Source organism: Sturnus vulgaris, chromosome 6, assembly GCF_052056855.1.
Source record: "Sturnus vulgaris isolate bStuVul1 chromosome 6, bStuVul1.hap1, whole genome shotgun sequence".
Lineage (NCBI taxonomy): Eukaryota > Metazoa > Chordata > Aves > Passeriformes > Sturnidae > Sturnus > Sturnus vulgaris.
In genome coordinates this window covers 1,703,343-1,809,908 of record NC_142248.1, presented here as the reverse complement: position 1 = coordinate 1,809,908, position 106,566 = coordinate 1,703,343, and the positions used below count along the sequence as shown (strand labels likewise).

At 48.0% G+C, this 106,566-nt stretch overlaps 5 protein-coding genes and 1 long non-coding RNA gene across 8 annotated transcripts in view; 5 read left to right on the top strand and 1 right to left on the bottom strand.

The window, feature by feature from the left end:
• The first annotated feature begins 2,844 nt into the window (after nucleotides 1-2,844).
• SYT8 (synaptotagmin 8) lies at nucleotides 2,845-5,996 on the top strand. Its single transcript, XM_014892668.2, has 8 exons — nucleotides 2,845-2,947; nucleotides 3,312-3,469; nucleotides 3,615-3,710; nucleotides 3,942-4,109; nucleotides 4,303-4,470; nucleotides 4,663-4,780; nucleotides 5,143-5,276; nucleotides 5,365-5,996. Exons 1-8 carry the CDS (start codon nucleotides 2,845-2,847, stop codon nucleotides 5,596-5,598), a joined length of 1,179 nt encoding a protein of 392 aa, XP_014748154.2. The 3' UTR covers nucleotides 5,599-5,996.
• Nucleotides 5,997-13,570: 7,574 nt separating this feature from the next.
• Nucleotides 13,571-19,297, top strand: TNNI2 (troponin I2, fast skeletal type). The gene is made up of 7 exons (XM_088166595.1): nucleotides 13,571-13,888; nucleotides 15,579-15,608; nucleotides 17,542-17,583; nucleotides 17,862-17,990; nucleotides 18,369-18,458; nucleotides 18,591-18,767; nucleotides 19,079-19,297. The coding sequence occupies exons 4-7, from the start codon at nucleotides 17,868-17,870 to the stop codon at nucleotides 19,175-19,177; spliced, it is 489 nt and encodes a 162-aa protein (XP_088022721.1). The 5' UTR covers nucleotides 13,571-13,888; nucleotides 15,579-15,608; nucleotides 17,542-17,583; nucleotides 17,862-17,867; the 3' UTR covers nucleotides 19,178-19,297.
• A 700-nt stretch (nucleotides 19,298-19,997) lies between these two features.
• On the top strand, nucleotides 19,998-68,102 carry LSP1 (lymphocyte specific protein 1). Of its 2 annotated transcripts, none has more exons than XM_014892677.2 (11): nucleotides 19,998-20,166; nucleotides 44,449-44,601; nucleotides 46,762-46,851; nucleotides 50,046-50,229; nucleotides 51,170-51,301; nucleotides 54,452-54,495; nucleotides 54,667-54,748; nucleotides 55,106-55,246; nucleotides 56,036-56,116; nucleotides 56,985-57,099; nucleotides 66,730-68,102. In XM_014892677.2, the coding sequence occupies exons 1-10, from the start codon at nucleotides 20,087-20,089 to the stop codon at nucleotides 57,072-57,074; spliced, it is 1,077 nt and encodes a 358-aa protein (XP_014748163.1). In that variant the 5' UTR covers nucleotides 19,998-20,086; the 3' UTR covers nucleotides 57,075-57,099; nucleotides 66,730-68,102. The 2 variants fall into 2 exon arrangements, with proteins under 2 accessions (XP_014748163.1, XP_088022802.1); XM_088166676.1 differs by lacking the exon at nucleotides 19,998-20,166 and adding an exon at nucleotides 31,739-31,919.
• PRR33 (proline rich 33) lies at nucleotides 61,068-62,744 on the bottom strand. Its single transcript, XM_088166581.1, has one exon. It carries the CDS (start codon nucleotides 62,742-62,744, stop codon nucleotides 61,143-61,145), a length of 1,602 nt encoding a protein of 533 aa, XP_088022707.1. The 3' UTR covers nucleotides 61,068-61,142.
• Nucleotides 68,103-77,013: 8,911 nt separating the features above from the next.
• Nucleotides 77,014-83,661, top strand: LOC148223277 (uncharacterized). The gene is made up of 4 exons (XR_015804315.1): nucleotides 77,014-77,146; nucleotides 78,300-78,442; nucleotides 83,122-83,156; nucleotides 83,648-83,661. It is a non-coding gene; the product is annotated as an uncharacterized LOC148223277 (long non-coding RNA).
• Nucleotides 83,662-93,245: 9,584 nt separating this feature from the next.
• TNNT3 (troponin T3, fast skeletal type) overlaps nucleotides 93,246-106,566 on the top strand; it is a 15,114-nt gene continuing 1,793 nt past the window's right edge. The window contains exons 1-9 of one of the 2 annotated variants that reach the window (XM_088166673.1): nucleotides 93,246-94,808; nucleotides 98,903-98,921; nucleotides 99,722-99,767; nucleotides 100,550-100,666; nucleotides 101,012-101,089; nucleotides 101,344-101,457; nucleotides 101,617-101,726; nucleotides 102,573-102,663; nucleotides 105,481-105,521. In XM_088166673.1, coding sequence (XP_088022799.1) covers nucleotides 94,778-94,808; nucleotides 98,903-98,921; nucleotides 99,722-99,767; nucleotides 100,550-100,666; nucleotides 101,012-101,089; nucleotides 101,344-101,457; nucleotides 101,617-101,726; nucleotides 102,573-102,663; nucleotides 105,481-105,521 — 647 coding nt within the window. In that variant the 5' untranslated portion in view covers nucleotides 93,246-94,777. The remainder of the gene's footprint in view (nucleotides 94,809-98,902; nucleotides 98,922-99,721; nucleotides 99,768-100,549; nucleotides 100,667-101,011; nucleotides 101,090-101,343; nucleotides 101,458-101,616; nucleotides 101,727-102,572; nucleotides 102,664-105,480; nucleotides 105,522-106,566) is intronic. The other variant, XM_088166674.1, reaches the window with a different exon arrangement.

Sequence of the window (106,566 nt, the reverse complement as noted above, 5' to 3'; positions counted from 1 at the left end):
TCAACTCTTCCAGGAATGAGGCCACAACTTCTCTGGGCAACGTGTTCCAGTGCCTCATTACCCTCTGAGTAAAGAATTTCTTCCTAAGATCTGAATCTCTTTTCTTTTAGCTATTGAAAAGGCTACTTTTATATGCTCAGCTTTTAGTGTGCATATGCAGACCCCCTCTCCCTGGAGGATTTTAATATTCCCTATTCCCCCATCCCCATAATGCATTTCTCTTGTGCATTGCTTTGGCCTTCCAGTTTAGAGCAAAAAATTCCCCCAGAGGTTTGCTGCAGCATCATTCCTGCAGCATCATTCCTGCATCTCCTGCTCCTGGAGATGGCGCTTCTCTGAGCAGCAGAAGTGCAAGGCCCCTTGTGAGTGTGGCTGTTTTTTGGGTGGCTGAGGGGGCAGCCCCAGCCCCTCTCCTGTGGCTAGGCACCCGCTATGGCAATGCCTTGGTGGCCATATGAAAATCTGGAAGGACTGATGAGTCAGGGTGGTGGGGCAGAGCTGGGACAGGTCTGGTTTCTGGGGCATCTCCTCCCATCACTACATCAGCCATTAGACACTGGCAGTTTTGCAGTATTGCTCCCTGCTTCTGACACTGCCCCAAGTCTACGTGGCACTAAGGCAAGTTTAGGGCAGACTTTGCTGAATTGGCAATTTATGAGCATAAATTTAATGCAATGGAACCCTGTGAAATTGCTCCTGGCTGTGTGCCTGGTGCTTCTGTTGGCACTGGAGGATGAAACCACCCAAGCAGTATCCCCTCGTCCTGTCCGTCCTCCCTGCTGTGTTGCAGCAGTGCATTCCTGCTCATCCTCACACACGTTTAGCAGGCCCTCACACAGTGCATGCCCTGTGAGCCAAGGAGCTGGGCTTCCCAACTGCAGAGCTCACCAAGGATGGATGCAGTCAAGCACCCATCCCCTTGGAAGTGTCCATTCCCTTGTGCTCAGTGCCTGCAGCCACACAGTCCAGCCCAGCATTGTTGCAGAGGTAACTTGGAGAAGTGAATTTCCCAGTGCATGGAGCAATGCCCTCCAGCTTCTTGCAGGCAGGAGGGCAGGTTTTGCTTCCTGGTCCAGCAGGGAGTTCCCTGCTGGCTTTTCGCCTGCGTGAACACTGCTTGGGTCAGCGGCGAGGTGGGGCTGGCGGAGCTGCTGGGGCCACCCGGTTCCTGAGCTGGCAAAGCAGACTTTCCTGTTTCAGCTGTGCACTGCAGCCACCATCCCTTCTGCACCCTCGGCTGCAGTGAGGTGGGGTCCCATCTCAGCCCACAGCATGGCCCTGCTACATGTGGTGGCTTGACTGGAGTCTGTGCAGCAGGGAGGGGAGACTGACGCTGGGAAGGATACTTGTCGGTAAGTCTGGATTTGGGAACCCAGTCAACACAGGGTGGGAACGAGAGTCAGGGTTCCCCCAGCCCCTTTTTAAGGAACATGGATGCTCGATGCTCCTAGCAGACTGCCCACTGAGACTCTGTCTCCTGTGGCAGACCTCAGCAGGGCTGTTTCCATTGTTCCCAAAGTGGTGGCTCAGTTCATTCTTCAGGGTTGGGATAAAGGTTTTCTTTTAAACCAGGGTCAGTGTTAGACTAATGTGACACAGCCTGTGGCAGGCAAAAAGTACTGGCACTCCTGATTCTGTGGTGGGTGGGTGCCTGCTCACCTGTGCTGTCCTGTCCACCCTTCACTCCAAAGCTGCAGCCTGGCACCTCTAAAATACCCGAGCGATGCTTTGGGTGCCCAATGACACAGAAATCCCAGGTGGCCCTGGACAAGTCATTTAACCTGCACCTTGTACCAGCAATGATGCTGCAGGGATGACAGCAATTCCCATGTCTCTCCAGCCCTATGCCAACATGCAGCAAAGCACACTGCTGGAAAAAGAAAGGATTCTTGCTGGCTCAATGAAGGGAAGTGCAGATGTGGTTTCCTCCTCTGCAGCAAGATCCCAGTGCAAGGAGTACCTTGGCAGAGCAAGGTGGAGTTGGCTGCTTGAGCAGGGACCCACCAGAAGGCAGGGCAGGAATCTGGGGCAGCAACAGGCACATCCTGCCAGCCTGGGCAGCGGGGCTGGTGCCACCCGTGCCGTGGTGGCTGCAGGTCGGCTCACCGCACAGCACGGCCCCGGGCACACCTGTCCCGGTGACGCGGAAGGAATTTGGCTATGAGGAAGCGTTCGTGCTAGAATAAGAACTTTGCCATGGGGAAAGCAATGCTGTAAAACCATCCTGCTTTGAATTTGAAGCCTTCCCTCAGGCTGTGTCAGCGTTGCCACGTGCACAGGCCGAGCTCATGGAAAGTTTCCGAGCTGGTGTGGCCCCAGCCTGGTGGCAGCACTGCCACCAGCAGCGAGGGCACCAGACCTGTGCCAACATTACCACTCCTCAGCCCTGCGACAAGAGGGGAAATAGCCAGAAAGGGGTGGTAGCTGATGATGGGCCATTCCTGGAGCTGAGCAAACCCTTCAGCTCCCTCTGTCTGGCCAGGGAGGAGTCAGCACAAAACAGCTCTTGGTTTTTGTCCCCTATAGCCAAGTGATTCCTCTTCTCAAAACGCCCTGGACCCCCCAGTCTCTCCCTTTCAGCAGGCAGACTTGCAAGGATATGAAGGAGAAGGCTGTATGGGAGGGGCTGGCTGGCACAGAGCCCTCCCTGCCAGCGCTCCCTCCCGCTCCATTTCACATCTCATTGTCAATGTGGCCAAGCTCTAATCACTTACCCTGAGCTCTATATTTTAATTGTGTTTGCTCTCATTAGAGCCCTGGGCTACAGGCAGCACACGTGCTACCGGAGAGGAAATCCCCACCCTGTTAATTTTGCCTCTGTTCCCAGGTCACCCCAGATTAGCCATGGCAGTGGCAGGCAGAAAGGGCACTACGGCCTCCCCACGCACCAGCATCACCACCACGGCTTGGCCAGGCTCCCTGGACAGCTGGCTTAGCTGGATTCCATGTGAGTACTGAGTCTCTTGCCCTCCTCTCCCAGGCAGTGTTATCTGCTGGGGCTGCTGGACTCTGAGGTTTTATATTCACTTCACCCTCCCTTCAAATTCCATTTCCTAGTAGGCTCCACCAGGGTGGGATTACTGCAGAGTGGTACCATGCTGCTTCAGGAGCAAAGGGTATCTTTGCTACCTGTTTGGGGAATGGTCTTCAGTCACAGTCTCCCTGCATGGGGCCTGTCCAGCATTCTAGGGGCAATTTTGAAAGTACAACTCCTTAATGCTGAACCACCAGGAAGGGGTTTAAATGTGCTCTGTGTGTTTTGCTTGGTTTTAACTCTTTTATCCAACTCTGCGCCCTGAACATTGCACCAGTACCCAAATGGGCACTCATCACCGTGGCTGTGGCAGGGGCTGTTCTCCTCCTCCTCTTCCTCATCTGCATTGTCAAGTGCTGCTGCAGCAAGAAGAAGCCCAAGAAGAAGGAGAGGATCGGCCTGTGTGCCGTCAACAACTCCACCACGACCAACCTTGTGCGTCCTGACTTCCCCTCAATCCCACCTCCCTCCTCCCTGAGGGGTTTGCTGCTGCACTGCCCAGCCCCAGGGATGGTGGGAGCACGGCATGGCAGGGACACGGCTGAATGCATCCTGAGGGTACTGTTGCTCTCTGCCACAGGTCCAGCCTGAGATGGAGGACTTGGAGTGGGAAGTAGAGCAGAAGCGGCGAGGAAAGCTGCAGTACTCCCTGGAGTACAACTTCCGCATACAGGAGGTGGGGATGCTCGTGGCCGTGGCACAGCAGGGAAAAGCCATGCTCTTGCATGGTCACTCTTTGCTGCCCACTGGGGTGGATGCACCCTCTCCCACCTGCCTGCAGCCCCCCAGCTCTCATGCCTGCATGGTGTGAAGGCGTTCCTCACTGTTGCCCTCATTTCCCACGGAGCCCCCAGCTGGCTGACCCCATCTCCTCCACCCAGTGACCTTGTGCCTCACTCCTCTCCAGCTGAAGGTTGGTGTGAAGCAGGCGGTTGAGCTGAAGGCCATGGACAGTGGTGGCACGTCTGACCCATATGTGATTGTCTACCTAACGTCTGATATGAGGAAGAGATATGAGACCAAGGTTTACCGCAAGACCCTGAACCCCATCTTCAACGAGAGCTTCACTTTCCAGGTACTAAGCAAAGCCAATGATGTTTTCTTTGTCCCATAAACCGTGTGGCATAGACACTGCTCCCTGGGCAAAAACCTCTCCAGACAGGGAGATGCTTGTGCAATCAGAACTGGGAAATGTGAGAGAGGAATACCCTCATGGGGCAGGGCTGCCACTGACGAGTGAGTCCAGGCTTTTGGGTCCTCCCCTGCAGGTACCCCAGGCTGAGGTGTCTGAATCCACACTGGTGATGCAGATCTATGACTTCAACCGCTTTGCCAAGCATGACATCATTGGTGAGGTGCGGCTGCCCCTGGCCAGTGTCAACCTGCAGCATGTCATCGAGCAGTGGAGTGACCTGGCGGTGGCCAGTAAAGTGGAGGTTGGTCCTGGTGGCTGGGAAACTGCTGGGAGGGATGTGCTCTTGCTTGGCTTCCACCACCCCAAGAAGCAAGCCCTTAGGGGCAAGCATGAGAGTTGGGGAAACTCAGGAAACCTGGGGCCAGACTGGTATTCCAGCCTCAGGTGAGCTGGCTGCTCTGGCTGGTGCTAATTACTGGCATGTCTCCATCAGGAAGAGCATCTGGGTGAGATCTGCTTCTCGCTGCGCTACGTCCCCAGCACTGGCAAGCTGACAGTGCTCATCCTGGAAGCCAAGCAGCTGAAGCGGATGGACTCTAATGGACTCTCAGGTCAGTAGGGGCTACCTGTGCTCAGACCTTCCTCAGGAGTGGCATCAAGAGCTGCAATGCTTTAAAAACTCTTGGTGTTAAGACCTGCTTCCTGCTGCCACATATTCAGCCCTTGGCTGACTCCCAGACTCCCCCAGCACAGACACTCCAGCTTTGGGCAGTGCTGGAGGTATCTCCCAGGAGGAGATGTCATGGCTGAATTGTACAGGGAGGAAGTGAGCTCTGAGGTGGTTGTCTCACTATGAGGAGTGACAAGTGGGATGCCATGGTCTCCTTGGGAATGGCTCAGGAAAGCTGTTTTGTGGCTGAGTTCTTCAGTCAAAAACTGTCACTTGTGCCAGGTGTGCCCTCTCTCTCTTCAGATCCTTTTGTCAAGGTGCATCTCATACTGAACAGAAAGAAATGGAAGAAAAAAAGGACAAGTGTGAAGAAAAACACCTTAAGCCCTTACTTCAACGAGGTGTTTGTTTTTGAGGTGCCTTTCAGTCAGATCCAGGTGGGTTTCCCTGAGGTGCCCAGGGCTGAGCAGGTCCCCACTGCAGCAAACCCCTTCCTACTGACCCTCTTTCTTGTGTCCCCTCCAGAATGTGGACGTGGTCATCTCTGTCTGGGATCATGACAAAGTGACCAAGAATGAGCCCATCGGCAAACTCTTCCTGGGCTGCCGAGCCACAGGCAACCAGCTGCGGCACTGGTCCGACATGCTGTCCAACCCACGCCGGCCCCTCGCCCAGTGGCACATCCTGCAGCCCCCAGAGGTGGTGGACAAAGCCCTGGGACTGAAGTCCCACCTCAAGCTGCCCCTGCACTCCAGATAGTGGGGGTCTCCTTCTCCACCCAGGGAGCAGGATGGTGGGCTTGTGGAGGAGCTTCTGCTCAGCAAGCTCTAGGCATGTTGGTCCCAGCTCATTGTCAGCAAAGAGAGGACTGGGACTCCTTCTGGCCAAGAGATGATCTGGCTGCTGGTGCAACTCATGCTCTGTTTAATGCCTGGGGCAGGGCAGCTCAGCATTCCAGGACAAGGACGTGGAGCAGAGGGTGCTAGAGGTGATGGTATGGATGCAGGAGCCAGCTCATCCCAACTGCTCATGGGCTCGGGGGGTGGGGGAAATACTCAGAGCTTCAGGCTCATGCAAAACAGAGTCCATTAGTATTTATAAAGCAGAGGGTTAACGTGCCAGTGGCCTGGGTAGAAAGTTTCTTTAGTTGTGAATAACTTGGCAAGAAGTGTGTTCCTGGAAAGGCTTCATGTGTCCTGTGAAGGATTTTAAACAAGACCAAGGTATTGAAGAATGTAAGAGGCTTGAGAGAAGGAATACATGTGGATGAGGAAAGTGTTGGAGATGTCAGACTAGCTATTTAGTGCCTCTGCAATGTGTGTTCTGTCCTGGCTAGAGGTTAAATGAAAAGCAATGTGGCTTCACACTTAGCCCATTCTCAGCCCATGATGATTTGTGCACATTAAAATGTGGCTCAGGCTCTTGGACTCACCAGTGACCATCCCCATGGACCACACAGATGAAGATGCACAGTGTCAGCTCCATTCACCTCACGTGGTCCTACAGCAATGGTACAGCAAGGTTTGCACCTCTGGCACCTGGAGTCCTGCCAGGGTGGAGGGGCTGAGGCTCTTGCTTTCACACTGTGATCACACCACCCTGGTAAAGGCTGGCTTGCAGCCCTCACGTCACTTCTGGGCAGGTTTCATGTTTAATCTGGGAGGCTTTGTGTGGCCACATGTCCTGCCCCACCCTGCTTTGTGGGGCCTTGGTGTGGGGGCTACATGAGTAAAGATCTCTCCTGGAAGGATGAGGGCATGGGAGTGGTGCCCCTACATGCCCTTGAATATGCTGCAATTTGGGGTGACTCCAGAGCAGCTTCTCTGAGCCATCTGCAGGAGGAAGCTCCCTGCACTGGGCTAGAGGAAGAGGGAATTGCTCCTTTTCTAAAGTGCTTCTGCTACAAAGCAGCCACAGAACACAAGATCTGGGCTCATGCTGTGGAACTTTGGGCCTAAAGACAAAAGTCCTTTGCACCACAGGGAGCTGCAGGCACAGTGCTAATAGCTATTGCCTGGGCTCTGGAGGGGAGAGAGCCTGGCACATTAATGGAAAGCTATTAATATTAAAAAGCAGTTAATCTGTGATTACCCAGAGCTCCACAGAGCGACTATCCAAGAGTTAAACAAACACGAAGCTGAGGAAGATTATGAAAAGTCTCGATAGAGATTAATGACCTGAGTTTAACCATAAAAAGCTGCTGCTGTGTCTGCCTCCTGATGAATATTCTCCAGGCTTCGCTGTGGCTGTGAGGAGGGGAGAAATGACAGGGTGGTTTTGAGATGACTGTAACAAGTGAAGTGTGGCTTCTGCTGGGGAAACAGCATCTGCTGGCAACCACTAATGAGATGGAGGAGGAAATCAGTCACCTGAGAAAGACTTGTAAAGGAATGTTTTAAAGCCTCAGCCTTCAGTCTCAACTTTAGAATCAGATTAGAACAGGCTGTGCAAAAGGGAACATCTCTGAATTGGGCTTGAGGTTCAAAATCTATTGTCAAGTTGGTTTTTGGTGATGCTGTTGAGGTGATTTAGGGCCATGCAGCATTGAGAAAGGGCTTTTGGAGGTTTGGAACAGGCAGTTCTTATTTTTGTGTGTATGTATGCTTTTTCCAGTCCGTCTATTTTGAAGTCATAGCCTTGAGCTTCACTACATAATTTATGGGGCTGGGCACAAAAGTATGTGCCTATTAGTCCCAAAAGAGATGCAATTGAAGGAAGTGCAGAGACAGCCCCCTCTTGAGAAAAGTTACTCCCCATACCAGTGCCTGCCCCTTCCCTCTCCAGCTTTGGCCTTGCTCAGTGCTGGGTGAGCAGAGCTGGAGAGGGAAGCCCATGGTGCTTTCAGGGGAAAGGCCAGGGAACGTGGGAGTGAGCACCCAGCTGAGCTGGCTCTGGGCAACCTGGAGCGAGCCTTTGTGCAGTAAAACTCAGCAAACCGAGTTGTTTGTTCAGGAGGGAGAGGCGAGCAGGTGGGGATGTTCTCCACCCAGCTCCAGTTTTTAATGCACTGCCAAGGCTGCTTTCCCCCCCGTCATCATTTCTCCTTCTCAGTAAGCCTTGTGTGCTTACAGCACGGCTTTGAGCGCTGTCCTCCCCTGGCAGGATCCTCTTAGAATCTGCTGGCAGCTGTTTGAAGCAGGGCTGGTGGATGTGGGCTTCATTTCATGCCTTATTTCACCCCAAATGAACACAGCCTGCTCGGCAGCCTGTTTGCAGGAAGGCAGACAGCCCTGTCTCGTGTGCAAGCCATCTCCTTTTCACCTCCCTGTGGCCTTGGCGGGGCTGGCTGTCCCTCATCCATCAAAGCCAGATGTCTGAGCATCTTCTGCCTCACCAATGCTCCTCCTGCACTTGGAGGGTGGAAGATGCCACAAGAAGAGACTGTAAAGGATGGGGAAAACTCCCAGCTCCTCCTCAGCTTGTGCCTGTGCTGGATTCCCGTGCCTGCATCTAGAGGGCAGGGCAGTACGTGCTCTGGGCTGTGTCATCTGCTCTGTGGCCCCCATTAGAGCCTCACCAGCCAAGATTTCTTCTTCTGGAGATGGAGCCAGTGTTCAAGAGGGAGAGAAAGCAGCGATGCTGTGCAAGCCCGTTCCCATGGCTGCACAGCCCCTTGGTAGCCATGTGGGTGTCTCAGTGCCTTTTTCAAGAAGGCAGGAGGTGGATGGGGAGTTTGTCTCTCTGCATTTAATTTGCAGCTTTGCAGGTCAGTGGCAAGGCAAAAAGCAGGGCTTGGGCCAAGCACAGGTCTGTTAAAAGAGACAAGAAACACCGAAAATTGAGACGTTTGTTTATTATTAAGATTTATAATCTCAATTATTTACATCCAGATCCAAGACTTCTGACCTCCAGAACTCCCTCCCAAAGTGAATTATTCCCTCATTCAGTATTTTTTTTGTTATTTGTCTCTGCACTCAAGGAAATAAAATGGGAGGGCTGCACAAGGAGAAGGCTGAGCCTCATATGTGCTTGTCACCAGTCGTCTGCAGTGAGACAAAAATGATTATGAGTTGTCATCGTTCGGCCTGGGTATGGGCTGGCTGTCATCCAGCCACAGATTTTTTGGCTAGTCTTAGAGATTTTGAGAGCTGGAGAGCATCTAAGCTCTTCTCACTAGGAACAAACATGCCTGCTTTATAAATATTCCTTAGCTAGCATCTTTATGCCTTGCAGTTTTATGGGCAAAATGTGTACTTTTGTCATGCATGGGATTATTTTTTAAAAGTGCCAGCTCCTGGATCCTTATCCCTAGTTACCTTTTTATATCCTCTTTCCTCTACCCTTTTCTCCCCCTTTTTCCTCCTCCCTTTTCTCAGCCCCTTTCCCCTACTCTGACTGCTGGAGTGGCTCTTGTATCTGTTCTTTCCCCAGGCTGGGCTTGCTTTGCTTCTGGATACAGAAATATTGTTTGGACCACTTTACATCTCAATGCACCTTGCCCTGCCATGGGCAGGAAGGGGCTGGTAGAAGCCCTAGACAGTCCACTCTGAGAAACAGGAATAATAATGGGTGCACAGAGGTGCTTCCCAAAGTTCCAATTTGAACTTTGTGGGCAGACCTGGAAAAAACAGACTTCTCATTTCTCCATATTTCAGGTCTAAGTAGGATGGAACCAAAGGAGGAGCAGCATGAGGATTTCATAGCTTTCATGCTGCTGGGCAAAATGTGCTCCCTGAAGAAGTTCGGGGTGAATGGGTACCCATCGATGATGACTTGTTGCATGTCAACAAGATGGGAATTTCTCAACCAGCTTTGCTGACTTCACAGAGAGGTGATGAAACCCCTGCAGGCACTTATTGCCACTCAATTTGAGCAGAAACATGCAGAGAGTGAGGAAGAGGAGTTTAACGGAGCTGAAAAGAGACCTTGACCTGCAAACAGCCCAACCTGTATCGTGTTTTACATTCTGTGAGCAGCATCTGGGAAGACGGTGGGTTTGCAAACAAGTGTTCCATCACCCTGCTCATGAACGTGGACATTGCAGATGTCCTTGTCTGAGCCTGAAAAGATCTGTGTGGGAAATGGGCCCTTGGAGTTGTGAATTAGTCATTGCTGACTTAGTAAAAGAAACATTGCCCCCTTGGAAGAGCTGGTGAAGAGCTCGGTGCCTGTGAAAGAGGTGGCTGTCTCACGTGGAAACCAGCCCAGGTGGCATCTGGTTTTGCCCTGGATAGAGAGCATTTTCCTCTTAACTTTTACACACAAGCCAGAGCAGTTTAGACGTAGAAGCCTGAATCTTGGCATTAAGGTTTTCACTTAAGACAGTCCAGTTAAAACCCTTGGCTTTGGTGTTCACTCTGGATTTGACAAAAGCCTCTGCTGAAGGTTTCTCTGCTTTGGATGCACTCATCCCACATCACTCCCAACTTTTGCACATGGGCTAAATTCAGGTCTGCCTTCATAAAAGGAAATTCATGTCTCAGATACTCTGTGAATTAATTGGCTCTGGGGATGTTCTTGAGAGATGCTCAGTGGGATTGGATGTTGAGTTTTCCTGGCTCAGCCTTCTCCTACTCTCAGCTCATCCCCTCTGTTGCCCAACCTGAATGAGAAGCTCCTCCAGAAGAGCTTCCAGAGGCCCATCTCCCTGCAGCTGTCTTCTCCCAAGGCTTTCTCAGTGTGTACAGGTAGGTGAGGCTGCTAAGGTCTTTGCAGCTGATAGCTTTTTTTTTTTGTAAAATGAGGTGTCTGGGATCACAGAGCATTACAAAAAGCCAATGTGATTGGAATGGATAAGTTCTGGAAAATCACTCCTTGCACGACTATTGGTTTGTAGAGGAATTGCTGATCTTGGGGAGAGAAGAGCTTTGTGATTTATTAGTGTTTCTTGAGCTCTATGGCCTTTTATTTTTTTTAAGTAACATCATGTTCTTGCTGCTGCTTTGTCTTGGCACAGAGAGCCTGAAAGACCTTTTGAGAGCAAAGACATGTTTCAGCCATACTCATTTGAGCACACAGAGGTCTCAGCTTGTTCCCCAGACACGTTCTGGGTCATACTCTGGTCTTAGCCAGGCTTTGAGGATGTGCATATACATGAAGGATTGTGATCAGGTGTTGGGTCACTTCTGTAATACTATCCAGGGGCAGGCTGGGTGGAAATTCCAGAGGGATCGCCTCCTGTACACATTAAATGCTGAAGGCCTGGGCACAGACCAGCCCTGGTCAGAGGTGTTCACTTTCCAGGGGGCTGCCAACTCAGCCTGGATATGGATATGGAAGCAGGGCCACACTGTAGGAGAGTCAAAGGCTTCTGTTCCTGGGCAGAAGTGAGAAAAGCTCCTGAGAGGGTGAGGTTTGTGCCCAGGGCTGTGCTGGGAACTGAGTGACCCTAACCCTGGCTATGAACACAGACTCTCCATCACTGGAGACTGAAGCACCTATGTGTTACCATGGTCACAGGGGACTTCATCCAGAGTAGTTTTCTGGTTTTTGCCCTCCCTGAAGCCTCTCTTCACTCCTTTGTGTTTTCATTTTGAAATGCTGCCCTTCCTCCAGACTCTAGCTTGTAGTGAGCTGCAAGCTCACTCTTCCAGAAGCCCCCACCAAAGAGTGTCCCTTTGGAGTGGAAGGGATCATTAAAATGAATTGTTTCTCTTCAAGGCCAGTGTTTATATCAAAAGCAGCCATGTGTGAGTACTTATGTGTGTCCATTGGGAGCTGTTCTGTTCCTACAGGCACTTGTCCAAGTTGGTGAGTATAAAAGTGAAGTGCCTGAAGAGAAGGTTGGGGATGTGGTGTCCATAGTCCTGCAATGTGGCAAGACACCCTGGTCACTCACCTGAGCACCATCAGCAGGAGGCAATGACTGCTTCAGCAAGATTGGTCTGCATGTCTCCTTGCTCATGCAGCTGGAGACATGAGTTTTTGTGGTCTCACCAGTCCTTTCCTTTATGTTTGGCAGATGGAAGAGGCTGAGAGCAGAGGGGCAGTCCACAACACAGGATCCCTGATGCAGGCCCACAGATCCCTGCCATGCCCATGATGCATTCCTCTAGCTCAGGTGGAGGGAGATGAGGGAAAGGAACAAGGTCAGATTCTCCACAGGAAAGTACCCAAGTATGAACAGTGCATCCATTCCTGGTCCCTGCCTAATCACGTCAGTAATACCTAATATTCAGAGCCAAACACCTCTTTGAAGGATGTGCCTGGAGCTTCCTTATGCCTTCCTTGAGCTTTTCTGCAAGGAACTTGTTCTTTCATCACTCAAACACTTACATAATTCCTTTAGAAACTTCTGTCTTTCCTAATGTTAACCATGACTTCTAACTTTGACACAGATTTGCTTTTCCGTTCTTCCTTCTCCTCACTGGGTTTCTTCCTCATGCCATTTAAGTCTGGTGCTTCTTTTTTTTTTTTTTCTGGGAGAACTGCCCTGCAGCTTAACCCCTGTGCAAGGCAGCTCCATGGAAAGCCTTTGACCTTCTGCTCATCCTATTGCCACCCCTCACCACCCACTCCTCCCGTATCCTAAAAGCTCTTCTGTTGGCCAATATTTTGTTCATGAGACTTCTTTCTTTGAACTTCATTCTCCCAGTATATCAGGCCAACACTTTCCTGTCACAAGGTGATAACCACACCCTTGAAATTCTGAGCAGATCTCTTTTGCTGTGCTGCATGCCTGGACTGCAGAATGCCTTCATCTCACAGAGCTGAAGGAAACTCCCTGGCTGTGGGGAATTTTGAATGGAGAACTCCCCCAGTTTTGATTCCTTCACCAAGAGCTGAGTGGCTCTCTGGGGGACTGATGGGCCAGCAGAGGCCAGAATGTGTAGCTGCAGCATTTCAAAGGGACATATCCCACGTGGACCCAGCCCTGCCCAGGCTGGGAGTTTCTCCCTCCTCCACCTGGTCCCACGGCAAACCCCTGCAGGACACCAGCCCCATAGCAAGGACTTGCTTGTCCTTCAGCAGCATCTGCAGCACTACTTGCCTGGTGCTGAGGGTGGTGAAACAGGAAGCCTGCAGCAAGGGATTTGCCACTATCTATATAATGTCTGGGAGGCGCCTGGAAAATATTGTCAGGGCCATGTCTGAATCAGCCTAAAAAGCCCCGGCTGGAAGAGGAGGGAGCGCCTGGCCTGGGGGAGGAGAGCAGGAGCTGTTTGGGTCCCTGTCTCCATGGGATCCCCTACACACACGCACTACATGTGCTGTGACCAGGGCTGGGGAATATTTCCAGCCACTTTTCCACCTGCTTCTCCTTCAGATCCACGGAGATTTGGGTCTGGGTCATCCCACGGAGGGGATTACCCTTCTTGCTGTCTACACTGCCTCTGCCTCTGCCTGGCTGGATTTGAGTCTTGAGGCTGCCTGCAGCAGATCTACAGCTTGCTTTTCAAAAATAATTGAGTTGTGTTGAAGTATTTCACACAGGGAAGAGCTGCAAAGTATTTCCTGTGTGAGGGAAATAATTGAGATTAAAAAAGCGTGCTAGTGCTAGATGGCTTATTAAGGCATTGCTCTTGCATATGCTGTCAGCAGTGGATATTTGGGGTGCAAGCTCTTCTTTCTCTTCCTTCCTGAAGGGCAGAGTTGCTCCCAAGCCCTTGAAGGCAAATTGAGTCATGCCCTTGTCCCTGGACAAGCCGCTCTGTGTATCCAAGGGGAAATTTTAATTAGAAGCCTTGCAGATGGATGGCTGTGTGCAGGGAGCCTGGGCTCCCCACAGATTTGAAGCCGTATCTATTGTGACTGGTTGGTGCAGGAGAAGAGAGAGGAAAGCTCCCTCCTTGGCACTTCTGAGGAAAAACACTTGCCCAGCTCCTCCAGATCCCACGGTAGAAGATGTTCTCCTCCTCCCCACCCCTCCTTCCCTGGGGGCTGCCCTCTCCTGTTCTCCTGCTGGCCTGGCCTGCCCCAGCCAAGGGAGGTGCACAGGGGACTCTTGCACATCATTGGTCTGAGAAGGTCTCCATGCCCTTAAAGAGAAGGTGGATTTTCTGCTGAGCCACCCGAGAAGCCCTTTTATACCTCCTTACTCAGCCAGCTGCCTGCGGCTCGTCTGTCCATCCTGTCCAGCCAGCACGACTCTGATTTTCTCCAGACTTGGGTGAGCCTTTTTGCCTATCTCCTAATGACCCAGCTTGCTCTTCGGGAGTGATGGGGGAGCAGATTTACTTACCTGAGTGCTAAGGAGATAAATTCCAGGTGGGGATGGCCTGCTGGGAGAAACAGGGGTACTAATAACACTTTTGCTTGTTCGAGAGGGTCTGTGCATTGGAAAGGTTCCCTCTGTCTCTTCCAGTGAGCTTGTTTTCTTTTTTATTTCATGCTTTCCCCTGCCTTGGCTGGTTCTGCTCTCAGCTGGAGTGGCGAGGGCGAGTGGAGCCTAACACTGACATCCCCAGGGCCATAGGATTCAGGATCCTTGGTGACCCGGCTGTGCTCCCTACTCATACCCCTTCCTCCAGCTCCCTACTCGGCCCTTGCAGCGCCTTCTTCCCCAAAAACACCCTCGGACAGGCACCGACATCCAAATTGACGGTGTCCTCCCCGCAGAGCAGGTGATGCAAATCCCGCATCGCGGGCACCCAGCCTCATCCCGGCGTTGTCCCCTTGTCCCCGCGGCGTCGCCGCGGCCGGAGCGGGAGCGTGTGTGCGGGGCAGGGATGGCAGGGATGGCAGGGATGTAAAAATAGCCGGCGTTCCTGGGCCGGCCCGGCCCGCAGCTGCAGCCCCGCCACCTGCGGCCGCCAGCGCCGCGCATCGCCGCGGGTCACGGGGCTGGCACCGCGCACGGCTGCCGGCCCGGCAGACAGCTGCAGCTCCTTCTGCGGCTCCCTGGCCATTTTTAGAAGCACTTCCCCCCGCTCCCCTCCTCTCCGAAGCAATGTGATGGGCCCGCACATTTTCCAGGATAAAGTTTCCTTGGCCCGGCTCCTGCCTCGGGCGTGAGCCCCCGTTAACACTTCCCCTCCTGGCAGAGCCTCCCTCCAAGACGGGCAAAGCACTGCGTTCTGGGGCCTGCTCTGCCCTGCAAAGGACATGCAAGCAGCAGATATTGCCCTGCTACAAAAGTAAAATTCTATTTATGTGGAAATCATTTACAGCCAAGCAAACTTCCTTAATACGCTGCATCGTACTTGTGAAATTTCCACTTAAAGCAAATGCAAAGAATCGTCTGGGGAATCTTTTGGTGCCTGTATCAACTCAACCACAACTTCCAACTTGCTCTACGTCACCTGTGCTGAGGTTGCTGCAACAGGCTCCCCTGTCCCATAGGATGAGTGCATACACTGGCAGCAGCATCCTCTGAGGTCCTTCCTTGTCACCTGGAGTCACTGCCAGCCCTTTGCAGGCTTTGGGATATTTCTTGTTTATGAAGTGAAGTAAGGATGAATGGCAAAGTGAAGCAGTAAACTGAAACTATTAAAGCAGTAAACTGAAAATAGTTTTTGCTTTTTCTTCCTTCATCGAATAAAATGGTTTCCTGGGGGTCAGACAAGAAACAAATATGCAGGAATCACTGTCACAAGTCTCTCTTTTTCTGGCTCAACCCCGTTTGGTCTTTTCCAGAAATCCCTTGATGCTGTGGTTTGTATTATTATGATGAGATGTTTGCTTCTCATCTACAAACTGCAGCCTAGTTCCCTATATGATGAAAAATTGGTGAAGTTGGGAAATAAGAACAGACCTGTTCCTCTTTCTATTTTCTAGAGGAGTCTTGCTTTGTTTTTAAACCCAAGAAAGTGACCACAAGCATGAATAGTTGTAAACTTTTTTCTTGGTTTTCATTTCAGGCTCACAACCATCTAAACCAAGATGTCTGAGTAAGTTCCCGTTTTTCTGTCTCTAATATAAAACTTTTGTTCAACTGCCAAATTTTATGCTTGTTAAGATTCTTCTGCTTATTTCCAGTTAGGATGCTAACTAAATTTTTTTCCTCTTTCCCCTTTCTCTTCCTTCCTTTCCTTGTCCATCTGCTTTTCCTGAACAGTGAAGAGGTAAGTGTGTTTTGCTGGGGTTTTTCCTTTAGCAATGCTTATGGCAGCAGTCCTGGCTTCGCCATTTCTCCCTAGGAAAATCAGCTTCTGGGTGTGTGTGCGTGGAAAGAACGGCTCATGGTTATTTTCTTGCTGACTCCTCCTGGTAAACACGTGAAGGAGAAGAAAAATCCCTTTTGAAAGACGTTTTTTTGTCCCCTGGCTTGGAGTTAGATGCTTTTTTTCCCTCCATTCCTGGTTCCCCAGCTGGCCACGAGATGGTGCTGGGAGGGCAGTGGTCCAGAGCCGCCTCTCCTCCATCATCCATCCACCATCCCGCCCTTGGCCTAGCAACCTCTCCTCCTTCCCTACACCTAGCCCTTCATTTTCTACCCACTGAGCACTGACAAATCCCTTCTCAAAGGCAATCCAGGGAGACCTGGATCCAGGGGAGTGTGAGCAGGGTGGAGGTTGCATTCTTAGCAAGTTTTTTCTGGCTTCTGGCAGAGCCAGGTGGGGCTGGGGGAATCTGGAGAAATGCAGGGGAAGGTGTGGGAGGATTGTTTGTGGCTTTGTCACTCCACATTTCCTCTTAGCAAATTGCTCCATCCTTCATTTCTGCTTGGCATCTCCCCATATGTCTGAAACACCACAAGCTCCAGCTTGTTCTCACTAAGAGAAAAGAGGATGTCAGGGACACATAGAAATGCCACAAAATGGTACTGATATCCAACATGTTCTTCTACTCCCCATCAAACCCAGAACTCCCAGAAAAAGCTGGGAGGACACTCTTTGCTAAGGAACCAATTTTCAGATGGAGAATAAGCCCTGGACTAACAGTCCTCAAGGGATCTGATTACCCTGGTTAGTAGTGTGCTGCATCTCTGAGCTGGGTGCCTTTTTTCTGCAGAGCCCTCCAGCCCTGTCAGGAGGGCCTGGGCACCATTTACATATGCGAGACATGTCAGATTTTGTCACATTTCACTCTGCACATCCTTATCCACTTCCTCCTCTATGCAGCACAGACCCACACCCAAGCACTGCTCTCTACTCCCCTCCCCTTAGCATATCAGATGTGTTTCAGCCCATCTCAGCCAGGCCCAGTATTCTGGGTGAAGTGCTCAGGAAACAGCTGAAATGCAGAAGTTGTGGTTTTTTTTAACAAATAGGAGTCCTGTTGCTGCTGGTCCACCATGACAGGGACAGAAAGGCAGCCTATGGTCGTGTCTGTCCTCCAGCTGTGATGAACCTCTGCTTCAGCATCACTTGTGCTGGGCCATTTCAGCTCCAAGAAATTGCACAGCCTCCATGTTTTCACCTGCCTGGCTGTCCTTGTCACCAGAGTGTCAGAAGGGCACGTGCCCTGGACTGCTCAGAAAGACATCCCACAGCCCCTGAGTGCCCAGGGACATGGGGTCATTAGCTTGAGCACAAAGTAAAACACATCTGAGTGAAGAGCAAATTAGAGAAAAGGCTAAAAGTTCCAAGAAGCCAAGTCTGCAGCCATATTTTATACATGTATTTTCAAGTTCATCACCCTTGTTATCTTTCCCTGAGGGACTTTTTAGGTTTTAGCTACTTGAGATTGGCAAAGCTGGGTTCAGCAGGGAGCCTCTTCCTTGAGTGCTGCTTGTTTGGGTAACAACTGTGTGTCAGGATGGAGCCATCTCCCTGGGAGAGCTGAAGCTCCTTGGTGGACTGTGGGACTGCACAGGGAAGGGCAATTTAAAGGGGAATGGGCACTGATATCCTTCTTTTCTCTTGTTTCTTCCACTTGCAGAAAAAGAGGAGGGCAGCCACTGCCCGTCGGCAGCACCTGAAGGTAGGTGGCACTGCTGTGGCTGTGTGATGTGTGTCCCGACCTTCCCACCTCCCATCCCAAGCCAGCCAGCTCCCAGCACTCTCCCTACTAGAAGAGGGCACGATGCACAATGTAGGGGCCTCCCACCGCACTCCTTACTGGGTCTCCATCATATCCCCTGCTTGGAAATGGTGGTATTGATGGGAACTCCCCAGGCTGCCTCTCCCACTCCCCTGATGACCCCCATATCCTCCTTCCTTGCTTCCCCCTGCACTGACCCTTCTCCTGCTGCCTTCCAGAGTGCTATGCTCCAGCTTGCTGTCACTGAAATAGAAAAAGAAGCAGCTGCCAAAGAAGTGGAAAAGCAAAACTACCTGGCAGAACATTGTCCTCCTCTGTCACTCCCAGGATCCATGCAGGAACTTCAGGTACAGGCTTCTTTAACCCTTTCAGTGCTGGAGCAGAAAACATTTGACTCCATCAGTCAGCCTGGTGGATCTAGACTGACCTTCCTCTCTTGACTCTCTCCTCACCTGTGTTACCTGGAGCCAGATGAACATGCAGCTGGCTTGAGAAGCAGGTGGGGTCTCCCTGCAAAAAAAAGGGGTCTGGCTGGCAGGGAAGATGTGTTTTAAACGATGTGTTGAGGCAGCATTTCCAGTAGCATGGAGATTAGGAGCTGGCTGAAAAGCCCTTGTTCACCTCAATCCCATCTAGTCCTCTGTACTGAGGGCTTTCAGAGCCAGAGTGGTCAGGAGAAGAGTGTGAGTCCTAGCAGTCAACATCCCTCTTTGCTTTCTTCCCAGGATCTGTGCAAAAAACTTCATGCCAAGATAGAGTCAGTGGATGAGGAGAGGTATGACACAGAGGTGAAGCTACAGAAGACTACCAAGGAGGTGAGTTTCCCCTGGAGTCGTCCTTCAGGGGAGTCTGCAGCCCATTCCTCATGCCTCCCTGCACTGCTTGGGTCCATCTCATGAAACCCATGCCCTGCTGTCTCTCCATCTCCCTCATTTCCTCGCCCCCAGCTGGAAGACTTGAGCCAGAAGCTGTTTGACCTGCGTGGCAAGTTCAAGCGGCCGCCGCTGCGCAGGGTGCGCATGTCGGCTGATGCCATGCTGCGGGCCCTGCTGGGCTCCAAGCACAAGGTCTGCATGGACCTCCGAGCCAACCTGAAGCAAGTGAAGAAGGAGGACACTGAGAAGGTATCCTTCCCTCTTCCTTTTTTCCCCTAACAGGAGTGCCCCCCACCCTTCAGAGCTCACACCTCCCTGTATGATAGATAGGGTTGAGAATGACTCTTTCTCAATAATGTTCTTCTTCCTGCTCAGTATTTCCTGCTCTGGCACCCATGATGTTGAAACAGGAGGGTGCAGTTCAAAAAGATGTGTAGCATGGGGGGAACTGGGTTCCTCTTGGTGACATGAGGGTTTCCATGGGTGGGCTAGTGTGGGGCCTGGGCCAGGTGGGTTCTTAGGCTGGCACCATTCTCACAAACAAAACCATCCCTCCCCAGGAGAAGGATCTCCGTGATGTTGGTGACTGGAGGAAGAACATTGAGGAGAAGTCTGGCATGGAGGGCAGAAAGAAGATGTTCGAGGCTGGCGAGTCCTAAGCACCTGTGTCTCCACACCCGCCCTCCTCTCCCCGCTGTCCCCGCCGCCCCGCTGGGCTCAGGGGCACTGACCGAGTGCCATTTCTCTCTAGTTTTGCCAAGAGCTGCATCATGGCAGCAGTGATGTAAATAAAGCTTTGGTGGGAGAGGTGGGTGTTGCCTGCCTGGGTGGCCAGACCCTGACTCGTGCCATGGTGCCAGCAGGGACTGCCTCACTGTGGCAGTCCTGGTGGGGATGGGGAGGCTTTGGCAGGGGCTGTGCTGAGGACATGGTGCATCTGTCTGCTGTTGGTCCCTGTCCAAAGCTGCAGATGCTCATGCCTTTCCCCAGTGGTGAAGAGACAAAGAGATAACAATCCGAGCCCCAGGAGGTGTTGCAGAACCTCAACCCATGATGGCATGATGGCATCAGCAGATGCCGGGGCAGAAACAGACCCTTTGGCTCCAGTGGGATTTGAGAGGTGCAAAGTCAGGACAACCTTGGCAGCACCTGAGGCAGCACCCTGGGACTGGTACAGTGTAGGGTGCTGTGGTTTAGAGATAATGGCTGTCATCAGAGTGGCATGGGGAGCTGGGGAGGCATTGGGTCACTCCTCTCCCTGCCATGGTGGGGGATGTCTATGCTGCCCACTTTTTTTTGGGTTAGCCTAGGGCATCCAAATTTCTAGCTGCCGACAAGTAAAATCTTAAATCAGTCTCAATGTTTTTTAAAACAAAACAAAACAAAACAAAACAAAACAAAACAAACCCCCAAATTCACCTTCCTTCTGCCCTCCCCCATCCCCCCAAACCCTCAGCCCATGAAGTTTCCGGCACAGCTCACTTCTGCTGAGCACAGGAAAAGCGAAACAGTGGCAGCACCCGGTGCTGGAGCTGTCCGTGGGGCTGCCGTGCCAACCAGGGGAGAAGATGTCAGACTCGGAGGGGTGCCAGGAGGGTGCAGAAGGAGTGAGCCAAGTGGGAGATGAATCCCCTGAGGAGAACGAGAGGTGAGGCTTGGGGACATCACAGCTGCCTTCCAGTCCCAGGATACTGGGAAGCTGGGAAGGCAGGGTGGGAAAGGAGAATGTGCAATCAGAACAATGATGACCCATGAGGCTGGAGTAGGTCAGATGTTCTGTCAGGCTTTTGACAAGCTTCTCCAGCTAGGAGGAGACTTAGATTTCCTAAAGGTCTCATCCCCTTTGAACTTCAAAGCCCTTGGGAAGGGGTTGATCGAGTGGGGAACCCCAGCTCCAGAAGCAGGCAAGCTCAAGTGAGAGGTCTGGTGACCCGGAGCTGCTCTGTGGCCGAAATCAGCCCCATCTCTAAGACCTCTCTAATGTGGAGATCAGCTGCCTCCTCTCCTTGCTGGGCACATCTGATTTCCTGCTGCATCTCCTACATCTCCAGCTAAATTAACCTGGCAGTGTTTCAGGCTGGCTGCTGTAAAGTTATATATCTCCCTATGCCTCTGCTCTGCTTTACTGCTTTATCAGCAGCGACTGTTAAATTTGGGGTCTCTCCACTTGAATACAGACAGCTTTCCATGAGGGCTAAAAGAAGGCAGATCAGTAGCAGAGACCACATCCGTCTGTGGTGGAGGCAGACAGATAAGCTCGGCCAAAGTGCATCACCCTGAAGTACTCAGATTTGGACTGGATTCAGGCTGAGCATCCAGGGAGCTTAGGAGGCTACCTGATTTTTCACCTCCAGCTTCAAAGCTTGCATTAGCATTTCTCTCCAAGGCTTCTGAGAGCCAGCACAGCTAATGTTGACAGGAAAAAGAACCCCTTGAGTGACAATGAGAGGAGAAAGGTGTGTCATCTCCTGTCACCAGTGGTTGCAGTAAGTGCTTCGGCTGACACCTGACAGCAATTAGCCTTGGCTGAAGATTTGACTGGAAGCTTCAAAAGGTGCTGGAAGGCTCTGTACACGACTGGCTGCTGAAACAAAGGGGAAGCCTTGGCTGCTGGGGGAGCACAGGGGTTTCCTCAGCACCGGGATCGATGTGATTCCCAGCATTGTTCCTGCCTGGCTGTGCCTCTGCCAGGCTCAGCTCACCTTGCAGCAGCAAGGAGCAGGTGCTGTGCATGGCCCAAGGCAAGCAAACCTTGCTGCAGTAAGTGCAGGTATTTTGGTGCATGCAGGGCCACCGGTGGGGTCTGCTGGTCTGCTGGGGCAGGGCTGGGTCAGCTTGTTCCCTTTTCTGTTTCCTGCTGGAGTTTCAGCTCAATAAAAAGCTGTCTGGAGGAGTCTGTTCTGTAGCACACAGACCCTTACAGCCTTGTTTAAAAAGAGTGTGAACACTGACAGCAGGGTGGCACATCCTTTCCTCTCTAGCTGTGCTTTAGAATCTTAATGAAATATGAAAATTGATGGCAAAAATAGCAGGCAGAAATCAGTTCCTCTTTGTTTTAAGAATATGAGGAATTACTTTCCCTTACAATTTGTACAATAGTTTCATGCGCAGCTCTAAATTTCTCTTGCTTTTCCTTGTGCTGTTTAAATGCTTGCTAGACTCTGGTGATTTCCACTCCCAAAATGGAGGAAGGAAGTGTTTACTTGCTGTTTGGGTCTACCTTTTCTCACCCTGTGGCTAGCTTATCTCCCTGATCTCTCCTTGATGAAAAAGCTCTTTCCAAGCTGACCCACGGATGGATAGAGGCAGGACAAGGCTTTAAGGACAGCATGATGGATGTCAGGGCAACCAATCTTGTGATGGAGCTGCCAGGAAAGTAAATCCCAAGACTCCTGGGTGTAGTGCACAGTGGGAGATGTCAGGAGAAAAATACTGGTGCTATGTTTCCATAGACAATGAACCTTGTCTATTTAACTGTGCCCAGTGTATATAGGACCATACATTAGGAAATGCCCTAGAAATATTAATTTGAACATAGCCTACTCTGTTTCCTCATACAAACTGGGACATACTGGCAAAGTCCTGCTGATGCTGGGGTAACACTGCTTAAACCAGACCAGTCTTATGCTCTCTTCCATAAAATGGAATTGCTGTATGGGAAACTGCTGTGGTGTGAGCCTTCCCAAAGAAGTGAGAAGCTGGGAGGAGCTCTGGAGAGGTGGCTGCTTGGGCTGTCCTGCCCTGATGGGGGGAGGTTGGGAGCCCAGTACATACAGGGTCTGTTAGTCACAGCTCTCTCTGTAAAGCTCTGGAGGCTTCAGGTGCCTCCTGCCCTTACTTCCTACACCCATGGCCACATCCCTTGGGCTGTGCTCTGCAGGATATCTGCACTTGGGAGGCAGATTGGCTTTTCCCAAATTCCCATCTCCGTCCTCCTGGGGCTTCCCTCCCCATGAGCTGAAGGCAGGCAGCCCATGTATGGTCACTGCCTGGGGAGAGACTCTGCTGTGCCAGCAAGCCCCAGGCTTTTCTTTGCCACGTCCATCCCCAGCTGTCTTGAATTCTCCAGATCCTTAGAGGAGTCTCAAGGGTCTTTGCTGAAATGACTGCTGTTGCTAAGTATACCCATGGTTGGAAGGAGGTTGTTTAGGAAAACTGATACTTGGAGAGTTTTTGGACCCCTTGGTACACCAGATTCCTTGGGGGTAGAATGGAGGGATGGCTGATCCCTGCTCAGGAGTAACTGGTCACAGTTTGACCCAGCTGGGCTCATTAAAGTGGAAAAATAGTAAGGAAATTAACAGGGGAGGACCAGATGGATTATTTAATGAAGCTGGGTTATACTTCTGGTTTCCAAATTGGATATAGGTGCTCTGGCAGTGGCATTAGGGATAAAGAACTGTCTCTAATTATAGGAGGTATCAGGTGCCTTCACTGTCCTTTTCTCCTTGGGGAAAAAAAAATAAATTAAGCCTGGCTTTTCTCGCCTTGCCTCCAAGCTTATTTTGCTATGTAAAGCTATGGGTTTGGAGGCATGTGTGTTAAAGCAGGGCATTGCCCAGCAGCCTTCATTTGAATTGCACTTTTTAAAACACAGAAGACTCTCTGTTGGCTGGAAGGCTGGCTTTTTTAAAACTCTTGGTGTGAAGTCTGGCTCTGAAGCTTATGGGAATCCCTTGCCCCTGGATTTTGTAAGGTGAACTTACTTCAGAGGGTTTAGGGCTTTCCCCCAAATCTGAAAACCCTGTGATAACTGGAAGGGCTGGCTGTGCAGCAGGGAAGTGCTTAATCTTGGCATGCCCTGGGGATCCTGGGCCCCTCTGCTCTGACCTTCACCGACCTTGCTAATCCAGCCCTGACTGATGCTCTGCCTGCATCCCCCTTTGCATTCGTCACCCCTGTGACCCTCATGCCCAACTGTGGGGTCTGCCTGGGGGCTGAGCTGACCCCTTGCTGCCCTGGTGCTCCCTTCAGAGCTGTGCTTGCTCCCAGCTAGGCACTCATCCAGCCTGGCTGCTGCCTCTGTCAGGACACTGACTCATATCTGAACAGACCACCTGGCCAGGAGGTGCTCCAAGATCTCGCCAGTGCCATGTTTTTGTTGGGAACAGCTTTTTCTTTGAGGGGGGTGGGAATCCTGGCCCAAGTGAAGTTGTTTCTCAGGCTACAGGGGTCGTTGATATAATCACCAGGCTCCTGAGAGTGTAATCTGGCTCTGACTGACTGACTGCACACCTGCAGTGGTGCTCAGGGGCTCAGAGGGAACATCACAAGGATTTGCTGCTCTCACTTCATCCTCCCCACGCTGCCCTCCTGGCACAGTCCAGCTTTGCAAACCTGCATGGGAGGGATGGTGTCTGCTCACCTGGAACAGGTGAGGGAGGGCTCTGCTCCCCCAGCTTGCACAGCAGCTTGGACCTCCTGTAGCTGCAGTTCCTGCTCTCTTAATGAGTCCAATAAACTCCTTATCAGGCTGAGTCTTAGGGATTACTGAGGTGGTGCTTTGGAGCCAAATGCACGGGGAATGGATCTTCCTGGTGTGGTTCTGTTCTAAAGCCTCTCATGAGGAGAAGCCTTGGGGATGTACATCAATGAAAGGAAGGCACAGGGGTGGATGATAGGGGCTCAGGCCTCTTTACCCAGGTCATGGCCATCTGGTATGGGTCAAAAAATATGTCCTAGGAGGTGCTGCACATTCTGGGAAAGCAGCTGCCCTGCATGACATGAATTTGGCGTGATCAGTACTAGAGGAGCACCCACAGTGCCCAGCCAAGGTCAGGGTGTCACCATGGTGGTGTTCTGTGGCTATGCCTCAGGGATGGAGGACAGGTTATCTCTACTGCAAGGCCAGACAGCTGAGGTTGAGATGTTTAGGAAGGTGAAGAGATGCCCTGACTGCAGAGCTTGCCCACTGTGGGCTTGGTACCTAGAAGAGGTGTTTTGCTATTGGACCTGTGTGACATCTGCCAGGCCTTGGCAGCTGTCTTAGGTAACCCAAGGCATCCCACACTTGGCACCTATGTTTAGACACCTGAATGGCTCCCTGATTTCCCAATATCAGCCAGGAAGCACAGGCCACGAGTGAGATTTGAGCCCAGCTCTCCTGAGGCTTGGCCAGGTGTCTCCTCAGCCTGTCCACATGTTCCACAGAGGCTCAGTCACGAGTGGGTTAATCAGCCCCACTTGGAGCCCATGTATGTTTTCCCTGCCAGTGCATCTGTCCTAACACACACCAGATGTGTGAGGCAGCCTTGGAAGCATCTTAATCCCAGGTTTCAGCACTCAGAGGTGTCTCTCATGGGCAGGTCTCCAGTGACTTTCCGGGGGCTCCACTCCTGCAGCCCCCATCCTCTGCAGGAGAACTTGCAGCAAGGCAGGACAAAATATCTTCTGTTATTTGCTACTTTAAACAAGTTCCTCCTGGGACGGGCTGCTGGGGCTGGCAGCAGAGCTCCATCTTCAGTCATACATGGGAGTGTCAGACCCAGGAGCTACTTGGGTTCAGCCTGTCTCACATGAGCAGTGGTAGTTCCCAGCAGCCTGGTGCATCTGGTAAGTGTCCAAGAAATACATGGATAAAGAGGAAGATACACGAGCAAACCCAGCTGGATTTATTAATGAATGGAAATGGCAGTCAATGGGCTTCTATTGGCTTAATGGGTGACTTCCATCCAGTGGTCTGAAAACTTGGGGCAATCTGCAAGCAAGTGATCTAAAAAGTGCAAGACTTAGATTAGCTGGAGCTCAGTTTATTTGGATTTCTCTTGCTACTGCACAGACATGTAGGCCCAAATGCTTTCGCCAGTGTATGTCAGCACCATCCCTCTGCTTGCTACAGAGAAAGCTCTGCCAGTTCGCATCAGCTGGAGCCTTTGGTTCTTTTGCTTACATGTTCATTTTGAAAACAGGTTTGTTTTTTTTTTTTTTGTAAGGGATTCATTCTGCGTTACCAAGGAAGCCTCTCTCCCAGCTGTAGGTATCTGTTGCTTGCTGCAGCTGACTAGACAGTTTGTGCAGTGCTTTTTATCAAGTCCTTGCCAGATAGCTTGGAAAATATGATCTCTTCTTCTGTGCTTGTGCATGCCTGTGCTTTTCTGCTGCAGAAGCAGTTTCCTTTCCAGTGCAAGCTTGCTTTGGAGTCATTAGAATTGACAAACTCTGAACTATTGACAGACCCCAAACAATCACGGCTGCCAGCTATCTAGGAGGGGCAGAGTTCTCTCCCAATAAAATTGATGACAATAATAATTTCCTCTTGAAATAAGTGCCTCCTTGCAGTTGTCATGTAACTTCCCATAACAGGAGCTGACAGCACTGTGCCCAAGCTGAGCTGCCTTGAAGGGCAGACTACTGTGATACACAGGCTGTGCACCCCTGCTCTGGTGGGACCTCTTCCTGGGGGTGGCATTTGTCTCTTCTGCTGCTTCTCCACTCCAGTTGCCATCTTCCTGCCTATAGCATTAGCTGCCCTTTGTGCAGAAAGGCTCCTCTTGGCTTTTTGGGGGGCCTCACTTTGGAACATTAATGACTGTCTTCCCCCTTGATGGAGCCATGTGTCTTCAAGCTTGTTGAATACATGATGATGCTTTTGTGAGCCCTTTCAAACCAGCTCCTGTCTTTTGCCCAGCTTAGCAAGGGAATGGATGGATATGGGCAAGCTGATATTAGATGCCTTTCCCCAGCACAAGGAGCAACTTGAAGTGAGGGATGCAGGAACTGTCAGAGGGTGCTTGGGACTTCCTTCTTAGCCATTTAGTCTCCCCTGACCCCAGCTGGAGTCACAGCCCTGCAGCGTAAAGCAGAGATTAATGGTTGCTAAAACTGCTTGTGTTGCACAACACGGTGCTGCATCAGAGCCTGGAGCCAGCTGCAGATGAGCTAATAAGTTTATATTGGGCAGAAGCTGTATTTTACTTTTTGAAAGCTGTGTGGTCAGCTGAGCAGCATGGCTTGACACAGGGCTGTGCTCGTGCACTGGAACTCACCTACAGGCCCATCCACAAAATGTGCTGCACAGCTTTGGGCTGTGCTTAAACACATCACACAGATGCCACCTGGTGAAGGAAGGTTGTGCACCTCTTATACCCAGCATGGGAGATGTCTGAAGGTGTCTTCAGCTGCCCAGTGTCCATCTAATCCATCCAGTCAAAGCAAAGACCACTCCATTTATTTTAAATAGACATTCAAAATTCAAATTCATTCAGCAGTGTTCCAAACCTTGGTGAGCACAAACTCGTGACGAAGCAATGTGATGCTATAAAAAGGCTTTTTTCAGATTTTTCCTACAGTGTCTGCTGGGGGGAGACAACCTCTTGGCAGCAGCTGCCTATATCTTATCCATCCTGGCTGGAGTTCCTTGTCCTGCTTCTTGGCCTTGTGGTAGACAAGCATCCCTAAGAGATGGAGCTTGCCTCCTTGGGGCCAATAGTTCTCCTCTTGTCCTGTAATGACCCTCCTGTGTGGGATGGGAGTGTCTTATCTGCAGCCATTGTTTTGTCTTCCTGTCTCTTTCCCAATGGCTTTGTTGATTTAACACAATATCTAGATAGCAGTGCACAGTATCAGTAATGATGCTGGCTCGACACACTGGACCAGCTGCACTCCTCCAGGCCTTGGCTGAGTCACTTGGCCTTGGCCCTGGTCTGGGAAACCCGGATGGTGGCTCACTGCAGTGGCTCAGGTGGTCTCTTGCTGTTTGCCCAGCCTTGGTGCAAGATCTTGGCCCAGATCTCCTTTAATTGTGCTGGCCTGCCCTGTTAATCTTCTCTCCTTCCCCTGTTTTTTAAATTCATCCTGTGTCCTTGCGTGCATCACCCCTGGAGCAAAAGCATCTTCTCTTACTAGGCTGGTAAACTGGCATCTTCCCCTCTCACTGATGAATGAAGCAAACTTCATGATGAAGCCTAATGATCTTAGGTTTATGGCTGTACCCCTTAAGTTCCCCAGGGAGTGTCCATTTTCCATTCTGTGTGAGGGAGAGAGGTGGTGGTGGGGTAGAGGAAGAAGGATGCTCCTACTAGATCCAGCTTCTGATTCCCCCTCATTTCTCTGGATACCAGAGGAAGAAAGTCATCACTGATCCCATGCCAAATATTTCAGACTTAGTATGACACAGTGTTTGTTGGCTGTTTAGACCCACAATTATACATGTTTTTCATGGTGCTCCTCTGAGCACGTCAGCCTGGCAACAACTCTGAGCCAAGACAGCTCCCACCTACTGCACCCCCTCCCTGAACACCCATGGGCTCGTGCATTGGCTTGGGAATATCCTCTCCTGACTCATGCCAGGACAGAGGAAGGCTTGCTGGGGAGTACCACGGGGACTGGCCTCCATGCCCTGCACCCTGAGCTAATTGCAGAGGTGGGGTGCCCTGCCCTCCTGGCAGCACACTCTGGTGCTCGTAAAGAGCTGTTCTGGTGGGAAGGAGACAATGTGCTGCTTTTGGCTGCTAGTCCTGCTGTTTCCTCAGGATTATCTCTTGTTTGCCTGTCTTGGTCTCTGTATTTGGCTGCCTGGAAGTGAGTGCTGGCAGTGTAAACTGGATTGAGTTAAGTGGGAATTCAGGGTGAAAGTGAGGTGGGCAAGCCCTACCCCTCAGGCCAACGAGTAAACCACCCCATCTATGGAGCTGATGTACCAATGGTGTGCCCTTTTCCCTGAACTGGAGCTCCTGGGGAGCTGGGCAAATGCTGCTGCCTGCCAGGGTGATTTCAAAGTGGTGGATGCATGTGCCTGGTGAGGAGAGGCTGGTGGGATGTCAGGATAGGGGGAGAGGTTTGGGATGGCAAAGATGCATAATTTAAAAGGAAAACCAGAGACTCCCCTCATCTATTCCATTGTCTTAGGGGCTGGTGGAGGCACAGGGTCTCCAGTTGAGATAGAGCTCTTAGTCCTTGCTGAAGATGTGAGGCTGTCCCTGTGAGAACATCTTCTTGAGGGGGGATCCCATCACTGACATGCAGGCATGGACCTCTGGAAACCCTGCTGGCAGATGGTGGCACTTGTAAAAGACTGGCCCTTGCAGTGACTGTGCCTTGGGGCTTATGCTGACAGTGGTTGACATCCCAGCAGTATTGGAGAGAAATGCTTGAGCTGTACTTCCTCACTAGCAGGACTAGGGTATTTTTGTTTCTTTTTAATTTTTTTTCTCCCTTGACCATGTGTGAGCCTTCAACTGATTTTGCAACTAGTGCTACATAGCAGAAGGATTGTGTAATTAACAGGAACTGGTGCAGCCCTATCTCTCTGGGAATCCAGCCCTCCTTCCCACAGTGATGGAGGCAGACCCACTCTCACAGCCTCTCATCTTCTCTGCCTCCCCTGCTGCTGGGAAGAGCTTTGGGAAACTCCAGTGCTACACAGTGTGCTCCTGGGTGCCCCACACTTCCTCTAGTGGGGTGGTGTTTTGCTGCAGAGATGTATGGCAGTTCTCCTAGCTTAAACTGTGCCAAAAAATAACAGATGAATTAATTCTTTGATTTTATTCGTGTGTCCACTGTACTCCTACCCACTTCCTGGTGGGACCAGGGGATTTGTTTCTGTGAGAGGATCCGAGCAGCTGTGGGACTGATGCTGACCTTACTGTTCCTGGATACGTGGTATGACTCACAGGGATGCACGTGGCAGTGAGAGGCAGGAGACCTCTAAGGCAGTGGTGTGGAATTTCTCCTGCACTGCTCTTTCTCTGTGGGCATGTCCTTTGTGCTTTTGAATAGTGGGTTTAAATGCTCCCTGCCCCACAGAGATGGGGATAGTGACTCTGTCCATTCCTCTTCTTGCAAGCTGTGGGGAGAAATCTCTCCTTCCTGCTCTCCTGTCCCTGTGGTCTTGCAAGACCCTGCTGATACTGGAGGAAAGATGAGTTTTCTTTCTATATTTAATATCTTTTGCAAAGATGAAAGCCAGGCAGAAGGGCAGGAAGCTTTCCCCAGAGGTCTAGTGGCCCAACCACCATGAAAGATTTTTCCAGGCAGAGTTCAGTACCAGGAATTTCTCTCCCTGGGAGCAACACAGAGCTCAGCCTGCTGCCCGTTGCAGTTAAGGCACCCCCTTCCTCACTGCCTCACCTCTGGTGTTTCCAAATTATCTTAGCACCTTAGACCAGTAAGAGCTAATGTCGTGACCTCTCTCCAGTCCTGCATTTCATCATCCAAGCATGGTTTCTGTCAGCCCTGTTCATTGAAAGCCCCATCTCTGAGAGGCACTCAGTCCTGGAACTGGGATGGAAGTCTGCCAAGTGTTTTCAAGACAAGGAGCTCATGCTGGCATCCTCCAGGAGTCAAACCCGGTGTGGAGCCAAGGCTCTCTTGCTGGGGGAATTAACAGCTTTTCCTCTGCCCATTTACACAGAGACTCTGGCCTCCCTTAGGCAGCAGCGTCCTGTTACCTCCAGCAGGCTCCTGCCTTCTCCTGGTGACAGTGGCTGCATTCCTCCTTGCCCCTCCTCAGCTCCCTGAGGATCGTCTGGCATCTCTGCCTGCATGAAGAGTGCTTGCAATGGTCTCATACAACCCCCAGTTGCTGCTGGCCCATGGCTGCCAGCTACATCTCTGCCTGCCAGGGCTTCTTCAAGCTGCATCCTTGCCTGGCTCGGACCATGGGAGTCAGTGGCAGGTTTGGGCCGATTCTCTCCAAAAAGAAAACCCTGTAGGTGCACACTTCATTTCAACTCTGGCCAACTGTGGTGAAGTCAATAGGAATGTTCACATGCTTAAACCTAATTACTCCTGCAAGCACTTGCAGGGCTGGGACAAGCTCTTTTTTAGCAACAGAGATCTTTTATGGTGGATCTCTTACATCTTCTCCCTGAATTTAGAAAGAAAAATATGCAGTGTGATATCATCTGAGCAGCCCACAGAGCGAGGCCAGCATCAGTGTCTTTGCTTTGTGGATTTTGTTGTTCATAATCACTTAGGCGATGCTTAGTAAATATCTGCAGGGGAAAAAAACAACAAGCTGTTTTGAAATGAAGAGACAGTGGAAAGGAGGGCAGGCACTTCCTCTTTTTTTTTTAAATTTATATTTCTTGGCATATTTCATGGGCAACTTCCTCATTTCAGCTTACCAGGCATCAAGAAACATTTCTGCAGAAGCGATTGAAGGGAAATGTGTAAATGAGATGAGAGGGAAGGTGAAGGTCTCAGCAGAATGGCTCCATCGTAACTACTCCAATTTTGCAGACAGCCAGAGGAATATTCCCACTTACCTTGGGAACATGGGCAGGCCATGAGCACCATAATGTGCAAGTATAAGGCAGGGCTGGAACTTGCTAGGTACAAGTCCAGGCACCTGTTGGTTTGGCAGAGTAGAGGATCTCTTTTCACCCAAAAAGCACACGTGGACCAGGAGATGCAGTTTAGAGAAAAAGATCCTTTTGTTTTTTCCTCCCAAGACTACTCCCATGAGGAGGTAACATGAAGAACAACCACCTGAATGCATGGCACATAGCAATTTTGTTTTAGCAGGCGGCAATCTTAGTCCTTCATCAAACACTCACGCATTTCTTTAATGCCCTGAAATATCAGTGTTTCATAGAGGAAAGCCAGATTTAGCCAAATTTTTTGCCTCTTGCCCAATTTGATGGCTGGGAAAACTGAGGCACGGGCGAGCTGGCCACTCAGGCAGGTGAGGGGCAATGCTTGAGAGCAGAAGCAGAGTGTAGGCTGCTTGCCCGCCTGGGGTTGCAGCTCTGTGGTTTCCCCCAAAATCCAAAAGCTCCTATCTCCATCCCACGAGAACATTTTTCTCTGGTGTGGCATTTCCCAGTGCAAAGCTCCTTTCGTATTAATCTGACTCTTGGCTCACCTTCGGGCGTGTGGGGACTGTTTGGAGGTGAGACCTTCATGCAAGACTTCTGCTGTGAATGGAGCGGCGGTGATTTACAGCCCGTCGAGTGCAAGTTGCCAATCTGCATTTCTGCTCCCTAGTTGCTTTGTGTAATCAGAAAAACAGTGGTAAAGGTGGGAAAAAAACAGAAGGAAAAAAAAAAAAAGGGCGGGGGAGAGAGGAGGGGGCTGTAGAAGATGAAGGAAGGAGAGAAGAGTTAAAGCCAGGAGAGAATCCCTCCTGAGGGGAGCGGGGAGCGCCGGGCTTTGTGCGGCGCCCCCAGAGATCCTCCCGTGACACTTCCACGAGGCAGAGGGGGAGGAGGAGGAGGAGGCAGAGGTGGAGGAGACACGCCGGGGGTGTGGAGCAGGGGGGGCTAGCAGAAACAAAAGGAAACCAGCTGCAGAACTTCCTGAGGGCGGAGAGGGGGCCGCGGGAGCGCGCAGTGCCGGGCTGCTGCCTGCGGCGCTGGGGAGGGGGCGGCAGCGGGACCCTGCGACCCGCGGCTCGGCCACCATGACCAGCGCGATCCTGAGGAGGAACTCCAGCAAACAGGGCCTGCAGAACCTCATCAGGTGAGCGCCCACCTGCCCGCGGGGATGGAGCCGCTCCCGGCTCCGGCTGGATGTGCCCGGGGGGGATCGGCGCCGGGGAGAGCGAGCGCGTTCCGCACCGACCATCTTCGTGTCCCTTTAAATCGGCTGCGTTCCCTCCTTACCCCGGCTTTCCGATGCATTGGAAGGAAGGATAATAGATAACCCTCCCTCTCCTCCGCGAAAGCTGTATGAGAAAAGCAGATTTAAACTTGCTGATGGCTTTTCCAGGAGCTCCCAACTGAAATAACTGAGCACAACTGTACTGTGACACTCACCTGAGCCGCTGGTTTCCCCTCTCCCTGCGAGGGATGTCTCAGTACGTGGCTTTTTGTGTCTCCTGAGTGCTGAGCGCTTCTGCCTAGAAAAAGGATTTTTCTTTTTTTTTCCCCGCAGGAACTGTACGTTGTGCACGCTGTGATGCGCGTTTTTAATTCATAGATCAGTAAAGGGCCGGATCCTCCCAGGGCTGCAAGCTGACATTGCTCTTTTTTCGATTTAATTGATCACAATAGTGCTTTGAACCTTTCTCTCAGAGTATAATTGCCAGGGCAGGGAGGTGGATGGCTCGGTTGGGCTTATTCCCGGTTGTCAGCCGGCGCCGAGCCGGGGAGGACGGCTACATTGTCTGCTGGCTTTGAGATTCCCTGCCATGCGGTCACTGTGCTCTTCCCTGGGGGCTGGAGTTGCTGTTTCCCTCCATGGGTCTCTGGGATCCATCTCTGGATGATGGTGGTGTGCCATGCTGGCGGCCCTGACTGGGCTGAGGAGAGGCACTTCTCACCTTTCCATATTTAATTGAGCAGCTGGATGGGTGAGAGGTGGAATTAGGGAGTGTTGGACTCACATTCTGCATCTTGAGTACCTCTTTTGGCTCCCTTGTGCTCGCTGTGACTCCAGCTGAGAGGTGGAGGATGTCGTGGTGGGGTTTATTCACCAGTCATTTTCCAGTCAATTTGGGATCTCCTTGATTGGTAACGCAGCCTCTAAACCTCATCTCTCAAATAAGTTTCTTGGCTTGGAAGGTAAATGGGTGCCTACAGCCCATCCAGGCTTTGCCACTTTCCGTCCTCCTGGACCCAGGGAAGTGGGCAGAAAAGCTCCCACTGGTTGCACAGGCCCTGGGGTGGAAAGTGGGCAGGAGAGGCTGACTCCTGTCAGTTCATCTTTTGTTTGGCCTGCTGGACCCATTCCCTGGTCTCAGCCCAGGGGCACTGGGATCTGGGTTACCCATCCCTGTTTCGGAGCAGGGCTTTGTCAGGGGCTCGCGAGGGGCAGGGAAACCTCTCTGGGTGTGCAGAAGGCAGGGACGAGCTCAGATTTGGGGCCGGGCAAATGAACTGGGGTGGGAATTGCCTGCTTACAGCTGGGTAGCAATTTATTTTGCAGGGTGACAGATGGGGGGGAGCAAGGGGAAACATATGTGCTTCCTGCAGAGAATAGGGGTGTCCGAAGAACTGTCCTCAGCACAGCTTAAGCCAGGGGTATTTTCCGTCCTGGCATCTCCTCCTGCTGTGGATAAGGGACTTTTGGTGTCCCAGAGACTCGCAGGGACTTTTTTACAAGGTGACATGTTTCCTGAGTGGGGTTATTACACTTAACCTGATTGAGCTTTAGCTTTGTGGCTGTACTTTCCAGTCCTGCTTACAGATGAGGAGTGAGGTGGGGGGGGTGTGAGGGATTTCCATGGTTTACACGCAAAAAGCCTCACAAGATTCAACAGCAGAACAAGCAGGATCTGCTCCGTACACACCATAGCCTATTTTGCAGTTGTATTTTTCTTCTGGAACAGTTTCTCCTGGAGTTCCTGAGATAGGCTGTGGGGCTGGCTCTGCAAGCCCTGCCACCTTGGCTGCAGGAAGGAGCTTCTTTAATGAATGGCTTGAGGCTCCTGGCTTGAGGATATGTTGCTGTCAAGATTGCTGTGCTCTACTTTTTTCTGTCCCAAGGTGACTGCAACAGAGTGGTTACACCGTGTAGGTCCTGGGCTCTTCTGGTGTGTCCAAGTGCTTTGGAGACCTGGAGCTCACGAGTGAAAGCAGCTGCTCAGAGCCATATTCACGAGCACTGGGGATATCAGTGTGGTGTCATGGTTTACCTGGCTGCTCCTGCTGCAGGGCACAGCAGGGATAACCAGGGAATTACCTTCTCTGAGCATTGCTCTGCTATGGGAGCTGCTTGCCAGCTGTTCAACAGCTGGGTCAAGGGTTCCTCAGCTGAAGCCAGTGTAAGCCTTGTGGATTTTGGGTTGAAGAGCTGAGTCCCAGTGCTTTGTGCATCCTGCCTTGTGCTTGATACAAAACCCCAGCATTTCAGACAAAGGGGCCCATGGATGAAGTATCACCTGAACATCAGTCCCAGGAGTCAGATTTGCATGAAATGGCTTTTCCACTGGCTGCTGACAGGCTTAGTGCACGTGCTGCTCTGGAGTGGTTTGGTGTGCTTGGGATCACATTGGAGACACTTGGAGGCTAAAGCACTGAGCCAGTGCTCTAGGAAACATCTTTCACCTCTGCCCAGCCAGGAGGTGGACTGGAAAAGTCCTCCTTCTTCCTCACTGGCTTTGCAGAAAGTGCAGGCAGGTACGTTCCATTGAAAAGCTGGAGGCTGGAAAGAGCCCAGGGTTAGGCCTTGCAACAGCAGAGCACGAATGGCTGAGTAATTACCTGGGAAAGGTATGAGAAGAATGGGCATTGCAGGGCTATCTACCTTCCCTGCTTTGGCCTGTGTGCCCAGGCACTCCCCTTGTCCAGCATAGTTTCTCTATCAGGATATCACTGGGGAAATATTTCTCCCTTTGTAGCACGCTTACAGCGATGATCCCTCACACGCCCACAAGGCTTTGTATTTTTTTTAAGTCCTCTCCAAACATGAGCCACTTTATCTTGTTATCACGATCTCTTTTTCCTTATCCTTCTAATGAATTCCTATAAATAAGATAGGGATCCAGCACCTGTCATGTCGATTCATTCAGTTCATTATCTGCTCCTGCTGGAATTCTACTCTCCTTCTATTTATCGAGCCTGAAGTGTTTCACAAGAAGAATATGGCTGTTTAATTAACCTACAAATCAGCCTCTCTGTAAAGCAGCTGTGCTGCTTCTTGGGACTGGGTGATTGACACTGCTCCCACTGTGGTGGCTTGCTGCAGTGGTGTCCCCATCGCTGGGCTGGGGATGCCTGGCTGGGATGTGTGGTCCTGGGGTGGAGTGTGTGGGTGTGAGCACTGGAAGCACTGCTGCTCTTGTCTCTTTTATCCAGCATGTGGGTGAATCTGGGGTGCCATTGAATCTGGGGTGCCATTAGGAAGTCAGCTGTGATTTGTTCTCGGGGAAAAGGGACAGTGTTCTTATGTGCTACAACACCCCTTTGCTTCCCAGCACAACGGGGACCTGGTCCAGAACAGAGCATGGCTGCTGCACAAGCAACCAGTTAACCAGTGTCTCTAATTATATGTCTTTGCAATGCCACAGAGTCTGAAGTGCAAATAATCCTGTGGGAGAAGGGGGCTGAATGTTGAGGATGAAAAAGCTCAGGGGAACAAAACAAGTCAGAAAATTTGATCATGGGAATAGAGCTAATTATTTACTCTGTAGGATGGGATTTTTTTTGCTTTGTTATCTTCTGTGGAGTCATTTAAAACGGGAAGCCAGAATGTGAGATCTGAAATGAATCTTTCACGACTCTGTTTTGGCCTGCTGTATGTGATGAGATGCTTGACACCTCCAGCACTCATATCCTGGCACCCATGAGGTGGCTGCAGGGCCCCTTCATTCTCCCTACAGCACTGCATTTTCCAGCAATGCTCTTGGTGATGCTTAGAGTTCCTCAGCACTAGGGGTAGCTTTAAAATTCCTTGAATTTTGGTGTGTGTCATGACTGTAATATTTCGTTTGATCAGGATATGGGGCTCTGCCCAGCTCTGTGGGATGCCTTCCTTTCTGCCTGCATTCTATGTTTCCCAAAGCTTGCCAGGATCTTTCTCAGCAGGGAAGATGCTACTCCAGTATTTTTGTCTTGACCTCCTGAGTGCTGAGCTGGGAACAAGGAGCTTGAAGCACATGGGAGGGCTGGATGGTGCTTTGAAGAGGAAGAACATTTTTTGTGGGGTGGGGGAGTGTGTGGTTGATGCCAGGACATGGTCTGGGCACAGTTTGTTGCCTGGGAGATAGCTGCTACCTCCGTGGCCTATTGCAGCACCACTTTGCTTCAACTCCCTGGCCCCTAGATAGGTGTAGGGAGTGAGGAATTCTTGCTGTGAAGAAGTAGGGCAGCACTTTAGGGGAAGATGGGGAAACTGAAAAGTGTAGGAAGGAGCCAGGAGCAGAGCTGTTGTGTGGGAAGAGGACAAGGGATACCTGCATGGGGACAGCAAGGGGACACAGGGCCTTCATCAGTGTGATTTGTGCCTTGCAATGCTGCCTCAACGTGTCATGAGGAGCCTATGGTGCTCCCCTTCTTGAATCTTCCCCATTTTGATGTTTTTATTAGTGGCCTTCATTTTTTTAATCCTTCTGTGCCCCAGAGGGATAAAAAAGGGCAGAACAGATGGGAACCTTTGTGAACTCCTCAAAAAGGGAGGAAAGGGAGATGTGAGCAGAGGCTGCTGACTGGGAGGAGTGTCCAGGAGAGCCCTTGGGGCCAGACTGATGGCATGCCTGGGGGATTTCCACATTCCAGGATGGCTTCTATGGTGCCAGCTGCTTGCAGAGTGATGCCACCATATTTTGCAAGCCGGGAGGAACCCAGGGATTTGCTGCCCCAGCTGAGCTGTGGGGCAGGGTGAAGGTAAGGGCTAAGCCAGTGTGTGGTGGGTCAGTCCCTCCCTGGGTGCCTTGTGGGGTGCCCACCCTCAGCTTTCACCCCAAGGATAGCAGCTCATCCTTTCTCTCCAGTTGAAGCAGCTCATCTGTCCCCTCTGAGTACTCTGTGGATCCATTCCCAGATTTTTTTCTAGCTCTGGAGTTTTTGTCAGAGCTCCACCTACCACTGACCTTTCCCAGAAAACAGTGAGTGGGTTTTGTTTGCCTTTAGCCTGACCTGACTCAGATTTTTACCTGCTCTCAAGCAATTGGATGTTCAGGGCCTGAACTCTGAGCCTATGGAAATTTCGGGAAGCTGTAGTGAGCCTTTGAGGCCATCAGGGCTGTAAGCACAGGTTGTTAGCATCCTCTGATGGTGTGGAGATGGACCACCATGTGTACGTGAGCATGGATCAGCTAGAAGGAGCACTGGATGGAGAAGCTGGTGCCTGAGACTTTGCAGCTGGGATGGTGTCTAAAAACTTAACTTTCAGCTTCCAGATTTTTTTTGATTTCTCCTCCTCCCTCCATTGCTGACTCTTTTGATGGAGCATCAAATAGCATCAGCACCATCCCTCAGCTGGCAGCTGGGGCTGCCAAGTGCCTCTGTCCCATAGCAAGAAGCTGGGGTGCCATGCCCTCAAACACGGGATTTTGGGGCAAAGACTATTTTTCCTCGTGAAGATGCTGTGCCCTAGCACAGCAGGGACCGAGGGCTTGCTGCTGCCTCTGGTTCCTGCTGCAGCACAGCTCGTCAGCAATGGCCATAAAGGAGGAGAGCCCCAGCTCTCCCCGGGAGTGGAGCAGAGTGTTCTCACGGCCTCCTGCCTGAGCTCAGAGACCAAACTCCCTCCTGCTGCTGGGGGGGACTGCCTCACCCCCGGGGCTGCCAAGGGAGGGCCAAGCCAGCTGTGCTGTAAAAACCACCACGCTGATACACATCTTGCTCTTAATCCCGGCTTGAAGCAGGGATAAGGCAATTGCTCACCTTTCTAGGCTCAGACTTGTTTTCCAGCAGGAGTGTTTCAAGAAGGATGCTGGCTGACTGTAACCAAGGCAGGGAGGCTGTGGAGTCTTGCTTCCTTCTTATAAGCAGGAAAAAATAAAATTCAAAGCTGGGTAAGGCAGTCTGCATCTCTTTGACAAGTCTGTTTTCTCCTCTGACATGCTTCTCGCTTGCAAAAACAGAGCCCAGACTTCCTGCCCTGTAGAAAAAACTCTCCAATTCCTTGAGCCTTAGGGCTGAGATGGAGGGACCGTGAGAAAGAGCCATGGTTTGAGGTTGTACAGAGCACTGATTTCTCACACCTACTGGATGCAGGGCAGTGCTGGGAGGGCTTGGGCTCCAGCCCTTTCCTCCCCCCTGCCAAATTCCTGACCGGTGATGTTAATACATTATTGCACCGGCCTATCTGTGTGCTAAGGACCCACGGTCTGGAGGGTGCAATTCATCATCTTGGAGGCGATTCGTTTGGATTCTGTCTGCCATGATTAAAATCAATAATAATAATAATAAAAAGAAACTGTTGCTCCCACTGGTTGCCTCATGCCTCTATGAGTGGTTGTGCATCACCTGTGGCGTCTGGAAGCTTGGAGCATTCCATGTGCCTTCTTGGAGCGACAGTCCTGTGAGTGGCAGGAGGGGACAGATGAAGCTCATGATGAAGAACCAGCCCTGCTTTCATCCCTCCTCCTGCCATTTGCCGCCAGCTTTCTCAAGTGTGGCTTGTTTTGCTTGTGGAAGCAGTAAATTACCATCTTGGGGCCTTCCCTGCCTGCCATGCCACAGTGACAGGTCAATCTTTGCAGGGGATTTAATGAAGGCTAAACTAGGCAGAGTTTTATATGTGGCACGTGTGCTGCAGGGCTGTACATCTGCACATCCTTCTCGAGGCAGAAATGGGATGTGCTTGTACAGAGGAAATCCAAGATCTGTTTAAAAAAAGAAGAGTTGCTTTTATTTCTAAAAGGGAGATAGGTCTCTGCAATGCTGAGTGTGGTTTCACTTCTACTTCTGCTTGAAGAAAGTTTGGGATGTATCATATTCTGTTCAGATGCCTTGGTGTGTCCTTATCAGCCCATACGTGCTGCCTTTCCACACCCCCAGTTCTAGCAGGAGGTGGAGATGGGCTCTGTGGCCACTCCTGGGTGTGAAGTAGCTCTGTCCTGCTGTTCACATCCTCAAGGTGACCCGTGATTTATAGGAGAAGTGGGGAGACGTGGCTGAGACTGCACAGCTACGTGTGGGGTGGGGAAACTTGGTATGAGAAAAAGGCTGAGGGTGAAGCACATAGATGCATTTTTTTCTCTCCCCCTGCCCCCCTTCTTGTTCAAACTCTGTAGCCTGGACTCTGAACGGAGCAATGCAGCTGAGGAATTACATGAATGTATGGGAGGGAGAGGCTTGTGGAGTATCTCTGGCTGCCTTTGACTGACACACTGCTGTTTCAGAGCTAGAATAACTCTCCCGAGGCGAGGCTGAAATAAACTTCAGGCTGTGACATAATCATTCTTGATTTTATTTCTTTTCCCAGTCTCCCTGTATTGTAGCACTAAACACACCCCTTCCTTATTCAGTGAGGTGATGACCCAGCTGTAATCATTGCTATCCAGCCACGTTACTCCTAAGGCATGGAACCCCATGCCTTCTGTGGTGGCCTGACACCAGTGGTTCTGAATGACATGAGTGGAGGCATTATCTGTGTATTGCAGCATACTTGACTCAGTCACACAGAGCCATTATATGCCACTAATAAGTGATTAATTTGTTGGCAGAGGGTCAAGTGGGTGAGGGAGTTGTAGCCTTTGGAGGATGTCCTCTTCCCTTTTGTGTAACAGGGTGAGCTGTTCATCTCCTGCCAGCAGTCAGGTCCCTTTATAAATAATTGTGTGATAAATGCAATATGAAATAAAGCCTGGCAGCTCTCCTTGGAAGCAGATGAACTCGTTGATGGTCCTAGGCCATGTTCTGCAGTGATGTTGTATCTGGCACTGTGGCAGGGCAATGCAGGCTGCAGTGGATTGCACGGAAGGGGAAGGTCCCTTGCATTGCTTTCTGTCATCTCCCTTTCCCCAAACCTCAACAGAGCAGAGATGGGATGGCTGCTGGGGGAGGCAGGGCTGCCCCTCCCAGTTCTTCTCTAACTCATGCAGCCCCATGGCTTCCAGGGGATATTCCCAGCTGTGGTGGACGCTGGCTTTTTCACAGGTGATGGGGCAATATCTCTTCTGGGGTTGCACATGGCTCCTCCTAAATCCTGTTCCCAAAACCTCTTCCCTCTTATACCCTGGCTTTGTGGGGGTGACCTACCCAACAGAGGCAGCAACCAAAGCCAGCACACTCCTGGCCTGATACCCCAGTGAGCTCAGGAGACAGGAATGTCCAGTGTGTTGGTAGAGGGTTCCTGAGTTTTTCTGGCGCAGGTCTGCAAAGCCCAAAGCCTCTGGGAGGCATTTGATTTTCCTTTCTGGAATTAGCTTTAGTGCTGAAGGTTGGGTTTGGGCCAGCAAAGCTTCCTTTGAGCCGTCAACCATGCAAAGGACTCCTCGAGTCTGCTGAGTTTCCCTTAAACACAGCTCATCTGGTGCCAGAAATTTCCCTTGCCTGAATATTAAAATCTCCTCAAGTGCTGGTGAGGAATTGCCCAAAGGAAATGTGACCTTCCCAGCCATGCTGGCTTGTCTGGAGCGGGTGTTTGTGGCCATGTGGAGCAGGGCAGCCAGAGTGTGGGTGCCTGTATTGCTGTGCTGCAGGAAGGGGCGTTTTGTAGTGCAAACAGAAATAGAGCCCCTCCCTTGGCTGGGGGTCCAGAGGGAGGTGAGGTCAAGAGCTGGATGTGAAACAGGCAGCTGGCCTCAGTCAGAGCAGAAATCTGAGCATCCCCAATGCTTGGCAGGCAGTGTCTCTGTGAGCACAGCTGAACCAAGGTGCTTTCAGCTCATCCTTACACCTGCAGGATGTCCTCAGGAAGAGAGAAGCCTATTCCACAAAGAGTGTTTGGTTCAACCAAGACCTCCAAAAGCTGTTGGCAGAGATATAGGGATCATGTAAGAGAAATGACCCAGCCCTGTGACGAGCTCTTGCTGGAGCAAATCTTGCCACAGCTCTGGGCTGCTGCGGCCACTGAGGTCTCTTTACCTTTTCTCCTCCCTACTCCAGTCACACTAAAGTTTGTTAAAGGGGCTGAATTTCCTTTCACATTGCATGAAAATCCCTCTATAGAGGGATTTTATGAAGACTGGATGCAGGAGTGTAGTATGCTGTAGCTCATCTTGCAACTCCTCAATCTTCAAGTCTTGCTTTCTGTTTCCCCATCCTGTGATGGGTGAAATGAAGTTGAGAACTCTTGGTCCCAGTGGCAGCTATGAGTCTGCTTCTTCCCCAAACCTCCCCATCCTAGGATCAGCCTGGGACAGTGCTGGCTGGAGGTGAATATACGTGGGATCAGCCTGATCCTGAAGCCCTGGGTAATTATTTCTAGAATTGGGAAAGACAGTTGTGAAATACCACTGTGGGCTGAGCATGTTGAGTTACTGAATGCGCTTGTGAACAATTAGAGCAACCGGGAGACCATGGCCCCGTTTTAGTAAATGGAACCATTTGGAAATTAAATCTTTCCACCTTTTTGCTTCGAAAGGCAATTTAACAGCTGACCCCCTGCTCACACTTGTGCTTGTCCAAATTGAAATGGCACATTTTGTCTGGGGTCCAACAAACCCCTGTAGCTGACCCAAACACAAGGACTTTGGCAAGGCTTAGTTTCTCATTTGCTTGTGTTTTTTGCTTCATTTTGTTTTGTTTGTTTTTCACTAAAGACAAATATTTGTGCTGCTAGGTCAGTCCAAAAGTAATCCTCCTTTTTCCTCTGCTTGTCAGTGTGGTTACTGAACCCCAACGCATCACTTATTAAACCTCACTCCCCTAGCAGCCTGTTTGAGCATGACAGAGAGCTCAGAATCTGAAAATAAACTCGGTTTAGGTGTTTGCTGAAGGGTGCTGGTATTTTTGAATCAGCGGGGGCTTTATCTGCAGCCCTTATTGCTGAGCAGAGGCATACTGCTCCTAGCATTGCAGCCCCCCCAGGATGCTCAGAGTGTCTGAGGCACATCCCAGCACAACAGTGGGCAGCCTGGAAGCTGGAATTGCCCTGCGACAAAGCTGGATTGCTCTGTGGCAAAGGGAGCTGGGAAAGTTATTTCTCTGCTTTTGCAGAAAAATCCCCGTCTCCCCAAAACAGTCGCCCCCAGCTCTGTCCTCAGCCTGCTCGAAGGATGCAGGGACAGAATAGCGAGCCGGTGAGGTCATGGGGAGAGAGTTAGTCACATCCAACTGGGAAAGGGAGAGGGCTGCCAACCAGTGTTGCTCTCACAGCGTGGAAAGCTCGTGTGGTTCAGAAGGGACCCCCCCCTCCAGGCTCCCTAGAGCACCCTGGCCAAGCTGGGGGTGTTGGTGGAGCACCGCCTCTGCAGCAGCTTCCCAACGAACTGGAGGAGGGAGTGAAAGCTTTAATCGAAATCTAACTTGTTCTGGCATAAACGTGGACTTTGCTTCTCGTAACTGGGGTGTTACAGGCAAGAGGGGGTTAAGAGCCTTTCCAAATTGGAGACTATCTGGAGCTGTCGCACAAGGGAGGGAGATCATGGCAGAGTTTAATGAATGACTTCATTTATATATTAAAAAAAAAAAAAAAAACAACAACATGGTGGCTTCCTGCCAGGTCCACAGACAAGGGTTTCTATGGGAACCTAAGGAAAAATAATAAATAGGAGTGTGGGATGAGTAGGGAAGGGAGGAGGGGAGCCCAGGCTCTGGTCTGGGTCTGCTTTGTTCCTCATGGAGACCAAGGTGGCAAGGGGCGATGAGGGGGTAAAAAGGGAAAGAGCTGAATTTGGTGCTTGCAGAAAGACTCTACCCAATATAATGCAGACAGTAACTACACAGCAGTGGAGCATTCTCTTGGGCTTGTCCTGGGGTCTGGCTTGTTCCCTGCACCTCTGTAGGCACAGCAGGCATGGGCAACCTTTCTTCATTGGGCTTACAACCTGGCTTTGCTGCCTTGGGGCAGGTGGGAGCTAGGGAGGGCGATTTGGAGTCCTCCCCAGCTTCCTGACAGGGTGGTGGTGGGACCACTCTGCAAAGGGATGCTACTGGGGCTAAGTTCAAGAGTTCTGCTGGCACTGCAGAGAAATATAGGCTCTGAGTGAAAGACTAATAAGGTTCACAGTGTAATTAGAAGGGCTAATTTTTCATCAGTTAATTCCAATGGGCTTCTTTTCCCCCATTGCTGGGAGAGGTGGTTATCTGTCCTGAACCTCAAAAGAAAACAGCTTTTTTGGTGAGACCCATGGTGAAGTGAAGCCTTCTCACGTGCTTCATAGTCCAGACTGAGGGCAAAGCTGGGCAGGCTGGCAGAGTGGCACTCCTGGGGCCAGCTGAAACCTGCCCCTCATTCACTCAAACTGGGCTGAAACAAGTCTCAACTAAGGCATTTCTGTTGGGGTTTTTTCCCCCATTTTCCTTTCCACAGGCTCTTTGTTCCAGTCTGAATGATGTTGCACTGTATCTCTCATGGAGCGGGTTCATCCTAAGAGGACCGCGGTCCTCAGGGTGTGCCTGAGGTGGGGAAGTGCAGTTGGGCTGGGTCCTGCTGCTGGTGGGAGATCGACTTCCCAGCTCCCATGTGTGTGCCTTCCTGAAAGACATTTCTGTAAACAGGCTTGAAAATGCCAGGGGAAACAGCCTTTGTGTCTGTTTTGGACCTGGCTGAACCAGAGGTGAGTGGGGTGAGGAGGCATCTGCCCCAGCATGAGCCCCAGCATCAGCCCTGGGTACCACAAATCAGACCTGCCCAGCTCCAGCTGCCATCACAGGCCCTTTGGGTGAGTGGTGGCCACCCCATGGCATGTTCCTTTCTGCCTGAATCTCAGCTGGTGCTGCCAGTGAAGCAAGAGCTGATCCCGTGTGGGGAGCGACTGGACTGGCGTTCTCACCAGAGAAGGAATGTGGCATCCACCTTATCGCTTCCTTGGGGATATAAGAGGCTGTTCTGCTGTCAGAGGAATTATTATCCAACAGTTGAGATGTCTGGGAGAAGCCAAGGCAGGTTTTTCTTTGCAGGGGTGGCAGGAAGCCAGGCAGGGCAGGGCAGGACATAGATGCTGTCCTCTGCCACTGTTTCCTTGGCTCCTGGTCAGGCAGGAACAGCTCAGGTGCCTAAGGAAACTCATGCCCAGGGCACAGATCTTGCCTTCCGTGTCCCAAAGCTCAAGATGAAGGTGTTGGATATCTTGCAGCACTGCAAGACCCTTTACAAACCCCTTACAGGACCATTTACAAACTCTTCCAGGAGTGCAAAGCCGTTTTTGCAGAGAATGGTGCTTTGCAATGGGCTTCAGCCCACAGGCAGGTGGCTGGTCTGGTAGGAAGAGGTTATGTACCATATCTTCCTTCTAGAGACTTGCAGGCTCTCCTGCACCCCTCTCCCAGCGCCTGTGTCCCACCTTATCCTTGTCCATCAGTGAGTCCCACTGCAGAGCTGTGCTGGAGGATGTGAGGGTGCCACTTTGAACACTTGCCGCTCATGGTGGGAGCACTCCTCTGCAGAAGGCTCCTGCTTGCTGGAGGGAGCCCAGCCACCTCAGAGGGCTGTTAGCAGGTTTCACAGGACTGCCTGATGGCATTAAAGATGGGTTTTCCCTCTGGCTTGGCAGGCTGACAGCACAGTGGAGCGTGGAAGATGAGGAGGAGGCGGCGAGAGAGCGGCGGCGGCGGGAGCGGGAGAAGCAGCTGCGGTCCCAGGCAGAGGAGGGCTTGAATGGCACCGTCTCCTGCTCAGAGAGTGCAGCTCTGGCACAGGAAAACCAGTAAGAAATACCCGTGGATAAATCCTTCAGCAACACACATTTCCTTGCAGCAAACCCCTCCTGCAGCCACCGAGTGTGTTTCCCCTTTGTTTGGGGTGGTTTGGGGAAGATGGGGAAGTTCTCTAATAGGTTTGGGCTGGGGCATTTAGCGCACACTGGCAAACAGTGTGCTTTCTTGTTTGGGCAGAAAGCCCCAGAAGTCCTGCTTTGATTGTTTTCTTGCCTAGAGGATGGGGGTTTTACTGCCCTGAGAGTTTACACTGGGACAGCTTGGGGCAGGCTGGGCTCTGGCAGGGAGTCCCCATTGCCAGTGATTTCAGTGCTTGGTTAAATTTCAACTTGGGAGTCATCCTACACCAAAAGTAATGGAGTTTCCTGATATGTGCAAAGACAGATGTGCCTGAGGATGTGATGCACAACCAGTGCAAGCAATCACCTATCCTAGCTGGGCTTTCCATTCCTCCCCCAGAGGATGCTGGCCTAGCACTGGGAAGCATAAAGCAGCACCTGAGCCGGTGCAGTTCACAGCTCTAAGGGTTAAAATTAACTTTGTGCTTTAATGGGGCAAATCCTAAATGGACATTGCTCAGGAGGCATTTATGGAGATGCTGAGCTATCTGCTGTCAAAGAGGAAACACCTGGAGAAGGGATAAGATGACATCCACAGCATGCCACACCACATCCTACTGCAGCCTCCCCACATCCATGGTTCAGCAGCCCAGATGCTGTGCAGCACTGGGGCTTGCACAAAAACTAGTCTGCATTCTGAATTGCCAAATTCTTGTCTCAAAGTCCTCAGTCTTACCACTGTTTATGTGTTCAATTTATTTCTTAATCTATTGAACACAGTGGAAAAGTGGTGGCAGGATTTGGAATTATAGTCACAGAGAAGCAACATCTTCATTTTACTGGAAAAATAACAGAAGTTATTTATGAAAACTTACTCTTTTTCCATTAAAATATTTTTTTCCAAGATACTTCCAAAATTATTCAGGACTTCTTTTTTTTTTCTTTTTCTTTTGATAAAAGCATAGCAAAACACCTTCACAGTCTTTTGTGGAAATACTCACGGTGATATTCTGCAGACAAAACCGCTGCAGTCTGCTCTAAAAGCAAACAGAAGGTCTGGAAAGTAATGACACTCATTAGCTTCTCCAAACCCCCCTTCACACAGGGGCTAGGAAATAATTTGAAAAGGTCTTTAAAACAGCAGATGAGCTCTCTGGTCTGTGCTTTGCTGGTTGGTGCTGTGAGCAGCCTCAGGCCAGAGCAGCATGCAGCAGCCCCAGTAACCTAGGGGCTTGCAGGCTCCAGTCCTGTCGGCGTGGGCAGAGCTGTGCTGCTGGCCCTGCAGGACCATTGGCATTGCCCAAATTTAATTGAGTGCTTAAGAGGGCAATGACAAGAACAACTCTTAAAATGAAGGGCTTTGGTCCCTGTTCCATGATCCAAAGCTTGCTGGGCCATGAGGATGTTTCTTCTTCTCTGGCCATTCCCTGGTTTTGTTTACAGCTGCTGACAGCCACCTGGGCTTGCTCATGCAGCCAGGGTCAGCCCTGGCTATTAATCTTCTGAAAAGCTTCATTCTCTCTTGTGTAAATCCTGCCCTCTCCTTCCTGTGGCTCTTCCCACGCTGGGACTCATCCTATCCATGTCACTCCCCTTAGTTCAAACCCACCCCTGCATTTCCTTGCTCCCAAGGGACAGAGTGAACCTCCTGTTCTCCCTTACCCCTGCTAAAGAAAACCAGAAGCAGTCAGGAGAACAGAAGGTTTGCAGGAAAGACAGGGGTGTTCTTGGGAGCCAGAGGGATGGACATCAGCTGAAGCGGTGATGATGGGCCTGTCCTGGCTTTGTGCTTCTCCTGGCAGTGTGTTTGCAGAGAGACACGTGGAAGTGGCCAGATTTCTAACAGCATTCAGCCAGTCTCCCTTGCTCCCTGGGAACTTTTCTGTTAGCCTGAGCACACATTGTGGCCAGGGCCACAAATACTGGAATGATTTTGCCGTGGCTATCTTCAACAGTGGAGCTCACCCAAAGAAGGATAAATGGAATAACTGGAAGGAGAGAAGGACTGTGTCAGGCTGTGGCTCTTTCAGGCCAGGTTTAGGCCTTCTTACATGCCCCTCAATGCTAATTTTCTTTTTTGCTGTGTTTCAGCTACGACTTCAAGCCATCTGGGCCTTCGGAGCTGGAGGAAGATGAGGGGTTCAGTGACTGGTCCCAGAAGCTCGAGCAGCGCAGGCAGAGGTGGGTAGGGCACAGATGAACCAAGGGCAGGGATATCCATGTCCCCAGTAAAAGGACTGGCCCTGAGGAGGGGTGACCAGACCCAGGGCAAGTCTGGCATGTGGTAAGAATGAGGCCAGAGCCTGGAGCATCAGCGGGGCACAACAGACCCTGCACCACTGGGCCAGATGCTCCCTGCCTGCCATTTGGGCTAGCAGGGAGGAATGGCCCAGGGGCGGCCCCAGGCTTTGGGGATGTTTGGATTGAGCTTTGTGCTCCAAGCAAGGGCAGCCTGCCAGGACGCCTGGGCTTGGAGGAGTGACAACAGCAGATTTAAGCCACCTGAGCTGCTGCAGGGGCTGAAATGGTCTCTAACATAATCCAGGCCAGCCTAAAAAGCTGTTCTAAGTTATTGCTGCTTCCTAGCTCATGTCAGCATAGTGGGTGTTATGGCCCCAGCCCACCTGTGCCTGACTCCTCTTGGAGCAGGAAAGAAAAAGGAAGCAAAGAACTCCGAGAGGCGCTTGTGTGCCAGCTGTTTAGTCCCCATCTCCCATCACTCCTCCCTTACAGAAATAAACCAAACTCCTGCCTTAACCACTTCCCTTGGATACCATTTACCTGCACATGAACTCTTGGCAGCTTGATTTTGTAGGGAATTTTTGGCATAGCCTCTTCTTTACCCTGAAGAATTCTTTGCACAGAGAGGTGGTAGATGCCCCTTCCCTGGAAACATTCAAGGTCAGGTTGGACAGGACTCAGAGAAACCTGATCTGATTAAAAAGGTTCCTGCTTATTTCAGAGGGATTGGGCTAGATGACCTTTAAAGGTCCTTTCCAACCCAAACTATTCTGTGACTGAAAAAGTGCTTAAGATTAATATTTACTGCTGAATAAATAAAAAGAACTCAAAGTTTTGTTACTTTTCCCCAAATGTTGTGGCTAAACCGTGCTGCAAGCTGTACCTTTGCAGCCCTGACCCCACAAGCACTTCTCAAGCACCTCCAAGGCCCAGCACAACGTGATTATAACATCTGTGGGAACAGTTAGAAATCATCTGCTTTTTGCTTTGCTGCTTTTTTTTCCAGTCCCCCTTGCAAAGAGCTTTTCTGCTAGTCCCTCCTCGGCCTTCAAAAGAGAATTAGTTGGAATTAACATTATCCTCCCCAGGTATTTCTTGTTGGGTTTTTTATGTGATGCTTGTGTTATCCCTGCAGGGAGGGGAGAGTGCTGAGCAGGGCTCTTTATGGCAGGTGAAGGCCATCAGTGAGAGCTGGTACTTTAAAAGCAGAAGCTGTAGCTAAAGGCTTTTTGGGTAAGGGCTGGTTGGGAGGCAGCTGAGGGGGCTTAGACTCTGAGGACCTTTTTCTAAAGGGCTCTGCTGGGCTTGCTTCATAGCAGGGGCTGTGCCCTGTGAAGTCCTTTCAGCAGCTTTGTCCCTGGGGACTTGCTTCACCCAAAGGACGAGCTTGGAGTGTGCTATGAGCACAGGTTGGTTGTGTGTCTGCCTGTGATTCCCCATGCTGGGACAAGCGGTGCTGTGGTCAGGATTTCCCAACTTGTTAACCTGAAGAAGAACTAAATTCTGGGTTTTAAGTGGTGGCTGTGAAAGAGTGGATGGAGACAGCTGGTCTCCACTGGATGGAACTCAATCAGGTCCTTGCATTCTCTGAGGACCTTGGTGCTAAGGGATATTTTCTCTTTGGTCCTGCTTCTCCCCTTTAAGGTAGGAGATCCATGCTATCAGCTGTGTGCAAGAAGGTGAAGCTGTGCCAGCCTAGCTGCTTCCCATGCAACATTGCTGTGGTGTGAAAGGCATCCTATAGGCTGCACTGTGTTTGCTGGCCTTAATTTTTAGTGTGAGCTTGCACTTGAGCTGGAGACATTGCTGGCATCCTGGTGGAGAGCTGCTAGCTTCCTGGGCCTTCAGAGCCTGTTTGCTCTTGGTGAGAGGATGATGAGAAACAAGTCAAGCAAGCCAGCATATTCATCATGTTTTTTCCCCGTGTGGTCAATGTAGAGGTCTGGCTGGTAGCTGACCTGTGAGCTGCCTTCCCAGCAGCACAGAGGTGGGTGGAAAGGTCTTGTTGGAACTTGTTCTTGTGTTTTGGTGCTGCCTGTTGAGGGAGGAGCAGTGAGTCAGCCTTGCCCTTTGGCAGCTGCCTGTTAGCCAGCTCTCTAGCCCTGCTCTCTCAAGCCAGGCGATTTTCTAAGAACTGAGTGGGAGGAGAAAGCTCTTTTGGCTGGGGAAAGTAAAATGGCAATAACAGCTTGGTGCATGGCTTTGAGCCAGGGAGAGTTCTGGGGTTCTGTATTCGTCCCTGTGCCCAAAGGCATGGGATGCTCTGCTTTTGCAAAGCTGATTGCATAAACATACTCTTGGGTCTCCTCTTGCAGCCTCAGAGACTTGGAGCAAGTCTCTTGTACCAAACCCATTGTGGATTTTTTTAAATCCCTAAGCCAAGGGATGACCCCATCTGCTTTGGAACTCATTTGTTTTGCTGGGATATGAGATGAGTGATGTGAGTAGAGGTGCAATTTTTTCCAGTGGGCAAAGTGAGGCTTGGAATCAGGTGTCAAAGTATTGCTTGCGAGGCACTGTGCCTTGCCTGTGGAATAATTCCAGTGGAGTGGCTCTGCAGCCTTGCCCTAGGGTGTAGTTTCAGCTTGAGAAGCATATTCATGTGTTGTTGGTTGGGTTCTCCTTCAGCAAGAGATTCTGTTAACATGGAAGATGAGTTTAGGCAGAGAATGGCTGTGTTTGGTGCCCCACATTGAATTAATGCTGGGAACCATGGGGGAAGCATCAAATTTGTGTTTGACTGCAGGATGTTAGCAGGGATTTTAGCTGTAGCCAAGCAGGGAATTGAGCCAGCACCACATCATGGTGGCAGTGTCCTCTCTGCTAGGGTTTTGAGCAGAGGGCTCTTCTCTGCTTTCCTATGGGTCTTGCCCATCATCTTGTCCTGCTGGTACCTTCAGCTCTGCCATAGCTCTTAGTTGAGTTGAGTCCTGGACACTTGAAGTGGGGAAGTGAGATGTGACTGCTGTTGCATCTGGGTGCTTGGAGCTGGCTGTGAGCCCTGGTGTGGAATACCCAGCACGCTGTAGGTTTGGGGAAGTGATAAAATTGGATTTCTAGAGATCTGAGCTACCTCATGGTATCTTTTGGCTCATAACTGTCGTTTTCTTCCTGGATCTCTCCCCCATCTCCAGGTCTCCAAGACAGTCCTACGAAGAAGAGGACAGTGGTGTGAGAGAAGCTGAGGTCAAACTGGAGCAGATCCAGCTGGATCAGGAAAGCCCAGAGAAGACTATGGCTGTCAGAGAGGAAGAGAGGCTGTGCCAGGAGGAAGAAAAGGTTCAAGAACAGGAGGAGCAGGAACAAGCTGAGCAAGAGGTGGGATCAGGAGGTGCTGATCCTCTTCTTTCCAGAGGGCTGATGCTGGGGGCTGCTCTCCCATGCCTTGGCTCACCATTGCTGCTGGGAGTTGAGCCCATGTAGGCACTGATGTGCTTTCATGGCATGACCTGGTGCCACTCTTGCCTGTGTGCTGGGCCTTCTTATGGTCACTGGAGGCAGCCTCTTCCCTTTTTTTAGGGGGTGCGTTTGCTCCCAGAACTTGTGGTGGCTTTGCCATGTCCCTGTCATGCTGAGGAGGAAAGTGTTAATTCTCATGTGGCCTTGTGAGTAGCTTCACATGAGACCTCAAATCTAAATTATACTGCTTGTTTTTCTCTCCCCAGCCTTTATCACACCTTTGGAGTGCTTTGTTTTGATAGATCTCTTAGCCTTGCATTGCTCCCAGCTGAGGTTTTTTTTTGTTCTGATAATTCCTGGATAAGAGGGGGGAGAGAGAGAGAGACAAAGCTGGAATTCAAATGGTGTGCAAGTTAGGCAACTGAGCTTCAAATATCATTTGTAAATGGATTTTGGCTGTCTGGGGCTAGTAAGATTTTTGTATTTGAACTGTGTATTACTCTTTCCGACCCTTTATTCTAAAGGCAGTTTCTCTCTCACTCCTTTTGGCCTCTAAATAAGAAATTAATATTTTCCTATCTCAGTTGTGGTAAGAGATCTTTATAACTGATGCAAGGACCCCTTTTAATACCATTTGGGAATCTTGAACCTGCAAAATTTCTTATTTCTGTCCTCACTTCCAAATGACATATGAGCTTCTTCCTGAATGCTTCCAAATTAGATAATGTTAACTCTAAATTTCTGTGTTTTTATGTTTATTTAGTGTAAAGCAGGAAGCCTGAGAGGGAAAAATCACTGTTGTTGCATAATAAGCAGTTTGACCAACTCACTTCCTGGCTTGTTCTTTTTCTGCACTCAGGAAAAGAAGAGAAGGCGAAATGATGGCGAGAAGGAAGAAGAAACACCAGAGAAACGGCAGAAGGCCCCGAGCCTTGGCAGCCTGGAAGAGGAGGAGCTGTGCTCTGACCACACTGCCGTGTGCTCCACAAAGGTCTGTGTTCCTGGGGCCCCTCTGGGTGCATGACAGCTGCCACAACAGAGCACCCAGCTATTGATGAGGAAAGGTTATCCAGGGCTTTCAGTGATGTGCAGTGGGAATCCCGTTATCTGTCCTGCTACAAGCTCAGACAAACCACATGAACAATTTGCCTCATCTTTCATGGCTGTCAGCCCCTCCTCTCCTCCTACTTTGCCTGCTTGAGCTGTTGGAAGCTGTAGCAATCACTCTAAAAGTCTAAAGTTCGTTGAGGGCTCCAGGGAATATTGTGATACTGGGATACCTGTGCTTTCAACTTGTGTTGTCTTTAACAAAATTCACAAGAACTTAATCGTAATGAAATTTCCCTTCCGAAGGGAAAAAACCCCAATAACTGAAACAGTGGCATTTCTCTCCTACTTAGAACAAAATGTATGACTTAAGTTGTTTAAACAAATGAGGATTTATGTTCTTTGAAGCATTGTGTCCTTCCTGATCACATCTGTCTGCATTGATGCTCTTGTGAAACTTCCATTATTAATACCACCTGAATTGCATCTTATGACTTGTGTTGCATTTACTACAAATCCTCAGTTCTGTGTGTGCTTCTAAATACAATAGATACAGATAAGTGCTTCTGTACTGAATGGGTTTTTTGTCTTTGTAAGCCTTCACCTTTTTGATTGTAGCAGTGAGGGAGATGGTGAGGTGTCTGTGTAGCCTGTTAATCTGCTGTTAGAGCTACCTTTGCTTTTTTTTGGATTTAGTTTTGTGCTATTTGTGGCTTACTCAATATTTCCTGACTCAGGATGATTGTATGAGCACTTCCTTTTGCATCAGCAAATAGATGGCAAGAGGAAGGTTTCATCATCTACAGCCATCAGATTCTTGCTCTTAGTGGAGAATCCATTTTATAGTCAAATTAAAAGAGGAGAGATGTAGTGGGAGTAGATGCAGGCAGGGTGCTAATGCCAAATTTGAAAAGTGTGATGGGGATAGCCAAAGCGTATTCCTGAAGTGGAACTGGTAGGAAAATGGGGAAAACACTTTCAGCAACTTTTATGTGCTGAAACTTCAGTCTTTACAACCCCAAAACAGACATCTTCTTGACCTCAGTTTAACTGCTGCTGCTAGGATTAGCCCAGGGAAAGGTTTAGGAATACAGTCTCTGTTTTGTAATGGTGATGTCAGAGCTCACTGGCACACTAAGCTGGGTGTAAAACTGTTCAGGAAAAATCTGAGCTTGGAATCTTTCCAAAGGAAGGATGATCTTTACACCCCAGCTAGCAGGGCTCTGTGAACACAGAACTAAACACATAGGCCACCAGGAAGGTGTTTTGGCACAGGAAGCTCAGCAGAAGCCCTGCTTGTAGTGAAAGACAAAAGCATCTGCAGTCAGTGGTGTGTTCCCTGCCAGATGTGGCTGGTGGAGGCTGGTGGACATTTGGGGCAGGCTGATGTTGGGTTATGGGGAGATGGGGTGTTATTTGGGGTTCAGAGGGCCAGCATGGCTGAGGGCTGAATTAGGGGGGTGTATGGAGGCAAGGGGGAAATCTTGCGCCAGTCCTATTTCGTCACAGGCTGCTTGTGAGCCTCGAGTTTTGAGGCTGGCAGAATGAACAACTGGGGTTTCTTCTGGCCTTCAAAAAGTGCTTGGGATCAGGGAAATGCACAATTCTCAATGCAAGGAAATGCCAGGGTTGGGGGGAGGTGGTCTCCAAATAGCACAGTGAAAGGTGTTCCTACCTAGACTGTTGTATTAAGATATATTGTCACTTAGAGCTTTTTCTAGGCCCCTCTGTGTTTAACCTCATGTTTTTCATGACCTTTCAGAAGTGCCTGTGTATGGTTTGCACCTGCACACCATCTCCCTAGCAGGGTTGGCAAGGCTTTTACCTATTGACATGTACTTGTATTTGGGCAGCTGAGGCAAAGCTCTGCCAGATTCCCCTTTGAGATTGGTGCTGTGCCCTGTCAGGTACCAGCCTGCCCATCAGTGAGCCAGGTGGATTCTGAAGTTATGGCTCAGGGGCAGGCAGCAGCTCCTGCAGCAGCAAGCAAAGGAGAGTGCTGACAGCAGGCAGACAGCCTGCCCAGCAGACAGAGCTGTCTGGTGGGCTTCTGTTCTGCTGCTGTGGGGGACCCTGCAGAGTGACTCTCCCCAGGTCATCTCTGTTAGCCGGGGTTGCACTATTTGCTTGTTCTCTAATGGGCCTCGTGCTCTTGGGCACAGCTGGTAAATGTGTCCTCTATGTGACACTGTCTTGTCTTCTGTTTAGCTAAAATTTAGCACCAGCATCCTGAAAGCATCTTAAAGGATCATTTAGTGCTGTTTTTTATCTGCTAACTTGGTAGGTGATGTTTCCTGTGGCACAGGCAGCAGTTTTACAGGGGGAGAAGGCTCCTTTTTACTTGGTTGCTGCTCCTTGACTCTGTGGGAGCCGGTGTTAAGGAAGCCCCCCCTTTGGCTTCAAGGTGATTTTTCTCTCTGTATGCTTGCTTTCTGGGGCATGAAAGAGTCACAAGGTTTAGCAACATTTCAGCTTTCCTTTCCTGCAGTGGTTGTGAAGTGTTTGCTTGCCTTCCTGCCTTGGCCAAAGAGTTATTGCACAGGAGCCTCTGATGCAAAACTCTTTCCTGATGGCTTGACATGAAGACCTGCCTCACAGGGGTCTTCATGTGCTGATTTGCCCTGTCTGTCTGCTTCTCTGGTGTGGATAAGTTGACCTAACTCATGCCTGTGCTGCTCCCGTGCTTGGCTTCTCTTCTGCAGATGTGGTCTCTAGTTTTCCCCCTTGTCTTTCTGTACTTTCCATTTCCCTTTTTGTATCTGGTTAGGAAACCAAAGGTCTGAGAGAGACCTTCTCCTTCACCAGAGGGGGTCGAGAAAATGGTCTTGGTTGGTGTTTCAGCTGTCAGTCAATTTACACATTGCTGGATTGCCCCTGAAATTGGTTGGGATTCTCTCTCCCTGCTTGGAAAGAAGGAAGAAAGGGAATGCTCACTGTCTCTCTGATCATTAGAGGAACATGGGGGCTGACTGAGGGGTTTCTAACCAAAATATGGGTGAAAGATCAGGGCCTAGAAATGGTCAACTAAGATGACCTGCATCCATCTGAGGTGCATGGACAAAAGTTACATATTTGTCTTCCTTCTCCCTTTCAGATCACGGACAGAACTGAGTCGCTGAACCGCTCGATACAAAAAAGGTATTTCTGGGGTTGGCCTCAGGGTAAGGCGGGTCACTTGCCGCAAATGGACATTGTCAGCAGGTCCTGCTGTGGGGAAGGGCAGGAGTGGCAGGCTGCCTGTGGCCCACAAAGCCCTCCCTTCTGCCTCAGCACTGGGGGAACACCTCAATCCTCCTCTCTGTTCTGCAGTAACAGCATAAAGAAGAGTCAGCCTCCTCTCCCTGTGTCCAAGATTGATGACAGGCTGGAGCAGTACACACAGGCTATTGAGGTGGGTTGCTGTGCTGTCTCTGCCCCCACCCTCCCAGGAGCCCTCTTTGCTGGTGTTGCTCTCCCACCATGCCTCTTAGCCTTACCATCCGTGAGATGACAGCTAAAGTGTCTTCTCTTGGATGGGAGCAATCCTTGCTCCTGTCTGTATGTCCCTCCACAGCATGAAGTAGGTTTCTTTAGCAAGCTGTCCCATGCTTGTATTTTCATGTTCTCTGCTTAAAAAGTGGGAGTATCTGAGAGGAACTAGTAGGACTTTACAATTCTCCTTTTACAACCCCTTATCTCCAAGGACCTTCCAGGGTTAGAAATAATCAAGAGACACACTCTGATGGCAAACTATCTGTTTATTTTCCAGACTTCCACAAAGGCTCCAAAGCCTGTCCGGCAGCCCTCTCTTGACCTTCCCACCACGAGCATGATGGTAGCCAGCACAAAAAGCCTCTGGGAGACTGGGGAGGTGACAGCTCAGTCTGCTGTGAAGCCCTCAGCCTGTAAGGTACAACCCTTGGAGGACTTGCCCTGCTTGTGCTGGAGGCAGGGACTGGTCCCTGGGCATAACGTGCCTTGTCCTTGTTTATCCTGTTTATACATCTTGTTTGTGGGGCCTACAAGCTCCAAAAGCGTCTCTATTAGAAGTCTTTCATCACGTTGTAAGGCTTTGCACCTTGGAGATTCAGTTTTTTCTGGCAGGGTCCCCAACTGTTCCTTGGTGGTACATCCAGGAAAAGCTCTGTGTTGGTGGTTGAGGTGCTGATTTGAAATGGTAATAAAATCAGCTGGTGGGGAGAAGGAATGTGGCTCCTGCAGGGGCTTGGGCTGAGCTCCAGTTGTCAGGCATGAAGTTGCATCTAGTACTAAGGTGGTAAATGTTGTAAATTTGGAAAATCCAGAGTATTATGTGTTGCTCTCAGTGATTTCACTTTCTGGATGTTGTGGGGAAGGCTGGTTCTGTAACACATTAGTTGCAAATCTGTGTTTATGAGAGCAGAATTCCTTATGGTAGAGAAGCCTTGATGTTTACATGTCCTAAATAGTTAATGAACTTAAGAAAATAAACATCTTGGAGCTAATTCAGACTCTTGTGGAAGAATGATAGGAAAATATAGGATATACTGGGGACAGGAAGATGTTTTCACAGTCGTGGGTTTTAGCAGCAGCTGTTACAGGTCAGATGATGTGATATTATAAATAAAAAAAAAAGAGGTCGTATATGTGGGTTGGAAATGGATGTGCACAAAAACACATTCAGCAGCAGTGAAGGGTAATGAAAACATCATTTTCTCAGGATATTGTGGCTGGAGACATTGTGAGTAAAAGAAGCCTTTGGGAACAGAAGGGGAGTACCAAACCTGAGAGCAGTGTCAAGGTGAGTTGGTGTCTGTGGCTGTGAGAGCACTTGCTCTGCTGAGAAAGAAAAGAGCTGTTGACTGGATTGGAAGTATTGAGAAAATTATGTTCTGTATGGATGAGGGCTGCCTGTATCTATCAATGCAATTCCATGCTTAAGAGCTTTTCCCGACAATGAATTGCTATTGGTTCAGCTCTAGTGAAAGCAGGGGCAAAAATACTTTTACATCTAGTAATTATGAAAGGTCTCTTGAATAGCTTGTTATTCTCAGCCCATGAGCTGGGAGTCCCAGCCTTCTAGGCTCAAATGGAACTGCAAATCTGAGTAATTTTGCTCTTGTTATGCTTTTTGGCACTGAGTGTAAACAAAACATGCAGAACTAAGCAGAACTGAACCTAAGACAGTATCGCTTGCAGATGGATCTGGGGTTTTGTGGGAATGTTTGTGGAAATGTCTTCTAAAATGCAGCAAGCAGCTACTGCTCAAACTATCGAGGCTGGGAGAGGAAGATCAAAGTATCTTGTCAGTCCCTGTGTTGAAACTGCCACTCTCTGGTAAATTCCACAATCTCTTGCCATAGATAAAAGCAACCCTGGCTCGGGGCTCTTAGATGAGCCCTCCCTCACGATGCCTGCATTGCGTCTTTCCTATTGCATGTCCTGTTCTTGTTGTGTTACCTTATGCTTATAGAAGGTGGTGATGGATCTGTGCAGAGAGTTTGTGTGAAGGAGGCAAGAAGGCAGTACAGAATGGGCTGTCTCCAAGTCCTCTGGGATTAAAGGCAACTGTGTCATGTGCTCCTCTGGCTTCAGTTGTTTGATTTTTTTGACTGCCTGTTTAATGGAGAAAAATTCTGACTTTGGGTCTTCCTTTCTCTCCTGTTCAGTCCATTCCTTCTGGCAAAAAGTATAAATTTGTTGCAACAGGCCATGGCCAATACAAGAAGGTGTTGATAGACGATGCTGCAGAGCAATAGCATGTCTGGAGAACTCATTAACCAGGTAGGTGGGATGTGACTCTGATGTGTGTGACAAACTCCTGGGCTGTTCTGGCAGGATGCTGGGGTTATTTCTGCCAGCAGCACTTAGGGTGAGTTGGAAGGTGCTGTATGGAACAGCTGGAGCCTTGCTTCTGGGCCTGACTGGCTGGGCTGCAATGGAGTGGGTACACAGCACGGTTTGTTTTGGTCTCTGCCTTTCTGATGCTGCTAGGAAGCTGGATAGCTCTGTTTGTTGGATCTTCAGGGCAGTCTCTGAGCTGCTGCTGCTTGGGTGAAGATGTGTTTGCCTTTGCTAGTTCAAAGGAATGGTCTCTATCTGCTGCCTTTCCTTATGCTCTCTTAAGTGTTAGCTGGAGATATCTGAATATCTAGTAGATATTCTGGCTGAGTATGGGGGCTGATGTACTTCTGAAATTCAAATGTTTCTGGGGTCTAATTCCCAGATTTACTGAATTAATCAGGGAGAAAACTTTTAATGACTTCAGTAACCTCTCAGAATCAGTCTGTAATAAGGTTGCAGCAGGAAGGATGTGAGCATCTGCTGTACTGGGTAGACCAACAGAGCAGAAAGGACTGTTCTCTGATGTGCAGCACGGGGAAGGCAGAGCTGGGTTGCTGTCTCTGTGCTCTCTTGAAATGGTCTTTGGATCTCGTGTTCCTATTGCATTTATGCTCATAGATATCCTGGTGTTATCTTGAGTGGATGATAGTAGAGGCTTATGGCAATAAGAAGGAATGGCATAGGGGGAGGTGATAACTGGTTGGATCCAACTGGGCAGCATCTGGCACAATGAGTGGAGAGGAAGTTGAGGGTGAAAACAAGCTCATTCTCTTTTTTATTTTTTTCCCTACTGTAAAAAAGAAGCTTTATTTCATTGCCAAGGTTAAAATAGCTCTGCCTGCTACAAAACACCTTTTGTTTCTGAATTCTTCTGGGGCCTGTGTTCCTTCTTTCCCCCTCCCTCCCACCCTTAAGGAGCTGGCTTCTGAGTGTTGCATATTGTTTTGTTTGTTTAGGCTTTTTTTCCTTTTGTAGTGCCCATTTAGAGGAGACGCCCTTTTGAATGCTACTTTGAGATGGGCAGCAATGCAAGCCCAAGACTGCCTGAAGCTACATTTTTAGTCCACAGAGCTTGCATCTTCAACTTGCTTTTCTGCCTGTGACTTTGAGAAACCCATTATGAGGTCTCCCCTTTGATAAGTCTCCTCTTTTTCCCGAAGTCTATTTCAGTGCACCAGGTGGGAACCTAGTGAGCTTCCCTTCTCAACAGCAAACAGGTTTTGCTAGGTTGTCAGCAAGTTTTGTTTGCTCTACCTGCAACTCAAATGAAAATGCCTTTGGCTCTGGTCTTTGTCCAGCATCCTTTCCTGAGAGGCAAGGCACTGTCACAGGATGTCCTCTAGGATCCACGCAGCACTCCAAGCAGCCATGGCACAACACTGTTGTACTGAGTTTGTTCACGTGGAAGTATTTTTTTTTCCTACTGTGAATAGCAAAATGGCTGTGATAGCTGAAGGAGCTTGGCTTGTTTCTGTTCTTAGGTTCTTAGCTGTCTGTTTTATATGCTCTGAGCTCTCTGCTCTCCAGCTCCTCTGCACCACCTTTTGAACTATGCTCATCCTTTTTCCCTACTGCTGGATCACTGTCATGGCCTTCTGGCTCCCAAACCCTTCTGGCTCACCCCTGTCACTTGCTTTACACCACCTTATCAGCTTTCTAGTTGCTTAAACACAGGTGTGGAGTTTTTTTCCTCCTTCCCTCCCTTCCTGGTCTGCAGGACCTCACTGCAGGCTATGGAACAAGGTTGTTTTTTTTTTTTTTTTTTTTTTTGTAATTGTCAGTTTGGGCTCTTAGCAACTGCCTGATGCTGTTTGGCATTGAAAAATAGGCAGACTCTGTGCCCAGCAGCATTCCCCTTCTCTTCCTCAGCACAGCAGCTCAGGCTGGAGTACACCACAGTGACTTCCAGTGGACAGCCACTGATAGAAATCTGTTGCCTACAGGGATATGTCTGTGGTACTCTCATGTCGGGGTCTGTCTGTGCAGGACTTGCCATGCTTACTGTGTGTCTCTACCCTTTGCTTTTGGGGTAAAAAGGCTAAACCATGCACCCAGATCTGCATTCCTGTCTCCTTCCTTCATGTGGAATTGCTCTCCCCAGTGGCATTTCCCCATCCTTCATCCATGTGCAGTGGGGCTGGGGTGTGAATGCAGCCTGACTGCAAAAGCCTTAGTGAGAGTTGCTGGTTTGCTCTGGGTGGTTGTCCTTGGTGCAGGACAAAAGCAGTTTTAAAGCAGAAATGCTTCTTAAACCGCCTTCACTTAGTCTCCCAAATATAATCGGCATTGGCTGCTCTGCCTCATGCTAGTGCTGTGCTCTTGTGCACACAGACCTTTGTGCAGAGGCATCCATCTGGCTGTGCTGCAGTAAGGTGCCATTAATCACTCTCTGGTAAGGTTGCCTCTATCTGCATTACATGTTTTATGCTGCACTCTTCAAATTTTTGATTCTGCTCGCTGCATGGATCTTTCTCTGTAGCCTTCTCTTGCAGCAATGTTAAATTTCTCTGCAGAGGCTTACCTGGGATTCACCTGTGATTGCTGGCACAATCCAACCTCTTTTTACTTTTTTCTTTGAAAACTGAGGGTTTGAGTAAATCCCCACTCTAGATAATTGGGTTATTCTTCCTACTTGGTTTTTGTGTTTTGAGTGGGGAAGGGGTTATAGAATAGAGATAAGACCAGTAAAGTGAAAACTTAATTGAAGGTTTGCTAAATGAACTGCTCTTATAGCATCGCTGCAAAACAGGAAGGCTTCAAAAAAGGAAAAAGGGGCTCTTTGTTTTGTTTCTAAGTCTGTTTGCCGTTTGGCTTGAGGAACTGTTGGTCAGTTCCGTATGCTCTGCACATTCCTCTTCCTGGAAAAGGAAACTGTACACAGCTCTTTATATTCTATTTGGACTAAACATAGCAATCCTATATTAGCTGTATAGGAATACTCCAGCATATGGCAAAGTCCCTTGTGAAACAGAAATAACCAATATCCCAGCTTTCATGCTCACAAGCCTGCTGGCAGTGGAGTTGAAAAAGGTAATACTGGAAAGCCCAGTTGTCTGTGGGTGTGCAGAGTTGGGGCTTTTCCTTTAAATGCCCTTTTATCAGGATATCAGGGACAAGCAAGTGTGAAACTGTCATGATGTTCACCCTGAAAATGAGACTCCATGTGGTTAGCAGAACCCCTCAGAAACCAGCACCTTGTTAAATACAGACTTGGATACCCACATGCTAAAGCAGGGTCTTGTTGGTTATTGTGGATACATTAACCATCAGCTATTGTGGAGAAGACATGGTAAAATGCATAGCAGAACTTGATTACTGAAACAAAATATTCTTCTTTGCATTATTATTTAGTAGACTGGCCTAGGAGGATGTTAGGTGATGCACATTTTGCTAGGCAGAGGAACTGCTTGGTGAGAGCAGGATATCTTACTCAGTCTCTTGTCTGTGCTTTGGGTGGAAGGATGAGTTTCCATTTTCTTCTCAGCAAAATGAGTGTGGGGTACACTCTCTGTAGAGGAGATAGAGAGAGATTATATGTATCCCATTTGAGTTTAGTTTCTAAGACTCCCTAAATATGTGGAGCAACCCAGATTCCTTCATTTCATCTGCAACTGCTGCTGTTCCTAGGATCTATCTCTGTCTTAGATAAATGAAACAAAAAACATCCAGTTCCTTTATCCTACTCTAAACTGATCTTTTTTTCTAGAGACAGTTTGTTCTCTTCCCTGTGTGCCTTCACTCTGTTACTGCATCCAGTGATTGTTGTTGACACTTCTTAAATATGTTTGTTTTCTTGTGGCTCGTGGATATGGTAGTTATGCATTTGAGCTTTTGAATGTATGGAGAGTAACCCTTAAACCTGCAGCATGGGGCTGCTGGCTTGGAGAGGTTTTATTTAATTTCCTTTTTTGCCTTACACTTGGCTCTGCTGGGCAGTGAACTGGGTCGCTGGCGCACCTCCAGGGGCGTGGAGCAGCCTGGCCTCAGTTGACAGACCATCCTGACGCTGTTCTGTTGAAGCTCTTGGCGTGCTCCTCGGCCCCTTTGGGTCGGAAGCGGCTCACCTCGAACACGGTGCTGATCTTTGTCATGGGTTTGGCAGCCAGCTCCTTCAGCTTCCGCGCGTCAAAGCGTGGCTTGTGCAGAAGGATGGGTAAGCGGCGGGGAAGAAAGACGCTTTCTTCCTTCTGTGGCTTCTTTTCTGCTTGTTGTTTCTTCTCCTTGGTGAGTGCCACCTGGTATAAAATGGCATCCCACATCCTCATGGCTTTGGATTTAACCAGCGTGCAGTCTTGCTTGATGACTGCTTGAGCAGCATCCTCTTTATTCTCTTCCTCCTGTCCCAGCTTTTCTGGCTTGGACTCTGGGAAGTTGGTTGCTTCTGGCTGCACCATCAAGTGCTTTCTGAGGCGATGCCAGCCACTGGCACTGGCTGCAGGAGGTCTTGGTGCTTCTACTGATGGTGGTGCTGGCTCAGCCTTGGGGGGACAGCTGCTGTTGGGTAAGCTGGGAGTCACCTGGGGTTCAGGGATGTGTTCTACCTTGGTGTCTGTGGACGTGGACCCGGTACCATCAGCTTGTGCTGGGGTTGCTGTTGCTGGGTGTGCTTGCCTCCAGGGAGCGCTGGATGTTGATGGTTTTGGGATGTCTCTGTCTTGCTTGGGTAATTCAGGTGTCTTGGATCTGGATATGTCAGTGCCACTTCCATGAGTTGTAGGCTTGTTGGTGTGGGCATCAGAGGTGCTGGGCTTCTCTGTAGGAGCAGGCTTGGGAGCTTCATCAGGAAGCTCTGTCTCTGCAGCAGGAAGGAGGGGAGGTTTTGGTGAGGGGGAAGGGGCCTTGCTGTCTTTAGGTGAGGTGGGTGTCTGCTCTGGAGATGGTTCAGAGCTGCTTGTTTGAGGTGCTGGGGAAGTAGGCCTCTTGTCTTCTTGGCTGACAGCTCCTTGGGTGGAGTTTGGTGTGGGAGTCTTAGCCCTGGGTGGCTTGACACTGTGGAAATAAGTGTTCACCTTGGTGACATAGGTAACCTCGGGCACCCTTTCTTTACTGGGTGTGCTGGAAGGAGGAGGCTGGGGGAAAACAGATACTGAAGGCTCAGCTGGAGAGGGAAGGTGGGAGCCCATGCCCTCAGGCTGCTGCAGAGTCTCGGGAGCTGCTGGCTTCTGTAGCAGGGGCATGGCAGAGGAGGTTGTGAGTTTGACGTGTTCAGCGATGCGCCGCTGCTCGGTGACCTTCAGCGTGAAAGGCTTTCCTTTCCGGAACGGGGAGAGGGCACGGTGGTGGACGGCCCTGATGGGGAGGTGGGCCGGCAGGGTGGCCGAGGGGGCCGCTGTGGCATCGGGGCTCTCTGCTGGGGCTGCGCTCTCAGCACATTCCTGGTCGGGGCTGGCTTCGTTCACCGGCGAGAGGCTGGAGCGGAAGGCCTTGCCCTGCTCCGAGGTGAGGATGGCGTTCTTCCTGGCTGCCTTCTTCAGCAGCCGCTGCAGACGCAGGTTGTCCTTGCCAGGCTTTGGCAGGGTGGGAGGGGGAGAAAGGGGGTGGTGGTTGGAGACAGGCTGGGAGGAGGATGATACTGTTATCAGCATTGTCATTTCCTGCAAGAGAAGACCAAGTTTAGAGTTGGCGTGGGCCTAGACGTGGCCTGGATTCTGAAATATTTACATACAAGTCCTCCTCTTCCTCTGTCTAAAAGCTTATGAGTATGAAGTCAATACTGTGGTAGCAGAGTATCAGTCTTTTTGTTATTCTGAGGTAACCTCAGCTAGTCTTGAGGGTGGGTGTGGCAGGGCAAGAGATGTCCTGGGGAGAAGCTGTATTGCCAAACCTGCTCCTGGCATGAGCACAGTGAGAGCTCCTGGGCACCCCAGATGTTCGTGTCTTGGCAAGTCCTAATGGGATTTGGAAGGAAATGTCAAGGGAAACAAAGTGGGTTTGAAACTTTGGAGCTTTGAAACATCTCCAGAGGCAAAAAGCAGGAATGTTTAATGGCTTTCCAAGCTTCAGTTATTAATAGTCTGATACAATGTTACATACAACAGAACAGCCATAAACTACATGTGTCATTTGAATCAAAGTCAGCACTGGCCTTGATTAATTTCAGCGGGCATGAAGACACTGCTGTGAAATACAGGGCTTCTCAGAAGCTCTGTTTATCAGTGAGGAAGTGCTTTGTCACAGCACTGACTCTGGCTGGTCTTTTCTTGCTGCATGAAACACAGGGACAACATTTTCCTCTAGGATAAAACCAAATTTTCTCTTTCCCTTGGGAAGCTTTGCCCTTGTCTTGCCTTTATCACTCATTCTTGAACGAAGCAGAAATGGCTTGTGCTGTGGTCTGATCTCCAATGGCAATTGCAGCTTTTTGGCCAATGCTGGGCTGCTCCTGCACAGATGCCTGGCTGCTTTTCCTGCTCTAACTCATCACTGCCTCCTTCCTGGTGAGTGCTGGTCAGTGGAGCAAAAGGGTTTGTGTTGGGGATACAAAGATAAAACTAGTCTCAGTTCTCTCCTTTCTCTTCCTGAGCAAGCTGGGGAGCACCAAACAGCCTCTGACCTGCAGTGACTCTTTGGCAGCCTCAGGAAGGAAGTCTGACTCTATCCTGGCTCTTGCTCAGCACAGAGTTGCTGAGTTTTGCTATGAAATGAGGCATAAATCACTGAGCCCTTAATCCCTAGTTCTGGATGCAACTGAGCATCCTTAAACAAGGAAAGGGAGGACAAGGTGATGTCAGGCTTGCCCAGGGGGCCATTTATTTCATGTGCTGTGTTCTGTTCCTGGTGGCTCCCAGCCTGCTCTGGTTAGTGTGGGTGTGTAATGTTATGCCTACTGTGCTGGAAAACTCTCCTGAAGAGAACTCTGGAAAGTGCAGAACAGCTATTTGTGCTTGAGTGCCCAGTGCTGGCTTTGGGCTTGCAGTGCTGCTGTCAGCACTAGGCTGGGAAGGTGCTCCATACCCAGCAAGTAGGTGGTATGTCTGCCAAAACTGGTTGGGGATGGGGGGAGAAGGATGATTCTTTATTTTTTTTAAAGGCAGCAGAGAATAAAAGCATTGGAGAGGTGACACGTTGAGCTCAAAAACTTCAAGGTCAAACCCTCACCAGAGTGGATGAGCTGCCCTGCAGGGCAGAGGCTGTGGTGGGCAGTGTCTAGCAAGTGGTGCATTCAGTACTGGAAAGACATGGATCTGTTGGAGCAAGTCCTGAGGAGGACCCCAAAAATGATCAGAGGGATGGAACCTCTATGAGGACAGGCTTGAGAGAGGTAGGGTTGGGGAGTTAGGCTCTGGGGAGACTTCATTGTGGCCTTTTAATATGTACAGGTGGCTCGTAAAAGAGATGGGGACAGGCACTTTAGTAGGGCATGTTGCAATAGGACAAAGGGTAAAGCTTTTAAACGAAGAGGGTAGACTCAGACTAGATATAAGGAAGAAGTTGATTTGGTTATTTTTTTTATGATGAGGGTAGTGGAACACGTTTCCCAGAGAGGTGGTGCATGCCCTGTCCCTGGGAACATTCCAGGTCAGGCTGGAGGGAGATCTGGGCAGCCTGATTTAGTTGCAGATGTCCCTGTTCATTGCATGGGTGTTGGATTAGATGACCTTTAAAGGTCCCTTTCAACTAAAGGTCCCATTCAAGCTATTCTATCATTTTATGATTTACTTTAGCTGTAGGCATGAGAGACCTGCTGTTTTCTGTGAGGGGGCTTGGAGGGGATTTGTGTCAGCTGGGGATGACAACTGTTGGACATTCCCAGTGTCTTACCAGCTTCATTCCTTAGGCACAAGGCTGTCATTAGGATTTGCTTTGTTCCAGGAGCTACTCTTAGAGGCAAGTCTGCACTGTTCCAAAAAAAGACTGAGAGCCCATTCCTTTGTCATGTACCTGCTTTTTTCCCCAGCCTCGTGGGTATTTTAGATTCTTCTGAGTCTCAAAATGTCTCAGTTGGAGTGATATGTAGGTACTTTTGTGTGACACTACTCTGGCTCTGTTTGTGTAGGAATTGGTAATTGCTTGTGGGGGTTTTTTTTGTGCATTTTTAAAAATCTGCTGAAGGATGAGCAAATACATGCACCTCGTGGTAGGATTTATTGTGGAATGACTTAATCTGTTCCTGTTTAATGTAGTTCCATGGACAGCCTGTACTACAAGATGAGCTATGGTCCAGCAGCACTGGTAAACCAGATTTATAAGGTTCACCTGCTTCAGGCTTGTGTAGGGAATACTAAAGAGGCAGGGCAGTGAACTTCCCAGCTACTGATCAGCTCTTGGAGTGTTTTGCTTGTCCTATGGACTGCTGCACTTCAGAAAAATGCAGTTCCCCACGTGAGTCAGAGAAGGATCTTGCCTGGGATTTGCTGCAAACTACCAGATGCTACTGGGAAAGTATGGGAGCTCTCAGAGTGGGAAGTTAAGTATGCAAACACCAGGAAAATCCCTCTGCTCCCAAAGTCAGAGGCTGCTGTATAACCTCAAGATTTGTTGTCTCTTACAATAGTCTGTACTCTTCAAATCAATCTTGCTGCTATCTCAGCTTCCCATCTGACTTGAAACCTGCTGTGCTGTGGGTCTTGGAGCCCTTATGGATGGTGACTTCCATGGCATGTGACTGTATTGGAATCTGTGTGCTTGACTAATGGAGCAGTGAGAGGCTAAGAGACAGCAAAAGGAAATCAGCTGTTAATTAATTTGCCTTCTCTGTCATGCCTGGCTTTGTTTTGAATCTCCTTCAGAGCTTTCTGTGCCCAGGAGAAATTCTCAACAAGGAAGATTTGTCTTCCCCCTTGCCACCTAATGAAGCAAAAGTAAAGGGACAGACAGACTTGCTTTATTGCCAGTGAAAAGCCTGAATCTAAAAACCTGGGGACAATAGGGGAAGCACCGCCTGAGAAACTTGTGTGGGTTTGAGATAAGATGGAAGGAAGTGAACACAGAAGTCAAGAGGCTTTCAAAGGGTTAAGTTTCCCTGCTGCTGGTTGAGTTCCCATGGGTGAGTGGACACTCACCCACTCTTGGACCCCAACTGTTCTCCTGACTTGGCTCCATTTGCAATCAGCCCCAAATCAGGAATAGTGGGGAGAGTGTCAGCATGCAGGAGTCATTTATCAAGTGATGGAAAAGTCATTTGTGTGCTGGAGTCCCTTGGCTGCACCAGCTGTCGTGCGTGGAGCAGATGGAGAGCTGCAGGAACCCAGCACTGCTGCAGATGGTCCCAAACAGAGTTGTGGCTGTCAGGGGCTGAGGGGACACTCTCTGCTTTAGTGGCTTTCTTGGGCTTGGGAGGAAGCCTGGGAGTCTCCTTCTGGGGGTGGGAGACAGCGTGGCAGGAGTGCAGGCGTGACCTCTGCCGGGTGTGCAGCCCTCAGCATCTCCTCTGCCAAGAGCATGGCCATTCCCAGCACAGCTTGCTCATGCCAAAGCTCCATGGATGGGCTGATTCACAGGGCTTTGTGAAAATGGGCGGGAGAAACTCACCTGTAATTGCTAGAGGAGATACAGTTTCTATATAGCTCAGGGTATTGCTCATGGGAGGCCAAATGGTGTCCATAACATTGTGTTTTCTTTGTCTTGCAGCTGAGCTTGGTCCTGACTGAATGCAACCCTCCATGCCACTATTTCCTCTGCTGCACAGAAGATAATTGAAGGATGTTTCTCTTCTCCTGACTGCTGTCAGTCTGCTTTGGGGTACAGCCTGACTCCTCTTGGGGTTTGAGCAATACCCCACACTGCCTCCAGATGGATGAAGGGAACTAGATCAGCTGACAGAACTCATCCCTGTTTTAACTTTCTATGTGACTCTTTGGCTTCTTTTTCTTTTTTTTTTAATCTGTCTCTGCTATGGAGATGAGAGGCTCTGTTCCCTCTCCTTAAGTGTTGGAAGAGAGGGATCTGCTGCCCTGCTGAGCAGGCAAGGCTTTTGTTGTGTGATTAAGAATTTCTCCTTTTGTGGCCCTTAGTGGCTGGATGGTGGCAGAGAAGGGAACTCAACAGAAATCTGGTGAAGAATTGGTGTTTGAAAGAAGGATGGTGGGCAGGTCCTGAGTGTAAAAAGACTGCAAGGAGAATGTGATGTGAGTGCAAGGATCACTTGTCACTCTGTTGGTGCCAGCTGTGGGTAAAGTTGTCCCCTGTTTAGGATGCAGCCTCTATCCCTCTAGATCATCTGCTTTGAGGGACTCCCAGCTATTGGTCTCTGCGTACATAAATTACATTCAACTTAGTCCTGTTTTTTTTTCTTTAGTTCCCAGATTATTCATTAATCAGTTATGTACTCATGCCAAAATATTCCTGCCACTTTTTTCTGTCTCAGCAGGGCAATAGCAGCTTTGTTTCAAATAGCTGCTGCCTTCCTCTGCCTGTCTAAGGTGGAATGGAGATCTCCTCCTTTCCCAGGTGAGGAGCACTGACCACTGGTGTTATCTTCCTCCTCTGGGAAAGTGATTTGCTTATTCTCTGACCTGTGGGCTCCAGTGCCAGTGAGTGACACACTTCGAAAGTCAGATGTGGTGACACCTTGATAACTTGTGAGCTCTGTTCCTGAAGCTGTGCAGGGTATCTGGGAAATGGCTGCTGGAAGTGATCTTGGTGAAATGGCATCCTAGTGTATTGTTTGTGGAGACCGAGGCTTGCTGTGAACTTGAGGAAACAAGGCATTTCTGGCCTTGGGCCTGAGGTCTGCAAATCAGCTTCTAGGGTTGTTTCTGAGCTCTCCTATGTCTTCATACTTCATGATGATAACATGTCCCCCATCCCCTCTTTAGTCTCATTCCTACCTTCTTCCCGTGTCAACATAATTTTGCAACTTGTTTCTACCCTCCTGGAGGGGAGGGCAGCTTGTTTTTCCTCTTGCATCAGTGTGCTTTCTGCTTAAAACTTTCTGCCCCCTGGATTTTCTTTTTTTTTTTTTTTTTGTATGCATTTAATAAAATTTGAAGAAGATGTTGTAATGGTGGCAACTCTTGAGAATTTTGTTCATGCAGGAGTCTGCAGCAAAGCTATTTTCCAAGACCTTGAAGCTCTGCTTGAATGTGAGTTGGAGGAGAGAAGAAGCATCAGTCTGAGTGACAAGAAGAAAAGGAGCTTGACATATGCAGGAAAGGGGCTTTCTGTGTGCCTGCCCCATTTAGATCCATGTTATTTTGCTGCATTTTTCATTGGGAGTAATTGCCTCTAAAAGGGGAAGGAGTGGTGCTTGGGTGAGCAGTGGAGCAGCCTGCAGAGACTTCCTGGGGAGTGTGATCAGCCAGGAGAAGCACAGAACTTATCTCCCCAGGTAATAGACCTGAGAAACATCACAGACTTAAACCAAAATCACTGGTGATGTCAGCTATTAAAAAAAAAAAAAATTTTTCCTCTGTATCCTGCTAATCCAGCTTTGATAAGGTCAGTATAGCTGTCTGTACTGGAAGCCAGCACACTAATGAGCTGATGGCTCTATCTGGAACCATCTACCTTTTTATGGAAAAACCTTTTTATGGGGATGACCTTCCAAGTAATAACACTTTTATGGTGTAGAGACAATGAAGAGTTTCTGCTATCCTAACACTTCAGGAAAGTGTAGGTGAAGAAAGAGAGAATTCCAATATAACTTCTTGCTCTTATCTTTCTGCTGATTAGTACCCTTGTTCTCGCCATCCTCTGCTTCAGTTCTGAGAGGTAGGAATTCAAAGAGCCCTTGTTCTTCAAAGCACTGAGAAGCATGGCCCCATTTTCCTCCCTTCAGCTCTCCTCTACTGTGCTGGGATTTTCAGGTGAGGCTGGAGGAGTAGCAGTGTGGTGCAATAGAGGTGTTCTGGCTTGAGGTGAAAATAACACTGCTTTGCACGTGTGAAAACTGGTTGCACCAATTTTTCAACACAGTTCTGCAGCTGGCTGGTGGAAATGATGGCTGAAAACTTCTCCAGTTACCATTCTTGTGCCCTGCCAGTTTGGAGAGGGCAGAGAAGGCCCCAAAGGTTGTTTGTGTGAGATTCCTTCTCTAAGGAGAGTTAATTTGCAGAGTATATTTTCTCCACTTAAAGCCCTCAGGGACCTAGATGTAGTTTCAATAAACAGCTGCTGTAATTCAGGTTGTGGTGACAGCAGAGAAGCGAGCAGGTTATGGAAGACCAGAGCTCTCTAGTGGTGGTCAGGAACCAGGGAGAGAATTGGCTCAGAGCAAATGTGTGCAGCTCTTTATGAGGTACTTATATCTGCCAGGGGAAATGTTTCCACAGCTAAATTAACTTGACCATGTGCTGTTTCTCCTCCCAAAGTAACATGGTATACACATGGTGGTGGGACTGGCAGTGGGGTTACCAGAATATTGAAACCTTCCCCTACTTCCCCAAAAAGGAAAAAGGGATGCTGCAGCCCAGATATGCTGGATGTGCAATTTGGGCTATGCTAGGAGGGGATGAGGGCATGGAGGCTCATCTCTTCCCTCTGTAGGGACTGTGGCTGATTTGTGAGTGAAGGAGAGCAGGTTGGTGCCACTCTGCAGCAGTTACTGGTCTGGCTGCTTCCTATCTTTCCTCTGTTCATTTTTGCAGCACTGACATCTCAGAGGCTTTTGCTATGAGACCTTAGCTGTGTCTTCTCCTGAGACTGCTGTATTTTGAGCAAGGACAAACTGTCACACTGAGTTGAGTCTTGCAGGATTAGTGTTACCCTCAAAGCCTGGAGGAGAAGAGTGATGCTTTCCTGGTCCCTGTATCTGCTGGCAGCCTGCATCCCCTGTGCTGCCATGTTTCCCCAATTTACCATCCCCTTGGCAGGTTGGCAGTGCCCAAACAGAGGGACTGAACTCCTGTGTGGGCTCTCAGTGCTCTGAACTGGGAGCATACATTGAGGTGTTGCTTCACTACAATTTCTTCTTTACCCATCTTGTCTAGGTTATACAGAAGGGGAAAATCATTTTGGCAGCATTGGCTCTGAAATAAATCTGCAGGGGCTCCAGTGATACTAAAATGTGCTGCTTGTCTTTCTGTGGCAGGCTTCAGGGCTGCTTTTTTCCCAGCAAGGTTCAATAGATAACTTCCACATCATCATGGATGTATGCAAGATGGGATTGGAAAGTGTGGTCCATGACTATTGCAATGCCATAAAACAGCATTATCTAAACTTGTGGGAAACTTCAATTATGGAAAACTCAAGCCTGTTTTAAGTGTTATGTCTTTAGCACTTGTTCTGCCTTGAGACAGGGGAGTGGACTTGATCTGGTTCTCTTTCCAAGTATGAAATAATTACAGGCTCATTTTTACATCTCTCCTAAATGTATGTGTTCATGCTAATTAACAGATCTTTGCCCAACCCTTGCAGCTCTGCACTGGGCCTCTGGTGTGGTAATGGACAGAAGAGTCTAGAGTTTCCAAATGACTTTGTTCCTTGAAATGTGTCTGCAGCTTCTGCTCTTTGAAGAAAAGGTCAGCCTTGGGGACACCTGAGCCTGAATGTCAGAGCTCTGCCTCCAGCCACCACCACCTTTGGGAAGGAAAATAAACAAGCTCAAAGAGCAGGGTGGCTATAAATACTGAGGTGGCAGCTGATATGCTGCTGAACAAGGTTCTGAGGTTGGTCTGTTGGTAACTCCTTGCCAGCTCAAGACACTTTCCCTGATGCTGCATTTTATATATATATATACACACATATATATCTAGCTATATATCTGTATATGAGCAGGTTAAGAGAAAAAAATGTATTTCACATTGACAGAAGTGCAGTTGGAGCTATTATTTACTTTAGAAATTGAACTGTTCTGAGGGTCCTGGTGTTCAGACAGGTGATTTCCCTGGAATTTTTGTGTTGAATCCCCTGAGGGTTTTGGTTGCAGTGGAATGATGTGATTTAGATCATAAATTTTCAGAAAGATGCTTGGTCTCTTCCTGATAACTCTTAGAAATACCAGCTTAGCAATGCTAAACACGGGCATTAAATAAATTAAAAAAGTGTCATGGACTTGGGACTTCTGAGAATGATGGGAAGAATGGAGAAACCACTGGGATTTATACAAGTAAGGCATGAAAGCAGCAAATTGCAAGTGTCATTATTCAGTGAGGTGCTTGGTTGGGTAGGTGGGCCTTCCCCAAGGTTGTGAAAGGGCTGTGAGTGGTTGCTGTGAGCACCTTCACTGGTTTCCTGCCTTGCACACCTCCTCTGGGGACACAAAGCAGCAGCTGCAGGCATTGGCCCTGATTCCCATCCTGCTGCTCAGTCGTCATCCTCACTGTCAGCCTGTCTCATCCATTTAGGTGTAAATAGTGTTAGGATGAGACTCAGCCTGTATCTTGAATGGCCAAACCTGATCCATTATCTTTGGAGAGATACCTCACCTAGATCTAGGGTGTCCAAGCAGGATCTCCTGAATCCCACAGGGATTGTGCCTTAATTGTCTAAAGCAGATGCAGCAAGGACATGTGCCAGAGCAAACAAATGAGAGATGGAGGAAGAGTCTACCACAAAAATCAGAAATCGATATTAGCTGAGAAAAAAAACCCGAAAAGAAATGCATTACTTACTGATGTGTAATTTGTTTCCATCTGAAATCATTTGCATGTTGGGAGCATCGTGTTACTCAGTTCAGTTTACAAAATTAACAGGTGATTGTTCCTCTGAGATCATGTCAGGTGCTGGTTGCTTGGGACCATCTAGAGCCCTGCAGGTAAGTTCAAAACATCAGAAAGAAAAGTGTTTATGGTAGCCACTAAGTACAAGAGGTTTCTCAAAAATAAATAAAGGGACTTTTTAAAAGCATGAAAAGTTCCACCACCTAAAATTAGTGTGAAGAGGGGCTATCGAGTAACACCATTGCATGCTCCCAACTTTGGCTCTGCAAAGTTCAGCATCTGAAGTACTGGAGCGGTGAAGGGCAGAGGATGGTGATGTTGCCAGGACAGCTATTCGAGCAAAGTAGCTCCAGGCAATGAAACCAGTTGGAGCCTTTTCAAGTTGGCCGGTAAGATTTACTGTTTTGCAAAAGTCAGGGTTGCAAAATGCAAATTCGGAGCTGTGCTTTGATTTGTTACCTTCCCAAGAGAGGAAGAGAGTGAACTCTGGCCCTGTCTTTACTTGTTCCTGGCAAGGGGCACGCTATGTGCAGAGGATGCAAGTGGAGAAAATGCTGCACTGGAAGCAGGGAGGGTTTGGAGTTGATTAGCTGGGTGAGCTTTGGTTGAGGGGTTTATCAATACCTCAGCTAGGACTGCTGAAGTGAGCTTGTAAGGATGGCACCAATGCTGGCTCTTGTCCCGGGCAGCCTGTGAGCTGCCCAGACACCATGCAGGTGCTTACTGCCTCTTGGCCTTGAGACATTTCGTCCCCTTTTCCAGCTGACTTCCCAGGTTCTGCTTTTTCACAGCCTTTCAGGAGCCTTTGTGTGAATGCCGTGGCAGCTGGGGGGTTAAACATGCTCCCAAGAAGATGAGGGCACATGAGAGCAGTTTCCTGGAGGTGTACAAAGCAGCTTTAACCCAGGTTAAGCTTGGCCTGTTTCGTATGGCTTTGGAGATGCTGGTGGGCTATGCCACAAAGCCACCCCTGAAGGCAAATTCCTTCTGCTTCTCCCTGCCAAACCTTGTTGCTCATTGACTCCTCTCTAATCTGAGTTACTCTGTCCTGGATCAAGGTAGCCAGAGCTCTTCCTTCATCCGTCAAGGGTCTTCCCATTTGATGAGGCTGGTTCTTGTGGGCAGGGAGTTATGTGCTGGTGCTTTGGGGTGGGTGTCAGGGGGGAGATGTCCATTTGGTTTCTTCCCCTCTGCCTCCCTGATGGCTGGTGAGATCCTGCCTGGCTCGGCAGGACATGCTGCTCCTTATTACAGTGCAGACCTCTGGAAGGATTTGGGGTAGGTGCTTGGTCCTTCATGCAAAACCCTAATGCAATTAATTCCTCTTTGTCTGACAGCTTCAGTGGCTCAAAAATGCCTCAATCTTTTAGGAGTGCTAGTGACTTTGTGTGTCCCCAACACTGAAGATGTTGCTGGGGAAAAAAAACCCCAGGCAATAACAACCCAACTGGAAACTTCAGAATCCCCATATTCTGAATAAGGGTATTTTAACAGATTTCAGAAATGCCCAAGGACACCTTGTACCCTGCTCTGCCACTGTCATCACCAAAACCACACCAGCCTAATGCATGTGTTTGCAGCATGCACTGTATGAATGATGCAAAGGGCTGGCTCGTGTTTGCACACACTGAAGGAGGGAGTGTTCAGATCCCTTTCTATTTCTTACCAAAGACGTAGAGTTTCTGTTCTTACGGGCCAAGAGGGGATAAGACAGGCAGGTATTTCTACCAACCAAGTTTCACAAAAGAGATGACACACTAGAGACCTCCATGGAAATGGTGGCTGACTCCCTCCCCCCCCCAGAAGCAAGGAGGAGAACAGCACTATCAGGAAGCTAAATGGAGGTGTACCTAGGTAATGTGGTCATCAATTAGAGAATTGGCTTTTTTGTTGCCTTTTATTCTCATTTTTATGCCTCTGAACTTTTGCAATTTTATGAAGCCACAACCACGAGATGGTGTTGGCACCCTGAGGTTTCCCAGCCACCCTCCAAGATTCAGGTAGGTGATCCCACAGCTTGGCAACTGTTTGCTCTCCTTGTCTGAATGGCTGCTGCATTACTGTGCATGGCAAACACTGCACCAGGTCACTTCTGGGGAAACGAGAGGCAACCAAGGACAGAGAGCCTGAGCCCAAGTGCCAAGTGGATGGTGTTAGAGGAGCCAGGGAGAAAAGATGGCCTTTCCTCAGCCCCTTGGGGCTGTTACATATTCCCCAGGATCCCTTTATCAGCAGTAAAATTACAGTGGTCTGCTCATACTCAGAGGAGCTGGTTGTAAAGCTGAGGGCTATTTTGATCTCTTCTTGACTGGCTGCATAAAACAGGTCATTAGATTTTGCCCAGGAAGAGAAAATAATTACATATATGTATTTATATTCTGTCCTTTCTCTGAATGTACTTACTTAGCCACTATCTGATCTGCCTTTTTATTGACAGCTACTTCAATTAACTTGGAAAGAGTGCTCAATGAGCATAGGGCATCTACTCTAACCTTGAACTGCTGAATAAACCTCCCTGCAGAATCCCTTTCTCTGGGGTGGGATAAAGAGAAGAAAGGGCGTAGGGGAACTGTATAAAATTTATTTTGCCTTCTTAAATGGCTTTTATGATTCCCATTTCCCCTCTGCTATGAATCATGGTAAAAGGTTTATAACTGAATGTCACAAAACAGAAAAACACATCCCCACACCCTCCCAGTCAGCTTAATACATTTTTTCTGGATACCTTCAATTATTTCAAGGCTGATATTTGTAGAAGCAGACAAACATGCCAAACCCAAAATATCCATATCATGCAAAAGTGTAAAAAGTGTTTTGAAAGCATTCAAACATGACTTTGGAGAGAAGGGGGTATAAAGAATCAGAATGTAAACTCAAGTAAAACACATTTTCCTCATAGCTAAGTTCACTTTGGATAACTTAACCATTTTTGAATGGCAGAAGGTGTCAGGGAAAGTTCCTCTGTAGCTCTACCATGAAGGGGTAAGTGCAGAGTCTGGGGCAAGTTTGGGTGAGGAAGGACCTCAGGACCTCCTCTGGCTCAACTTGAGGGCCAAAGCCAAGTCTGCTTTGGAAGTATATCTATTTGTTCAGTGTTGGAGAGTAATGAGTAAATAGGGACAGGTATTACTTTATCTCAGAAACTGTGTCTCTCCTGCCTGTAAAAGAGTACCAGTTTTATGGGAAGGATGTAGCTGATTTTATTTACAGACTCTGTAGTCTTTAATGAACATGTAGGATTTCAGACTTCTAGGGCTCTAGAGGTTTTCAGATGAACTTTTCCAGTGTTATTTCAGCTCACTGACTGGGTATTAACCAGCCATGAAGGCAATGATCCATGAAAATGCTGACTGGTGTGCAGTGAGCACAGGGAAAGGATATTTTTTTTAAAAACCCTAAAACCATACCCAAACAAAACACACAAGCCTTTAAACCTTTGACCAAGGTGCCCATCTTTATGCAGTTTGTAGAATTATCTGGGCTAATGTGTGTACACTGTCTGTAAAAGCATCTCCCCTGAGTGCATGGCTGCTTCAATAGGTCAACCAAAAGCCAGAAAAGAGGAGAACTGATTACAGCTTCCTGGGAGTGGCCTGGCAACACAATAACTTCATGTGGCCCATCTCAAATAGCCAGTCTGGGTGTTCCTACCTACCAAGAACAAATGGGACAGTGGGCCGGCCTACCTATGGAAACTTGTCTAGATCTCTGCCCCAGCCTCTAGTTCCTGTTCAAGGAGGGACACTGGCTTGCTATATCCTCTCCCAGGTGGAGATGCTGTCACAGTAAAAGCATGCTAGGCTCTGGCTTGAGGTCAACTGGCAGAGGGACTTTTTGTTGTTTGAGACCCTGGTTCATGCCTGTGACCTCACATGTGCTCTTTGGTGCTGTCTCCTATGGTCACCTTGCTGCTGGTGCTGGGAAAGCAGATGTCAAGACAGCAACAATTACATATCCTAGAGCAGGAGCATCTAAAGTAACAAGAGACAAAGCTAATGAGGAAAATGTGGTAGGTTGTGAATGAAACTGCTGCGTGATGAAGTCAAGAGGTGAAATAAGGACTTGACAGAGAATGTGTGAAAAGTAGAATATGTGGCTAAAGTATGAAACAAATGTTGGAGAGGCTAAACTGGATAGAGAGACCCACAAACGGAAGAAAGGACAAACATAAATTGGGCTGTGGGCAGTTAGCCTTGGTTGTAAACCAGGTGACAGCAGAGAAAATGTAAGATGTGTACATCAGGCAAGCCCTTTTTACTGAGGGATGGAGAAGGAACCTTCAGTCCCATGGGAGGAGGGATCCAGATCATGCTGGGACTGGAAATAATATTCATGACATGGGCATGAGTGTTCTGACAGAGGCAGTCCATAGGATGCACGGATGTCCTTTGGGACAGTACTTAGCAGAAAGGCCATGCTCCCAGGGTATGATGATGGGGAAGACAGAGCATGAACATGATGTGATCTAAAGATGGATGTTGTCTGAAGCAGTTGCTTGACATGTGCAGGAACTGAGTGGATGCTGCAGGCAGCAATGTTTGCTTCTCATCTATTTGAAAATGGAGCTGCAGCAGAGAGGTCTGATTACCTGTCCTTCCCATTGCTTGTACCAACCTCGCGTTTGTCAAGATGCTTAGAGTGCATCTGAGTGATGTACGCACTCCCCTGCCAGTGCACACAAGCAGCACCACTCTGGTGGAGGCTGTGCACCCCTGTAAGATGCTCACCCTTCTCCTGCCAAGTGGCTGGCAGCACATGGGCCCATGGGAGTTCAGGGGCACATCTGCTGGGAAGCACCCTGCTGTAAGCCTAGGCTCCACATGCACACACACAGACACAGACACATGCTTTCTTTTGAGCTGATGGGTCTGGCGTGGCAGGGCTGAGTTGTGGCACCCATTGGCAGCAGGGACAGTCTATAGCTGGGCACAGTCTATAGGAGGACACAGGGGCTGGTGAAATGCCAAAATGGGCCCACCACAGACATAAAAAGAGAAACAGCTGGGTACCTCTCCTCCCATGCATCCCCACTCTGCTGCTAGTTTGGGCAAATATGGTATTTCTTGGAGGTGTGCCCAGCTGGTGGAGAGCTTGAGGGAAACGAGCCAGGAGAAGATAGCAAAACTGCTTGGTGGCTCCAAAAGCACAGTGTGAAAGGCACTCTGCTGTGTTAGTGCTTTGGGCAGAGCTGCAGGGGGAGTGGAGGTGATGATACCAGGTCTGGCCATGTGTTGCCATGCAGCTGCTGCTCTCCTCAGCAGAACAGGGTGCCCACCCATCTCCCCACCCCACCCGGCAACCTCCCACATGGAGCCAGGGCGCTGAGCATGGATGCATTGTCCCCCTCCCTCCTGACAAATAACAAAAGCATTGGCTGGAGGTGGGTTGCAGGAAGGAGGAGAGGGGATAAGCTGCAGGACAGCTGGAAAAGGCAAGCTGGACAGGAGGTATTAGCTCGTGCATGTTACCTGGTGACTGGGAGGCTGCAGCAGTGTACTCCCACTCCGCGGCTTTAAAAGCTTGTCTCTACATCCTCAGATGGGCACCCTTTCTTGCAAGCAGCAGGGAAAGAGTGGGCAGGAATCAATCTGTGACCTGAGCCAAAAATATCGCCTGCCCCACAGCTCCTGAGCTTCTGCGCTCCTACAGGCGGGGAGGAAGGGGGTGCCGGGGCTGCCAGGCACACAGGAGGGCACACGCTGCTGTGTTGCTGGGGAGCCCTGCCAAGGGGAGAGGGGTGGGAGGGAGGGGACGGGAAGCTGAAGCCTGGCAAGTTTAGTGAAATGGAAACCGTGAACCAGAGGGTTGCGTGAGGCACTGCAATCCTCTGCTGGAATAGTCATGCAACTGTGGAGAGCGCTCTGGCAGCGGAACCACTGTAGGCACCCAGGCTCCAGCCACCTGGGGTTGCCCTCCCGAAGAAGTCCTTACTTAAACAATGCTTCCATGTCATGCTGAGAAAGGCTTACGAGCTCTTTCGGTGTGTTCCTGTCCTCTTGCTTTTTGTTCCAGGTCCTCTCGAGCCCTGGTGTGTGGCAGAGCCCCAGCAGTCTCAGTGAGACACAGCACTCACACACAGATGCACTTAGGGCAGCACGGGTGCCGAGTGCCTCTGCCTCCTTATGTGCCTGTGACTGCTGGTTTCCAAGAGCCTTGGATGTGGAAGATCCACAGCCTTCCCAAAGCTCTTGCCCTGCAGCACAGCCAAAACCCTTTGTATGTGGAGGGGCAGCTGGGAAGAGCCCCTGCCCGGAGGGGAGAGTGGAGGTTGCTGTTGTTTGTGTGAGATCCAGGGTGCCACAGCCAGGTTTTTAGCAGTGATCGTGTACCATGGAGCTATGGGGGCCCCCTAATTCATTTCTGAGGTGCCTTTGCCTCAGATACCCCTCTTTGAGCCCTGCCTGGTTGTAAATATAGAAACATAAGCCCTGGAGGTTTTTTTTCCCCAAACATGTCCCTCCCATCTTAGCATCATCTGTGCAATTCCTCCAGCTGCTCCTATACATGGCATGACCTTTTTTTTCCCCTTCCCTTGCTTCCCCCTCCATCTCATCCCCTCCCCGCCCATCCCTGCTCCTTTCCCTTCCCTTCCCTGCCCAGCACAGGGAGCCTGGGGCCAATCGGCTCTTCCAGACGATCAAATGTCACTATAAGTTGAGAGCTGCATCACCTTGGGACGCTCGCAGATCCCAGCCTGCCCGTCCCCTCCAAGGGAGCTTGGTGCTTCTCTCCACTCCTCCCAGGTAAGTGGGGTCCCTGGCAAGGGATGCTGCTGGGGGGCAACATTAGGGAAGGGATGAGCTTTGGTTTGAATGGACCAGCACCAGGGGAGGGTTGGAGTCCACAGGATCTGGGATCTGACACAGGATCCTAAGGAAAAGGCACTTCTAGTTCTGAGCTTTAGTTGGGCATCTCACAAGTCTTGTGTCAACCACAAGGGTTTGGGTGCTTTGAACTCTCAAGGATTAGTAGTGGGAGAATAGATCCTTCCAAACCAAGATTTGGGGTGGGAAATTGTGATCTCTTGGGGTACTCAGGGAAATTTCCCTCCAGCAGCAGGAGGAAAGTGCTGACCTTCCCTCCCCTGTCACCTGGAGAAAGGGAAGGCTGAGGCAGGAGGTATGAAGGGCAGACCATCAGGGAGCTTCCAGTGGATGAAGAGAGCTGTAGGTCTAGAGGGAGATCTGTGGAAAAAAAAAAGTGGCCAGAGAATACTGTCCCTTTCCACAGGAAAAAATAAAATGGTGAGTTTTGTATGGTCAGGCTAGCAAAGTTTGAAGTCATGAATATGGGGAGCATCCCATCACCACTCTGAATTTAACCCCCTCTTCCTGCCCCTCTGCACATACAGGGAATTTCTCTCACAATTTTCTCATTTTCTGTGGGAGTGAGAAGTTTTCCATGACCATATATATATTTCCCAGATCAACTTCTTGCTGTCGGGTGGTGGATATCCTACAAAGGCAGGAGGGACACCAGCACAGTGACTCTGGTGCCAGCAATTTGGGTGGGAGCTGTGTTGCTGATATGGGAGAGCTCCAGTGAGGCTGTAGGGGATTGCCAGGGCAGGCAGACATCCCCCAGTGGGTCAAGACTCAGGGAGGTGCTGGAGTCCCCAAGAGATGTTCAAGAGGCACCTGGTTGAGTGGTTTAGGGGTTACAGTGCTAGTGCTGGGTGGATAGCTCGACTGGATCATATTGTTGGTCTGTTCCTACCTTGATGATTCTAAGACCAAGGAAAGGCAGGAGATGTAAGCTGAGCACAGTCATTCTTGTTCTGTGTCTCAGCTTTGTTGTCCCTAGAAAACCCCTTGCAGGTATCAGACAGCTCATGCCACCCTGCAGACAAGGATAAAGGGTACATTTTGGGACAGGGAATTGGGATTTTGCTGTGACCCTGCAGCAGTGCTAGAGTCCTGCTACTCTGTTTCAGCATTAGCCAGAAGTATATGTGTATGTTTATATATTTACTAGATATGTTGTATATAATATCCATCTCTTTTAGTATGATATGTATGTCAGTTAAAAAGTCCATGCAGTGGGTTTGCAGTGGCTCCTGCAGGGAAAGAGCAGCTGTGTGGTGCCTGGTGGGTGACAGCCCCAGTCCTGTCCCTGCCAGGTCCCATTGCGCATGCATGGCCACTTTTGTGCTGGCCCCTTTCCATATGGCTCTTGCTACCTTGCCTACCTTGTATGGCCTGGCTTGGGAGGGGATGATTGATGGGTGGGTTATTTCCAGGGATGGCCTGGAGGTGCAAGGCAGCCCATTCCCCCTCCCGGGTGCATTCTCAGCTGCTAAGAGGCTTCTTGGGATGTGCTGGCTCTGCTCTTTCAGCTGAGGCCAGGAGCATTTGGGGCCAAAAGGGACATGGTATTCCTGCCCACCTGGGGCTAAGGATTGGTGTATTTGTCCTTCCAGTGACCTGCTTGGCTTGAACAAAATGCAGAATAACTTTTGCTTTCACCTCTAAGTGGTGGGAGCAGGAAGTTTCCTGTCTGGTGGAACTTTCCCATGTGTTTTGATTTCCTTCCAAAGGGTGGGCAATATTAACTAATTGATTTTATTACATCTTTAAACCTCAGTCAAGACCAGAATCCATTTTTCTGCCACTATACAAACAAAGCCCAGTTATTGCCTGAAGGTGCTAACAGCCTTAATCCTGGGCTGCATTTGCTGTGTGTAAAGTAATTTCCACCAAAGGCTAATCCCGAGCCAGCTGGAGACTTTCCATTGCCTTCGGGCAAACTTAATCCAAACTGCAAAAACTGCCGCTCTTAACAGATTGCTTTCTTTATTGCCTTTTGGATGTAAATATAGTCCAATTTTGCTGGCTGCTTTGACGACAGAGTTAGCTATGTGGATAGTGCTGGGCATCAAAGAGCTTTTCTTGTCTTGGGTGGCTGTAGTTATGACAGTCTGCATTTTGCCCCTGGCACCAAGGGACCAGATGGCTTTTGAATGCCATGAAGTGGACAGACACCTTGTTCTTGAAGCTAAACCTTTTTACCTTTCCAGCCAGGGCAGTGGCAGTCAGGTACTGCCTTAAATGCCAGCTTCTCCTGACAAAGGGACCTAACCTGGTTGAATGTTTGGCCCTTGCAAGGCTGAAATCTGTGATCTTCCCCAGAATTTTTTGTCTCCCCTGCCCTCGCCTGTGGGGTTCCTGCGTATGGCTCATCTTTGTAGAGAGTCTGCCAATGCACTTGTTATTAATTCATTTTATCTGGGGCCAAGGAATCCCCTCAGGGTTGGGGTCTTATGGTGTCAGGGATGCTGGCATTCTCGCTCTGCTTTTATAGCACACGGACAGATGCCATGCAAAATCCCACTCGCATTTGCAGCGCTTGGATTAACAAATATGGAAGGGGGTAGGGGAGCAGCCAATGTGACAACCCTCAGCAAGATGTCCTTAGAGCTAAATTGGAGATGAGATGAGCTCATTCCAATAACTGCTAATGGAAAGCCTGATTGCAAAGGCTCCCGTTGACTTCAATTGCCTTGGAAAGAACAGCGTGCCCTGCGCTACGTGCCTGCCCTGCACTGAACAGACGCTCACTCTGTCTGCACACAGAGGCTTCTCGAGCTGATTCCTTCACCACTTAGTGCTATTACTCTGCTTCTTGCTAGAGTGAGTGAGGAGTTCAGCCCACAGCCTTTTAAAAGTTTGTTGTCTTTTTTTTCCTCCATCTTGGGAAGAAGGAAAGTTGCATTTATAAAGGCTTAATCCATGGGAGGGATTGGCCACTGCCCTGAGTCTTTACAGAATATGTATTTTGGAAGAAGCCAACAGCTGGGCATTAGGCAGGTTCCCTCCACAGGCTTTTGCCTGGAGAAGCTCTGCTGTCCTGTTGCCTAAACCAACATGCTGTCAAGCTTTTTTACTAATAGCCTTAAATGAAATTTTGAAGGCTGAAATGAAACTGCTCACATGCTAGCCATTGAGGAGATAGCAAGTGCAAGTCTTCATCCTGAAAATTTTATGAAATCTAGATTGAAAAGACCAAGGGAGAGAGACCAGCAGTGTTGCAGCATTCAAGTAATTAACAGAAGAAACAGTGTGATTTGGTGAGCAGAAAAGGATTTTGAAAGCTGAAATTCCTCCCAAACACAAAATTCCCCCTCTTCCCTCTGCCTGGTAGAACTAGAGTCCCCAAAGTCCTCCTTGGCATGGCTGTTGCCATCAAGGAGTGGGCAACCACAGCTACAAAGTTAAAAGCAGCCTGGGACCAAGAGACCCTTGAACCCAAATCTCATATGACCTGCCAGTAGATTACCCCTCCCATCCAGCACCTCAGGTCAGGCCATAACACAGACACTGCTAGCACTACTTCCAGGGCAATGCCGAATTTCAGAAAGAGAATAAATGAGGAACTGGAAGAAGAAATGCTGGCTGTTTATCTCTCCTTGCAACACGGGGGTTTTAAATCCTGTTGATGTTAATGTATGGTGCCCAAGGTCATTGCTGGGGAATGGAGAGAATCCCTTATAGGGCAGGGTTGGAGCCTGTGGGATTACTGCCTTCCTCTGAAATAGAAAGCTGCTGAGCTGCAGTTGTTCCTTTTGAACCTAAGTCAGCCCACCTGCTCCTTCAAGACATCTCTCATATATCAGCTGAATAATGAAGTCATGAAAGTCGGGGTTTGGGCCAGCAAGGAGAAGTCTGGCTTTCTAATTTAAGATCTGCTGTGGATTTGGAGAAAGTTTCAGGGGCCTTCCCTCATATTCTCCCCTGGCCTCAGGGCAGCTGATGTTGTTAGGAAAGCCAATGTTGCATTACATAGAAATGGTTATATCAATGTGAACTGCCCAACTAGGCATGTGGCTGGTTTTCATCTTAAATTATTGTTCACTCACTCATCAGTTGTATAAACCAAGACATACTTTTGGGGGCTGACAAATAAGTACTTATCTCTAGGTTTATTGGTAATTTCAGTTATTTTTGTAACTGACTGAGGCTTTGGAGCTGGCACCTTCCCACCTGTGGTAGCACAAAAGAAGGAAAAATTCCTCTGATCTTGCTGGAGCCATGGAAATGTCAGATGGGTGCGGGGGGACACCCTGGCCTTGCCTGTCTCCCTGAGCTCTGGGGATTTTGTAATTGAAAGCTGGGACTAGGCAGCCCCTGGGCATACCTGTGGGAAATAGCTGAATTGAAGGGATAAATCTTTCCAGATGATCTTTTTCTCTTCCCCTTCGTCCCCTTTGTCCTCTGACATGGGTGGCGAAGGTTTGTGCTTCTCCCAAAATGTCAGTGTTGGTGGGGAACTGGTTGTTGTGTGGGAAAGCAGGTGCTTGGCTTTTTTTGTCCTTAAATGTCAATCCATCTGCTTCTGCCTCGGTGTTTTTATGAGGTGCCGTCACTAATAACACCTTTTTTCTTCTTTTTTCTTGTTTGTTTTCCTTTTCTTCTCCTTTGTCTAGAAACTAACTGCCAACATGTCTGACACCGAGGAAGTGTAAGTAGAGAGAGTTGTCTGTGCGTTTTACCTGCTCAGCTTGGCTCACACAGCAGAGCTCCACACACAAACCCTGTCGGGTGCTACTCTGTGCTCAGCCTGGAGCCCCCGAGCCACTGGGGAAGGGGCACCTTGACTTAAGAGTGTCAAAGAGCCCTCCTGGCCAACACAGGACATGCCCCAAACACCTCCAGCCTGCCCTCCGTGGTTGTGGGGATAAAACCCACAGTGCAGCGCCTTCTGCCTTGGCTGAACACATCTAGAGTAGTATGACCAAACCCAATGGGATCGTTGGATGCTTTTGCAGCAGTAGTACGGAGGGGAGATTTAGGGCAATCATGGGATCAGAGGAATCATGGACAGACCTGCAGAAAGCAGACTTTAAACAACATTGCATTGGGTTGCTTCAGTGTATGGTTTAAAGCTTGACATCAGTACAGAGCGGGAGAAATACTTACCTAGTTTCAATATGCTTTTTTCCTCTCTGACAGGGAGCAAGGAGAGGGTAAGTCTTAAATCTGTCTGTAATTGCTTCTGTGCAAGCCTGCAACATTTGCTGGCTGTGCCAGCTGGTATGGTTAGGCAAATCTGAAGTTTCTTTTTTTGTGCTTCTGTCTGTCTGACTGCCACCAGCTTCTGGTGTTTTTGCACTCCCTGGCCCTGCCCGTGCTGTGCGGTTTCAGCCCCAAATTGATGCCCTGGTGGGAGGGGACGCTGCTAGTTTTTGTAGGGGCACTGCCATCTGCTGGCAATTTATTTTGAAGCTTTCGTATGTGTAATATATTTTGTTTTTAGAACATAAATCCTCACAATGTTTATAAGCAATATACATGACACTTTTCTTATATTTAGAGGCCCTCCCTGCTACCTTTTCCCTTCTAATGCATGTGTAACCTTGAGTTTCCATTGCCCAAGGAAAAAATCAATATTTTATCATCTTCTTCCCCTTTTTACTCTTTTTTATTTTCAAAGTAATTTAATCTGTTATTTGACTTGCTGGTTTGCAAGTGGCCCCTCAGAAACCATCTTCCCCGGCATCCCTGTGAGCACAGAGGGCTCTGCCATGGGTAATGTCCTACTGATGTGTCAAGGCTGATGGTTGATTTGTTTGCTTTTTTTCCCCCTCTTCCATTTCAATGCAGAAGAGTACGAAGAAGAAGGTAACAAAAAAAAGCGGAACGTAATTTATCTTTCTTTGATTCTTGGTCCTGCTTTTCTCTTGTCTACATTTCACCCTTCTCTTTGGTGCTTGCTGCTAAAGGCAATCTGAAACACTTGATCACTAAACCAGTTGGAAAACAAAAAAACCCAAAAAAATCAAGGGTTTTTTTTGGCTGTGATGTGCACAGCCTTCATGTTACAGCGAAATGGAGTATTTGTATGAGGGCATAGTGAAAAAGCTGGGGGTTAATCTGTCCATAAACTTGAAAGTTTTTAGACTAGGGACTGGTGCAAAGCCCCCATAACATATCGTTGGTGAAATCCTGCCATTCTCATTTTGGCAGTGTCCACAGATTGAGTTTAAATTTTGAAATTGCAAAGAAGAGCAGGTTGTCCAGCTCCTGAGGAGCAGCTGACAGGGCACTGCTGAGGATAGAAAAGGCAAGGCAGAGAACCAACTGGCAAAGATGAAGTTTCTTACCATGCCTTTAGCTGGCAAAATGTGATTTGACAAGCTGTGAGAGACAGAGTGCTGATCTGGAAAGATGGAGCATGAAAAACCCTTCTCACCCAAGTTGTTTCACCTTGTGTAGACAGCAGGGAGATGATGATTTTGGAGATGTATCACTGTCTTTGCTGGGCACTTTTGACACACTGGCTTCAGTTCAGGCAAGTGTAGCTGCCAGTTGTTATCCTTCATCCTCCCAAGGTGTCTGGAACTGAGCTAAGGGCCAAACTCTGTGAATTTCTCCCAGGATCCGCCCTTAGTGTCTAAGGCATCCTCCAGGGGGTCAAAAGGAAAACCCTTTCCTGAAGGTGGAATATTTGCACATGGAAAGTATGAGACAAGCTTAGAGACAGAGAGTTATCCCTGTGTAGCAATGTCCATTTGGGGGATTTATACACAGCAGGGTTTTTTTTGTTTTGTTTTGTTTTTGTCATGGATTCCTCCAAGTTGCTGCAACAGGCAAATTCCCATTAGTGGTGGTGGAAACAGAGGTGCAACTGTGGCCATGGTGAGAATAGTTTCTGCTATAAGGTACATTATCCTTAAGTAACTCTTTCCCCTGGCATTGCTTCTGAAGGGAGCAAGGGCTCAAAAAAAGAAAGAGAAAATAGAGACACCAAATAGGTTGTAGAGCTGTCTCCAGTCATCATGTGTCTCTCTGGTCCTGCATGGAGTGGCAGAGCCAGGAAGGTGAAGGCATTCTTCATGCTCCATCCTTCGTGTCTTGTCAAATGTCAAAAGAGCAAGCAAAGGGTGTCGCTCCTACAGACAAGCCTTCCTTAAAGGAAAAGCATCTCTTGCTTTCTCCTTTCTTCCCTAACTGTCTACTTTTTGTTTTCAAGTACTTAATGACTGATATGAAATTAATAGGCAGGTGACTTTCAATTTCTTTTTAATCTGCATGACTGGCTCCTCTGAGATGTATCTTCTCTTTGCTCCATAGTTTTGCTTGACCTTTGTGTCTCTTTCTGATATCATCCATTTCTTTTCCATATAACTTTTCTCCATCACTTTCTAACCACCTTTTTTTCTCCAGAACTTAGCTCACCCCAACACCAGTTTCTAACAGTTTTCTGTTTTCATTTTCCTGCTTGCTGTTGCTGCTTTTGTTCCATGACACTTGCCACCTGAAGCTCAGGAAGAAGGTATGTGACATGGCTTCTGCTTCCTTTCTCTCTCAGTGTGGAGGGAGAACGTGTGTAAAGAAATCCAGATCAAATGGTTCACACCCAGTGTCCCGGACATTGTCTTGAGCCACAGACATCAATGCAATAGTGGACATTGATGTTGTTTATTGAGCTGGTGGGAAATTTGTTTAAAAAAAAACAAACCAAAACATTTATATACGTGAAAGAAATAAAATACATTAAAATGTATATAATAAACACACATAAATACTTTTTATATATACTTATATATGTGTATGAAAACAAGCATATATGTATTTGTTTTATTCTACCTTTTTTACTGAACTGCTTGACTTATTTTTGGCACAGTGGTGTCAAAATGAATATTTTAAAGGGAGAGAGACACACTGCAAAGTTTATATTCATCTGATAAAATTCAGGAATGAATTTGTTTGAAATTTCAAAAATTGATAAATGTTGGTGAAAAATTTTCACCACATGAGAAAAAATGTAAAGCAGAAGAAATGCAGCAGTTGTATTTTTGGTTAAAAAATCACCAAAAGTTGGGTTTAGGGTATTTTAGCCAGCTCTAATAAAGAATAACATACTGGATGCCTTTTTATGTGGTTTTCACTTGTGGTCATATTCCCATATTTCAGTAACATTTATAACCCCGTAATGTGCCCATAAAAATGTTATTTTTAATTCTCTCTCACCCTGTAATTCCATCATTGTGTATCCTTACCCATAAAGTCCTGGGAGCTTGGCAAACCTCAGGAATGTTCCAATAACATATTTCCTGTTTTAATTTTTCTCCTCCCATTTCTTTTGCTGTGTGATGTTTCCCACCCACAGAAGAGGCTCAGGAAGAAGGTAGGTGAAGGGAGAAGCATCTCAGCCCTGCTGCTTCCTGCAGCAGGGCTTGGTGCTGATGTGCACCTCGATTTTGCAAGGTGGGAGAAGAAAGCAAGAGGCAAGAGAAAGATGATGGGACAAACTATCTGCAGGCTGAGGGTTTTTCTTGTCCCTTGCACAAGTTTCACTGTGGGTACCCCACATCCCTGAGTATCTGTGCAGACACCTCTGCTCCAGTTTTGGGGGGGGGGGGGGGGGGGGAAGCAGCACAGAAAATGTGGGTACCATCCCTTCATCCAAGACACAACATGCTCTGAGGCTGATTTTTAGCCCTGGGTATTTGTGTGCCATGGAATAACTGGGGTCTGGCTAGAAAGGTTTCTATCAGGTGTCAACTGGTTTCTCCTATGTAGCTTGGCAGATCATGGTCAGATGGATTTTGAAGTCAAAATCCATCTGTGGTAAAATACGTGCTTAGCCCTACATTGTATAACACATATGCTATAATATGTCACATTATATATAAAATATATCATATCTAATCCTATAAGCTATGATATATCATATTATATATATATATAATAGACACAATACTGCAGAATTTTAACCATGTAGGTGCTGGTAAGTGACCCCAGCTGGCTGACATTGCACACAGCATTGGCAAGGTGTGGGAAGAGGGGCTGGAACAGAAACTCACCCTTTGCACTCGAGAGGTTTGGGATGTGGTGCTCCAGCTGCAAGGAGCCAAAGGGTGTGTTGGTTCCAGATTTGCAAAGCTTTGTGCTATGGGCACATTTTAAACAGGGGTAAACCTGTTTGTAGTGCCACAACAGACCCACTGTGAGCAGTTTGCAGCGTTTTTACAGCATCCAGGTCCAGATGGTTTTACATTTCTTGTATCCGTGTGTGCTCTGATCACCTGTCTCCATCTCCTCCTCTGTGTCCTTATTTCATACATCCTGTGCTTAATTTTTTTTTAACCCTCTGTTGCATTCACACACTCTTTAGTCTAACCGTTCTCGTTTTCCATCTCATTGCTTTTGCTTCCTGCCACATCTCACCTGACGAAGCTCCTCCAGCAGGTACGTGCCATTACCTTCCCAGCTGCTCCCTGCTGTCTCCTTGGTGGTGGTGGTGGTGGTGATGGGCACCCAGGGGTGGTGCAAGAGGAGCAGTTCCAGTCACTTTGCCTTTTTGCTTCTGTTGTCTTTGCTGTCCACGTCCCCTGGCTAACACACAGGAATCATCTCAGTGCAAGGTCTGGCTGAGTCAGCTCAGGGTAACCCCTCACCATAAAGCCCCTCTAGGCAAGGGCAGGAGCTGCCCTCTAAAACTGGAACTAGAGCGAAATTCCAGCATGTGATATTTGAGCTTTCTGTGAGATTTCCCCTGTCCGATATATTTTTATTTCTTCCCTTCACATGGTGAAGTCGTTTCCCAGCCACACGTGCCTCAAATTCCTTTCCCCTCCTGGCTATTTGCGCCTCCTTTACTGGGATAAAACTTTTCCCTCTGAGCAGAATTTTCAGCCTATGAAAGGTTTTCAGCCTATTTCAGCTCATGTAACAATGTATTTTTCCTAATGTTCCTTTGCATCCTGTTCCTTGGCTCTTCACACCTAAAGAAGCTCAGGAGGAAGGTATGTGACATGACTCCTGAATTCTTGTCTTTCGGAGTAAGCTCTGGCTTAGCTAGTAAACTTAGCTAGATGGCAAAAGGAAACGGGAATTACAAACAGGCATATTAATATGGACTAAAACTTGCCACCACTTTGTTTTTTGTACTGTCTGCCTTCATGTTCTGTCTTGACACTGTGGATGTGCGTGGTAATTGTTGCATGAAAAGAAAGCTTGAAAAGTGCTGGGAAATGTAAACCTCTTGAAAGGATGAATGTTGAAAAGCCTTTACTCTGAGATTGGTTGGGTCACCTTGGCAGGTTTATTTTGAAGCATTTGGGGTGGATCTGGCCTGCAGACTATATACAGACATACTCATGATTGGCTTCTTTTTTTCAGTTTAAACCCTGTGGTATAGAGCAAATGGTGATAAATTTGATGCTTTAGCTTTGCAAATGATTAAAGGTGATATTCCTGTTCATATAATGGAGTTTCTAGGCCACTGTTTCATGGCAGTACTTGCAGCCACCCAAACCCTGCTGGCCTCAGGTTGTAAATCCACTTGGGTGAGCATCAGGGTTATGAAACAGAGTGCTGCTCCTGGCTTTGGGCAGGACAGCAGGAATGGCTGTATAAGACAAATGTCATCTGATATGGCTGCTTAAATCAGCTTTATGTTTTTAACATCTCAGAACCATTTGCACCCTCACTTCCAGTACTGCTTTTGGTATCCATATTCATTTTATTTCCTTGCAACATATTCTTAGTCTTTCCCTCCCCCTCCATTTTGCCCAAGTGAAAAGTTGTTCTGATGTTTCTAACGCTCTCATCTCCCTTTGCATTTTGCTCTGTGACTCTTCCCACATGCTAAAGCTCATGAGGAAGGTATGTGCCATGACTTGTGAATTCCTCTGTTTCTGTCTGGAGCAGTAACTCGTGCAGGAATTCTGGAGGTGGTCGAAGATGAGCTGATGCAAAAAATATCCTCTGCACGGTTGCTTTGCTCTCGTAGGATCAGTGGTGTGATGAGTACTAACTGCTGTTTGACAACAATGCCTGAGGAACAGGCTGGGCACTGCTTTTGTATTCCCAGCACCCGATGTCTCTAGCCAGGCTATTGCCATGGACACCAGTTGGCACAGGGATAGTGTTCCTCCATCCATTACCTCGGTGCCACACCCCAGGGTTAGAGGTGGGACAGCTGTGTCCTGGGGCAGTCCTGTCCCTCTGTAGGGTGCACCTCCTCCCCAGCTCCCCTGCCACTGCACAGGCAGAACTCCCTTTTGCAGCAGTGTATGGAGAGGTGGGGAGACTTGCACCCAAAGTCACGAGCGTTTCGACAAGTGACGTGGTGTCGTACCTAATTTTTACTGTTGGGGTAAGGACTGGACTAAGTGGCATCATATTTGAGAACAGATGTGCTGTGTGCTTTTCCCATAACTGTTGGGGTCTTTCTGAGTTAGTGTGCATTATGCAAAAACAGGGGTGGCAGGGTTGCATTTTTACTTGATTTTTATAACTGGAATTAAGGTCCAGGTCAGGTAAGATAATCTCTGTGATTGACAAAATAGAAGGTAATTCTTCCTAAAGCATCAGCCTGGCAGCCCAAACCCATTTACCTTTCAATTGCCCTTCTGCTTGGCCAGCCAGGCTTCCATGGGCTGCTTTATCCTGCAGGTTGGGGAGCAGTAATGTGCTCCTACACACCCTCCCACATCGGTGTGCAGCCCTGCACACCAGTGGTGAAATCCTGGGTGCCAAGGAAATCAATGCCAGCTCCTCAGAGCCCATTGATTTCCACGGTGGCTGGGATTTCTATGCACATGAATAAGAGCAGGTTATCTATATCCTTTTTGCACATTAAAACTTATGGATAATGGACTGACTTTAAATACATGTCATGGTTTTGTCAGCCAAAGGCTACCAGTGACATTTGATTTATAACATTACGAATATATATGTTAGGCATCTACATTTTTATATCCAAACAACTCTTCCTCTCCACAATTGTAATTGACATTCACATGTGCCCTCTATTTCTCACTTAATCTTATTAATGGTTTTTATCCCTTTAACCTCTCCTCCACCACCTTGGCTAAGGAAAGTGTAAAGTTTTTTAATTATCCTTTGTTTCCTGCTCTAATTCTCTTATGTTTCTTTGCATCTCCTTCCCTGCTACTTCCCTTTTAAAGAAGTCCATGAACCAGGTATGTGACTTCTGAATTCCTCTGCGTCAATCTGAAGGGTTATTGTGTGCTGGAAATTCAACTCCACTTGGCAATTTCACAATTGGGTCATGTGCTGAATTGGGACAAAATGGAAACTTTGTCCAACCAGAAAAAAACCAAAACAAAACAACCAGAAAAAAAAAATAGGAACACTCTGTTGACAGCTTTTGAAAATTATGGTTTTTATTTAGTTAAAACATTTTGTTCCAACTTTTTTTCCCCTCTTTCCTCTATGGAAGATTTCCAAATTTTGAAATGAAAATTCTATTTTAGATTCTTCTGAAGCATTGCCTTTATGTATAATGTGGGGTATATATAGTGTAATGCAAGAACAAATCTGGAATAAGAAGTTGCCACAAGGCAAAAAGTGGAAAAGTTGTGTTCCAGAGATGTTAATATTTCTGCAACCTTTATGGCCGTGAAATGTTTCTATTTTTTTTGAACAAAATCTCAGCTAAATCTAACGTGAGTTCTGAAATATTGGAATTTAATTGAAACTATAATTTATGTTGGAAAATTTTAACAGTAACTCTAGTATTATACTCAGGAATTCAAAGATGGTGGAAATAAACATAAAAATCAAATATTAACGATAAACTGTAACTTGCAGCTTCCTCACACCTTTGACCAGTCATAATTTCCTCACCAATCTGTGATGCAATAATAATGAGGAGAAAGCTAACTGCTGCATGAAAGATGCAGTAACATTTTTTGGTAGACAAACATCTCAGTGTCTGAGCTGTAATAACAGGCACTTGCCCGACTCGGAGCCATCCTCACAGTGCCTATGGGAATGTTATAGTGTTTATTTCCTGGGAAAGCAGAAACTGAACTTGCAGCGTCCTCTAAACTGTCTGTGGGAATTATTCTGTGCCATTTGGAGTGGCTTTACTCAAGTAGTCACATCTCAGCAGCCTCCCACCCAGCTCTGCTGTCCACAGAGGGAGACCAGCCTCTTAGTTCAGAGCATATTGATGCTTCTGCCAAGGCTGCAGTGAGGTGAAAGCTGATTGATTTTTACGTGACTTAATAGTTCAACATTCATCTCTTCACTGCTTCTCATATCTCTCCTGTTCTCATCGCTTCTTGTATCACATTCTCTTTTTAATTATATTCATTTTTGCCTCTTAATCTGCACCTAAGGTTTTTCTGACTTTGATTTGCACAAGCTAAAGGTCATTGCTTCCATCACAGCTGCTTTGCCTGCCTCTTTACCTCTTTTCCATGACATTTATTGAACTGCTACTCACTACTTCAGAGCTGGTTCTCTAGCATTGACAGGTGTATGAGCTTGAAATTTGTGCAAAACACAAGATATTAACATAATATGATAAACAATAAAGCCATAACCACATCCTCCCCATGCTTTCTTTTCCCTCTGTAACATAAAGCACAATAAAACCACAGGACAATGTAAATATAACAAGCTTAACAAAAAACTTTTATGTCAGAAACAGCTTTTCATGTAACTGCACGATTATTTAGTTTCTCTGTTATTAATGCTGTCTTTGCCTACCACATCTTCTAAGTCACAGCTTTGGCCTGCACAAGTCACAGTTGTTGCTCTCGTGGAATTCTTGCTTTAATTATTTCATTTTCATTTCTTTCCACCTAACCAAGCTCATGTTTGTGACATCTAAATTCCTATGTATTAAACTGAAGCATTCCTGCACATAGGAATTTTAAGATGTTGAAGAATACCAGAGTCATGAAGAATCAATCCATTCTTGAAATTCCCTAAGACTTATTTTCCCTATAAGAAAGCATAAATATTGTTTGTAGCTGAAGAATCACCATCTAAGAAGCTCAGAGCAAGCATTTTTAGTGTCCCCAAAGACTTTTAGGGCTGTGCCTACCCCATAGCCCAGACAGAAAGCAGGTACCTGAGCTGCAGAAACACAAGCTGCTTACACTTGCAGGGAGTGGACTGCAGCAGGGTTCTGGCACACAAACTCGAGCAGTTCTAGTCCTTTGCAGCAAAGACAAGCTCTGTGCAGACACAAATATTGCCAGTTCTGCAGAGCTGAGCCCAGATTGTGCCAGCAGAGATTCTTAGATGGTGGAGCTTCAGATGCAGGCATAGGGATGCATCCAAAGCAGTACCTCCTTCAGTAACTCTCACGTTCTTATGCCAGCTCTGATACGTAAAAGGGCAGCTGAAACCTAGGTAGCACTAAATGCTCGTAAAATTTTCTTCTTGGGTGTGTTTTCTTCCAAATTTAAGGATTTAAGTGTTACTACACCTGCCCATGGTTTATAAATTTGCATGATTTAAACTGTTGAAAATCATCAACATTCAAATTCCCTTTATCTTTTGTTTCTATGGCATCTCCTTCCTATCTACTTCATACCCCACTGTAATTACACTCCTTTTCCCACTCTTATTAACAGTCCATCCCTATAACTTGGTCTGCAAATTATACTTCATCAACCCAGTCTTACCAAAGTTTGAGGTGATCCCTTCCTGCATAACTTATTTCTAATTATTTTATCTTCCTTTCCTGTGTTTTTCCCCTGACACATCCTACTAAATGAAGCCCCCCCTCCAGGTATGTGATTTAACTTCTAAACTCCCTGGTGTCTGTCTGCTGGGATGGTGTGTGTGAGAAGTGAACACAAGTTGACAGGGGATAACAACTGATCATTAAAGGATGGATTATAACTTGCATGCCTTTGGGGTGGTTCTATTTTGGTTTAATATTTTTTTCTCAGTTAAATGTAATCAGCAGTAAGGAGGAGGAAACTTACTCTTTGCATGAAAATTTCACTGGAAACTGGGGGAGCACACATGTACTCTTGTGAAAGGGTAGCTCAGCTAAAGGTCTCCTTGTGGAATGCATTAAATTCTGCCCTGTGATATGAGAATGAATGTTTCTGCCTATAGGGGAGGATATATTTCAAATCTCAGGGCAGAATTTGACCCATTGACTCTACATGGGGAATATAAACACTGCGAGAGTTTGTGGGGTTTTTTTATGCCTGCTTTTCAAAATTTTAGTGGTGTGTGTGTGTGTGTATGGCTGTAAAGTAAAATCTACCCTGCAAATTCACACTGCTCGTCTATTCCTGCTTTGCCAAAACCCAGAAGAATGACATGCAGACCTGCACAGACTTCTAATGAACCTTTTCTTCCTATGAAGTAATCCGTTTGTAATTTTACATTGCAAATGGATTTGAAGAGCAGCAGTAAATCTATATAGACATCAATGTTGTCTTCAAGGAAGAAAATGGCCTGAGCCATAGATCTGGAAGGGAACTGAGCTTCTTTGGAAGTTAGCTGAACGTTGATGATGAGTTATGGAAGGTATTTCAGCAGGTTTCTGAACCACACTGTGTTAATTTCAAATGGCTGAAATACTGCTGTAGCAAAGGATGGGTCCAATGGTGCTTTGAGAGTGCTGGCTATGTTCATGTGCATATTTCCAATCAAGGTAAATCTCAATACACTGTGCTGTCAGGTTATGCTTTATGTCATATGATGATTACAAGTGTTTTTTAAGCATTGCACTATTATCATAAATCTGCCTTTTTTACCTTTCCTGTTCTGTGAGTTCTCTTTATGTGTTATTTAAGATGTAAATATTTTACCTGTTTACTTCTTGACTTCATTCTTGGCTCCCTTTTTCCTCTCTGCCCCTCCTCCCCATTGGCTCAAAAGCTGTTTTGGTGTGTGAAATAACAGGTTTCTTGTTCTCATTCTCTTGCTTTCCATCTCAACTTGTTCCATGACACTTCACCCCTGAAGTTCATGAGCCAGGTATGTGACATGACTTCTGGTTTACTCCACCTAGGTGCAACTCAAGAGTGTGTATGTGTGTGAGAGAGGGAGAGAACAAGAGTCCTGGGCTGGTAGAAGAGAAGAAAACAAGAAACAAACATTAACCACAATTCTCATTTGCAGTGCTCTTCTCCTTTAACCTCCATGCTTACTGTAGCTACTTTAACATTACAGCATTTTTAAGTCCTGACAGTCTCTCCAGTTTTCTCCTTGCCTTAGTTCACTAATTCCTTTATTTTTTCCCCCCCCTCATGCACTCCCTGGTCTCTTTCTCAGGATTCCAAGAGCTTTAAATAACTGTTTTGTTTTTTTTCTTCTATTTCCTGTCTTTCCATCACTGCTTGCACCATGACAACAGCAGAGGAAGCTCATGAGGAAGGTATGTGATGTACCTACAGACCCTCATCCTTTTTCTCTTTCAGTGCTGGGGAAACAGTGTCAAAAACACTGACATTGTTCAAGAGAAACGAGAGTATGGGAGGGAAATGATGTCTCCAGATGGATTTCAATGAACATGCAGAAAGGGCTGTTTGTTAGCCAAATCAAATCACCAAAAAGGTGTTTTCTCTTCTTGTTCCATCTCCAAGGTTCCCAGCATAACAGGGAGGGAGTGGGGACAGGTGCTCTTAGAACAGTGATGGTTGTGGATTGACTACTGCACTTCTCTTTTTCTTTTGTGCTTCAACCTACAGCCAATGAAGAAGGAGAATGCAATGATGGTAGCTCAGTGTTGTCTTAGGACAACAAAGTCATCTTGCTAACATCTCACTCTCTTTTATGTGTCTGTTTTTGTTCCTCACTTTATTTCAAACTCAGGAACTGGGCCAAAACATCTCTGCTGCAAAGAATCGCTCACTGTGCATATCCAATCACCCTTGGGGAGTCATTAGTGTATTGAGAAGCCTCTACATCCTCATTAGGATAGTAGATGGTGAAAATCAAGCTCTAGAAGCTTGCTCTGGACTTGTCTTTCAGCCAGAATCTGTTGTGTCCTAGCTCTCATCAGCAAAATGTCTCTATCCCCCAAAAATCAGGAGAGAGTCTCTTAAATCATAGTGCAATATTTGAAAATTGAGCTGAGCCCTGCATAGAAATGCATCCCTCACACAGCCTTGGGTGGTTATGGGCTCCAGGCCTGAATCTACAGAAATGTAAACTTCTGCTCAAGCCATGCACTTAAAATTGTGCTAAGCATTAAACATCTATTGAGATGGGTGGAGCTAAATACAGGCTGGCTGTAATACTGGGTTGAGTGGGTGCTGGAGCACACTGGTAGGGACAGGACTTATGTGAAAGGACCAAACCTAAAGGTGTGCAGGGTCAGTGCTGCTCTTGTAGAAGATAACTTAGCCCCTCCCTGGCCAGTTTAAACATAATGAAAGTTCTCGTGGAGTTTTAGAGGCTGTTGTAATAACTGGGTTCTTCCTGGATGCCCCAGCCCCTAGAACACCCAGGCAGCTGCTTCAAAAGACAAAGCCCAACGTCACTTGAAAACACCCTGCATTTTCTGTGTTTCTTGTTTTGTTTCATTTTGCTTTTGTAGATTTTTTTTTGGTTGTTGTTCTTTTGTTTTAATTTTTTTGCTCGCTTTTCAGGCTTCTTTTTTAATTTAGGGAAATACCCCGAGGACCTTCCTGAGCCCCTCTTTGTCTTTCTTTTTCTCATTCTTTTGTTTTTAATAGCATATTGATTTCCTCTTTTTCCCAAGGACACAGTGTGAGTTAGATATGTTGCTTCTGAGAAGCGGGATTAAGGGAGGGTGTTTAGGGATTTCTGAGTGAAATAAAGGCAGTTCAGATGGATTCCCAGAGAAGGAGAGCACCGTGTGAATATCTCAGAGACTGGGCAGGAGAGAGCAGGGTGGTGGTATTTCAGTGGTGTATCCTCTCCCTGTGCTAAGCCTTTTGGAAACCAGAACCTCAAAGACTCTCTAATCACCAGGGCAGTGAACTTGGATTTGCAGTGTCTCTTGCCTTCTTTTGGCAGGGTTGTACGTGGGGATTTTATCTCAGCCCCGTGGCTCATAGTCAGAATGACTGGAATGTCAGTCAAAATCCGCCATAGGAACAGGAATTTGCTGTGGCAGTTCCTGCTTGTCAACAAATTTTGGCCCAGTTCCTTGACTCGGTGTCCTGAAAGAAGGGGCATTTCAAAATAAATCCCCATCCCTGGACTGCTTTTGGTTTCATACAGTATGGACAAAGCCTGGGTCGTGCACTGCAGAGGATAGATTTTTTTACTGTTTAATTTTTAATAAAATGCCCCTTTTTCTGGTTTTCTGCAGGTACCTTTAAGAATTCTAACTACAATTTCTTATTCCAAGAACAACTAACTTTACTTTTTTCATTTTTACAATTGTTTGTTGGAGTGCTGATTTGGTGGCAGCTGAAACCAAATTCACACAGTTACTGACAGACAGGTGTCCATCCTGGCAACCAAAGTCAACAAACAAAACCAATCATTTCCCATCTACTCTTTTTTTTCCCTGCCTCTCTTTGAAGTGTTACTAACTGGCAGCTTTAAGCCAAACAGGAATGCCTGTGAAAATTATCTGGGTATCTCATGAAGGAAGGGAATCCTGTGTAAATAACATACCTGACAGACTGGTTAATTATGATTACTTTTCCTCTCTCCAGGTAAAAGGCAATTTAGCTAACATATTAAGAAGCTCAGTGGCTATTTGAAAAGCAAAGCAAATAAAAAAATAATGGAGGAATATGAAAGCACGCTGTTGGCTAATGGTATTTTTCTTCAGGAGTGATCTGGGACTTCCTTTATAGTGGAGCAGTCTAAAACACATTTGTAATTACATGCTGTTTGTTTTCTTAGCATTGCTCTGGCATCTAGAGGCCTCAACTGAGATACGTTTTGGCAGGCAGTGCTCTTGCAGTAAATGAGAAAAGCCTACCCTCTAAAATGTAATTAATGAAATTTGTATGGGAAAGAGTGAGAAAAAGGAAATGTCGGTTTCTGATTTATTTTACACATCTCTCACATCTTTTCTCTTGATTATCTCAATAACCCATTTCCAATAATTCTGTCAATTTTTTGTTATCCAGCACCCTTACATCTGATTGTCTCACTAAATTTTTTCCAGTGTGTTTTGCTATTTCCCCCTCTTATAATATTTCATTTTCTTTTTCCTAATTTTTTTTCTGTATGCTATTCCAAATTTTCACCATCAGTCCCCAAACTGCTGGATGCAAATAAGCATTTGAAAAAATATACTATCTTTCTGTATTATGATACTGATAACAGGGTTCATGCACCCACTATTGAAGTGGTTATTTTTACTTTTACTTTACAATTTATTTTTTTAAACCAGATTCAGTAAGCTGTGAGCTTTTTTACCTCAGTTCCTCCCACTGAGCCAACACAAGGAGAGTCTTGTACCACAGAAGCCATCAGCATCCCTGAAAGTTCAAATGTAGTGTGTGGTTATGAAAGTCAACCTGGGCCTCTGAGAGAATGGGCCAGAATAAACACATAGGTTTAATTTATTTCTGTTTGTGAGAGTAACAGTGCTGAACTTGCTGCCATTACACTGGAGTTACTAACTAAAGTTTAAAAAGAAAGCAGGGAGGGGAGTTGACCACAAGCACAAATGTTAAGTGAGTAACTCTCAAGACCAGAACATGTCTGAGAGTCAGGGGAAGGTCACTTTTTGCAAGGGAACAACTCTCACTGCCAGAGGGCCCAGGTTGGCAATCTCTGATGGTTTAGCCTGTCTGACAGGGCATTACACCTCTCCTGGAGATGAAAAGATCATTCCCATTAATGCCCATGGGAATTTTGCATGTACCTCAGCAGGAGAGGGTGCTTGCTAAGAGAGGATGGCCCTTCCCAGCTGGGTTTGAGGAGCACCACATAGTGCAGAAGAATAAGCATCTTCTCCATGGCACCAAGGTATCTCAGGGACATGTGCCCTAGGATGGCTTGGAAGCCAAGGAACCTGGAGAAAATGTGTGCCATAGAGGTTTTCCCCTCTTGGCCCCCATGTGAGGCATTTGGCCAAAACTGGTGAAGCCTGGTTATCACTGAGATATGATATTGTGAATTCAAGTTAACGTCAACAAAAAAGGTGCTGTTTGGAAAAGGCATCATTTTCTTCTACCCTCCAGCCCAGATGACCTCCTTAGAGCCTTGGTCAGGATGGTTTGAGAAAAATAACTTTGCATTTACACAAACCCACTGCTTTCCAGATGCTATGTTTGGGAGTTTTATGCAGTCTCTTGAGTCTTTTCTGCCAAATTCTGTTTCGAGGGTAAAAACAGATTCACTCCTAGGAAAAGGGGTGTGTGAGTGTGTGTATTTCTTTTGGAAGTGCTTGAGATCTAACCAATTTTTCCGTGTGTTTCCCTTAAGATTAAATTTCCCTTCCCTCCTTTTGCTTTAGCAGCTGGTGTGACCTCTCTTGTTTTAACTTTATTCCTCTTTTTCCCTTCCTGTTTTTCTACATCCTTCCAAATACAGAGGAGAAGCCCAGAATAAAGTAAGTGTGATGGGCAGAGTTTCAAAACCCTGGGATCATTTTTCTGATGTAGGAGAAGCCTTTAGATTCTCTATTAGGGAAATGGCCACTAGAAGCCTTTATCCAGCTCTCCCTTATGCGACATCCATCCCTTTGTTCCTGCACACCTTTCCAGGATGTCTGCTGCCTTCAGAGGATGCCTTAGCAGCACTTACTGGCCTGGCCCTTAAGACCTGATCCTGGTAGAGTCAGAGAATTCATGAGCTGTCTGAGATGCAAAGGTCTCACAGTATCCCAAACTGCAGGCAGCTCCACAATAAATCCTCTGTGAGAGGCCATGGCTGGAAACTGCCCTCTCCCCCTGGGATTGCTGGCAGAGGGAAGGGTGGCAGATGTTGGGCTGGGCTGGGCTGAGCTTTACTAAGCTTTCCTATGGACCTGCTGGCTCTGGGCCCCAGCACCTTCCCTTCCCAGTCTGCCAGCTGCCCAGGACAGAGTGTACAGCCCTGCACACTCTCAGACCAACATCTTTCCATGTGGTAGGGAATGACCATGGACATTGGGAATAAAGAGGGGTTTTAGGGGTAACTCCCTGCCTTGCACCCCCTTCCAGGAAGGACAGTAGTCCTTAGGACTTTTCTGGAGTAATTTTCCACTGTTGTGCTCTTTCACCCCTCTTTATCTCCACCAACATTCCTCCTTGTCAGTGTGGTTCCTCAGGGCAGGGCAGGGCAGGATGGGCTGTCTAAAAAGCTGCATATTCTTTAAGATGAAATCCTTTCTTTTTCTTTTCTTTTTGTTTTGTTTTTGACTCTCTGCAGACTAACTGCTCCTAAAATACCAGAGGGTGAGAAAGTAGATTTTGATGTAAGTATTCCTGAGACTAGCTGTATTTGTCCTTTGTACCTGATAATAGACATGAGTGCAAACCCACATAATTCCTCCTGTACTGGATATTGCTGAGGGTAAAGGCAAAGACAAAAGTGTGGTTGATTTGCCATTTGATTTCAGAAAAAGGCTGTTCTCTGCTCCCTGAAACTGTCTGAATGCATTCATTGATTATGTGACTAAGCTAAAGTTATGCATTTCTTTTTTTTATCTCCTTGAATTTTTGTAGCCATTATAAGGAGGAGAAAGTAAAGTGTTTTAGGGAATCTCAGATCCTCTGTCCCATTGTTGCAAATGGCTTGAGAGTTGAAGGCTCTCATCTGTTGCTGACAAACACTAGCTAAAATTACAATAATAAGTAGAGATCCAAACACATAGCTAGAAAAATTAAGAAATTCTGGGTGTTGAAAACCTCCACAGAAATATTTGCTTTGCCCAAAATGCAGGAATATTTTCTATGTAAGATTTGTATTATAAAGCCAAGAGGAGGCAGCTGAATATATGCAAAGATAGCTGTGTGAGCAAAGCCAGGGATAAAATATGGTGCAGGGAAATGGGAGATTTGGATTCTTTACACTTCTGGGCCCCTGACTGTTGCATGAATGAGTGTCTGACTGCACCAGCAGCCATTTAAGTTAATCCATAGATTTCCATGGAAAGACACTTTCTACTTTTCTTTCTCTGTGTATGCAGGGTGCTGGGAATGTCCAGGACATAATACTAGAGCAATATGGACTTAATGCATTTTTCTGCTTTTCCAGGACATCCAAAAGAAAAGGCAGAACAAAGACCTGATTGAACTGCAGGCCTTGATTGACAGCCACTTTGAAGCCAGAAGAAAGGAAGAGGAAGAGCTGGTTGCCCTCAAGGAGAGGATTGTGAGTCCTTGTACTCCATTTCCCTGTACTAAATTGAGAGATCATCTGTAGATGAGAAGCTGAAAGTGCTGTCAGACTTTGACAGAAAGCTGTGCTCTCATGTACAGAAGTGACTGCCCAAGTCATCCTCAAATGACTTCTCTCCCATCTGTCCCGTCTCTTGGCCTCTTGTTTTATATCTGAGAATTGTACAAGAGACCCTTCTGCATGCTTTAGAAAGAGAGAAGGTAGCTCACACTCAGTGAAGCAAAGCTCTTGCTAGTGGGTGTAACAGAGGAGGCAGGTGATGATGATGATGATGATGATGATGATGATGGTGCAATGCCTCTGCCCTGCTCCCTGCAGGAGAAGCGCAGAGCTGAAAGAGCAGAGCAGCAGAGAATCCGGGCTGAGAAGGAGAAGGAGCGTCAGGCAAGGCTTGCGGTGAGTGTCTTTGCTTCCCTCCCCTTGTCTCTGCATCCAACTCCAGGAATCTCTGGAGACAAAAAAAACCTACAGGTTCTGCCTGCCCCAGTCCAGAGATGAAATGACCACTTTCTTAAAGCAAGGGCAGAAAGCAGGAGTTGCACATTCTCCTCAATGTAATTGTCTGCCCACATTCCCTGCACTGCCACTGGCTGCTGGGGACACTGGGAGTCTGTCCTAGAGTAACTGGTTTTGTGTCTTGCACTCCACAGGAGGAAAAGGCACGGAGAGAGGAAGAAGATGCCAAGAGAAAAGCTGAGGATGATCTGAAGAAGAAGAAGGCTCTGTCTTCCATGGGTGCAACATACAGCAGTTATCTGGCTAAGGTAAAAATCGTGGATTGATGAAAGAAATATAAAAATATTAAACCACTAAGTTGACTGGGAACACTTTTCATTACAAGTTGAGAAGATGGCCCAATGTTGAAATTGTTTCATTCAGGCTTAATTTCTGCAGTCTGATGTTAATTGGTATTCTGAAAATAGGCTGACCAGAAGAGAGGAAAGAAGCAAACAGCTAGAGAGACGAAGAAGAAGGTCCTGGCAGAGAGGCGCAAGCCCCTGAACATTGACCACCTTAATGAAGACAAGCTGAGGTAACATATTTATCCTAAATTATGGAATGTAATCCATTGATATTTGGTCTTACTGTCCTGGAATCTTCTCTGGTGATAAAATGAGGTAGAGGAGGGGGCCTTCCTTGAAATTTATCATGGGACGCATTTAAGCTGTGCCCTTGCTTAACCTAGAGAATGGAGGAGAAATGGGAATGCAGGGAAGTGTTGAAATGGTTTGGTAGCCCTCTAGCTGGGCTCCTGGCATAGCTCTGTTAGCCTCTTCTGCTAATCAGGATTAGTTGCTTACAGGACTAGCTCTGGGATTAGCTGAGCAAGCCTACAGACCGGTATCTGTAGTGTTCCAAGGGGAGAGTTAATGCTGCTGAGGTATGAATAGGATCTCCATGAAGGCCAGAGGTTTGGGAGCTACAAGCTCGGGTGCAGAGCAGTCAGCAGATGATAGTCTGGACTGCACACGATGGAGTTTACACGTTTATATGATTGAAAGATGAGGTTGGCTCACCTCAACCTTGACACAGATGAGATTGCACAATGGCAACTGCTCTACTTATCTGGGTGACCTTCAGAGTCCTCCTTCCTTCATGTCTAATTCCACTGCAGTCTTATCTTTCATTAACAGTTAGGGGGAAAATTAGAGAAATTACGTTAATGTGTGACACATGCAAGACTGCAAAAGATTTGAAGGTGAGAAGGCAAGAAAAACGTGGCCTTGAAAATGATGAGCAGCTTTAACAGAACAGAGAGGGTTTTACAGGAAGATGTGTGAATGGCATTAAATAAAATTCATTATTAGTGATGGGAAAACCATGGAAAATATCTGATGTTATGTGTTTCTTCCATCCTCCTTTCCCCATAAACGTACAGGGACAAAGCTAAGGAGCTGTGGGACTGGTTATATCAGCTGGAGACTGAAAAGTATGACTTTACAGAGCAGATCAAGAGGAAAAAATATGAGGTGAGTTGAGAGGCCATTTTGCTAACGGCACCAGGTCCAAAATGTAAAAATCTCTCTGATTCCTCTAGCAAAAGTCACGTTGTGACATTATTTGGGTCTCCAGTGACCCTTTGGAATATTTATGCAGAAAAATGCTTGGAACTGCATTCCCCTGACATACATACTTGAACCGGATTTCACATTTAAGGCTAAAATTGAATAGATCACTTTTAAGGTTTTCAGTGCCCCATGGAAAGGCAATCCCAATGGAAAATAGACACCTTGCCCTCTCCTGAAACACTGTTCATTCTTGTTTATCTATAGGTAACTGTGGCCTGAAAATTCAGTAACTCTCAGTTCACACAACTCTATTGCAAAGGAATTTTTTTAGATCCATCTTTGATTTCAAACTTGAATGTTGTAAGTTTATTCCATCCCAGCCAGATTACCTGTGGACTGAGCTCTCTGGAGTCACTGAAAACTGTCTCCAGGCAGGAGCACCTGACTGAAGTGTCATATGGTAACAGAAAGTGGACATGTTTCCTTCACAGTCACTGGATAGGGCAGCACTCACCCACACTAGGTTTCAGTGGCTGAGAAATCCAATGGATCTCTCTCTGTCTCACTCTCCTTTTAATTCCCAATCACACAGACACATGCTGACAGGCAGTGAGCAACAGCAATGTAACTATCTCAATCTCTCTTAGATTTTAACAATGCGTTGCAGGCTGCAGGAGCTTTCCAAGTTGTAAGTACAATGAACTTGCCTGTGTAACAGCAGCAGCAAAGGCTACCAAATGCATGAGCCTGCAGCATGGTCAGAGCCAGGCGCCAGACAGGAGCTGGCACTTGGCTCCAAGTGCAGAGAGAAAAGAGAAAAATGGGTCTTGTGTCTCTCCATTCACTTCCTTTTTCTCTCCCTTTCCATTCTTTGAAAACATGAGAAGTGGTAATTTAGGAAGAGTCAAGAGGGCAATAGGGATTTGGTTAAAGAACTGAGCATGCCGTCTACTGAGAGTATCCTAAAATAACTCCCTATCCAAAACCAGGTATTGTGTGTATGGGGGCATCCCCCTAATGCACCTGAGGTCCGTGCAGAAGCTTAGGGATACATGTGTGATAGCTTAGACTACAGTATATAGAGAATATATATGTATGGGGTTTGGAAAGCTTCTCCGTCTTGTGGCACATGGTTATCTAGATCCAAAATATTGGACAGGGACAACTGAAGGATAATAGATCAAGTGGGAAAAACGGGAGATAAGGCAGTGCCAGGGAGGGGTACATGCTATGGTAATGAGACCTCTTTATAAACAAAGAGGGGGGTGCCTGCTGGTGAAAAGCAAGGAGACAAAGTACTAAGAATGAGCAGAGCAGAAGGAAAATGCACAGCTAAGGTGGGAGAGGAAAAGTGGTTGAATAAAGGGAGGATGACAGCAGGAAAAAACATTAGGAGAAAGGTAAGTGAAAATAGGAAAGAGAATGAAAGAGACACAAGCAAGGATGCAAGGGAGAGACAAAGGAAGGAAGTGGGACACACAGAAGTGGAGCCATTCTTAGCTCTAGCGTCTGTTTAGTGCTCTTTAGTGCTTCATTGGAGAGTGAGTGTCATGGTCATAAGGTTATGACTGCAGGTAAGTCTTAAGTGCTGGGTCAAACTGAAGACAACTGGTTCTCCTCAACACTTGGGGAGAATACTTGGTTGGAAAACAGCAATTTAAACTGCTGTGACAAATACTAAAACTTCCACAAGTAAGTACAAAAGCAAGTGATCTGTTGATCTTTCCTTGCTTGTGTTGTCCTGTTCCCGATAACATTTCAGTCTCTCATATTTTTTCTGTTTGCCATGGAAAGATGTGAGCCAGGAATAACCAGTTCTTGGGACAACTGGAATGTATGACTTCTGTTTTTCTTTTTTTGCACGCTGGAAATGTTAAGTGCGTTCAAAATTTGGGTCATCAGTTCTTGGACTGGCAGAGCCAGTGCAGGATTTTGAATTGTGCCAAAATCAAAGCATACCTCTTGGCAAGGGCATTTCTTCAGTCTAGGAAAACTAAGTTGAACTCTGACTCAGTTATAGATGAGAAGATGAAGGGGCAAAAGAGGCTCTCTATCACACCCTAGTGTTTTGTAGGCTTTTCCAGTACATGAGTGCCAGGATTTCAGTAATGAGTCCAGGCCTACAGACCAAACTGAGTTCTAAGTCAGGCTATAAGGTGTTCATCCTGTGCAAGGTAGGTATTTGGTTTCCTATGCATCAGGTCATCTTCTTTTATTAAACGAGTGGCTGGGAGAGTGGTGAGTGCTGGAAGCTCCTCACCTCTGGCTCTGCCAGCCAGCAAAAGGTATTCCAGCAGAATGTGATGCCATCTTCCATTCTTGAGGTCCCTACCCAAAGGCCCCTAAGATCTTTGGGTTCACATAAACACCTGATGTAAAGGAGTAAGGGAAGAGTGAGAAGGTGAGATTGAAACATGCAGGTGATGTAGCCATCCAAGAGCTTTCCAGCTGGCCAAGGTGACATTCATTCCAGTTCAACTGCCTTCAGTTTGACATGTGAGTTCATAGGAGATTAATTTCAATATGCAGAAAAACTTCTAGTAAGGGTTATAAAATTCTAGCTCTTCTGTCCCTTGACATGTAAAGGTGGTTTTCAGATTTATTGCCCAGAAGTAACATTTCTGTCCTTCAACCATGGGTGAGCATTTATTTCAAAAGAAGTATTAATTCCTACGACAGGCACCTGTTTTGAGCACTTCAGCAGGTAAAATTCTCCTCTCCTTGAGGGAACAAGGTTTCTTTGTCTCTAAAAACCCTGGTCATGTATGTTGTTTGCAGATTGTCACCCTCAGAAACCGGATTGATCAGGCCCAGAAGCAGTAAGTATTTATATCCCCTTCCTAGCTCCTGGCTTGGGGATATCTTCTCAGTGTTCAAATGTGTCACTTCAGCCTCATCACTGACATTTTCTTGTTGCAATGAAATGAGGCTAGAGATGGAAGGGCCACTCCCATCCTGCCTCACACAGAGAAAATGAAGGGGAAACTGAAGTGAATGTAACACCTAACAAGAAAAAAAAAAATCATGTTTCTCCACACCATACCTTCAGAAATTTCCTCTGCTTATTGTTGGGTTTTTCAAACACCCGAATGAGGTGCTTTGAATACTTGAGGGAATACAACCCTTGTTTATGAAGGATAAACAAGTGGTTGCTAAGATTACGAAGAATGGTGTGTAACAAAACTAACATAATGGGATTACTGCTGTGAATTCTTTTCACTCATCATCTCTCTCCCACTTTCTTTCACCACAAGGCTATTCCATTACTTTTTTGAGTCTAATATCTTTATTCTAGGTATTTTTAATAGATTTATGAGATATCATAAAGCACAGCTTGGGGGTTAGAACACGCAGAAAACTAACACTCACAGAGAAGTGACTGCAGGGCAGGAAGGGAGGACAGCTCTCCAGTGGTGGGTGTGCTCTTCTCTCTGCATCTCTATCATCTAGCAAAGTCATGCCAGGAATGAAGCAGTGGTCTTTGGTGATATCTTTGGATGGCAGGAGTGACCAGTTACTGCCCTCCCACTTCCCCAAGACACCCTGACTTATCAAAGGAATGTACCACTGAGGGTTTGGTTGCCTGTAATGCCAAACATAAGGCTTGACCTTCCCGTGGTATTTTCTGTACAGAGCTGTAGGCTGATAAACCTCAGCAGAATGTGCAGCTGCAGAAAGATGCCATGGTTTGTCTGGGTGTTCCTGCTCTTGCAGGGTGCTTCCACACCACCCACAACAGGCCACTGCCTGCTTGTTCCCCCAAAAGACACAATGCTCTCTCAGGACATCATTTGGAAAGGTTGCACTGAGAAGCCCAGAGCTAATGAGATTTCTGTGTGCTTAAATTTCTATCCACGCTAGACA

What these genes read in the sequence shown, in the direction of transcription:
- SYT8 (XM_014892668.2), top strand. Translation starts at nt 2,845, where the DNA reads ATGGCAGTGGCAGGCAGAAAGGGCACTACGGCCTCCCCACGCACCAGC. An exon ending in ACGAGAGCTTCACTTTCCAG is followed by an intron (nt 4,110 to 4,302) that starts GTACTAAGCAAA and finishes CCTCCCCTGCAG; the next exon opens with GTACCCCAGGCTGAGGTGTC. An exon ending in GGACTCTAATGGACTCTCAG is followed by an intron (nt 4,781 to 5,142) that starts GTCAGTAGGGGC and finishes CTCTCTCTTCAG; the next exon opens with ATCCTTTTGTCAAGGTGCAT.
- TNNI2 (XM_088166595.1), top strand. Translation starts at nt 17,868, where the DNA reads ATGCTCCAGCTTGCTGTCACTGAAATAGAAAAAGAAGCAGCTGCCAAA. An exon ending in GATCCATGCAGGAACTTCAG is followed by an intron (nt 17,991 to 18,368) that starts GTACAGGCTTCT and finishes CTTTCTTCCCAG; the next exon opens with GATCTGTGCAAAAAACTTCA. An exon ending in TACAGAAGACTACCAAGGAG is followed by an intron (nt 18,459 to 18,590) that starts GTGAGTTTCCCC and finishes CCTCGCCCCCAG; the next exon opens with CTGGAAGACTTGAGCCAGAA.
- LSP1 (XM_014892677.2), top strand. Translation starts at nt 20,087, where the DNA reads ATGTCAGACTCGGAGGGGTGCCAGGAGGGTGCAGAAGGAGTGAGCCAA. An exon ending in GCTCTGGCACAGGAAAACCA is followed by an intron (nt 44,602 to 46,761) that starts GTAAGAAATACC and finishes GCTGTGTTTCAG; the next exon opens with CTACGACTTCAAGCCATCTG. An exon ending in AACCTGAGAGCAGTGTCAAG is followed by an intron (nt 56,117 to 56,984) that starts GTGAGTTGGTGT and finishes TCTCCTGTTCAG; the next exon opens with TCCATTCCTTCTGGCAAAAA.
- PRR33 (XM_088166581.1), bottom strand. Translation starts at nt 62,744, where the DNA reads ATGCTGATAACAGTATCATCCTCCTCCCAGCCTGTCTCCAACCACCAC.